General features: G+C 39.9%; 2 protein-coding genes across 3 annotated transcripts; one reads left to right on the top strand and one right to left on the bottom strand.

Annotated features, from left to right (window-relative positions):
- Positions 1-5,732: 5,732 nt before the first annotated feature.
- Positions 5,733-53,641, bottom strand: GALNT12 (polypeptide N-acetylgalactosaminyltransferase 12). Its single transcript, XM_030971371.1, has 10 exons — positions 53,129-53,641; positions 39,230-39,399; positions 38,327-38,516; positions 34,817-35,002; positions 32,481-32,598; positions 26,336-26,512; positions 23,642-23,773; positions 16,449-16,562; positions 9,734-9,889; positions 5,733-7,401 (listed from the first exon to the last, which is right to left on the bottom strand). The coding sequence occupies exons 1-10, from the start codon at positions 53,506-53,508 to the stop codon at positions 7,264-7,266; spliced, it is 1,761 nt and encodes a 586-aa protein (XP_030827231.1). The 5' UTR covers positions 53,509-53,641; the 3' UTR covers positions 5,733-7,263.
- Positions 53,642-61,465: 7,824 nt separating this feature from the next.
- On the top strand, positions 61,466-104,041 carry ANKS6 (ankyrin repeat and sterile alpha motif domain containing 6). 2 transcript variants are annotated; one of them, XM_030971507.1, is made up of 18 exons: positions 61,466-62,064; positions 65,372-65,871; positions 68,794-68,838; positions 70,505-70,709; positions 74,180-74,286; positions 75,726-75,874; positions 82,464-82,674; positions 83,146-83,195; positions 84,212-84,415; positions 86,252-86,417; positions 87,059-87,228; positions 90,759-90,948; positions 92,309-92,425; positions 94,307-94,374; positions 95,654-95,770; positions 96,673-96,769; positions 102,204-102,249; positions 102,439-104,041. In XM_030971507.1, exons 1-18 carry the CDS (start codon positions 61,709-61,711, stop codon positions 102,446-102,448), a joined length of 2,808 nt encoding a protein of 935 aa, XP_030827367.1. In that variant the 5' UTR covers positions 61,466-61,708; the 3' UTR covers positions 102,449-104,041. The 2 variants fall into 2 exon arrangements, with proteins under 2 accessions (XP_030827367.1, XP_030827368.1); XM_030971508.1 differs by lacking the exon at positions 61,466-62,064 and adding an exon at positions 62,117-62,579.
- Positions 104,042-121,896: the final 17,855 nt, after the last annotated feature.

Below are 121,896 nucleotides of genomic sequence, written 5' to 3'. Positions count from 1 at the left end.
AACTGTAAGATCTGACCTTGGGCTGAAAGCCCTCAACCAGTAATTTCGTAACATTTGTTGCGTTACAGCCTTTCGCTCAGAATGACGTCCAGCAGTGTTGACTTTAAGGCATCAGTAATGAAGAGTCTATCACATCTCTTGATAAATCATTTCAATTATTAATTAGTTTGCTGAAAGGTGCATTTCATATTCCGTATCAATTTGTCTTATTCCACCTTCCGACCACCAGGTCTCATCATACCTTTATTAGCTTAAGGGGACACAGTGCCAGTGATTTTCTCCCACACACAGGGGCTAAGATTAATCACATTTTGTTTTTGTAAAATAATAAGGCCAACTTTCCCTCACCTCAAGAATCATTCCTGGAGGCACTTCCAATGCACGTCTCTCTTTTCCACATGATGTTGAACCGGCCCTTCTGACCCTGTGACCTGCCTGCACTGGGCCATAAGCTGCAGCCTCCCCCAGTACCAGCCAGTTCCATAGGCTGGGCAGGTTGGCAGGTTGAGAAACCTAATCCCTACAGGCAGAGCAGAAAGTGTGTTGTCCTTGAGGGGATGTCTCTTTATGAAATCATCTACACCATGTTTTTGATGCCTGAGGTTTTAGCTTTTATATTTTCAGATTCTGTACTGCTTTAGTGTGTAGTTCTGAGCTTCATATTAGGGGATAGTAAGCTCTCTTCACAGAGTAGGAGATAAAACAATTCCTTCTCTAGCTGGGGACCAAGGGCAAATGATCCAAATTTCAGGCCCAAGAGCATAAACAGTGGACTGAAGAGAGAAAAACAAGAAGGATGGGACCTCATAATCTAAAGCTATAATTGGACAATTAACTCCAATATGCAAATGGACCAGAACTTATAAATGTGAGAGACCTCATGACCAGTCCTCAATTTTGTGACCATTTTGGGTTCATCTTGCGTGTAGCCCTGGCTGGGTTCTTGTACAGACCAAGGTGTATCCACTGAGGCCTTCTAATAAATACCTACTTTATTATTTAACTCTGTCTAGCCTCTGTTCTAGGTCAGCCTTCTCAAGGCATCAGTTTCTGGTGACCCAGGTGGGACAGAAGGCATCTGGAAACCCCCCTGGACCAGAGCCAGAGGAACATCCAGCTCCTGCCCCTCCCCACTCCTGCCAGCGCTGCCTAAAAGCATCACCTGCCTCCTTACTCCTGTGCACTTGGTCTTGCACTGGAATAAATCAAACCATGACCTTTATTTGTACAAGTGACTTGTCCAGCAGTTTGTCACCTGCAAACTTTCCAGCAACTCATTTTCTTCCAGAAAATTGATTATCATAACACCAAGAACAGTCCTAGGATGCCAACAGGAATAGGTGCCATATTGATTTTGTGTAATGCTATTTTTAACCAGAATATCATATGCTAAATGATGTTTTGCCATTCTCAGCTTGCTATGCAAGTTTGTCTGTCAAAATGAGTTCCACAGAAAATCTTTCTTCACTGCTTGTATATTGTATCATTCTGTGATTTTCACCAGTACTTGGCTACCAGAACTACAGCTACTTGGATCAATTTGGTGATCCTTTTACAATATTGGCAGTTTATTAGCACACACACTCACATTGTCTCTGGACTGTCATCATCTTTCCAAGATCTGGATTTTTTTGGAAGCAGTTTCTACAGTTTTGAGAACTCAGTCTTTCTGAAAGAAAGCTTGAGGCCAGGTTGTGTGTTGCAACAGAATTAGTGTCTTGGACATTATTAGCAACTACCTGACATCCTTTGCTACTGCTGCAGCAGCAGATGTCCCTTTGTTAGCTGAAGATTGAAATGCATCTCCTTGCTTTTCCCAGCACAGGTCAGAAAGAGTCGCTGGACAGTTCCACTCAGTGTGAAGTTCAAGGCTTGCCCTCATGTGGGACGCAGAGATTAGCTGACACTGGTGTCCCTGCAGTGCACAGGGAAGGCCAGTGCTGGAGAGGCAGGGCAAAGAAATGCATCTAGGAGAGGTCTGCAGAGGTCTGGAGTGTGGCTGGATATCATTTAAACCAAGCAAAGCTGCACTTCAAATTACAGTATTTAACAATGTGGTGCTTCTGACCTTAATCTGTTTCTTGCTGCACTCCCTGTCAGTAAAACAGGGTGCTCTTCCTTCATGGTAGTACTGTGAAGACAGATTAATAAGTATTTGGGAAACACTAAGAAACTGTAATATTCAAGTTCTAGAAAAACAACCAACCAACAAAAAAAAACCCAAACAAACAAACAAACCCCCAAAAAGGAAACAACTCACGCTAAGCACACTAAGAAAATAATTTATTTTTCAGTCCAGGGCATTTGTTCTGGGGATGCAAATAAGGCCATATATTGAACAATGAGGATTAGTTAAAGTAAGCCTCTCAAAATTTTTCGTATGTGTCAGTGAGACATGAAAATGACAGTTTCTCTACCTTTTGAAAACAACAACAAAAAACAAAACAAAAAAACCCCACACCCAAGCACCCCTCACTCCACCCCCCCCCCCCCAAAAAAAACAGGGGATGTATTGCAAGAAAATAATGTAATTAAAAATTGCAGTGTAATAGACATACTGAGGCCAACTTTTGATTTCACAAAAACCTTTATTTCTGGCACCTAAGTATTTAATTTGCAATCTGATAGAAAGTTTCACATTGTCCACATATGTTTTCAACATGATTCTCTTCTACAGTTATATTTTGTAAAGCCTGCTTCTTTCCAATTCTCAGCACTGAGAAATTTCTTTTCTTAGGTATTATGCTGTGTTTATGCATAACAAATGCCCAGGTAACAGCTCATTTTAAATAAAAGGAGGCCTGAAGGAGAATTGCACCAAAATGCTTATTAAATATTGTGTCAGACACAGCCACTGGCCCAGCTGCCTTTTTTTTCCCCTTAGAAATCCTCAGAAGGTTTTGCTACCGTCAAATTGGTAAAGTGCATTCCCTAGGATGAAATCCTCTGAAGCAGCACACATCCTTTATCTGTTAGGCAAAAAGGCATTATATTCTCATTTGGTGGTCCACATCAGACACCCTCTGTTTATTCCTTGCTGGCTAAAATATCAGTTCACAAGAATTGTAAAACCTGTTCTCTTAACTCGAAAATCAAATGTCACTTTCTTCTTGGCATGTTACCCAGTCATTTCAGTGCTTCAATCATGTGAGTCCTTCAACCATATTTCTGTAAAAACACTGTCAAGTATCTTCCCGCTAATGATCGCTTCCAATTTCTCAGTTATTACTAAGTCTTCTCACAGCGTATGCACAAGTAACAATTTTTTTCTTTATATATTTATATTTGCTCATCACAGAGTACCTAATTAATTAATTTCACATTTAAGCATCTGTACTAGTATGACTCCCTTGACCACTTTTTCTTCAGTTGCAAGTTAAGTATCATCAGACCATGTATAAAGTCAAGAAACTCAGAAAACTGATTTTCCATTAGCACCAACAAATAAATTGCATCTGCTGCAAGTCCTCTCCACTCTGGGAGATGGTTTGATGCTACACAAAATCTATTATGCAGCCCCTTAAGCCAGCAACTCGCTTCTTGTATGTATTTTCTTGTATATTCATCTTCTTAATACTTTTGGAGAGATCACTGAGAAGGTCCTGCCCTGTTTTTTGTCTCCAGCCACCTTTGCAAATCCTGGAGCCATGCAATTCCTGTCAGTGCTGACCGGGACTGGTCTAATCAGGCTTTGTCTATTCATTAAAATATCAGTGAATAGTGGATTAAAAAAAACCCAAACTGGTAATATCTAGGCATAGTAATTTTAGTACTGCATGTGCATGCGTAATGTTTTTCCTCTGCAAATGAGAAATGTAGGAATACTGCAGTGCTGTAATTTGAACTCAGCTATTGCTGTTGCGCCTCAGCAGAACAGGGGGGAGCTCTCCTATCCATCTTTTCCCTCCCTCCCAAGGGCTTTCACACCTACCTCAGCTAACTTCCTGGACCAAAGTTCCATATTTGTTACAAGAGCATACAGCATTCATTCTCGAACACTGCCAAAAAAACGTGCACATTTGCAAGGGAATACACATAACTGCATGATCCTAACCCTACAGTCTCTCCAGACACCCTGATTGCTGTCTTTATATCAGGGTATCAGGACAAAGCTCAACTAACTTCAAGTTAATCTCCAAATCTAAAGGCCTTAACAAAGGCAAATGAAGTTAAAATGAAGAGCATCAGATTTTAAATTGCCAACCAAGCACTATCACTGTGTAGGTGCCCATGTTTTCATAAATATGAAATAGGAGCACAATCTCATCAGTCCTGGTGTTACCAACCAACATGAATTTCCCCTTGCAGTGCATCTTACCACCTCCTATAAATATAACAAAAATTGAACACACTTTTGAGTCTCTGTTTTCAGCAGAGCCAGCAAGAAATACTATTTCCAATTCATGTTGACTGATGCATATACGATGACGACTGTTGTTCCCAGGTGTTTGTGCAAGCTCTATCAATCCCCCAACATAATGGTTCAGACAAGGCCACATACTACCACAGCTTGTAGTGGTTTATTTCTTAGAAGAAATGTTCATGTACTGTCTTCTGTTGAAGTGAAAATCCAATAAGTTTTAGCCCATGTTGAAGACCCATAATTTTTAAATGAAAGGAAATTGGTGAGTAAATGAAAAAAAAGTCAAAATCACTACCTGATAATTTCTAATAAATATGATAATTAGGTACCTGACTGTAGTCTGGATGGCTTTCTTAAAAAAAAATACATAAATACAGGAATAGCAAGACTAAGGAATAAGCATTAATTTGTGACTGAAATCCTCCAATTTTTCCATTTCTATGAGACATCCACCCCCATGTCTGCTCAGGAGAAGTCCGAAGTCCACAGTCCATTCCTCAGCAGGTAACCCTGACCTCCTGCAAAAGGAAGTCTGGAGATGTTAAAGGAAGTCTGAAGATGTGTTTCATGACTCAGATGCTTGATGGAGTCCTTCACCCTCAAAACCTGAAGCCAGGCATTAATAAAACTCCAGTGAGTTGAGAAGAAGAAAAGGCTGTCAAGGAATAAAAAATGGTAAGAGGAGGGACTAGAAGGCCAACACAGAGGGAGCAAGCTGGTGGCATTGCTAATGTTCGGTGTTTGCTTTTGAACTCAAGTGTGTTTGTCTAGCAAATATGCAAGCCAGGCTGGCGGGTTTGCTGGCATATGTGAAAACATCTTAGCTGCAGGAAGCCAAAAACATCAATACTAAACAAGGGCAAAGTGAAAAGATGTATAGAAAATAATTTCCACTTACTAAGTTTCTCTTGCATACCACCATCTGATGATGAAATCTTGAAATCCCAAGACTAAGAAAACCTTACTGAGAATGGAGGTTGGCTGTGATTCTAGTAGCTGGGCTTTTATCAGCTACTAACATTGTTCAATCAGCAGTCAAGAAGGCAAAGCAAAAATTAAGAGAAAATCCTTGCTGTTCTCTCATACAGACACTCACTTTTGATTTGTGGCTCCACAAAGTATAAACCACTGCTGCTACCAGGTGAACAGAAGCACTACTGAGTTCAGGAAACAGAACTTGAGACACCATAAAATGAAGCTGTCTTCTCCCAAGTTCTGTGGGGATCTGGGCCTAAGAGATCAGCAAAATGATTAAATGAAAACCACTGACCACAAGAAAAAAAAATATAGTGGATAAAACATTTCCCACTCGACTGAATGACAAAATATTTTATTAATTCTAACATGAGTTTCATCAGTCTAGCCCACAGAGACAAAATTTCAAAGGTGCTCACAAAAACCTTCTATCTACATGGGTAAGAAAGACCTTGGAAGAACACGTACACATGTATCTCCTACAGGCAGAAACCCTCCCCCCACACCCCAATCATATAAATAGGTATGCCAAAATGGCATGAGCTTATGGGGATTCAAAGGAAAGGCTGTACATTTTTTATAGAAAACATGAACAAAAGCAAATAACAAAACACATACCAAACTAATCAGAACAGGTGCCCAGAGTTCTGGGGGAAAAAAGGTTGACATTTTTTCATCCTTCTACACATAAGCATTCCTTCATCTGACAGGGAAAGAAACTCCTCTTACGAGCTGAAACCCTTCTAATCAACATGGTAATGCTGATGGTCGATGGCCAGACATGTTGCTGGGCAAGGCAGATCCCAGACACCAGGGCACAAACCATCCTGTACTGCTGCAGATTACACCCTCTGTTTTCAACAGGACCGCATGCAGGGTCAACTCATCTAAAAGGAGCTCCCAGACAAAATGCAAGTTATACCTCAAAGACAATAATTTTTGTATTAATATTAGCTGAATTTCACAGAAATCAGTTGCAAAACTGTTTTTAAAATATAATCATTTTTACATGACGCATTTAAACACTTAAATGTTAAGACTCATTTTCTCTAACTGTAATTTTAAATTTTTTACAAAAGAATTGTTGATAGGTCTTATCTTGAAAGTTTTATGCATATTGAAAATCCACATAACGTTAAAGTTGGTTGTGGATTCTAGGACACAGCCACAGAGCTGGGCCCATATGAATCTAAAGAGGTTTTCCCAAAAGCATCATCTTTAAATATTGCTGCCTTCTGCCTTTAAGAAAGATGAGAAAATCCCCATTTTACTCCCAAACCATCTTAAGCACGATTAGAAACTTTTCAAGTGCCATGAACATCTAAAACTGTCAGACCATTTAAGGTATAGTATTGTCAAGCATGTGCAATTTGTATACAACTAGATTGTTATTTGTGCAAAAACATGCAGTCATACTCTGCCTTTATGTGTAAATCCACACTGTCTTCAGTGAGGGCTTGTGGTAGTCACTTAGGGCAGAATATGGCCTACATTTACCTTCTTGGTATTTAAAAGACAAGAACAATTATTAATTACTATCTGTAAAAGATCCAACTTGAGAATGTTTTAGTAGAAAAATAAATATTTGTAGTTATTGGCAGATTAACATTAGTGCAATTTTTTTGACTGCCTTACTTCCACACAGTAGATTAAAAAAATGTCACTTATGAAAAAAACCTAAGACACTTCAGAAGCAGATATGTAGCTGCCAAATAAAAAGGAGCAGATTCTGTGGCACTTTATGAAGCTCTCAATACTTAGTGCCTTCTAAAACTCCAGGAAACGACATCCAAGGCTTGTCAACTAATTACAGTTCTTTCCATACAAAAATATATCACTTATGAGCTTTTCAAAAGGCTGACTAACTGCTGACTATAAAGAGCACATTTTTTTTGTATTCGGCTATATCCTAGACAACATCTGGATCAACTTCTTTCTTTGAAGAACCATTTTTGATAGTCCGAGTTGGTACAAGGTCGCAACAATGGTGCTGGGTTCCCATTGTAAGCGTTTGCCTCGGCTTGTACACACCTCTGGGTTTGTGGGTGAAACAAGGTACCATCCTACAAAAGACAGAAATAAAGTTAGCTTTTCAGGTCTCAAAAATTGCAGACATATCACTGTGTTTTAAAGTAACAGAAATCATTCGCAACAAATAAATATCCCACATATCTTTCCAATGGGGTTGTGCAGCAAAGCCTAACTTGAGGATGTCTGAAACTTTATGAAATTATTCTGCTTTTAAACTTACATAAACTGACATCAGCATTGCTTTAGAGTAACTCATGAAGTGGCATCTCAGCCTGTAAAGGATGTGCTAACATTTGCTTTCATTGCCTTTTGTTACCAGACCAGAATATGGCAGAAAAGAACTAAGCCAAGCACAAGCATTACCCAAATGTATCAATTTATTGCACATCTTGTAAGTAAAAGATAAATATTGTTCATTAAGCATACTTGTTGGAAATATTTTAGCAAGAGATTTTCCTGTCTCTTCATAAGGTATATTTTTGGTGGAAAAAGTAAAAATATCTAAGTGTGCCCCTTGCCTGCAGATGTGTGTGGAGTTCACTTGCTTTGCTGAAAGGCAGTACAGCTGCCTCAGAAGTGTAAGGTCTGACAGGCGTCCACAGTCAAATTCCCTAAAGAACACATTTTGAGACCTCAGGCCCTTTTTTAATGTTTATCTCCAGATCAAGTCCTCATTCCAATCCTGAAGCACTGTCAGCTGTGTAGCCAGCCGTGGAGGACTGCCCTGCTCTGAGGCCATCCCCTTGGCCTGGGTGTCACCCCTACATGCAGACATTCCCAAGGCCCCTGGCAGCTTTGAAAGAAAAATGCCAATGCCTTGTTTCTGTCCATAGCCCTGACTCCTGTGGAAGTCTGCTCTTTCCCTCATCAGGAATGTTGCACTTAATTGCATCCTGAGCCACAGCTCCTGATGCCCAGCAAAGTGTGCTTGCTCACAGACTTGCTGACAGATTCAGCTGCAGAACTACTTTCTTGCTTCCATCACAATAATTCAAATTTTAGAGTGGATTAATCAGTATCCATCTCACTCATTTTTGACTCAGTGTCCGCAAGAACTCAATTCTTGCCAAGCTGCTGGGAAGGCTGTTCAAATCTCTGATTATGCTCCATCCATAAGGATAGCTGTCTGACACAACTGTGCACAAAGCAAAAGAAATGTGGTGCTGACACCTCACCCATCATTCGCCTTGAAAGGTGGAGACCAGTGCTTTTGATTTAGTGTAGCAGCAGCAAAGGAATTGGAGCAGAGCAGTACATTCAAATCACACACAGGCACAAAGTGATCATGGGAAAGAACATTTAAAGTAATTCCTGAAGTCTCAGATTATGAAATTAATGGTTAGGAATACAGTGGAAACAGATGCATTCCATAATTTTTTTCAATTTTTTCATTTTCTCAATTTGAAAAGTTCAGTTCTCTTGATTACTTCTTGAAGTGACTGAAGATCCTTCAATATACATCATCTTAGGGATTCATGCAATATGACTGAGCAATTTTGTTAAAAGACGATATTAAAAATGAAACATCATTTATAAAGTCAACCTTTTAAACATTTTTATTTAGTAATATCACTATGAGCTTCAGTCTGGACTAGATTTAGGGAACAGACAGTAACTTCCATCTTATTTTTTTAGAGTTTACCCTGCTACCTTATCACTGCTGGTAGTACCGAAGAGTGAGATTTGTCAGCCATGGAGCCTGTAGGGATTAGATGCATTATGCAGACACATTATGTAAATATACCATTTTGATATATTATGTGACCTTTTCCATTAGCCAAATAACAACACTCCAGAACCTGACCAAGGCCATCATTTTTCATCCAGCTTATTTTCTCTCAGGCATCCAGGAGCTTCTTTACGGATTCAGAACTACTAAACACAAACTTTTCTAATATCATGTAGAGGCATCTGCTTAAAAGCAGGAAAGAGCACAAAGTAATGGTGATGTGTGAAGTATTTGGGATATATTGTAATATCAATATTGGGAAATAAGTCAATGAAAAGACAGAAGCAGGCCAGCCATATGACTGGCTGAGGAAGGGTTATATTGAAGCACCTCAATCTCAGAAGACAGTAGGGGCGACATGCAAGAGAGAATGTTCCCAACCTCCTTGATGTTAACAAGGGTGCTTTCCTTCCTCTAATCTTCCTGTTCTTTATGACTGGAATACTCTTTGTCTGCTACCCTGTTTCTGTGATCAGCTATTAGAAGCCACATTAGCCTATTTCTCCCAGAGACCTGTGCCAGTGTTGTGGCCTGCCCAATGTGTATGCAGTAAAATAAAAATTTTAAAAATTCAACAATTCTCCTTCCACCCACTCCCAAAAAAAGCAAACCCAAACCCAAGCAGGCACACTTACCTCTCTGAAAATAAACTTCTGGTTTTCAGGAACACTGTGGGCATTTTCTTGACACAAGTACATTGTCAGGTAGTCAGTCCCTGAATCAATGGCTGCGCAGACTTCCGGCTGTCGCGTGTTGTAACGTATTTCATTGTGGGATGTGTACTCAAAAAACTACAAACCCAAGAGAAGAAACAAAGGACAGCAGTCATTTCATATGCACACAGAGAGTGTTTATAAAGAAGCATATACTAAGAGCCTATAATTAGGTTCACGAATAAAAGTTGCTGCTGTGAAGGGAAATTTTGCCAGAAATATTCAAGAGTCCTTTGTTGCAGACATTTCTTTTATGAAAAATCCTTTCTCAGGATTTTTCCTGCTGAAGCTGAGAAGTTTCAGCAACAAGATGTAAACCATGATTGTCTGCTGCTGTGGAATGCAACAGGTGGATCTGTGATTGGTCTGGTGTGGATGGTTTGGTTTAGTGACTGCTCACAGCAGAGCTGGCTCTCACTCTCGGTCAGGCCAGCTGCCTTTGTTTGGATTCTTTACTTTTCTATTCTTAGCTTAGCAAGCTTCTGAAAAGCTCTCCTGCTTTTTCTTTGTAGTATAGTATGATGTAGTATATATATATAATAAAATAATAAATCAAGCCTTCTGATAATGGAGTCAAGGATCTCATCTCTTCCTTCATCCAAGAACCCTTGTGACAACCGTCACAGTCCTTAACTTCTACTGCTTACTATTTTACAGAAAATCAATCTCATCACAGCACTGCTTTACTCTTGTAGCACTTAAATGTCCTGGAAAATAGCCATTCCAGCATTAAAGAATTTCCAAAATTCAACCTGCAATATTTAACTGTCACATTCTAGGCCCCCCTTAAAAATAGGATGAAAAACAGTTTCTGGCCTGACATTATGCCTTCTTAATTCAGTCATCACAAAGTAATATTACTTTTAACTAAGGAGCCTCTCACTGCATAGTTCAAATGGAGTTTGGTCCAGGTTCATTTCCAGTTATAATGGTCGTTTCCAGAACTAAGGATGCATGGTGATAAGCATTTTGTTCTATAAAGTTTTAAGATATTTTTTGAAGCAAAACAGGTGCAGCTGCTTTTAAACATGAAAAAAACTTCCTTAAAGATAATTTACTATCTTTACTTGTTGCACGATATTCCACAGAAGTGTTATGAACTTGCTCTGAAACTCCTGGCTTCTGTACCAGTTATGGTTGAAGACTTCCTTAAAATTTTATACTTATCATGAACATTTGCCAACTTTTGGACTTCATTAAAGAGTGGCAGAGTTGGAGAGTTGTTTGTATTTAGCAAGCTTATAAAAAATTTAGATGACTATAGTGCACGGATGTGTGTTTAGATCTGATTTAGATTATACTCAATAAAGTAGAGGAGAGTTTTATAAACATCAGAAAATTGCTTATTACCCATAGTACAGCTGCATTAGCAGAGACCAATAAAAGGATGAGGGAGAGAAGGAATCCTCTTTTGTTTTGTTTCCCCTCTGGAGACTGTAAGGCTTTGTGAAGGGGGCTGTACTAAGTCAGAAATGTACATACTTGAACTTACCACAAAAACATCCCTAACAACCACCAGGGCTAATAACCTTGATGAGGAGCTAGAAATGGGGTTTCAGTATAAACAGGACCGTGCTATTACAAAATCTTCAGCCATCCATTTCCAAGTGTAAGAGCTCTGATCTGGACTACACTGATAATAGTTGTTTCATGAAATCTGCCCCTCCTATTATCACAATCAGGAATTTCTCTGTCCCAGCCATACACCAACCAATGCTGCCCACTGCATCACCCTATGGAGTCTCATGGCTTTTTTTTCCCAGCAATGATGCAAGTGACTGACCCCTGCCCCCCAGAATTCACCTGTTTGCCACCATTCATTTGTGGTAAGCCACAAAGGTAAATGAGTGTTTTTGAGAAAGCAACATCAGGTTTGAAGTCTCCCTGCTGACATAAGACCCCAGAGACCATGATTTTCCCTTGAAACCTATTGCTAAGATCTGTTCCTACACTGTAGGTTGCACTACTTTTACATTTGCCTTATGCAAAAAAAAAACCTCATCAACAACAAAAGTAAATTGTGTGAATATTGGTCCTGTTATTATTATTATTATTTATCCTAACAGGCAGCAGCTACTCCCTGGCCTTTAGGCTTTATTCCCAGGTTCAGTACCTGACTCACACACAGAAAACCCACTACTTTGGGCACCACAGTGAGCTACAGAGACATGCATTTTAATCCTATGGCTTGTGAATAAAGAAAAAGCCTCAGTTCTGCTCAGTTGTGTGTGGATGGACACTTTTTACAGCTGCCACTTTCACAAAGCCATATTTAGAGCCTTGCTCGTTAGGGGATTTATTAGATATAATAACTCTTCAGCAATTTGTATAAGTGAAAGCTTGCAAGCTGCTGACTGTACCAGATGCGCCAAGAATAAATGGAGCAGCCTCTAGATCAGAGCACTTCTTACTACTGATATCTTTCCTGAATGGTCTCTCAAGGACTTGCACCAGATTCCAAAAAAAAGCAAGTAAAATGGTTAATTTCTGGATAGCTTTAAGGAATGGAGTTATAGTACTAACAACTAAGCACTCCTGCCTTGTTGCCCAATGAACATAATCAGTTTATTATCCTATACTGCTTCAAACTGAATAAATACTTCAGGCTTTGGGCTTTTCCAAGCTCTAGTAATACAGGAAATAAATATCTTCCTCCTCAAAAGGTAAAGTGTTTTTTAGTTCTCTTTTCTTGCATTCTGTCACCAGAAAGGAAGCATTTTCACACTGATCCATGGCCCAATAACTAGTAGCCTTACTGCATTTCTTGCCTTCTGAGAATCAGTAGATTCCCTTAAGTGCTATTGGCAAACTTGATGAGGCCTTTTACCCAGTGTCTCTGGCTTCTGGACAATCTACAGGATATGTCTCAGATGCATCAGTGTCTCTCTGACACTGGGGCCAGCAGCAGATTTTGGCTACCTCACTGGACCCTGAAACACACTCTCATCCTTCTCTGTGCCTGGCTACTGTTTTGCATGCAGGGAAAAGTTTGCACTTGATGGGTAGAACCACCAGAGAGGTTACCAGGTCTGATACTCTTTTTTGCTGAAAACCCAAGGGCTTTGCTAACTTCTTTGTTTCCCTCTCACTGTTAATGTCAAATGTATCAGCTCCAAATGGGAATTCTGGGAAGAACACTGTCAGTCAGTATGTTCCCATCCTTTTAACACATCAGGCTGATTTTGTGCCATCACACATTGGTTCCCTCTGTAGTGCTTCCCAGCCATTCCCACAAGGGCAAAGGGCTTTACTGGTGTTGAGTTTCAAAACCTTTCATTCTCCTCTGCAGGGCAGATACTCCCACAAAACATAAGCAGCCTGAGGTACAAGCAATCAGTAGCCAGTGTTTTGTGTATTTCCTGCCTCTCTTCCATATACACTCAACTCTTAATACTGCAGTGTTATCCTCACTGTCTTGTGATAAGGAACATGCTAATTTAAAAAAAAACCTGTCCAGTTAGTTTTCTTACACTCACACAAAAGGAGTAAAAGAAACCCTCTCAATTAGACCATGGATTCAAGAAAGAAAAGCAACAAACTACTAGGAACTTGAGTTTTCTGAGAATGCTTATATTCACTGAGATGTAAAACAGGAGCAGGTGCTGGACCTTATAAATAACCAAGAGCACAGTGCTCTCTCCTCTCGGTACAGTGCACACAGATATTCAGAGGTCACCAAGTGGAGACCTGTTGCCAGTGACAAGTTTAGCAGTTGTCCCCATATAAACAGCCACCTGCCTGTGGTGTGGGACAGGGAATGGGAGCAAAGCTTGGAATGAGGGCTTGCTGCTAAAACTCTATATAGATAATGAGTGGAGTGATGAGAACAAACTCACAGAAAAAAGGCAGGAAGAGTTTGGGATTAGGATGGTGGATTCCCTTCCAGGGGGCTGAAGAGAAGTTAAAGGCTGCCTGCTGTCAGGAAACATCTCTGAGACTCTGTGGTTGTTGATACTAGAGGATGACCAAACCTTGCCACGATCATTTCATCAGCAGATAGCAATGGACATAAATGTGGACAACTTGACTGTTTTGATCCTGACAGTGTCATCTGCCAAAGAATTCACACCACAAGGAACAGCCTGCTACCTTTTCAGATTGACTGTCAAGAAGGTGGTGGGATGGGAAAAGAAAGGAGAGAAATGTCCTGCTGGTAGGTTTCACAGCAATTGTGAGCCAGAAAAGGGAGCTGCAAGTCCAGCAACCCCAACTTCATTTCCCACCTCACTTGTGTTTCTACATCTTGTCTTATTTTAGTCTTCCTCTGTTCCCCCACCCACAACTCTTCCTGCTGTCCACTTGTTCTCTTGCAGCTACCTATCACCCCTACTCATGTCCCCTTTTGCCAGCTGGTATCTCAGCTCCCACATTCAGTCACCCTGCCCCTTTCCACTAAAATGTTCTCCAATGACTCTGCTTGGTTCACTCCCTGTCCTATTCTTCCCTGTGTCACACATGCCCTGATCATCACCTGCTGCTCATCCTCTGTCACAAACTACTACTGCCTTTGTCACCTTGGTCCTTTCTCCCTGGCTCCTGCAAGCCCTCCCATGCCTTTTTGCCCATTTCACTAATCTTGTTTTACCCATTTCCTGTGTTTGGCCTTCCCTCCTCAGGCTCTGCAGTTCTCTCGAGTCATGTCATATTCTCCTTTATTGGTTTACATTGCAGTCAGGTGGTTTCTCCACTTCTCCTTCCTCCTCCTGCTCGGATGCCAGCAGAGGGAGCGGTTTGCACAGTTCCCAGAGTGTTGCTGCTTCCAGCCCGGCGCCTGCCACCGCAGGTACACATCCAGCAGAGATGGCAGAGCATTAATACCCAGAGATGTGATATCTTGCAGTAAATTCAGTTAATCTCTTAGTGCTAGCTAAACAAAGGATAACTGTAAAAACATGATGTTTCATCTCTGAATTGTACTTCTCTTTTGCTTTCACCTTTTATCTTATTTCTTTATTCTTTCTTGGGGAAAGGGATAAAATTTAAGCTAACTCTTTTTGCTCAGAGAAATGCAAAAAAAAAAAAAAAACAACCCCCTCTCCTCTCTGTAATTTGCAATACAAGGAAAAATATATCTATAAATACCTTTGGCATGTTAGCGTGTAATCCTATATCTTAATCTACAAAATCAATGTTACTTATAAGAAAGTGACGTGACTGGGTTATCTGATTATTAATTTCTCTATAGATCTATAGAAGTATTCTAAACTTCTGCAAGAATTTGAACTGAGGGAGTAAACAGGGTGAGTGACATCTGTCAGTATTGAGATCCTTTGGCTTTTATGGTCCAAGATTCTCCCCCTGCCTTCCCCTGCATCTTGGCCTTAAGGACAAAAATATTATGAAACCTAAGACATAAACCAGACATGAGCTAATAAATAATACTAAATAATAGTTATAATACTTTAGGCAATAAACTTGCTATCAGCAACAAATCTATTTCCTTTTAAGATCTGAGGTGCATTGCTTTTTCTTTCCCCTTTCTCATGTGAAGTCCAATTCATATTAGAAGCTTTATTAGAAGCTTTCTCAACAATACAGATTTGTTTTACAGTCCTTGAGCTTTTATGGTTTTTTTTTTAAAGCAGAGTTCAGAACGATAGCAGATGCACTGCTTAACTGTCACATCTCTGGTTTCTTTCCAAACTTTGTTTTCCCTTTTTTCCTTTTTCCAAACGATCCTAACTGAATGTTTGGATTAATTTCATTAAAAAAGTACCTAAACAGTCAAGCCACCCAAGCTGTCACAGGGTTATGTACAAGAGGTCTCACAAGACCTTTGGTACTCAGCACTGATGAGACCGTATCTCAAGTACTCTGTTAACTCTAATCTGGGTTAGAAGCCAAAAATCAAGATAGACAGGCAAGTATGTGCCCCGCATCAAACATCAAACTTCAGTTCTGGAAGGTGGTCACTCAAAACTATGCAAAACCAGCCATTCTAGCTTGGCACACAGCGCCTCATAACACTTTTACAATGGCATTATGCAGAGCGGCTTATAATAATCAAAACTAGCAACTGCTGCACACAGGTTCAGTCAACATGGAGAAAGAAAACAGGATTTTCAGCTTCAGAAGTTAAAAACAAGACAGCAAGAATGACAGTGTTAAAGAGAACCCCTGCTGTCCTGGACTGTGGAGCCCAAGCAAGGAGGACATTTCTGTAGAAGGACAGGAAAAGATGTGGTCTAAAACCTCTTGGGTAGTTAGACAGGCACCATGAGGAAGAGACATGATGACAGACCCAGGTGGAACTAGGTGAGGTTTCCAATGTAATTAAGGACTTTTGAGGCATGGTCAGACAGAAGCTCAGAGGGGTTTTGGAGATGAGTGAACACTGGCCTATGAGCACTATAGCTGCACTGACGTGCTATTAACCCCTGCTAATGAGCTCTGTGGAAAGGCATAATAAAGGTATGCATGAGTTCCCTGGGCTGGGTAGACACATCCTCAGAATGAAGAAAATCTGACCTGAAGATACATCAAAATAAAAAGCATTTAGTGCAAGAATCAAAACTCAAACTAAGATCACCTTACTGTGGCAACACATTCTCTCAGCCCTACTGCAATGACTTTACCATACTTCCTTACATTACAGCCATAAATGTTAGTCAAAATAAAAATAAAACATTATTCTTACCTGATTTTGTCCCATGCCATGGCATGGGTAGAGTATGACCCTCTGTCCAGTTACTTGATGTTCATTTGTAGGGTTATAATCAAAGCAGAAGTTTTCCATTCCTCTATTCTTCAGCTAATCAAAACAAAAGAACATTTTAAAATATTAGTCTAAACTAAGGAACATATTCTGTAGTCACACTACACCCATCCTGCTGGGGTCTGAGATCCATCCCAAAGCTAGTGCAAAGCAACTGGAATAGATCAAAGGGATGCAATGGTAACATCTCTCAGACTAATATGAAATAAAACTGGATCATTTTGACTTTGAGCACTGAAGCAGCCACACATGATGGCTTCCCCTAGGAATGACACTGTGTTCCAATATATTTGCAAAGGAAGTGGGTAGAAACTATGAAAAAGTGTGTTGAAACCCAACAAGCCAGCAACTCATGCAGAACAAAAGAGTCTTCCATGCCTTTTTCCCCCAGGATCTACTTGTTCAATTTTCTTATGAAAAGATGACTACATACTTTTCTCAGTTTGTCAAATGGGAAATGTTAGGAGGATTTGTTCTCAAAAGGACTCCAGTACCCTCTTGAGGCAGAACAAGCAGACAGATTTTAGGATCAGAAATCTTGAAAGTGGGCAAAATATATTTTTGGAAAGAGATACTAGGTGTGATAATAAATGCTCTTTACTCATGTTGCTGATCTCTGACAGAAGAGGTGCATAACTTCTAGATAAAATTTTTAAATATTAAGTTAGCTAATTTTAAAAACTAGGCTAGTTAACAAGGATTTGCATTTAAGTACTCAGGAGGCAAAAGTTACTGAAAATAAGTTAAACAATCACATAACCACTCATTCCTGGTATCAGCCACATAACCAAATTTGAAAACACACAGAGCAGAATAGGTTCGGTAAACAAGAAGCTGAATGCCCCTGTTACTGAGTGTAATTATATCACAGACAAAAAGAATAGGCAGAGTAAATCTCCGAAGAGTTAGTTCAGCAAGGTGTAATTTCACTTTTCTTCCCTAGTCATGATAATCATATCCTGAGTTCTTAATGTGGAAAATGAGTGGACACATAGGGATTGCAAGCGGCTAGAACTAAACAAACAAGACAAACCCTGTGGGGCCTAAACCCACCACAGAGCAAACCACACAAGCTGGAAAATTAAATACTCGTGTTCTATATATGTTTGCTTTGCCAACTTCTACTTTTAGTGTTACCCAACATCTTTGCACTGCCTTGTGCTCACTCCCACATTAGACCACTGCAACCCTCCTTGAACAGTCAAAATAAAACATTTTGTTTACTTTCCTAATGGAAGCCAAGAATTACACTTAGAAAAACAGGAAAGAGAAATGTCTTACATAGACTATTTTTAACACTGCCATGGAACTACATAAACCAAACAATAAGCTTCTCATGTTTCTACATTATACATCAGGAAATATCAACCTAAAAGTCATAACTACTTAAAATGGTAATTTTATCTCTACAGTTGTTGTTGTCAGCAGCTGTCTTCAGGACCAGAGGGTCTCCCATTAGTAGGTTTAACAACATATGACTCTGCCTGACTGTCTACTGGCTCCAAGGACAGCAAAGCCCTTATCCATGGTGCCCTTCCAGGCAGCCCATTGACTTCACTAGTGCTCTTTGCCATGAGCCTCTGGCATATGCTCAAGTGTGAGCTCCCTTTTGGGAAATTTTACATAATCTGTTTGAAAATGCCCTGCACCACCAGAACTACAGTAACTCTCATATGCATGTTACTCAGTGCCCAAATACACACAGCAAAAAGATGTGCAAAAGCTTACTAAACTTAAGCTTCATTTCAGATGGTTTGAAAATGAGGCTGTGCTCCAGGATGTTACCATGTATGTTCTTTCCTTTTTTGCTTTCATGCATAAATGCTTGTGATACATGCTGACATTTTCCTACACGTGGTCCATGTTGTTCACCTGGTTCTTTTATTTTGTCAGACATTGGTAACTCTCAGAACTACAGTAACTCTCATATGCATGTTACTCAGTGCCCAAATACACACAGCAAAAAGATGTGCAAAAGCTTACTAAACTTAAGCTTCATTTCAGATGGTTTGAAAATGAGGCTGTGCTCCAGGATGTTACCATGTATGTTCTTTCCTTTTTTGCTTTCATGCATAAATGCTTGTGATACATGCTGACATTTTCCTACACGTGGTCCATGTTGTTCACCTGGTTCTTTTATTTTGTCAGACATTGGTAGGTATGCCCACACTTCATCAGGAAGTCCAATAGGTATTCAAGACCTAATTAGTGGGAATAGTATATTCTAACCTTTTAAATTACCTGATCTGAAATGACATAGAAAATTTTGAAAATCTGACTGCAGCACCATTTATTAAAAAAACCCAAAAAACAAAGGTACACACCTGCCCTCTGTTCCAAGGCAGAAAAAAAGTGTAAGAGAATTTGTGAAATATTTTTCTCTTGTTAAATGAAAATATACAGTTTAAGTATCTTTTATGTGCAAGAGTGCAAGAGCTCTATCAAAACAGTGATCATCCACTAATTTCTGAAGCTATGTTTATACCCACATCCACCATAAACAAGTCATGCAACAAGAACAAAATTTTCTCTGTAACTTACCTTCATTCTTTTTCAGAATGCTGCATTAGAGAAACAGAAGCAAGAAAAAATGTTGATCACCTTGCCATTAAAACACATTGTTCAGATCTAAAACAATGTACCCGTGCAGGACTATTGGCTGTGGGTTTTTACAGCATTTGCATCCTATTGAAACGTTGCTATTGAAACTAAAGGTGTCACTCTATGTGCAATTTAGTTACCACTGTTTGGAGGCTGAGATAGGTAATAAACACCAGCTACTGAGACATTCACCACAGACCTTAACCCTTACTGCTAGGAGATATTTAAATCTATTGTTTCTTAATATCTGGACACTTGCATATACCTACACAATATAGCTGGCATTCTATGAATAAGTCTTAGTTTGATAAAGTCCATTGAAAACAAGCTATCAACAACAGATTTTTGACATTAAAACTTCATTACATTAGTTGATAAGTATGGCCAATGGAGCCCTGCCAACCTTTCTCTACATTCACGAAATAGATCAGAATCCTCTTTATTCTGCCAGTGGCAGTGGAGCTGATCTATTAGTGATATGGACAGATGACACTGTGGGATGCAGTAAGATATGAATTTGCAGCAAGCCAGACAGCTTCACTAGTACTGATCAAACATCAGCTTTTACCTCAAAGGTAATCCAAGCAGTCACAGGAAATTATATTACTGAGTAAATGCTATTTTCATATCACCTGTTAAATTCTTAAGGGCAATGCTGAAAAGGGCATACAAGACTGATGACTAAAATCCTCTAAAGGAATGTGACACACTGCTGTTGGATTCATTGGCTCACTCTAGCAAGCCCAAATCTCCCTGGGAAGCTCAAAAACCTATAAGCATGTGGCTCAAGCAATGGTGTGCTCACTACCAAACACCTGAATTTCTTCCAAAAATTCCTTTTAAAAAGCCTCTGCCTAGTTTTCACAGGCTTTTCAGAGCCAACCAAGTGGTGCATATTTTCCTGTGATTGGCATAAGGTCTCCAGGTCTAGTCAGTCCTAATCTTGGCTACCAAGTCAACCTCAAGTGGCAGCTCTACAAATTGGATTATAATGCAGTTTTAGTGGTATACCTTAGAGAAGGGACCCTGATACCTCTGAGAACTTGAAGCACAAGTCATGCAATATCTTTGATTATGTAATTTAAACCACATAGCTCTGTTCTTCTGCAAACCTGTCCATACATATCATGTGTTCTTTAGATAATTTAAATAATTTTAAATTCTCTTTCACGGTGCAGCAAAACAAAATTCTTCATAGTTTTAAAGGCATAGTTTAAAATCTTCCTTCCAATTTTTTTAAGATTATACCTAGTCTAATTTAAAATAAAATTATGACTGAGCACTTGAAAATGAAGATGAGATGCTCTTGAAGGAAAATGGGGAAGGAAGCTGTCAAAAGAAAAATTCAAGTTTTTGATTTCCCAACTGACTCAGTCAGTGACAGATGCCTTTACTGATAGAAGGCAGAAAGAGAGACCAGATAGAAAGTCCCCAGCACAAGACATCTATCAGCTTAGTCGCTTTACATTCAGCTGAAAGAAATATCAGCTAGAAATTGAGAAGAACAAAGAAAAATTTATCATGTCGGAACATAGTATGGTCTCACCACCAAGTGATCAAACTTACAGAAAATTAAAGTAAAATCCTGATTTTTGTGTCACCACTGTTTTTTTTAAAAGCAATCTTGATGCCAAACTTAAAGCCAAACTCACTGACTGATCATAATCTTTATCCTTGGATATGCACCTCAATGCCAGCCATACTTAATACATACCTCAGAAGAGAGAAGAGCCCTGACCACTCCCTTGCTTTGCAGCTGTGCCTTTCCACAGTCACTGGTAACATGAAAAGACCACCGAGCTGCCCAGCTCCTCTATCCTCATCCAGCTGCACAATGCAGAGATGTCACCACACCAATGCTGAACACACCAGCTGGCTCAAAGCTCTTCCTACAGACTCCCACACCATCCCTTCCCAGGGTAGTTAGGATTTGTGAGCTGACCCAGTCTCTGCTGTCCAGGTGGGCAATCTGTGCAGAGCTGGGGCTCAAGTCTCGTTACAATTTCACACCTACCTACTCGTAGGTACTCTCCCATAAGTGCATGCTCAAGGATGGCCAAATCAGAGGCTGTGCCAGAAAAAAAAGACATCAGTGTGCTACACCAAAGCCTAAAAGGCATTATCAGCCTTTCCAGAAGTGCTGACATCTTATTATTTTAACCCACTGAGTGTCTACCATCTTTACTTCCTCCTGACCCCCAAAGAAATTATTCAAGGCAGAAGGTTCACGTCCAACAAAGTTCCAAAGCTGCATGAAGCCCAAGGAGAAGCAAGAAGATATTTATCTCTTTTATAGGTCTCAGGCAGTTCGCAGGAATGCAATCATATCTCAGGCAAAAAGGTTCATAATTCAGTATGTTTAAGTAAAGTTTGAGGCAGCTAGCATTTTAGATAACCAAGGGTAATATGGATATTTTTATCTACGTATCAAGAAAAAAAATGTAGCGTAAGAAGCTGCTTGCCAGTGCACAGCACTGAATGCTGCTCATTAATTCTTGACTCCATTTGAATAACACATGGCTGACTTATAGGTAATCTTAGAAATATTTTTAACTTCAGTTCAAAAGTAAAAAGATTTTTTTAAGGGAGGTGAAAATCTCCATATTCCCTTGTATTCTCCTTGAACAATTAAATAACCTCACACTAAGTTGAGCTGTTATCAAAGCTGACACTTTTAAATACAGTATTTTTGTGAAGCAGAAAAGCCCTACACAGCTAAGGCGGGAGTAAAGAACACCATCAGTGATTCATTGAAGCTAGCAGATGGGACTCAATATCCACAAATCAGCTGAATCAGTAGGTGTCGTTTCTGCACTCCCAATTTCTCAGAGTACAACCATATTTCCATCACATTTTAAATTCTTCCTCCCCCCCAAAAATGGTGTATTCTCATTATGCTCACAACTAGATGACAGCATTTATGAATTGTTTTTAGAGAAATATATAGAGCACACCTAAATTACACTCTAGATACCTCAAGCAGCTCTGAACAAGAGTTATTATTTCTAGGTACTGTCAAGTGCTTGCCAGAAGATGACAATTAAATCATAAAAGAAACTGCACAAATCCCTTCTCTTCACTATCACTGGCACCAGTCTAACCCGTTCTTTTGCAGGGAGAAGGATGGAGATGGAGGGAAGGATACAATTCCCGAAATGCTCCTGGAAGATAAGTCTTATAATACCTTACTGCTTCAACTGTCTCAGAACTTGCCAGTGGCAATCCAGCACAAAAGAGCAAAAACAGAACCAACGTTTATTTGTACCAGGGTTTGTTCAAGGTACTGGATAATGGTGGGTAGCACCTTTCATGTCAGTGATCACAGAGATATTACGTCTCCTGCAAGCTCCATGACAAATGGAAGGGGCTGGCAATTCTCCCAGAGGCTCCTAAGGGCTTTTCTGACAACTGCTGCCCTCCCTGGGGGAACTCCCACAGCTCCCCAGGGGAAACCACAACATTTCCACATTAGCATCTTTTTCATTCAACGAGTTACAAAGCTATTAGGGCAGACTGTGGGGAGACTTTGTTCCTGAATGCTTTGTATGTCCACAGAGATCAGATTTTTTTGCCTTTCCTGAAGGAGATTCAGCAGAGCCTGAGTAACTTGGGAAAGGGCAGATGGCAGGAAGACAAGGGCTGGATGTGATGATGCAGTGTGGGAATGCAGCTTAGCTGGATCTGCAGACAGACTGAGTTACCAGCAAAAGTACTTTTAAGTCAATGTGGCATTTGGTAATTAGGAAGGTATTTGATACATCTTTGCCTGGTGGAAAGGTGCAGTTTTGTGTTCCTAACGTGCAGCTAGTATCAGGTGATTTTTCAGAGGAAACAGCTACTTGCTGCATCATCTCTGCCTTCATCCCTTCCAGATGAGATTACAGTAATGTAATATACACAGAGCTATAGTTTATATTTTTTTGTAAGCTGCAAAAAGCATAAAGAGCTGTTGGCTCCTAAAAGAGAAGAGGATTCTGATTGAACCTATTGCCTGTGCCCTTGTTGGTCTAAAGTGACCTCCAGATTAAAAATTAACATGTTGGTTTAATATACAGAATCCCCTATGATCTGGAAGCACTTAGCACCAGCTCTCTTTCCCATCACCAGAGCATCATGGTTTTCATCAGATAAAATGTATGAACATATGTTTCAAAGCACACTCTTTTTCCTTTCAATTCAACAAGTAAAATAAAACACTTTATTGTTATCTTTTTGTTATGCAACATTTCGAGAAATAAAAATCTCATCTTTTCCTGCCTTTAACAGTCCCAAGATGTCACTTAGAAGGACATCAACAGCAACATTACCTGTTCTCCTACTCTGTCACAGACCTCCTTCATAAACAGCATTCCCTTAAATAAAGATTCTGATAAATACCACATTTTAAAGCCTTCCAGTTTTAACTGAATTCTACCAAAATCACAAACGGATTTAGGCACAAAAACACCTTCACACTGACTTAGTAGGAGAGCTCAGAGAACTGCAAGCAGGCTCCCTTCTCGGCAGCCACATACCATTCCAAAGAAGCCTGGCCTGTCCTCGGGTACGTGAAGTTCTGGATACACGTTCTCCAGAAACCATTTGAAGTCCTTACATTTCAGCTTCTCTCGTAGAAGTCTCCTTTCTGTCACATCTCCATATGGTTCCTGAAAGAAGAAAAAAAAAATAAAGAAAGGAAAGAAAGAAAAAAAATTAAAAAAAAAATCCAGAACAGATGCTCTCTTTTAAATTATCTGTATACATTATTAGGAACCGTATGCTACAGCGATGAGTAGGACTTCTAGCCAGGAAAAATCACCATGTTTGGGTGCTGGATTTGATTTCATTATCCTTACATTTGTTAAATGCTGACAAAAAATAATTGGAACTGTGCAAGTAGAACTTTAAAATATTCTAGAAGACAGTTTGTCTAAGAAAACTCCCTAAATCTGCAAGCGAGGAAGCCCTTGAATACAGATTGCTGGAGACTGAGAAGGCGTACTGGAAAATGAAACTTCCTTTAGATAGATAATTGAAAATCTCCAAAGCAGTGAATGAATCTTTAGGACTTTAAATTATAACACTATCCATTTGCAAATTACCTGTACAGTTCTACACTTAAGTTTTGAAATTTGTGAAATCTGCTAATGCATCCTTTGAACTTCACCATTTTGGGGGGTGGGGAGTAGGGACTCTTAAACCTCCAGAGAAAAGCTTTCATTGCAGACTTTTCCCTGTCTATGGATTGGAGCAGCGTCCATGTCTTTTTACGTCTGTCTTCAAAAACCTATCTTCATATTGGCTAGGGATTTCAGATAGCCAGGCATGAGAGAGTGTTTGCAACCCCCAGATTTTTACAGGTCACTTGACACAGTCTTTCATCAAACCACAAATGTATTTGCATTTCTCAGAGCTGTGGAAATACCACTGAAAACACAAAGCAGATGTAAAACAGAGATGCCTGTTTGAATAAACAAACAGTGTGAGATATTAGCTCTGAGGTCTGAACATTAATCTTGAAGTGAAACTTCATGAAACCAATTTTTGCAGCCATAACATCAATCATTTTCCTGTATGCTACAGAACTGAATATTTGGGTTTGATGAAGTAAAAAGGTCTGAGCTCAACTGCTGCAACAAGTGGTGCACAGAGCATTATGGAAACCAAAGTTCATTGGCAGCAGCTTTGATATGTGGAAAAATAACCCTCATGAGTTTCAGTTTATATCCACTGTGTTACAATAAGCCAAGACATGAAACTTTCAGTACTAACACACAAATATCCTTTAAAGTTAAAGCTCTGTCATTACAGACATAAGATGCCCAGCACTTTACAAGAAAAATTGTCAGCATTTATTGCTCTTTTTGTGTATGACAAGCTGAAATCAGGCTGGCGTTGCCTACGGGCGAATCCCATATTTCTCTCCAAGTCAGACTCCGATAATAAAACCAAAATGGCTTTTATGACATTAAAGTAAACCAATTATTACAAATGTGTGGACTATAATGATCTAATCACCCAATTTAATCCAAACAAACACAAGATGAAAGCTAATCAAATTCATCTTCTCCAGCATCCTCCAGCATATTTTTAAAAGCCTCATGTTTTCAAGGACAGTTTTCCCCTGCTGCATCTATTGGAGTTGGCCACGCAAATGAGTGGGGGGCTTCCTGTACCCCACACTGGTCCCTCAGGTCTGATCCACTGCAGCCAGAGGCTGATGCCCAGCAGCCCATTCCAGGCACAAAACCAAAAAGGCAGCGTTTGGAAAACTTTTCATGCAAAGAGATCATGCTGGGGAGATCAGGCACCTCCAGAAACAAGCAACAGCAGGCAATGATTGGGGTCTGAATTTCAGACCTTGTGACAGAGGTTCATTTAATTCATTTCTAGACACTGAGAGAACATTCCAGGGTTACTGTTTTCCAGCCTTCAGGCCCCTAACAACAAATACGTCCAAGTTACGAATTTGCACGCTGCTTTACTGTTTTGACATATTCAGTTTTCACAGTAATAATTTCCTGAAAAATTCTGCAACCAATGATCTTGTACTTTCATTTCAAGGAAAATAAAAACATCAACTTAACCTCCAAAACTGACAGAACTGATACTTGAAACATTCTATTAGGAACATTTTCATCAGAGTTGCCATGACTGATTTTAATTAATTTAATCATTTCAATATTGATTTTGGTTTCTATTTGTTGGTGTGTTGCTTTTTTTTTTTAACCAAACATGGTGCAGCAGTAAATCAAACAGAAAAATCTATTTTGGTTTACATCAGTCTGAAGTTTTACAATTATCACAAGACAGGTAATTTTCAAAATATTATTACCATGCTGTTTACCTGAAGGTCTACTGTCCACTGAAACTTGTTGATTTGCATTCATTAATTGTGTAATTCTTATTGATAGTCCTGGATCAGCCATTTCACAGAAGTACACATTTTAGGCTAAACAACTCCTCCTTGCTTTGATGACCCCACTTCATATTATTCTTTCATTTATTCACTTATTATTGACATAGATTGGGCCAGCTTGTACTCTTAGAGAATTTTAAATTTTTTCCAAAGAACTAAAAATTATACACTTATTCTATGTCTGAGAAAAACTTTCAGAAGGAATAAGAAATAAACATAGAAAGCACTTCATGTTAAATATTAGCTTAGTCAATAGTTAGTAGGTTGAAAACAAATTCTGAAATTCCAGGAACAATGGAGTTGAACTCACCAGGCGAGCGTGTGGGTTTCGGTGGTAATAAAGTTGTTTATATTCATCCATCCACACTTCAGCTGCACGCACACTGTTTGCCAGAGCTTTGGCCCGTGAGTATGGGGCTTGTTTGGGGAAAACATGACCTACATGGGAGCAAGGATGGATCTCAAGACTTCCTCCACACTGCCATATCTGAGCAAAGAATTGACAGTGTGTATCATTAATTTTGTCTTTTGCAAGCTCAAGGATATAGTAACAATAAACCTGTGTAAGAACAACACCGTCTCAAGAACACCACACCATACTACAAGTAACACATACAATAATTTTGTGTCTCATTTGATGACTAAACTGGATAAAATTACATCCTTGTTGCTCTTAGTAATTTGCTCTGAGTTCACAAGGAGATAATCACTCTCTGTTTTTATCTGGAGTGCAATATTCCTTTCTTAGTTTTATTTTCTCATGATAAGATGTGATCTACCATACAAGTTATGCAGGCATTGTTAAAAAAAAAATTAAAAGACAAAAGAAGCATGTTACTTTTCCAAATTAACCACATAAATAGCTATCTCAGAAAGAAACCAGTAACTGATAACTAATTCTTACCAGAAATCTATAGATCTATATACCATCTATATATTCTACTAGAAAGCTGACTTGACAAAGGTAAGCTTCCCATTTGTACATTCACCAATCTAGAAGGGAGGCATAGGTGCCTGGTGATAAAATCTCACTAACCTTTTCCATTGGAAAGCTGGGAAAAGTACCCCAGACCCAAGACATGAAAAGAAAAAGCAAAGTACTTCTATAACTTATTATGGTCCAACCAACAACAATGAAACAACCTCCCCTATCTAAACCAATATTCCTGCTTGATGCCAAGGAAGTACTTGCACCCAAATGTGGAATTGGCATGTCCCTGCAAACCATCACTCTGCCCTTGTGCTCAGGCTCCTGCTTCTCTGGCTCCGCAGGCTGAGAAATGTACAGCCCATGAGATAAAGTCCAGAAACAACCATCAAGTGGATCCATTAGCCTCAGCACTATGTACACATTTTTGTAATTACATTCTTCTCCTTTAAAAACCAAGGACTTTTGGCAGTTCATCTACACAGCCACTTTCCCATCACCCATTCTGATCTCAAGTTTGATTACTTGAAAGGAAAGCAGAGATATGCATTTCCTATTCAATATTGTGTGTGACCACACCATGGCAGATGCCCTGTTTCTGAAGGGTGCCTGAAACAAGGTTTCTGAAATTTTGCCAGATGGGAGGAAGGCCGGATATGTTGCTGTATTTGAACTAACTTGAGGCTGTCACCAATGGCTCTGATGGACTTTCCATAAAAGATTTAGAATTCTCCTCATGTATTCAACCATGCGTAAGTGGCAGCTCATCATTCCTTTGTAAATGGAAGACAAAGGAAATTAGCTGGGATAGGCTTAAGGGGTAGAGGTTTGCTCCCTGACAACCTTCTTGTATAAGACATACATTTTTAATTACATGCTATACAAATAAATACAGCAGGAGTGAAAGATATGAGGTAACAAATAAAAGCTCTGCTGCTAACAGTGCCAAAGATCAGTGGTGGGACTTTTCCTACCTCTCTCTGGGAGTTTTAGGGATCTATAAAGATAAAGGCTTTCAGCTCACACAAGATAGAACTTGGTTTTAGACTGCTAACTTTCAGGGGATTTTTTTAAAGTTACTTAGAATTTCTCTAAAATTTCTAAATTTGGAAATCAATGAGTGATATCTCCATTGATTTGGTTCTGAATAACAACATTGGACATTCTGCATGGCACAATGCTGTATTTAACTGAAGTGTAAGCACTCTAATACATATATTTACTTTTAAAACAGAGAGTTTCTTTAAAGATATAGGTAATTCATTAATCAGTTATAGGGACTACTGGATAATTATTACTTCCTGGATTTAAAATTTTAATTTCTTGTTTTCCACATGAAGTTTCTCTCCTCTTTTTTGCTGCTTTTCAGGGAAGCAGTATATTTGTCATTTGAACAAAGATGAGTAAAGGAATTATACAATAAATCTAGAATTCTGTACTAATCTTTTAAACAAATTGCATATTTTCTTAGGTAAGTTACTTTACTGCCATTTTGAAAGCTGCTATGAAACCAACTATCCACTTTCACTTTACAACCTCCTTTTTTGAGATTTATTTCAAAACAAAATTTTTCATAATTATTATTTCTACGTTCAAAATTATTTTTTAAAGCTTCAATTTACCATTCAAGATTTGTCAGCAAATATTAAGAGCCATAAGTTTATTAGTTTAAAATTTTCCAATGTTATATTCCACATAAGAATTATTAATTCACCTTTATTTATCTACTTTAAAAAAAGTTATTAGGAACAGATGATAAAGACTACTGAAATAAAAATGTAGTTAAGAAGGAAGCACACGCTTCAGCTCTTCCATGATAAAATCTGATTTCAAAGGAATGAAACAAACTGACCATACCTCTGCTAAATTGATGACAAAAAGAGAATTCCATAACAGCTGAATTTTTAATAATTAAAGCTCTGTAAAAAATAACTGTAGGTTGCTAAGCAATGCTCATTAAATTCTAAGTATTTCATAAAAACAGTACAAAAATTATCTTGTCATCCTATTACAAAAGAAAATTGAATATACTTCAGCTAAACAATTCCTCAAAAGGTTTATTCACTTTCATTTTAATGGAAAAATTATGACCTCTATATAAAACCAGGTACAAATGAACAGCCATAAAATAAAGCGAGGAATTTAATAGAGAAACTAAAGTTGATTACTAAATGCTAAGTAAGTGGTTCTGCAGAAGATTCTCTATAAAACTAGTTCAACCTTCTCTAACAGAAAAGCACATAAGGTTTCATGCATATTTTGCAAGCTCACGTACATGTAGATCTGTTTCTTTACCAGGTCTGGGTAACTCACAGCTCTCACTATAAAAGCACACATTTTTCCTCCACTTCAATAAGAAAACAAGGTGACATTCCTTTTTTCACTTTCACTTTCATCTTGATGCATGCAGACTATCGGCATATTTTCTTTTGTTTTCAGAGGCAGATGGTGGCATTATGAAAACCTACAGAAAATGTTCAAAATCTCACCTTGGGATCACTGTCCCTGTCAGGGTCTCTGGACAATTGACCTTGTGCTGGGTCAATGAATACTAAAGAATAAAAGCTCTACCAGCTCATTCTAACATTTTAAGACTATCTGGAAGAAATAAAAAACATAGAAAGGATGCTACATCCTAAAAAAGGGCAAAATGTGGAAAACCCTATGTTTCTGCTGCTCTCTCTCTGCTGCAATGTTGTCTTGACAACTTGTGGCTAAGCCCCCAGTGTGGTGCTCATGCACAATCTGCTGGAAGCTGGGTGGGTGGAGCGGTGCCCGGACACACAGACTCACCCCGGCTGCTCTCAACACAAGACAGAGTTCCAGATCCAGACAAAAAGAAACAATACAAAAATACTGGAAGAGAGAAGACCCCAGGTCTTCTGAGTTGTATCACCCAGGCTCATAGGCAGTAACATTTCTGAGAAGAAAGGCCTTTTTGCATATGGTAGGCTGAAGGACAGACCACAGACATATTAAGCCTTGGTCCAGAAACAAACTTACATTGCAGCACCACTTGCAGGACCAAGAACAGAGAGGGAACAGAAGCTGCAACCAGGCTCCCTTTGCTCTGAGTACAAGAGGGAGAAGATGAAAAAGCATGTTTTGAATCCCTCAGAAAGAGGAGTTTCAATGCCCATTATGCCCATGAAGTGAAATCTTATCCAGCCAAATAGCATTAAGCAATCCAAAATCAAGGTACATTGACTCAATTCTGCATTCAGCACGTAGCTTCCATCTCTCTTAGTCATCGTGCTTTTAGTGAAAGCTTTGTCCTTGTTGCACCTCTCAAAACCACAGAGAATTTCTTCAGCTCAGAATAATCGAAGTGCAAGAAAGAGGAGGCTTGAGGACAAGTCTTTTCATGCCATTGGGAGAGAGTGGTGTTTTCAGAGACGAGAGCAACAATAAATTAATTTACAGCGGTTTTGAGTAGTTCTGCTCCTAATTTTCAGGTCTGACAGGTTTAGAAAACACAAGGACAACAACACTAACAATGATTTATCCCTTCCGACCTCTTGGAACACTGTAGGCAGCCAAAAGAACACAGTTAAACAGCATTGTAGCACTCTGCTCTGCTCCACAAAAATCCCCTCCACACAGAGCACAAGTACAAGGGCTCCAAATCAAACAGAGCAAAGCATGTTGCGTACAAATACCCAGATGCTACTGGCAATCTGCACTAGGAAAATTGGCCAGGCATATTTGTTGGCCATTGCAGAGCCTGTCCTGTTAAATCATTTGTCTCCCAGGAGTCGCCTGAACCACCTACACCTACGTGCTGGCACAAACACTTGCAGAGTGTTTGTGTGCTCTCTCCTGGGGACTCTGCTGCTCCCTTTGTGATTCTCCTGTGTGCTAGGCCACCTCTGAGGCTTCCTCTCTCCCATGAGGAGACCTCTGTCCTGCATGCTGAAGGAGTAAAGGCACTGCTCTTACATGCTGCTGCACCCCACAGAGCCCTGGCTCAGGGGAACCAGTGACGTACAAAATGAGACTGGCTGCCAGACCTTCATAGAGGTCAATGGCAATGGAAGGGTGGGCCTAAAGCAGCAGCTGGTACTGGGGCACTCTGAGCCAAAAGGAAGGGTCATGCTGCATGCAAGCCTTGGTCTCCCCAAAAGCAAGACAAAAGAGCAGAAAGCCAAGAACTGCATGCCAAATGTGCCATATAAGAGGTTTTCTTCAAGGAGTTGAAGTTCTGGGTACACCGAGACCAGAGACTCCTGCTTCAGAGGGGCACAGGGCTGATGGAGGTGGGTCAACTGCTTCTCCCTTCAGGTGGAGGCCTGCTGAACTAGACCAAGACTACTGAGTAGGCTGCTTTTGGGTTTATGTGCCAGAAACTGTTCCTTAGGTGAAAAAGGAGGTGGTCATGAACTCAGATTGAAAAGCATTTCCAGTTGAGAAGTCTCCCTCCAGAGGGAAACCATATCAACTCTAAGCCTGTGCTTGTTATTCCTAAAAATATTTGTTCCTTATTTTTATACTCTCTTATCTACGATTTCTGCACTACAGGCAGCAGGAAATCGTAACAGCAGCCAGGAGGACTCCATGCTTCTCTGGTTAACACACAGACATCCAGAGAGACAGTCTGCTGATGTCTCCTTTCTCAAGAAAGTGGGTTTGTAACATTAAAATGCTATTTAACCTTGAAATCTGTTGTCACCTGGTAAAAAATCCAAAAATCCTCCTGTACCATGAGTCAATGACTCAGAGAAATGCAAACATGACCATCAAAAATAAGAGATGATGGGCAGAACAGACAAGGGTAATTCAGGATAATAAGCTGTGAACTCCATAAAAGCCAAAAGAGGCATCCCTCTTACATCACCACTGGATGGCTTCAATGAGCTAGGTATGATTTGGCATAAACCATAGGTAGCCAATGCTCAGTGGGAATCAGCACTGGTAACAGCTGAGCAGAGGAGAACTCTGCTTTGCTGATCAGCTGGACTGTCCTGTGTCTCCTCTCTTTTCCAGCTGTAAATCCTTTCCATTACAGCTATCTGACTCACACCTGAGCACTTGGTCATGCCTCCTGTGGGCACAACTCTACATTTACTGGAGATCTTCCACTTTGTATAACCTTTGTACAAACTTTTTCTGAGGTGAAACAGAACAAAGGCTTAAAATTAGTACAGGGGCTGCCTTCTCCTGCCCCACTGGGAACTGCTTGCTCCATCAACCAGAGCAAGAACTCTGAGTCACATCAAAGCACTACAAATCTTCTTCTCCATGACCTCCTTCAAGCTGCAGGATGTAAATTTCACCCACTTGTATCACAGCCCTTTTTACATTTTATACTAGAGCTCAAAATAAAGACATGTATTTAAAAATTGCTTTAAAATAGCTATTTGGAAGAAAGGTACAGTGATCCTGAAGTGCAAGAACAAGATACTTCCAAAACACTCCCTTCTTAGCACTTGCTTACATTACAGCTACCTCATTAAGTAAAAGGGCATGAAGAAAGAAACAGGAACTTGTTGTATTCTGAGGAAAAGAAACTTTCAATTAAGCCACCTACCCTAAATGAGAATTCAAGGTTTTCTCCTCCCCAGACTTCCATTCCTGTGTCATAGGAACCAAGATAATCAAAGTACTTCTTGCTCACAGAAAATAATCCACCTGCCATGGTTGGAGACCTATGAAAGAGAATAGTAGCTCTGAACTGAATAAAAAAAAATTAAAGCAATGTAACAGATAAAATACAATATATTTTTATTTTCTCAGTCTTTTCTGGATACAAAGTAACAGTTAGAAATTTATCAATTATTATGAGGCCATTTGAATTTAATTTTGTATTAAAAAACCTTACCTGAAACAACACTGGAATGTAAAAATATTGTGTTAAAATAAATTTTTCCAATTGCAGTGTCTGTATGTAAATGAAGAGCCTCTTCACATAACAGAACATTACTTCTTTGGGGCAGAACTGTATTAGTTGGCTCTGAAATTTTAAGTGCTGTATCCTTATCTATTTTACTTAAGCAATAATTAAATAAATACTTGTGCTTTAGTAATTAAAACCAACCTTCTTGATCCCACTAATATAAATTGAAAAAAACTCTCACATTTTAATTTTTAAGTAAATATAGCCCCTAAGGAGATTTGTTTTCTTTCTAAGAAAGAAACCATCTGTGTGTTCTTAAATTTTTTACTAAGTTTTGAGGAAAAAGAAACAGGAGTCATGGCTGGGTCCTCATTGAAGATCACATGGCCCACAGTGCCAGGACACTTAAGGGATGTACACTTCCATTATGGTAGAGTCTGCACATACACATGAATTTGTATTTGTTCAGTGTTGTTCCCTATTGTTTACAGTCTTAGGATGACTTTCTTTGAAGTGTCAAGTATATAATGGTGATTAGAACTAAGTTCATTTGGCATTATGTGAATTTTACTAAATTGCTGTTGAGGTAAATATCAACAAAAGCGAGATGAATGATCAATTACTCCTAATCTGTCAAAACTAATTTTACCAGTTTTCTTTTTGAAGCAACACCGTCTCACACTGTCATATGTTGTTTCAAAGAATGGAATGAGATGAGACAAGACAGAAGGAAAAATAAACTCCATAACCAGTCAAGTCCTTCTGTCTCCCTCCAGATATCTCCAAACCAAGCTGTTGGTGACACCACTCCCAGCACTGCTGCTTTCTCCAGACACTTGTCGAGCTCACAGTCCTCAGGCTACCCTGAAACTTTATCCCTCATCATTTTCCTCTTGGCATGTCAGAGACAATTCTTCTTATCAAGAAGAAAAAAAGCATCATATTTGACCTAAATGTTTTAAAACATTTATTCTATTTGGATGTTTCTTTTTGAAGGAAGGCATGGATTAATATATGCTGAGAAAGACTCAATTACTACCTCACTTTTCCCATTTAAAAAAAAGTTCATTCTGTTAAGGATAAATACATTAATATTTGTGAAATACTGGGTATTAATACCATGATAAGCAACTTACAAAAAACTAAGAAAAATTAATAATTCAATTTTTTGTGGTCTATACAATAACAGATAAAAGTACTAACAAAATGATAGTATTAAAAATGCTGAACAGGTTCATTTGCTTCAATAAACTGCATAAATACATGAACTTCCATAGCAGATGGGGCTAGGTTGAACATGGCAGATCCTCAGCTATCAGGATCTTGTCTACCATTCCCATTTTCCAGATGCCTAGTTTGTTCTATTCTCTTACCTCTACTAAATATACAATGTTGAGTCACAAATAATACCAATTGATGGCATCTTGTCTTAAAATAAAACAAAACTAAAACCCAGAATGAAGACATCAGCCTGAGCTCTGCGAGGTAGTCCTTCACAGAAACCGTGGTGTATAGAGCTGTATCGTTTCACCCCAGTAAAGAGCTGGCAAAATGGCTCAGCTTTGAAAATAGCACAGTGAACTACACAGCACAGAAAAGAAATCTTCAAAACTGCTTTTACCTTCTTACCGGTTGGTGATTTTTTTTCCCCTTTTCATCATTGCCCATGATACATTTCCTATACAACACACAGCTCTTTGCTTTGCACAGAGGACATCCTCCAGTATTAGTTAATCGGTTACACTCTTTCCATGTGCTGGTAAGCATCTGTAAGAGTTTGTCTAGAGGAGTCAAGAGCCTACTTTGCAATAGGCTTTCCATATGGAAGATGAAACAGGATTTTCAGCTTTTAGAGCACTATTTTTTTCAGGAATATGGTAAACAGGAGCTATTTTGGAAAAAAAATGGGGAACTAAACAAAATACATACTTTTTAGTAATAAGTTCATTTCCCAAATATCTTTCAGCACCTGGCATTTTCAGGCGAAATCAAAAACACATTCACAGTTTCTAGGATGCATAAAAATTAACCTGATCACATCAGTCTTGGACTTCCTCCGTTTTTGTTCTCTTTCAGGGGTACTGTGCCAAGTGAAGACCAGGCGCCAATCAAATCCACCAATCTGTGGCTCACCAGCATTTCCCAAGTACTCAAATGTGTTCCAGTCAATAACATCAATAACAGGGCAGACAACAGCTGTTTCTTCTTCAGCAATCCTGGTAAGGTTTTAAAACAAAAGGGTGAGTTCCATTAGAAACATCTCTAAAAATAAAATTTAAAAAAAACTAGAACTGACAAGAACAAAGAATGCTTACAACACCAAACATGAAGCTTTGCTCCTTCTCAATTCATGCTGCAATAACAAGGAAATGATGATACAATAAATACAAGAATAACCCCCATTTTCCTACATCAGCAGGATGTATCAGGATGGACTCCACTGGCAAGCATCAACCTTCCTGGATGGTGGAAGCAAGATATGCCAGATGGCTTGAAATAACACATTCAGCATCTGGCTTGGCTGCCATAGCCAGCACCACTTTATCAAGAGAAAAAAAGTTAATTTTCTTTTGTACAGGTAGCTGTTTAAGAGACCAGTTTGATTGCATACTTCCACAGTGATGAATAATAAACCAGCCAGACTCTTGGCCCTTGAAGTCATGGCTGTTCTTGTAACTGTGATCATCTGCAAATGTTGCAGTGAGTACTGTAACAGTACCTCAAAAAGAAGCCCTGAGCTTAGAAAAAACCAAACCTGCAACATGGGAATTAGACATCCTACAATGAAACATAACTGAAGGAGGCCTCAAGAAACCCTGGCAACATAGGAGATGGAAAGGAGAAAAAGATAGCACTGCAGAATGACATTCCTAATACCAAGGGTGATCTAAAGATAGTCAAGATCTTTATCATACTAAGAATACATCAGAGCTGATGACATTTCTTGCAGGTCTACTTCTACAAGGAGATAAACCCCTTCCTCCTTTTCTCAATATCATGCAGGGTTTTCAGGATTCCTTTCCAAAAGGATTCATCCTTACAGAAGGCAGTGGGATTATTAGCCTTCTCCTCACCTTCTAGAATGGCCTCCCTCAGTACTAGGAGCACCATCAAGCACACAAGCTCAAGCCAAGGTCTTCCTCCTAAATCACTGTTTAGCATCTTCCCTCTTCTAGTTAGACACCCCCTGATATTTCAGTGAAATGCAGTAACTTGTTTCACTTAGAGATGCAGATATGCACTTTAGCCTTGCATCTTGTATTTACATATTTCAGAGGTGAAGGAAAACTGAACACATTATATTGTCAAACAAGTAAGAGATGCAGTGCATCTGTCATCCAAAGGGAGCTCATTCCTAATGGGATTGTTAGGCTAAAAATCTGTAGACTGACCAATGGCTCATACTGTGAAATTAGAGTATCTTGTGATGGTTAAATGCAGCAGAGAACAGCAGCAATTCCAAAGTTGTATTGTCTGAGCTGAGAAAGACTGCCCAAAGTGTGAAATGGCCTCTTGTGGCTGGAGGGAATATGTGAAACAGCTGTTTTCTTCTTTATGATCTCCCGTTGAGACCTTGTTTGGTAGAGCACATGAAAGAGCTTTTAAAAACATTGTTATCTCCTGTCTCGCTTGCATAAAACTTTGTACAAATCCTCGTTGTACAAGGCAATGAAAATGATATCCACACGTAGAGGAAAAGGGAAAAAAACCAGTAAAAAGTAAAAATATTTTCCTCCTCCTGTAACAAGTAGGAAAATAAGTAACAAGTAGGTAGCTGGCATACGATTTCAATTATGAAAGGAATGAATTAAGTGAAAAGCCATCACCTTTTCTGTAAGTTAAGAATTAACTAAATGGTACAATGCACAGGCAGCTTACAAATACAACTATGTTTGCACTGCAAAATGATAACACTGTGGTATTGCTGCCGTACATTTGAGTCAGATACACCGCAGAAAAAAACCCTTAGAGATGCATGTCCGCATCTGCAGCAAGAACGGCAGGGATTCCAAGAGAGGGCTAACTTTTAACAGGTGGTGACGATTGCATTTAAAAAAATCCCAATCCTTCCTCAAGATTGCCATCTAGTGGTGCGCTAAAGAAGTGAAGAAATCACAGACTTTTCCCCCCATCATACAGTTTTTCAGGCGACAGTTGTTAAACCTATGCCCGTGATTTGAGGTTTATCCCTTTTCCTTTCTTCACGCTATCATAGCTACCCGCCAGCTATGTGGAATACACTCGGTGTGAAATTTCGAAACAAAGTAAGTGTGACAATTTTAAGAAAACAAAAACCTGAAACTGTATTCTAGATACAATTTCAAAGGGACATGGGGAATTTGGGAACACAAGTCCCACTAGGAATCAGGAAGACTCGCACACATTAAGATACTTTGTGGTTTTGGGAGTCTCTCTCCAGTTCGTATTCAGGCTGTTTTATCTGGTCCTTTTCTGTTACTCTACAGTACCTGGTGGGAATCTTAACAGGATCCAAATCAAAACACTGGCCTTGAGGAAAGATTTTTTTTTCTTTTAATTATGTTTTAAAGAAAGCTGGTTTTCTACATACGGTATTTTGGAGGTCTGATTCAGGTCCTGTATCTATCAGTATCTGCTAATGGCATCCAAGGGGGTAAAGCCATGAGCTGTTAGCAAAAGGGGCAAAACCAACAGAGCCTTGTAATGTGATGCAGAGCAGCAGGTGCTGTGGTGAGGTGCTGGTGGCTGAACCCATAGCAGGAAAAGTCGACGTATGGCTGCTGGCTACACATGGGTGAGGCTTCAAGAATATAGTAAATATTCTCAGCTGAAACAGAAGGCTATTGTTCTGGTTTCTAGGGGTTTTTTGTTAAGAGTTTTGGGAAGGTTCCTTGGTTTTTTTGTTTGTTTGTTTGCTTTTAATTAACCAAAGTTTTCTGAACAGCCTGACAGATCTGCAGAATTAAGAGACCACACAGGCATTAAGTACAGCGTCCCAGGACAGATGGTTTCCAAGTAAGAGTCAGTGTTGACATAACATTTACTCCTCCCTATCCTACACCATGATGCTTTATGTCAGAACCAGTCTGGAAAGGTGGATTTGCTCAGGACTAAGAAGATGGAGTTTATTGACTTGTATTATGCAGACACTGCCCTGCAGGGTACACATCTTTCCAGACCTTCTGCTCACCCAGGCTAACAAAAATAGCCTCCTTTACCAGCGTTCCAAAAGCTGGAGGTGAGGACTCATCTTCTTGGAAACCAAAACTTTCCATTGCCTGAAGAGGCAGCTTGGTCCTCAGGAAAAAAAAAAAAAACACAAACAAAAAAACCCCAAATTAAAAAAAACAAACAAAAAAAATCAAAACCCACCATGCCATGATCTTTCAAACTTCCATTTGCATTTGCTCCCCCACAGCCAGGAGACAAACACAAACACTCACGGTGCCTGCAGTAACCTTTGGTGAGCCATGAGTCATTTTTCCACTGCAGAAGTGGCCAAACTCTCTCGCCCCTTCTCCTCCAGCGGAGGAGAAAACCAGCCCAGAGCATAAGCTCACCTTGCCAGCAGTGGCTCCAGCCAGCCCTCATGGCATTCACAGTGGCAGTCCAGGAACGTTAGGATGTCTCCTTTGGCCACAGACGCTCCCAGCAGCCGGGCTCGGACCAGCCCCTCCCTCTTATTTGCGCGGATAAGACGTACCTTGCGTAGGCCTGCCACGTAGTTTTCCAAAGTCTCCTTTAAATGTTCTGTAACAAGCCAAAAAAGGAGGGAATAATATACTCTGAAATTATTTATGTCTTTCTATAGGAAGCTCTCTCCTCACTAACATAATTCTTATAGTAGGGCTCTAAAGATTGTGGTACTTTGAACTCAGATTCGGCTATACATGTTTAGAAAGGACATGAAAAAAGCACAAAACCTGGATTTGGACACAAATGACAGTTACTTTTAAGAAATTGAACACTTCACATGTACCTCTGTAATACATCCCCAGATTGATAAGAACTTCTCAAATGTTACTTAAGACTTTCTGTATAAAAGTTTTATTCTTAACACAATTCATGTGGTGGAAAATGCCAGCATTGCCTTTATGTCCTGTTGTTCAAACAAGACCAAAAAACTAGGTCACTGTCATTATATGAGACACCAGGGGAGCATTGGAGCAATCAAAACTTGCTCAGTTCTGGGAACCCAAAGTGCTCTGATCAGACTGTAGTCTATCTCTACACACAAGCACTCATGTTACTGCACAGCAAATGTGCTTCCCCATTCCAAACTAAATTTGGTACATAAGCCAAATTTTTCACCGGCACACTACAAGAAAAACTGTTTTTCAGTGAGAACCCTTTGTTGTACAGTTTTCTGTTATGTGACCTGAACAGCATAACTCTTTCTCCTATGAACTGGCTGACCAAAAAGCCCATCAACAATCAATACTATTTAGACTAATTCTTCCTACCTTTGTCACTGTAATCATCTACAAGGATAATTTCTTCCAAAAGTATATCCGGAGATGTCTCAAGAACACTGTGAACAGTTCGCAGAAGCGTTGACCAAGCCTCATTATAAAAAGCTATCACAACAGAGGTTTTTGGCAGGTTATAATAATCATATTTCTTCTCTCTGCATCTGTAAAGGGGGAATAACATTTAGTAGAAGTGCAAAAGCATTTATTAATTTCCAGGAAACAATTCTCAAATCCATTTGCAAGCTAGTTACTAACTACAAGCAAGAACACAGAATGGATCTTAAAAGAAATGCATGTGTGTGGGAAATTGTATAAGAAGACATTAGGAAGTTGCTCTTACAGAGGTTCGATTTCCACAGAAGCATTATGAATAAAATTCTGCAAACTATCAAAATGTCTAAAAAGAAAAATAATAGGAGGTGTTCTGGGCTGGTGTAGCTGCAGTAGCTGTCTTCGCACAAATTCAAATAGAAAAACAACTAATGGACAAAATGTGCCTCAGATTAAAGGAAAAAAAAAAGAAATGTAAAACCTAAGTGGAGTAAAAACAGTAACATAAACTAGTGATAACTGTTGCTTTGGAAAATAGAACAAGTGCTAGACAGTAAAAATACGACTGTGAAGGAACAGCAACATATAAAGAGGAAAAAAACCCCAAACCAAACAACCAGCAACAAAAATGAAATGTATGCACACTGAAGCAGAATTTGGAGAGACCACAAACTGGCAAAATCTAATAGTGAAATCCACGGAAACGTAAAACACACATAGAAATTCATGCTTTTGGCTCTATGGAGAGCCAGAAAGTTTGCAAACCTTTGGATTAAGCTCCAGAATGTATTTCCTATAAATATATATATATGAACTTCCCTAAATGAACATAAGGATGCCAAGAAAGTTATAGCTGAGCCAAATGTATAAATTCTTAAAAGAATCCCCTGGTTCAGAAGAATTTTAAAATAACGATGGCATCTTCTACAATTTCTCCTCTTTGCTTAGAGCATTCCATATTGGCAGCTTTTATTGCCAGCAGTCAACAAGGCTTGTAAGGGGCAGAAGGACAGACTTCAACTTCTGTAGACTGCTAAATCACAACAGATACCAAGGCACGTAGGACATTCCTCCTACCAAAGCAGAACATCAGCAAGTTCTCCAGAACATATGCTATGGGGAGCTGAAAAGGGAAATTAAAACTGCTCAGTAGAAAATGGAGATAGGAAAATACCTTAGGTCAATTTAGGGGCACAAAAATTCCCCTAAACATTAAGGAAATTATATTAGATGTAAACTGCTTACCTATAGCACATTGAGAATATTTTAACAAACTATTTAAGTCTGCTGTGTCTGCAATTAAAAAAGGCTTATAGGTTTCTTTGGAGATCAGGCAGTATCTAGAAAGATCTGTTGTACAGAAAGAAAAAAAATCTGAATCTGATTATGCCTAAAATTTAAAGTCTTACAAAGGAAACAAAAAGTCTGTACAGTAGTTCTGCAATAAATATGTGAAAATGAGGAAGCAACAGGACAAATGACACTCAGGCTAAGGAGGGACCCAAAGTCTGCTTCTCAAACATGACAGGAAAGCCCTGTGACAATACTTATGCATACAGACATAGGTAGTACACATAAACACACACACTGATGTAGTGATGTACAAGAATGCCTGTCCTTCCAGGCTGTAACTTGTCCTGAGGGGCTTTCACAGAGGAACTGTCTCACATCAACACCTGGTGACAGAATTGATTTATTTAGCCAGACATTCATGTATTGACACATAAAAAGGAGTGATGAGTGACATTTTAATTAACTTCTTTAATTGTAATGCAGAAAAACCCACTGTATGAATCCAATTTTAGAAATACATATTTAATTTAAAAACATTTCTGCTGAAAAACATTTCTGCTCAGTACTGCCAGGAAAAAAAAATCCATATACACCAGTCACTTGTACCAGGTAATTTTGAGTTCATTTCTTGATAGAAATAGGATGTCTACATACTGATTTTAGAAAGCTGAAGGAAAATATAAATAAATTTTTTAAAACACCAGGAAAGCATTCTTTGAAAAATATGTCATGGAAAAAAAATGCTGTATTCCATTTAAAGAAAGGAAAGCCAAAAGGTCTAAAGAAGCTTATAAGTCTAATTATAGCTTAAAGACTTCAATGGATTTGCCTGAAATTACATGCTGGAGATGGAAAACATAATTTGGCACAGAGCAAGGCAATCCCCACACTGTTTGTGATTCACTGGGCATTGCTGCCTCCTTCCTTGAGCGCACCCCACACAGCAGGAAAAGGTCAGCCTAATACAAAACATACCAGAACACACGTTTCTTAGGTTTCCAAAGTCAAGAAAGAGGTCAGCACTAAAAAATGGGTTTAATTTACCAGCTCCGTGGTGAAAGGCAGTACAGGAGTGAAGAGAAGTGACCCACCATGGTAGCAGGGCAGGCTGCTGGCCAGCACAGCCACCCTGACCTGAGTAGTACCCTGGATGCCCTTACAAAAAAAAACCTCACAAAAACAAAACCAAAAAACCAAACAAAACCCAAAACAAACAAACAAACAAGCAACCCCAAAACCACAAAAACCCCAAACAAACAAACAAACAAAAAAAAAAACAAAAACAAAAAACCCCATATTATTCTGTGCAGATTTGCATGTTTATCTCAGATATTATTTCCAAGACATATTTCTTGCTAAATTGCAAGAAGATCTCAACTGTTAATAGTCTCAGATAGTGTTGCTAAAGTGAAGCACACTTTTCCTTATCTTTCTGTAATGAAAGAGTTCCACTAAACCTTAAAAATTAATCCCATTTGGGAGATTACAAACCCAAAGCATTTAAACCCCGGAAAAATTATAGCAGAAGAAAATCTTTAAAAAGCTAATGAATCCCTGAAATGGAAATGCTTGGCAGTGTTGCTGAATAACAATTAAGTGGCATGCATATGGACACTAAACATTACCACTTCACAAGATATAAAAATTTCAAAAAAGCCACTATGAGTACAAAACCTGATTTAAAGCTTAGTGGTCATAACTCATCTTTTCCATTTCTCAACTCCTGTTTACCACAGAAGCGCCTCAGCAGCCCATCTTCCGCATTCACACTTGCAAACTCCAAGATATACTTTTATTATCCATGTGTCAGCCAAGTATCCCAGCTCCTACTTTCCAACTGAATCATTTCACACCTACTTTTGGATTATTCAGAAAAACAAATGCATATCAATTACAGTATGCCGTTAAAATGACAGCAACTGGTGACAGCAGTCCCAAAATATGTTTTTGCAGACACTGGGAATGTATGTTTATGCATACTATACTGCAACCTACTTTCAGCTTGTGAGTACAGCACTCTTTAGTGCCACCCTCAAACCCATAACACTGTCCTTTACAATAGGGAGGATCATGTTAAGACAGTATTAATTGCATCTCACATTATTCATCCAAAAAACTACCTTTGAGCTGATCATCTGGGTTCTGCAGGTCCATAAAGACAGATCCAGAAGGTAACTCACCTCACCCTCCTTGAGCCATTGATCCAGCATAGCCCAAGAGACCTCAGTGGGTCCCTCTTGTCTATAGAGGCTTGATTATGGAACAGTTGCTTAACTTTTCTATGAATAAAGTTAAATGTGGTCCCTACCACTGGCTGTGATACATCACTTTGAAACTATTCATCATAATTACCAAATGGTGGTAAAAACATAACACAGAGATAAGGAAATTAGTTGCCTGTAAGTGTGACATTTCCAAACATGGAAAATAAATGAAGATGCATTTAAAGTCCAACATTCCTTCACAATTCTCCTTATCTTATTCAATCACAGGAACTTTACTGTTTTGTAATAATTTTGTAATTTGTGTTTTAAAATAAACAATTACCTAAATTAAAAATGGCATGTTCTGCATGTTGAGTGGGTTCATTTTCTTCAGAGAAGTACACATATCTCTTGTCAAACTGATTTTGGTAACAGTTATCAGATACCAGGATCAGTCACTGAGGAAAAACCTGCTGCCAACACATCCAAGAGGCTTTTCTAGAGGCAACAAAATAAATGCATATAGTTTTAAACAGACTCAGATTTCAGTGACAAACACTGGTATATAATGAATAAGAACCACAAAGGTTATAGCAATGCAAAGGAGTGACACCTGCTCAGTCTCTGCCCTCTGGTCACTCCTGCCCCCTGCAGATCCACTAGAAAATGCCAAGCAGAAGTCTCGTGTAGGAATGTGCCCCCTGTTGACAGAGTGACAAAACTATCCTTTGTCTCCTTAAAAAGGAAAAAAGCCCAGAAGTTTCTTTCCTCAATTAGCGAAAAAGGCACCTCATAGGACCTGGGGGACTTCACCTCAAACTTCAGGAGAGCCAATTGGACAGAAGCCAAAAAGTCCTGCCTGTGCAATTAACTAGAAAAAGAAGAGAACAAAGAAACTAATTGCTTTTGTGAGGTCTTCTACCAGGAGCAAGAACCTCTTGCACATGGCTCGGTTTTTCTCTCTAAAGAGTTTTGTTATTTTGCCTTTTAATAAAACTTTTTTGTTTCCAACACTACCACAGAAGCCATCCTGCTGATTTTATGCCTTCTAAGGTAGCTGAGCTATCTTGGGTGTGAAATAGATTTCCAAGAGCTTAGGAGACCTGGCTGAGGAGACCAATATTTCAGCCTTGTGCACAGTAGAGTGATGGACAGAACATGGCCAGGACTGCCCCAGCCATCTTCCAAGGAGCGGACGGGGACAATACAATGCTCCAGCATCATCCTTCATTTCCCTCAGGCACTTTCTGCCACACTGGGTGGGTGTTCCAAGGAACTTCCTACTTGATCACTGTGGCATAAGACATGTATAAAACAAACAAAAGCTTTGTCTTCTGCATTTCTTAGCACTTTACACTAAGACAACATCTGTATTTTAGAACTCTTAATGTGTTCATCCATAAATCTTTAAATCTCTCAATGGGAAGAAAGAGAAAATAATGCTGAACACAAAACCACGTTCACTATGTACTGCCCTTTATGTTTCACTACAGCTTCTACTCAAACATCTAGGTCCACAAAATGCAGACTGAAGCCAAACACATAAAAGTGCATCCTCACATATTCAAATTCCTATGGGGTTTTGGTTTTGTCTTTTTTACACTGCATTTTTAAATCACAGTCTAACCAAGAGTAAACAGCTGACAAGTTTAATAAATTAACCTTGGAATCTACTACACTACACAGTCTCCTGTTAGCAAGTTTTACAATAGGTTATTTATTAGAAACCAAGGAGACATCACTCAGGAAATGCCTAAACAAAATTAAATGGGTTGTTTTCAAGAACATTTGTGTCAATTAATGTAATCACTCAATTTATTTCTTTGTAAAGAGTTGTTTCTCTAAGAGATGTGTATCTATACACAAGGAGAGAGCATGAATGTGTGCACACTGGGCGCACTGCCATGAGTTAATTAGGAATGGTTGCTGACATGCTCTTACTTGAGACTTTCACCACAACTGTGACAATAACAAAGAAAGGGAAAACAGACTTTCAATCTCCAAATTTGATCTTCTATATGCACAGTTACTTATATTTTAACAAAAAAATATGAAACATTCTCTGAGTTTTCAAAGATTTGCTAAGAACACAAACTGCTCATCAATTATTTAATGCTTTCAGAAGGTATACTGCGTAAGTTTTGGTTTTCAAGTTTCAGTCTGAATGCCCCAGGCAAGTTCAGGACTGCGCAGCTTCTCTCAAGAAGTGCAAAACAGCACATGTCACTGCTGAAGCTGATTTAACTTGACTTATGTTACTACAGTAGGTGACATATATGCCCCATCCCAGTGTCACCTGGAAAACACTGCCAGGGCTCTACTTCAGGCTGGCTTTCACATGGTGGGCTAGGAACCAGGTTGGCTGGGCTTGTTGTGATGGGCCACAGACATGTTGACATACCTCACAGCCTCCTTTCCTTTTCCTAATTTGAACAGCTAAAACACCAACTTAAACTGCTCTTTCAGTAAGAGGTGTGCTCAAAAGTGGCATTTTGTAGGCTGTAAGTAAATGAGGCTGATGAGGATGAATGGCAGCATCCATGGCATCTCAATCTAGTTTCATCATCTTTGCTCCCACTCCATAAACTGCAGAGGCAGCAATGTGGGCATTGGAATCTGCCAAGTACCTTCACCCAAGAGAAAGCACCTCCTTCTCTCACTTTCCCGAAGCCATGGCACAGGACACAGCAGTACTGGGATCTTCTATGCCCTTTTCTACTTTTGCCCAAGCCGCAGCTTAGAGTTCTGTACATCCATCCACAAGCACACCAAGCCCTGCTGCATGACACAGGTGGCAGCACTGGTTTCTAAGCCACCCCAGAGTCACCAAAGCCATGTCCCTTACTCCAGGCTGAATATATAGTCGAATATCCACTCCTCACCCCTCTATGTGGGAGAGTAACCTAAGGCTAAAATGCAGCACGCAAGCCAAAAGCAACACCTCCCAAAGCCTGGGATACAACAGTGCAACGTCTCCAGTGGAATTAAAGGATATGATAAACATTATTCTCATCTCCTCCAAACACTACCCAACTTTCCATGCCAAATTTATTTTGTCACATAAGACTACCTTGATCCAACTGCCAGTTCAGGGATTTTCCTTTTTTTTTTTTAATTAAAAAGAAATTTAAATAAGTTTATCTGGGCATGGAGAGGCTCCACCTGGTTTTACACACCTACGCAAGCCACGTGTTCAACTATTGCAGAAAAAGGCATTGAGAGTTTACAGAAGGTGTGTCTTGGTGTGAGTAGCAAAGCACACAGCAGCAAAGTGCTGATAACTGCCAGAATGGACAGATTATCTGGGGCAAGGCTGGAACACTTAAGTAGGTGAGTTCAGGATGCTGGCCTACACTTCCCCACCGCTTGTCCCAGCTCAGCAGCCTGGCTAAAAGCTCCCTAAATTATAGCTGCTGAAACAAACCATGTTAGAGAAAGCACACTTTTACAGACAGGCCACAACACTGAGATATGATCAAGTCTCTGGAAACAGAAGCTGGTTTGATTGTGAAACAGTTTTTCAGGTTATTTAATATTCTACAGAATGATTCTCCCAATGACAAGAAGGTACTGACAAGACTGACCGCCAAAAGATGTCTTAAGATTTCAGATAATAATGGGCTGTACTGCCTTGTATACAAACATTGTGAGAAGCAAGAAAGAAAAACACTAAGTCTGAAACAGAAGACAGTATTTGTTAAGAAGTTGGGGGTTGGGAAGGAGGTGGCACAGAAAGCAAATCTCTTTAAGACAGATTAAAATATATATTAAGAAATAAATGTCTAGAAAGATTAAGTAAGAGAATTTACTAAGTCTGTATCCTAAAATCCACAAATTTAGGAAATCCATAGAACCTCCTAATTCCAAATTGTTAGAGAAATACTACAGAATCTCCTAACTGACCCAGACTCTGGATGTTCAGATGAGAAGGAAATCCTGCATGTGACAGTGGGGAAACCCACTTGATTTTTATTTTATTTTGCTGAGCTGAAACAGTGGTTGCATTTTGCTCAAATGTTTTCACTTTTCTTCCAAGATAGTGAGATACACTTAACCTTTCCACAGAGACATACTATTTCCTACACCTATGTTCAAAAACTTACTTTAGTGTGAATAATTTGATTCACAAAAAGAAAAAATATTTTGCAAAGCTATAACAGAAAGAAGCTATTGTATTCATCACTACAAATAAGGTGTGGATGCACCTGATCCTTATAGACAATTGTTTAAATGAAAGCAGCTTTTGAATTTAAAAAAAAATCAATTTTTTCTTACTATCAATCACTGATCTAGAAACTTCCTGAATTTAAAAATTAAATCAGCTGAAACCAAGCAATAATCTAGATGTCAAAGGAAGTTGAGGAAGTCTACCAGAAGCTGGAAAGGAAAATGGTGAAAAATAATCATGTGAGCTCTTCTGGAAAATATTTGCTGGGGGTTGTTAAAAGCATAATGACAATGAAAAGTGACACATTTTTACAGATGACAGGAAACAAAAGTAGCAAGATATACTAAATATCAACGCAATAGTGGAAGCATTGCTTCATTTTGTACTGCTATAAAATGCAAGCATTTTTATTAAAAAATCAAAACAAAAAAACAAACAAAAAACCCCGAAACAAGCAAAAAAACCCCCAACTACAGTGAAGAATTATTTTTACCCCACTTAGTGTCCGAGGAAAGACTGAAATGTCCTAGAGAAACATAGCTTTGAAGGTCTAAAGCCTGTTTATATATGAAAGAAATCCTGCCAACTAACACTAAAGTAATGACTAAAAGGTATTATAATGAATATAGTTACTAGTAACCAATTACATATTTCCGAAAAGCTCAGAAATCGAACCAAAAAATCCTAACACCAAACAAGCGACCACAGTGTTCCAAAACTACTATACCAAACACACTCTTAAGTATTTAATGCAAAGCCTTAGCTTGCAAGAAGTCGTGCGCTGTGTCTCCTGATCAGACACAAAGCTGGGAACATCCGTGCCAAAGCCAGCTCTGGGCACAAGGTGCACCATCAGGTGATGGTTTAGAGGGAAGGGATGTGCCTGAAAGGTCAAGCTGCTGCAGCTCACCTCTTCAAAGGGTTCTATTTCCTATACACACTGCAAAAAAATAAAAAAAAAGTCAGTGCAGTTGTTTTTTTACCTTTAGGTAAGAGATGAAAGAGAAGCTCCTGGGTGAAGTCAGTCTTTCACTGTGAGCTGAGGAGGGAAACACTCAGCTGCTGCTGTGCCTTTTCCCAGAACAGGGTCAGGTTAAAACTCCTGGCTGGAGTAGCTGTGATTTTTAGAGTAGAAAAGGAATGAAAACCTAGTACCAAGGCTTATTCTTGGAACTTGCTAGCAAGATACTATCAGACAAACATCCTGGTATAATTTACTATTTACAGTCCCAGAAAAAAAAACAAACCATAGAAGAGAGACTTGGGGAGAATGAAATTCAATTATGGGAACAAACAGGAAAAACAGTCTTGAAAGACAAAACAATCTTAGCACAAGATTGTTTTGCTAAAGTCAAACATAATATTCCCCCAAAATAAATAAAATCATAGGCATAAATGGTAGTGGCAGAGGAATTTGAGCATTTGTGTAGATCTAGCTATCTATACAGAGACAGTTAAAGATATATGGACAGACACTTAAACATATACATAAAATCACACATATCAAAAAAAAATTCTATAAAGACTCTCTCCAAAACACAAAAGATTACCTAGAATTAAAGAACAAACCTCTAAAACTTTTTTTTTAAATAGCTGAAAAATACCATGCAGACCACATTCAATATTTTGGGGGCTTTTGTGGCTACGTAGGAAAGACCGGAAAGAATTAAAAATCCATTTCCTTGTGATCACAAGTAAAATGAGTCCCAAGGGCTAAATAAGGCTTCTACCATGAAAGAGAAAACATGAAATGCTGAGTCAGCACAAAAGTGCCTAGTCCTGACTCGCTCCTTTTGTACCAAGAGTCAGCTGAAAGGCAACTTGTGTGCTTTTACAGAAACTATCCCCAAAATAAGTGAGCAATGCATCCCTACTGTAATACAGAAAGAAAAGTAGAAAGCCTCAAATCTGAAACGATGCTTGAAAACAGCCCTTAATCTAAAAGAACTCATGTAGAAAAACTGGAAATGTAATTCTTACACATTGTAATAAGCTGTAAAAGGCTAAGAGAACGTATCAGTTGTCTGCCTAGCCCTACAGTCCTGTAAAACAAGCACACAAGGAGAAGCCCCACGGGACACATTGGAGACGTGTCGTTGCAGGGGAAGGAAGGCAGAGCAGCAGCAGCCAAACCCATGGCCCCAAGCCCATCACACCCACTTACAGGACATCAGCCCCAACAGGGCCCTCAGTAAGTTAAAGTCTGACAGAAGACACTTGCTGGTTTTAAATCTCCTATAATTGTTGCTCCCTTTATGAGTACAAATTCAAGAAATGAAGGGTAGATGTTGGGAAGACAAGGGGAGCCATCCAGACAACCTTACGATCAGGGGACAAAAATAGAAATAAATCAATGCGGCAGTGATGTTGCATTTAAAGAGGTCTTCAAATGTTATTGAAGCCTTCAAGGATGGAGATTCAATGTTGGACTAGACACCCCAAAGTTTACTTCCAACTTCCATCCTTCCCTGACCCTATGGCTTATTTCACTTCTAGCCTTGTGCAAACTGTATCATCACTTAATAACTTACATTCTTATCTATAAGATTCATCCAAATGGACATTTTTATAGATCATTGATACATAATGTTTATTTGCTTATATGTATACTTTCAATAAAACTAAACAATTCCTGTGTGATGAAACACATTATCAGTTGCTGATGTCAAGCTCAGACAGTTAAAGGAAGCAGAAATTGTCTAAAGGAAACAATTGTAGTTGTCAAGTTCTTTGGGTCTGTGGGTCAATAGAAACAGTATCAGTCATCACAAAAAGCAAGTTACAGTGGTGGGAACAAGAAGGAGTAACAACTTTCTGAATATTTTCATTGTCAGGAATATATTAGTAGGAGAAAGATCTATATTGCAAACCTCTTGGATTCATAGTCAAGTATCATCAATCAATACATTATTTGAGAGAGTAATCTCAGCCAAACTATTCTTCTCTTCCTGTACAGTATCACCAGACATAGATATTAGCAAATACCTGCCATGCTTCTGTTCCCACGGCAGGTCCAGGATGTACAACATGCTGCAGTAGGAAAAGATTTTTGGCACAAGTTTCTGACACAGCAACACCTTGTGCAATCATTTTGCATATCACATTTAACAGCTTACTGGCTCAGATACTTTCTATCTTATTAGCAAAACTCTAGTTTTCATTGGATTCAAATGTTTTCACTAATTCACACACAGAGAGTGGGTTCATTGATCAGTGTGAGAGGACATTAACATCAAAAGGAGCATTGGGGCATCCAGGTGGTGGTAATGTTTTCTCTGCTTCCCTTTTTTTCATATCTAAAGTTTCCAGATTGCCTTCACACACACAAGAATATGCTGAAACAGACCAAAAGCCCATAGATCAGAACAGAGTCTCCAAGCATAGTATCTGTCAATACCTCCTGAATATTTGATTTAAATTTTCTAGTGGATGAACTATGCTTTACAGGAAATGGATTTTCATAACAGGGAGGTGGCAGAATTTGGTTTATCCATTATCATGCATCAACCACGTATTGCAGGAATCCTGCAGGAGATACACTTCCAGAAGGCCACCTGTCTTTCAGGCTGAAGACCTGTAAATTAGTCATGTCTTTATGAAAGCCATGCTGTAAGTTGAACTGCATTAAGTCCAACACAGATTTCTGTGGGACTTTATCTTCATTCCTTAAAACAAACAAAAACCAAAACTAACCAAACAAAAAAAATGGAAAAAAAGCCCACCCCCCAAAAAAAACCCAAAACTGCTTTGCAACTTCTACTCAGTTATTTACAAATGCAAGGAATTTCCACATTATTTCACAGTTGTTTAATGAACTCATCAAGTAACAACGCACTTCTTTATCCATATAATTACGACCTTCAAAGAACTCATATAGATTTGTAAGACACGTCATCCTTGACAAAAGCCTTGTTGACTTTCTCAATAGATCATACCCTCCCATCTGTTACTAATTCTTTCCCTTACCACAGTTTGTAGATAACATGCCTGGAAAAGATCCAAGGATTGCCAGCACACAGTTCTCTGGTTCTCTTCTGGGACTCCACTAAAAAATAGTGCATTTGTCACCTTCTGGTCTTCTGGTACCAAAGCTGTCTCACTGATCACATCTAAAATTTAGCCTTTGTATGATTTTGGTGGACCGCTGAAGTCTAGTTGCCATCTACCATTACTACTTATTTCCCATCATTGGGGCCTCACCCATTAACAAAATGTTCATTAAAGGTCATAAATAGTCAAGCATTACCCATCTTAAAATAAAAAAAATAAAATATTTCCTCTGGACTTGAGATTTTGAACTGTATAACCTCTAATCTTGGAACTAAGTGCAATGCACTTTCTATGGCTGAGGGATTGGTAATAAGTTTGGGGTTTTTTTAATAATTATGGGGGGTTTTTTACTTCATTCTCTTATTCTCTTGCATGGTCTTCCTTCTTGAGAGAAGGAGTTAACACTTCATTGCAAAATTGGCTTTGGGAAAGTTTTTTACATTTGCATTTGTGTGAGTTGGAGAGATGCTCTGTGACATTTTTGCCATAATTTAGATTTAAGCATGCACAAAGGCATGAAGCACCTGCCAACAATACAATACAGTCCCCGCTTCAGAAGGCAATTATCTCTGAGATTATGTCACTGATGCTTCTGTGATTCTTTTGGTTTGGATATAATTTGTCATTTCAGCATCCATATATTCAAATCAAAAAGGGTCTGCTGTTGTAGCAAAATCTATTTAAATTATTTTCATTTCTAGAATAGTCACCCACACCCATCTATAATGTCTCCTATTCAACAACTGTGACCTTCAATTTCTTATAACACCCTGTCATAGAGAAATGGCAGAATTCCAAAATAACTCGTTGAAATTATTTAATTCTTCCCATGGAAATGAAATTTAAATGGTCCTTTTTGACCTATGGTCTACAGACTGCTGATAAGGGGGGAATAATAACTAAGTAAAACAAGCCTAGTGTCAGGCTTAAACTTATGATCAAAAGGCCTTGCATTTGCACTGCAACTTTTTGAAAGCCATCCTAAGAATCATGTTTTAGATTCAGCACTTGCAATTAGAGTTGGTGAAACATTGGGCAGGACACACAGGCGTGAGCTGAATGCACGGGAGAGTCAGAGCCCTGCTTTTTCTACAGCCTTTTTGCTACCATATCCTACAAACCTCTTGCAACAAAACAAACCAGCTGAAGCCAAGCTCAAGTGAAACAGAAGTGAGAAGTCAGGAGGAGCCGTGGCTCCATCCCAACCCCTGTGACAGCTAGCATATCCCCTTAATTGGCTGGCCCTTCCTCACCAGCTGGCAGCTCGCTCACAGGAGAGCCCAAGACGGTGCCACCCTGAGTGTTTGCGCAAGGGCACAACAGTCAGACCTGTTGTGCCACGCTGGCTTCACAGCTGCACTGAGCCATTGCCTGTAAACTTGAGCCACCTCATCGAACATTATCTAAGCCTTTGTTTGCAATTGCCTGTGCCATTATCTGCCGCTGGTGTCATAACTATACATGTAATTTGCAAATGGACCTTGTCCCAGCAACTATGCATCCCGGATCAAGCACAGTCCCACTTTAGAATACTGTTACCTACCTTTGTGAGCACCATTTCTAGCTCACTGCTGGTAAAACTGCTGATAAAACAATCTCCTTTAAACTGTGTGTCTTAAGACATTTGAATACAATGCACAGCTGAAATCTGGGAAGCGTAACATTTGTAAAGCTGGGAGTGACTGAAAAAGTATGTTGCTGCCCATGGTGACTGACCCAGGGGACAGCAACAGCAGAAGGGGAGAGCAGCAGGAGAAACACGGCAGAGCAGCGTAGCTTGAGGACTGAAAACACGCTACCAGGGCTGCCTGGGCAAACAACCTGTACAGGCACCACCAACACGCGACTTCGTACTGCCTTGTGTAGGCGCGGCAGCCTGGCAAAGTCACCACTCAACTTAACTCTTGAGAGCGAACGCTGTGATCCAAGAGCACTTGTGATGGGAAAGTTTCCAAAAGCCTCCACGCTCCTGAGCGAGAGGTACTTGAGAGAGACCCGACTACCCGGCGCTGACCGCTGCCAGCAGACACTCCAGTTTGCCGGAGGGGCTCTCTGAGCCACAGCAGCAGCAGCGGCAGGCACGGCTCCCCTGTCCCGGCCCCACCTGCCCTCGGCGGTACTCACAGCGGATGCCAGCGCTCGGGCAGGCGGCGGTGCAGCGAGATGCGGTCGCTCAGGTAGATGTTGATCTGGTGCCGGCGGATGCTCTCCTCCTGGCGGCGCTTCTCGGCCGGGCTCAGCTCCAGCCTCACCGCCTGGCCCAGCTCCCCCAGCGCCCCCGGGTCCAGGGCCGGCTTGGCGTACACCGGCCGCCGCAGCAGTTCCGAGTCGGGGGACGGCGGCTGCGGCGGGGCGCGGCGGGCGGCGTGGAGGGGCGGCGAGCCGTGCCGCCACACGAGGAAGCCGAGGGCGGCCAGCAGTCCCAGGGCGAGCAGCGCGCCCTCGCCCCGGCAGCCCCGGCCCCGCTTGCCCCAGCACATCCCGCGGCCGAGGCGGGCGGCCATGCCGAGCGGGCAGCGGCTGCCGTCTCACAGACACGGGCGCGCCTCCGTCCCGGGCAGACTCGGCGAAGTTCTCAGGACCTGCCCACGCCGCGACAGCCGCCCGCCGGCAGCGCAGCCCCGCCAGGAAGCCCGCACGGCTTCTCCGCCGCCGGCTCCTCCCTCCTCCCCGCCCCGCCGCCGGCCAGCCCGGAGGGGCGCGGCGCGGAAGAGCCGGGCTCGGGCGCTGCCGCGGGGCGGGAAGCGGCACCCCCGGGCAGGGAACCCGCCCCGCTTGTCCCCCAGGCGTGCTGCGCCCCTGCCGCCCGCCAACCACCTCCCCGGGAACGGTGCCCCTCGGTTTCCTGGTGGTCGGAAGGCTGCTTGGTCCCTGAGGGTTCCGCCACCTCAGGGAAGGCACAAGGCTCCAGCCTCCTCCGCGTTCACCTTGGGGACACAACCGGTGGAACCAGGGCTGGTGCTGACCCATCCCAGGGCAAGGAGGGAGTGGAAGCCATCCCGGTTCTGCCCGATCACACAGAGCTGGGATGCGGGGACGAGAGGGGCATGTTCCTTTTGCTGTCACTCTTCAAGGGAAAGGTGATCTGGTCGCCTTGAAGCTTGAGGGACCTTCATAACACTGGTAGCTGCATGGTGGATATGCCATTTTCCCAGCAAGGGAAAGATCTGCTGGCACTAAGCTGTCAGAGCCACAGCAAGCTGCTTTGGCCTCTGGAAGTGATTGGGATAGCCCCAAGACTCGCTGTCTGTGGACAGAAATTTTCAGAGTTGCAGGACAGCAAGGGAGGTTATTTCCCACAGAGGGACTAGGAAGAGCTTAGGGGTCAAACGGAGCAAATTGATAGGAAACCAGGCTTCATCCATTCTGCTGCCTGTAGGATAGCACGTGCTTCAGAAGAAGAGCAGAACACAGTCTAAGAAACTATAGGCATTAATGACAAGCTTTTTGGCTGAAGAAAGGAGTGTTCTTGGTTGAAAAAAGTCAACCAATGTGGCCTTATTGAGAGAAATCCAAAATACTAATGAAAATCCCAAGTTTATTATACACATAATAAGCAGTCCATTATATGGCTTGACAGAATCATGGAAGAAAAAAACAACAGTAGCACTAGTTAGAACTTTCAGATTTGCTTCATACTCAACAACATATCCATATTGATTGTTTTGCTTCAGCTCCTAACAGTATGAAGCCCCATCTGCCTGAACTTGTGATCTGGAGACCGTGAGATTACCTGAGAGTTCCTGATTTTGCTTTTGAAATACTTTAACATAAATGTAACATGACTGCATACAGTTTCTCTCTCACTCACGGTAGGGAACTGGAACTGGTTTTGAGGTGTAATTCGCTCCACGCATTTTCCATGTTCACTGCAACATCCTCTGCTGTTGGAGACCTGTCAAGATCAGCCCAGCAGAGGAGTTCGGTCATGCCCAGAGAGAGAACTTCAGTACACAGCACTGGGCAGTGCTCACCAGCACTACTGAGGAGTGAGTGAAACTAACACTAAGGAACAGAAAAAATTTCATCATTTTCAGGATCAGAGCATACAGCTATGAGCTCTTTCTGATTTTACATGATAATAAATATTGTATATTACAACAAATGTGGACTCAACTACTGTGGGGGCCATGCTCTGGACAGAAGGGTGCTGAAAATCAGTGACAGATTCAGATTTTGGCAAGCTAGTGTAAATCAAGTAATTTAGGTGGATTTGCAATGAATGTGTGTATAGACAGATTATTTCTTATGCAACTATGCAGCTAGTTATCACAGGAAATTACATAGGCATAAATCTAATTTCAATATGCTTTGTAGACAACTACTAAATATCAGTATGTTGGACATGAGAATTTACATTGCATGCTGTGTCTAGCAAACTTGGGGTCTGAAGAGTCAGGTGACACCAGTTATTGCATGCCCAGTGTTTGCTTTGCCTCCTTGCTCGCCATCTTTCTAAATGAAGGAAGCCTCATCCTGGAATGAATCAAAGGAGACGAGATCCTCCTGGACTCCCAAAAGAAGCTAACGAGGAGATTGGGAAGAGCAAAATGTAGGACTAAGAGTAAGAAAAAAAAACAAAACAAAAAAAAACCCAAGAAAAAAACAGAGAGTTCTGCTGCAGAGGTTCTAAAATATTAAATAAAAATTAATTAAAGAATCTGTATTTTATACAAGTATTTTAAGTATTAGAGAAATATGGGAAAAGCACAAGAACATGATCACATGACTAAAGTTCTGAAACAAAAAAATTGGGAAACAGAGAACTAAAAATTACAGAACTGCTCTCAGCAGTAATAATGCTCTTATGGCAAAGTAATGGGTGAAGACTTCCTGTGATGACCACTACAGTGGGAATTGAAAGTATTGCTAGTAAACAGTAGTTCACTGGGGATGACGTCCAAACACATAAACCAGAGGAAATTCATCAAGAGAAAGTACAGTAATGAAGCTAATATAAAAATCATAAAGAATCAATTATTTGCATTCACAAAGAAGTTTGTACAAGATGTAAAGAATATGAAGGTAAAACATGTTTTGTCAAACCTTTTCAAACATTTTTGGGTTGTAAATGTGATGGGAAGACTGAACATTCTGAGCTGAAATAGTTAAGGTGTAAAGAATTCTCTCTGAACATACAAAATAACCCCCTGCAGAAAAAAAAAATCTGCAATCAACAAGGCAAATGAATGAGTTTACTGCTAGCCATAAAACTTGTAGCAAAATTTTCATGGAAGAGTTCCTTTTAAGCCATGCTCTTGTTTCTTTCAGGTTGAATAACAACGAAAGTTAAAATAATTAGTTATGTTTTTTTAGTGTTTAGTGAGCTATAATTTCTATTGCTTCAGGAGTTTCAACCAAAGATAAGTAGAGTAACCAAACAAGTAATATAAAAACTCTAATTACTTATCTAGAAATATCTATTGTGTCCTTAGTTGTCCCAATTAAAACAGAAGATCAGTAGAATAATCAATGGCTTTGAAAAGTTTATTTTTAAAAAGAGAGAATTTTTTCTTCACCTCAAAAAGTATTCAAAATATTAATTAAACCTTTCAAAAAAGCACTAAGAGAAAAAGACTAACCACAACAATATGCAATTGTCCACAAGAATTCACATAATAGTTAATGTAATAGCTGAAATTAAGGGTGTATCTCTTGATCTCAGAAATATGTTTCAAATGCAGGTATTATTTAGTTCACCTAAAATACATAACCTTATTGAAGGACCAGGTTTACATATAGGGAATATGGAAAGAGGTAAGATAAGATGAACTATTTAACACCTGTATAGTTATTAAAAGGTATTCTTATTTTTAGTGATGACATATACACTACAGAAAAAACAGAGCTATTAAATTTTGCCAAATATTTAAAATTCACCTCATAGAAACTTTTCCTTATTTTTCTTTTGTGTGTAAAAAGCAAAAATCTAAAATGGAAATAGAGTGGGAAGACTGCATTTTCAATAAGTTAAAGAGCTTCCTAAATTCACACTTCCAGAGTAAAAATAAAGTATCAAATAATGTATTTCAGAATAAAGTTGCTAGTTCTAGAAAAAGCCAATGCTTACATAATCTAAAGAAAAAAAAATCAGAAGAATATGATAGGAAACATGATGTAGGAATACTTTGGACATAGATAGAAAATTTGCTTAAGGAGAGGAAGAATCATCCAAGCTATAAAACATACTCCCTGGAGATAGCATTGGACCTACAGGGTCATTGTTCACCATTGTTTTAACTGTGCATAAAATTGCACTGCCCTGCAACACCCCCCAGTTCTCACCTTGGCTGCTCTTTCTCCCCTTTATTAGCAAAAATATTTTTAAAATATTATTATTCAGCCTATTGTACTACCAGTGCCAAGATTTTTTTTTAATAAATGTGTTTGGATTGAAAGTCTCTATATTTGAGACAGCTGCACAGCACATGCAAAACACAAAATGAGCCGCACCCTGCTTCCCCAGGGCCAAAGGGCCCTCGGTGCTTCAGCAGGAACCCTGTTTTACAGGGAAGCTTTGGGTCAAGAGGGAAGCTGGGTGTATAGTCCAGAGGCAGAGAGATCAAGGAGTTGAGAAGAAGAACCCTAAAAATAAAACAGAATAAAAACACAGACTTGATGACTGAGATAAAAACTGTTGCCTATTTCAGGGATCTTCTATCAGGCTGATGAATGCTGTGAAATTCTCCTTGTGACAAGTCAATAAAATGAGGCAGCATTCAGTGGATTACTTGGGCAAGACCTCAGCTGCATCAGTTGGCAGATCTCTGTAGAACATATATGTGTGCACATGTACATGTGTATGTGTACCCATAGATAAATTACACACACAAAATGCCTGCTCAAAAGGTCACATACAAGCCAGGATGGACAGACAGACAGACAGAGACAGAACATGCATGTCAAAGCCATCAATCAATATATTTGCTTGCTGTAGGAATGTATTGCTTGCATATAATCTTTCTCTTAAGCTAAATAGCAAGCATGAACTGCAGGCAGTGGAAGAGATCAGGTACATAAAGGAAACCTAGGCCAGGAAGCTTAGCTATCAGAAAGTATTGGAACAAAATTGTAGTTCTGCTCACAAAGTATGGTATGGAAGATATGTTATGTTGGAAACCTGACTGATTTTTCACAGAGTTTCATGCAGACACAATGAATTAAAATTGAGTTGCAAATACTTTTTGAAAGTTTGTCAAAATTATGGCATATTCTGAAACAAATAAATGAAGTAAATTCCTCATAAAGGTAATGCAGCTGGTCATAGTAGACAAAGAGAAGACCACGATTAAAATTCTGAACCAAGAAGTCAAGCAGATATTATGTTATGAAATTAATCTATGTCACCCTACACTGTAGCTACTTATTACCATTTGGTTCTTAGTAATTTTATCAAGGTTGTTTCTGTTTCTATGCCTGAAAGGACCACAGTTAACATACATAAGTCCAGTGATACTGGAGAAGCATTTCCTTTTCTGTGATGGTATTTCTAATATATGTGTCTTCCTTTTCATTAAGGTAGAGATAAGTGTCTTCACGCAAAAGATTTATTAAAAAATTCAGTTTTCTTTTTCTCAGAAGTATGACTTTCTTGTGATTCACATCAATAAGATTTTACAGCAGAAAATAATCTTTTACCTCTTAAATTGCCATGGAAAAAAGCCATCATACTTGGGGATTTGAGATGCCACCATCCTTACGCTTTGATAATTCAGATTATGAGTGAGTCAGCTATTTCTAGTTTCATAGATTTCTTTGGAACAGATTGCTTGACTACTTGCATTTCTACATTTCTGAGAGGCTTTTGATTATGATGGCATTTTTACAGTTTTCCATATTACATGATCCTGAATTACATATGAGGTAGAGATTTGCTCAAGTGTCATGGAATGGGTCCAAATATATTACATCCTATTACTACTGTAAGAGCTGCGGAATTTTTTGTTACCTGGCCAGTTTGTAGTTTTTCATCATTGTACATTTGCCATATTATACTTACTTTACTAGTTCCACAGGTACATTACATGCTCTAATGGTTTCCTAGGCTTTGTTTGACAAATGCTTAGTTCCGAGTCTTGAAGAACAATGACTCTAAGTAATTTATACCTTTCATTTCACATTATATGATGAGTAACATCAATAAAGCTTGTATCTCCTTGCTGGTGTTGCTGGTGTTTTGAGATCATCAGCAGTGGAGAAGTTACATTAGAGAAGTTTCACAGATGTTGATTCCTGACATGTGTACTTCTGCCTTATCTGTTCTGCCTGTTTTGGTGGGCCTGTTCTGTTCCTTGCACTTTCCTCATCTTTATTTGAAATTAATTTCTTCATTCATTAGGGTTTTTTCTGTCATTCAAAATTATTTTAACCTTGGAGCAATCTAACATTGACCTATACAAATTACCACAGAACTGATGTAAATGAATTTCTTGTCAAGAGCAATGCATTTTTCACTGACTGGATAAAGATGCAGTTTGGACAAATCTTCTGAACAATTAAAACACAGTCTGCACTTGAGAATCTTGGTTTTATTTTGTCCCATCTTATCTTCCAACCTCAGTTTTCTCCATTATCTTATCCTAATGAACTGTTTGAAAGGTTTAGGTTGTTCTTTCATTGGTGAAGAAATCAAGTCCTGTATGTTCCTAAGATCTTGGTACTGTGTCATCCAGGAGAATATTCCATAGAACTTTATTAATTTCAGAAGAAATTTGATTATTTTTCCTTGCCTTGATCGTCAGTCAGTGACAGAAATCCCTGAGTGATCATACCAGTATAAATGCCTAGGATGTCAACTGAAGATGATGGCCATCGATAACAGCAGCAGAATTCAGGACAAATCATTTTCCCTCTCATTTTTTAAACCCCATCAAATATCTCCTATGTCTTATAAACTTCTTAAAATAAGTGTTGCATCTTTTGCTGATAGGTTTCTAATTCCATTCATGATATTTTTGTCTGGAGTTTCAAACCATTAGTACAAATTGATAGCATAACCATCAGTTACATAACATAAAGTTGTAGGATCAACATGTTGAGTAGCTTATCTCAAAGATAAACTGGAGTGATCCTGTCACTAATTTGACTATATCCAAGCATGCACTTTGATATGGTAAGTATGACCCAATTTTCTTTAATCATGAATAATGTATTGCATTAATCATTCTTGCCATTACCTTCTTCCAGGCTCTGAAATCTTACAAAGAGTGATTTGCACCATCCAGCTTTATTGACAACAGCAAGCTTCTCATACTGTTATAATGCAAGGATGGCTGTAGGCTGTTTTGGCTAGACCAAAATTCTCCTTAGCCATGCGTCTTCATTCTTCATGGCCACTGTAAGCTTCTTTATGCTTAAGAAAATTAAATATAAATGTAGGTGACACATACTTAAATATTCTACATGAGTTAAATATTCTACATGCTATCTATAATGAAAGAAGTATCCCTGAATACATGCCCTGTCCAGGAAATTGTTCTCTTATTTCTGTAATGATAAATATGCAATTTTTTTTTTGCTATGAATGGTACTTTCCCAAAGGAAAAGTGTCCATAACCTCAGCCAAGACTCTTGTTTGCTGTAGATTTTCTCCAAGTGTAATAAGTTTGGCCCTTTGCCATGATGATCTGGCAATCTGGATTTGCCAGTGTCTCAGAGCCAAAACGCTGTATAACTTGGAAGATAAGAATGCCACTGCCTAAAACCAGGGGATTGCTACATTTTAGTGGCATTTGATAGTTTTATACTCCTTTTAAGTTTTCCTAGTCTTCTCAAACCCTCCACCCTATAGCAAGCGCCCTGTCCTGCCATTGAAGTCACTGATTTTCATAGAAAATTACCTATCTGAATTTACAAATAGGGACACAACACAATATCCTTGAGTGACCAAGTTCAAGATTTTTCTTTTCTTTTTTGCTTTGCTTTAATGTTGTAAAATCAGTTTAACCTAGAAAAGATTTCAGGATTTGCTGGGCGGCTGAAACTGAAGAGAAGATGCACAAGAAATTCACATTTTATGCACAAAGATTTTAAACTGAAAGACTAATCAGCGCTGTCAGGAGATGGGAAATAGGTGTTTGTAGAGGAAAAGACTGAATTTCGAATCCTGTATCTCATTGAAGAGAGAGACCGCTTTGGAGCTAAAGGAGACACAAAGTAGAACGGTGCAAGGCTGAAGGATCAGGTACACGGAGCGAGGCTGACAGAGGGACCGCGCCAGGCTGTAGGAAGTCGCGTTGTGAAGCAAGAAGGGATTGTTGTGTCAGGTGAAAATAAGCCCCACAGCGAAGGCGTGCTGCCATGACCCCGGGCAGAGAGACACGTAATGCGGAGACACTTAATTGTGGGGCAGTCAGTAACGGCGCGGAACGGCTGTAGCCCAGAGCGCAGAAATCCCTGGCGAAAGGGGCAGGAGCCGTGAGGACACAGGCGCTGTATGGCGAGGCGAGGGGACACCACTGGGGCTGCCAGCGGGGCAGGAGAGGGGCCGAGATCCCCGGCCCAGGCTGGGATAACCCTCACCGGCTCCAAGGAGCTCGGCCCAGCCCGGCTCCCCCTCCGCGCCGTGAGAAAGCGGCCGGGGCGCTGCGGCCGCCCTGGGCCGGCCTCCTCCTGCCAGCCGAGTCCCCTCCTCCCCGCTGCCTTCCCGGCGGCGGAGGGGCGGTCGCGGGCGGCTGAGCCGCTCGGGGCCCGGCAGCGCTGCCCATGGGGGAGAGCGGGGTGCCCCCTCAGGTCCAGCTCTTCCTCCGCGCCTGCGAGCAGGGCGACTGCGAGACCGCCCGACGCCTCTTGGGGCTGCCCGGCGGCGGCGGCGGCGACCCCGCGGCCCCTTCCTCCTCTTCGTGCGGCCCCGAGGAGACGGCGGCAGAGCCCCGCGGCGAAGCGTCGTCCCCGCCGAGCCCCGCCGTGCCCGTGGACTGCACGGACGAGGCCGGCAACACGGGGCTGCAGTTCGCCGCGGCGGGGGGGCACGAGCAGCTGGTGCGCTTCCTGCTGCGGAAGGGCGCCTCGGTGCAGAGCAGGAACCACTACGGATGGAGCCCCCTCATGCAAGCGGCCAGGTACGGGGGAGAGGGAGGGAGGGATCAGGGCCGAGGTGCGGGTCTCCCACCGCCATCCCGCTTCGCCGCGGAGCGTCGGCCTAGTCGGCGGCAGCACCGGGGCGGGGAAGGGAGGGAGGGCCGCCGGGGCTCTGCCTTCCCCGCCCCTGGGCTGCCGCGGGCGCTCGGCTCCCTCGCTCTCCGAACCGCGGTCCCCGGGCCGAGGGAGGGCGCCGGGGAGCTCCGGGCGAGCCAGCGTGGGAGAGAGGCCGGGCGCCATGATGAAGGCCGCAGTGGGTTGGTGCCAGCGGAGCCCTGCGTTGTTCCGGGGGATCGGAGTGGTCCTGTTCCCGTCCCTGGGCGGGGGCGAGGAGCGGCTGTCCCGTGTAGAATTGGCTAAGTGTTATCCTGGAGCATTAGAAACTTTACATGTTGAGAATGTGGTATTTGAAGCAGTGTATGCTATTCCTTGGTTTAGCCAGCGCAAAATTGGAGCTAACGTGAACACGAAACACTGCTTTCCTCTGTGACAATAGGTATATGCACGTAGCCTTACTTAATTTTGCATGGGTTTTTTTTTTGGTTTCTTTTTTTTTTTTTTCCATCTGTGTGTGTCTTACTTGCTGAAAACTACGTCTGATGTAAAACATACTGAAGCGAACTGAAACAATTAATTTCCCTTAGCTTGCCCATGTTTGCCTAGGTGACTTGCCGGAGGACAGGGAAAATCATTGCTGAGGGTCTTTAATGACAAAACGCTTGTTTTGTGCATCACTGATGCTGTCCTATGCGTAACACACTGCTGGGCAGTGGGAGGTTCCTGTGTTGCTAATGCTGGGGTTGGTGCTTGTCTTCATTCCTACAAGCACACCTTGGGCTCACAGGCGTGTTTTGCAGGGTTGGAGGGCATTGCTGTCCTGTGATAACTGAATGCTTAATCAAGAGAATGTGTTTTGTTATTCTGGTGGTATTTTGTTTTGGTTTTTTTCTGTTTTTTTTGGGGGGGGCGGGGGAGTTTTTGTTTGTTTGTTTGTATTTGTTTGGGTTTTTTGTTGGCTGGTTGGTTTTTTAAAAATTTCATAACTTCAGAATACTAGGAAGAAAATAATCTGTTTCAAAGTCAACATTTCTCTTTTCAAATAATGGCCACAGAAAGTTCCCAAAGAATGAGTCACACAGCTGGTTTCCCAGTAAGAACAGGAAGACAAGGTTCAACAATCTGGTTATTTTATGAAGGTTTAAAGAAAAGGAAAAAAGTTGCAGAAACAGATTTTTTTTTCCCCTTAATGAATACCATACGCTCATTCCCTAAAAACAATAAAGTCAGATGACTAAAACCCTCTCACTGATTTCAAGAAATTACTGGCTGACATTTGAAAAGTACTGTATATATTGTTGAAAAGCGTAAACTAGAAGAGCATTTTTCTCTTTTTAATGGATAACCAGAAAGGAAGCCCAGTGTTTGTACAAAGGTAGGCTTCAGACTTAGGTAGCTGTTTAATTTTCTGGCTGTGATTAGCTGTATTGCAGTTGGACAGGAGGTAGCATATATGCATAAAATTAACAGTTTGCAGGGGTTGCAGGCTCTACTGAGGTGATGCAGTGAAGGGTACAGGGTAGATTTAGGGAGTACACAAGCTCCAGAGGCTTCCTCCTGCAACCGTATCCTCTCTGGAAAGAAACAAAGGATTTTGAGGCTGTGGTTGCTTTAAGTGGTTAGTAGCATTCTCTGAGGTTTCCTCGACTAAAGTTTGCTTTGCTGTAATGTACAAAAGTTGCCTTCAGGGTCAGAGTTGGGTTGTGCTAAGCACAACATGCATGAGCATGCAGTAGTGCATGATGCCTGCAACACGAGCACAACGCACACATCTTGTCAAGGTATTATATTTATTAAAATATGGGATTGCCATTTTCTCACTGATAATTGGTGGGTTGGGGGTGTGGCTTGCCTGATTGCCTTTTGCTTACTGACAAACTAGCAGAGCCTCTGATAGCCAAGTGATACCAAAACTAGGTTGCTGGTAAAACTGGTGTCAGTGTTCAGTACTCTGACCAAGTTCTTGTAGATATTCCACACAAAGAGAGTTTGGTGCCATATTTCTTTATTGGCAGATACTTAATATTACACAGGGTTTTAATTTAGCCTTGTAATATAGCAGTCTCTTGAAATCATAGCACAAGCCTGACATAGCAACTGCAACAGACAGTCAAATCACAAGACACCATGGCACACCCATTACCAGTCCCTGTATGCTCATCATCACAGTGCTGGGTGTTGGAAGGAATGGGTTAAAAACCTCAAGACTTTTGAGGAGGATTGTAAATCACTTAAGTGACCTTGCAGCTAGGAATAATTCTTGGTAAGTCTTGTGTGAACTGCTGGCCATTGGTCCTTTAGCATGAACTGGTAAATGATGCCTGCTTCTCCACTTCTGTATCTCTGCCTGTACGTTCCTTTGGGGATCCCCAGGTTCACGAGGTAACAAATAAATTTACTCTTTGCATTCTACCTAAGTGAATTTGTGGTTGTTCTGTCTGCCTGCTTTTGTCAACTTACACAGTGGGTATCCCCAATTATCAGGAAGGAATACCTCGCTGGAAGCCAACTCAAACACCTTACTTTTTTAAAATTTATTTTCATTTCATTTTGGTGCTCAGTGTTGGGCTGAACTGTGTTGATGCTTCCCACCCATGCTGGTCTGTCTGACTGAGGAGCAGAGTAATTTCCATTTATTGTTTTTGGGAAGGCCGTTCACATGGCCAGTTGTCCCACTCTGCTGGTAAGCCATTTCTCTTAAAGACCCTCTCTGGTCCCCTTGGTGTTGAGGGAAGTTGTCCAGTTGATAAAATGGTGTTTTTCTTCCTTAGTTAGCACTGACTCTGCAGTATTTACTCCAGTTGTTCAATAGTAATGGCAGTACTTAATAAAGATCTCTGGAAACAAACTGGCATTGATCTATTAATGTGATACAGCTGTGGAAAAAGAGGATGAAAGTGACACTGGTTTATGGAAGTTGTGAGTTGGTGCCCTGCAGCAGAAAATGAGGCTGGCACTTTGCTGGTTTAAGCAGACCATCCTCTTCAATAGGTGCCTGCTTTATGAGCATGGTCACTGGTGCATGTGGAATGGTTTAGTTTACAGCCCTCAGCTGATGACTGGTCTCTTCCAGCAAGGTGCCCATTGTCACATTCAGAGATGTTTGTATGATCCCTCACAGTGTATGTATTAGTTAATTGGCAAATTTGGTAATGAAGTTTCCTAGGTTCAGAGTATGTTGGTTCTTGCAGTCCAAGGTGTTAATTCTCCCTTTTGTCTCTTTCTTCCAAGGTTTGGACATCTAAGCGTGGCCCACATCTTGCTGGAGAATGGTGCTGATCTCAATGCACAGAACAAGTTAGGAGCCAGTGTCCTCACAATGGCCTCCAGAGGTGGTCATGTCAGCATGGTGAAATTGTTGCTGGAATCTGGAGCTTTTGTGGACAATTATGACCATTTTAGCACAAATGTACTTAACAGCAGCAGAGATGACCTTCCTGATATCACTCCACTGATGGCAGCTGCTCAGCATGGACATGAGGCAGTGGTGCATCTGTTGCTAGACTGGGGAGCTGATTGTAACTACACTATAAAGACTATGGGCTGGAGCCCTTTAATGCTGGCAGCCGTTAGTGGAAAGGTGAGCTTGGCACAGCAGCTCATGGAGAAAGGTGCCAATCCTGATCACTTGAATGTACTACATAAAACACCTTTTGAAATCTCTGTTGGCTTCAAACACAAAGACATGAAGGAGTATTTGGAATCTCTCACAACGATTAGGCCTCAGGCAGGTATGGAATGTTATTTTTTTTGTTTCACTTTAGAAATTGAGGAGTTTATTATGTATGGGCATGATGTTCTTTGTAATTTGCAGCTGGATTTTGAAAATGTTGGAGTAGGCACACCTACTTCAGCTGAGGTACAAGTGCCCAACTTCAGCAATTTTTTTCCATATTAGCAGGATAAGATTCCTGTCTGTATGTGGCTGTTTTGGGGACACTTTTCAAGATATTTATGCAAGCCAGCATTGGGAAGTGTACTGCTTTGTACTGCTTGCTATAAAAGATAAGGATGTGGCTAGCTCTAGAAAGATCATTTTCCACTGCCATATGGACATGTCCAAAACTGTTGTCTACATTTTGTGTCATTTCTGCAGGACAAGCTTCCCTTGTATTTGAAGAAGTAAGAACAAAAATCAAACGTGTTTCTGCTGTAGAGAAGGTGTGAACTCAGATATTGACTTAGAGGTTAAGTAGGAACTGTAGAGCTTTCATCCAGCCATGCTGCCAGGCAGGACTGATTCATTGTAGATGTTTGCTCATGACCTTGAGGAACAGACATCAGTTGCTTAAAGTACACAGGATCTGAGATCCATGGAATTCACTGGTGTCCATGTGTTTGCATGTACTGGATGTATGTATGTTCAGGCAGAGTTGGCCTCAGCTTAAAGTATCGAAGGATTCTACTTAAGTGAGAAGACTGGACTTGCTTTAAAGCAGATTGATGTTTGTCACCTCTGCTGAGGCGGAATTTCCATCATCAGGAGGTAGTAACTCATTTGGGTAGAGAGGGGAGTAAAAACATTATTCTTGCACACAAATTTCTGCATTGGTTTTTGACCATACTTCAAGTCTCCTCTAGTGCTGGAGTCTTGAATATCCTGTGAAGAAGAAAGATCATTTTTGTTGTATGGAAGACAGGAAAGAAGGAACTTTTCTTCTGATCCATTGCCATACATAGGGTGAATTGCTTCCTAGGAGAAAGCAGCTCTCTTCCCACAGCTATCCTCAGTAGCAAATTTACTACCTGGAATGGCTTGAGCGTTACGTGCCTTCTGTCCCTGTCCTTACTTAGGCTTACCCAGATCACAGTCTTTCCTGAAGTGGTCAAGCTGGAGAAGGATGGTCATTCTCGGACGTCCCGGATAGCTATCCAACACCGCTAGCAGTAGGGGAGCACTATCCCGATCGCCGTGGTTCGGGACAGCCCCTAGGGCAAACGCTCTGTGCTATGACAGCAGCGCTACCTTGTGGTAGGACGTGGCTTGGCTTACGGCTACAGTCAGCAGAAAAAGAAGAGAGCGCTCTCCAGCTGCGGTGAATCCAGGTTTATTGAGTCCCAGAGGAACCGACAACGGAAGAAAGAGAGGGGGAAGTTGCAACAGCTTATAAGGAGGGAGGGAAACAGGGGAGGAGTCAGTCCTTGGGCAAATAGAGTTTTAGAGGGGAGTGCGATACAAAAGATTGACTTAGGCAAAACCCCAATGGGGATAACTTGAGGGTGGGGCCCTGGCCCCTGAACCAATCACTTGATGCTCTAGCTGGAATTTTCTAGAGAGTTCTAGAGAGAAGGGTGGGAACGCTGAGTGACGGACAGGGCGCTGGGGAGGGATTTGAGAAAGAATACATTAGTCTCCAAGACAACTGGGGAGGAGTTGGGATAACTGGCAGCACAGGGGAGGGAAGGGAGTACCAGGGCAGAACCATTACATGACAGGGGGGAACAGAACAGTCCAACTTATACAGACACAACACAACACTTTCCTTCTGTCATCTTCTCATGGTCTCCTGCTCCCTGAAGCTGCCTCTCCTCCAGGGTTTTCACATGACAAGAATGGAGCCTGGTCCTTTCCTAAACTAGTCTTTTTAAATCTGTTTTACAGTGGTGAGCTCATACACACAGTTCCTTCTATAAGAGCAGTTTCTGAATCAGGAGAAAATGTAGGACCCATCACTCTTTCCTGGTCTTAAAATAAGAGTTTCTTGGAGTATTTTGGGCTTTTCAGCAACTGCTTTTGTTCAGCATATTAAGGTGACTTCCTTTGAAGTAAAGCTGTGAACATAAACCTTTTCTGTATTTCATAAAAATGCCAGAATTGGGCTCACGAAATCTCTCAGTGTCTCCTTGTTTTCCATAACATTTTGTTACCCCATTGATTCTGTAGTAATAATTTGTCAGTAATAATTGGGAAGATAGAGGATGGTATTTTCTGACCTGAGTGGAAGGTGAAAAATATGTCACTATTTTTTCCTCATCTTATATAGTGTCAGGATTTTCAAAGCACTGTTAAGCCATGTAAAAAGAATGATTCTTCACTCAAAATATTACAATTTGTAATAATTACAGTTCTTATTATGGGGATGATTTCTTATTATGGGGATGATTATCTGAGAGCTGAAGACTATTAATTCACAAGTAATAAGTTGCATAGTTAAATTGACACTATTATTTTTGTGACCTTTACAAATTAACCTGGAAATACTCAAGAGGAAATAAAACTGGAGCAGCTTGTAAAACTCCTTTTGAGTCACCTTTTAAAATAATCCCATACAATTTGAGTATTCACTGTTGTAAAGGTGATTTTACCAGATCACAAAGCCATACTGTAATTCTTTAGTGGACATTTTAGATTTCCAGGCAGGAAAAAAAGAGTTTCCAAATACAATTTCCTGATGGAGAATGGAAATTGAAAAGCCTGTACCGGTGCCTTATTATAGTTTCTAGCTTTAGCTCTGCTCAGAGAGCTATACAGGTGATTCATTCTTCCCAAAGGTAATACAGAATTTGTCAATACTTTCTTTGTTCTTACTAAATATATGCCTAAACATATGTTTTATAGTACTTGAATTTTTTAATCCTTTTTTGTATAAAAATTCTACTAGAGATTTTTGCTATTTTTTGATTGCTAATAGAAATGTTTATATTTCTTTCAGATGCAGAAAAGAGGCAACCTGATGTCTTTCATGCTTTGAAAATGGGTAAGTACTGTCATGATTCTTCCACCCTGTCTAGTTTTTCTAATTTCAGAGCATGTCTGTTTGCTAGTGTGGGAAACATGATTTTTCTGTTCCTGCTCTTCACATGTGAGCTACCAAAACATCTTCCTGGGAAAACCTGAAGTCTGTTAGATTTTTAGAGTGACCATGTGCCCTTCTTGTACCCTGTGATTTTTGAGATTTACAGATGTTAGTGCTGGGTCAGAAGAAGTAGCACAGGAGGGGCCAAATGAATACTGGTCAGCACATTGGGTTTTGGCTTTTTTTTATTTGGCTATGGATGGCATTGCTGTTAAAAAAGCAACTCATTAGGTTAAGGAGTGTCCAGGGTTCAAAGTAAATTCTGGTGTCTCTGTGGGTTCCAGGGTTTCTGTTTAACAAGGTCAGTACTCTGGGTCTGTGTTAAAAAAGCCACCCACTGTCTTTTACCAAATTGGAACATACAAAAAGTAGTCCTGTTCCAAGAAATTAGCTGAGTGGCATTGGTGGGTGTCAGTTTCAGTGAGTGCATTCAAGTGGCTGCAGGGTTTGTCTGGGGTTCTGGACGACTTTCCAAGGAAAATGTTCATGCCTGTGATTGAGTTGAAAGCAGCTTATGCTATGAAGCAGTTTACCATCTGAAGGGATTTTTTTAAAGGTGAAAATTTTTCCATTTGCATGGCAGTTGATGATTTGCTTGTTCTTGCCCCTGTTCCTGTGGTGGTACACACAGTCACAGAGTTTTTTTTTCCTTTCTCTTCTTCCCTGCTTTTGCCTGCCATAGGACATCAGAAAAATACAGGATGTAGGTGAGCTTGAGCTCTCTGTTTAAGGCAATCCTGACTACCTCATACGATTTTTAAAAGCAGCCCTACCTCAAGATTTAGGAAAAAACCCCCAACCTTGTTCAAATATATTCAGTAACATATTTCATACTGCTTTTTGTAATCTAGACAAGAACTCAAGTGACTACCAGCTCCTTTATGTGGAAACCTGAAAATTAGATTAACTTTTAAGGAACTGTAAAGCTGACTAATGACAACAAATGACTTTACTCTTGAGCAAGGAGTAGGGAAGCTTTGTATTGGAGGTGTAGTTCGAATACTGGAGGCAGAAAAAAAAAATTCAGAATATAAGAAAGTTGAACGCTGGAATAAACTCCTTTGAGGTTGTGGAATTCTATCAGTAAAGGTTTCTAGAATCAGTGAACTATCTTTGTAAGAGGAACTTACCAGTCAGTGTGAGACAGGGCATTATTCTAGCTGTTTAAGGCAAGGGATGACGTCCACCACATTTTAGAGTGCCTTTGTACCCACCTACTTTATATTAAAGTCATTTATTCTATGATTGCAGCATGTGGAAATGGAACAGGGATCTTTGAAGGAAAAATCATAGTGCCTGAGCATCATTAATTTTCTTAACAGGACATCATTTTATGGCAATTTAATAGAAATATTTCCTATTTGTGTCTTCACATGCAGGATGCACTGCAGTTTATACAACCTTCTTTAGTAGTTCATTTCAGAAAATAATTATTGTAATGGGATTGCGCCATAAGTGTACAGGTAGAGAAAATGAGGAAAATACAGTGCCTCATGCAATTTTATGTCAGCTGGAAAGATGTACTAATTAACTAACATTTTGGTTATGTTTTATCCCTGTTTTGCAGGAAACTTTCAGCTGGTTAAAGAGATCATTGATGAAGATCTGAGTCAGGTTAATGTTACCACTGTTGATGGTGCATCTCCTTTAATGATTGCGGCTGTAACAGGACAGCTGCCCCTTGTTCAGTTCCTTGTTGAGAAGAAGGCTGATATTGATAAGCAGGATAATGTTCATGGCTGGACAGCACTAATGCAGGCCACGTACCATGGGTAAGATATGTGCTCTCTTTATGTCTAGCAGTAAAGAAGTTTAATTTTTCTTATGTCCCAATAGAAAAAATCCTCTTTGATACTGACTCTAGAAGCAGAGAGATCTTAAAAAAAATTAAGAGACTCGTGACCTCAGTTTCTCATGGCTCTTGCACTGCCCTCAGCTTTTTGGAGCAGATCTGAATCATGTTTTGATCACCATAGTATGAGAAAGACATTAAACTATTAGAGAATGTCCACAGGAGGGTAACACAGATGGTGGAGGGCCTTGAGGAGAAGCTGTGTGAGGAGTGGCTGAGGTCACTTGCCTGTTCAGCCTGGAGGAGAGGAAACCGAGGGGAGAACTCATTGCAGTCTACAACTTCCTCATGAGGGGAAGAGGAGGGATAGGTACTGACATCTTCTCTGTGGTGATCAGTGACAGGACCTGAGAAAATGGCCAGAAGTGTCAAGGTTTAGGTTGAATATTAGAAAAAAGTTCTTCGCACAGAGAGTGGTTGGGCACTGGAAAGAGCTCCCCAGGGAAGTGAGCACAGCACCAGGTCTGATAGAGTTCAAGGGGTGTTGGAACAAAGCACTCAGAGACATGGTGTGACTCTTGGGGATGGTGCTGTGCAGGGATTCAACATTCTTGGATTCAACAGTCCTTGTGGGTCCCTTCTAACTCTGGTTATTCTGTGATTCTGTGATGTTTGGATTTTAGAATGAGTAAAGCATTTGGGAACCTGAAGCAAGCTTAGTAAGTACTGAGAACATAGTGCTCCAGGCAGTCCCCAGGAGCCTTGGTGCATACTTCAGCTTCCATCCTTTGATGTTTTTCAATATTGTGAAAAATTCTATCACCCCTCCTGCCAGGGTTGTAAGTCTACATGAAGTTGTGAAACTTCAAGGCAATCAGCTTTCCACGTACCACATTTTCTAGTCGTAAAACCATTTCTATGTTCTCCTGTTCAGCCTTTTGTTTTCATTGAGTTTCTGGAAACGCAACCAAAATAATTGTCATTTTCTGTAAAGCTCCTTCGTAAATCCAAGTAGCTGCTTAAGAGCCAGACCTCAGAAATTGCCCTGGCTTGTACTTCACATGTGATATCTATCATATACTTAACATTGTTTGAATACAAGATATTCAGTTCAGGAAGGTGAACTTTTCTTTGTTGTAGATAAGGCCTGCAGCAAGGTGAAGGTTCTCTTAAGTGGTAGTGCATTAATTGTATAAAGGCAGGTATTCTGCACCATTTTTTTTTTAGTCAGCATTTCTCCTTGGACTATGTAAATGCAACAAAGAGGGAAAATAGGAGGTCAAGTTGTCATTGCCTTGTGAAACTTTTCTGAAGAAGTTCTTGGGACCTTTATTGATAGTAGTGACAGAAATGCACTAAGATCAGATTTTCTGGTGCAGCTGTTTCGCTTATCATCAGTCACACAGTACACAGCTGGAATAGGAGCAGCCAGCACAAAGTGATGGGCAGGGCTGCTAGCATGTCCCCTTGCTGGTACTCAGGTACTTGTTTGTGGAAGCACATACAAAAGCTAGTCCAGCACGTGTTCAGATACTGGCTGTTCAGTTTACTGGAGGATGGGATTATGAAAAGTCTTTTCCCTAATATATCAGTCAACTTTGTAAGTTTGAAACTTTGTAAGTTAATTTTGTTAATATGCTTAACATTTGAGGTAGTGGAATTTTAGGAGTGTTTGGTGTCGTTCATGCTTATGTAAAGCTGTGTAAAGGACACTGGCTCAGTGAAAAGACCAGAAGGACATCCCTGGAAATAAGGATGTGACTTCTTGGGAACTTAGAGCTATCCATGAAGGGTAAAAGATGTCCCTAGTCACCCAAGATAATCCCAGCATCACAGCCATCTATGAAACTCACTCAGTGTTGTATGGTGTCATAGGTAAGTAATGAGGGCAAGACTGACTCCAGGGACATCTGGATCAGTAGAAGAGCAGCAGCCGCATGAAGGGTGCAGAAGTACAGTTGCTGTGCTAAGTTTTACTATGATGAGCAATCATAGTACAAGTGGAGGTACTGCACTTGAAATATACAAGAGCATTGTGTGTAAAGCCACATTCGCACTGCCGCGGTGTGGGTGGAATACCTCATGTGCATAGTACTTATCCTTGTAATTCTATACTTTGCATCTGAGCCTTTTTCTTAGCATGGAAAGTTGCAAATTTTCATAACATCTGGAAATCTTTGAGCTCCACAGGACCTCAGCTAACCCTTTCTCAGGACCAACAATAGTGTGAAGGGCTTGAAGGAAGGAGCAGGCAAGGTCTTTCTGAGCCGGAGGCACTTAAAAGTTGTGTGTCTGTCTACTCGCAAGGTGCAGGACTGGAAAGCAGGATGGAGGGATGATAGTTTTAAAGAAGAGTAGGAAAGTAATAGGAAATATGCAGAGGAGCTCTGGAAGGATAAGCAGAATTTTTGTTAGAAGAGAGGAGTAACAGTCATCCTCCATTTCAGGTTGATTTTATGTGGAGTGAGTTCAGGAGTGGAAATGTAATCTGAATAAGAAATGGTGCTCTGAAGTGGAGATGTTGAGATCCATTTTTCAGCTTCATTATTAGAATTTGCAGTTACCTGTTGATGCTTGAGAATGTTTTTTCTCTGTGTTGCTGATGCGTGTCAGAGTTTGATTTTATACAAGGTCAGTCACTGTAAAGAGTTTTAATATTAAATATATTTTCCCTAGCTTTGTTGTCTGTTCAGTTATTTCATAGACTGAATTGAAGTATTGTTTTTAACTCACAAGGCCAGTTCTGCTTATTTACTCAGGTGTATCAGAGGGGAGAGGGGCTAACTGGAGCAGGATGGTGAGTGTCTTTTATGCAGCTAGCTTTGAGGAGTTTTTGTTGGAGGTGTTTGTGTTGGTTGACATTTAATGCTGATTGTTTTTGCATTTTAAACACCTCAGGGAATTGATAATGTGCCCTCTCAATTACAAAATTTATAGCTGTAATTAGGTGAAGTACTGTTTGAAGTTTATAAGTTATCTTCAGTCAATTTGGCTTTTCTGTATGCAATTTCTTAATGTGCAAGTTGTGAAAATTAGGTTGCATTGAAGTGTTAGTGATGGCATGCGATGACTACTGAAATGTCCTTTGTCGTTCCATCTGCTTTTCTGCCCTAGGCATTAATGGCTTTCATTGGAAAGGTGTTTAGCAACATACTGCAGTCACTTCCAAAGGATTAGCTTAGGAAGCTGATATTCAAATGGTGCTTTTAAGGCTAGCTTTCTGCATGTTGATTAATGTAAGTCGTACTGAGTAAACATGACTAATAAAGGACTCGTGGGAGCTTTTGAAGAGCTTCTGAACAAATTTTACACTGTTATCTGTAGAATGTGTAAAACTGACCTCTGATTCAGGAACAGTGTTATAAAAGGTTGCAAATAGAGTATTGGGAGCTTCTTTCTTCAGTTACTTGTTCTTCAATGTGATCAATGCCTTTTTTCCTTTCCTTAAAGAAACAAAAATGTTGTAAAGTACTTGTTAAATCAAGGAGCTGATGTTAACCTTCGTGCGAAAAATGGATACACAGCTTTTGACCTGATAATGCTGCTGAATGATCCAGGTATGCTATTTCAAAATGCTGTGGAGAAATGTACAATATAAACAAATATACATTCCTTCCAATCTAGAAAATACATTGCAGTTGCTAGGAAGTGTCCTCTCATGTCTAGGCCGGACTGGACCAAGAAAGGACACTGTCTGAAAATGGTGGGGTTTGAGTTAATTGATTAGATGAGTGCATATGGTTATGGGATAACAGATTTAGTGCATTCCTGTTGCTTTTGGTTCTGAAGATGCTTGAAAACTGTGCTGTTTGTGTCACCAGAGCCAGCTGTGTGGCATTTGATTGTGGGGGCACTGGTATTCTGTAGTGTAATAAGCACAGAGCTATGAGCTGGAGCTAGAAATTGCCCCTTGACAAAGAGCAGCAAAGGGACAGGACAGAGAGAGCACAGTAGGAACAGAACTAGGGAACTCCTGACTGAGCCTCCAGCTAATTCTGTAAAGGCTGAGAATAAATCACACCTCAGGGTTCAGGTTGTGTGGGAGTGCTGTAGGACAAGACAGCCTGCTTTGGGGAGGCTTGAATGAAACACATTTAGGTTTTGTTGCAATTTGTTTTACATATATAATTTGTTATTGTTAACCTTCCTTGGTACCTGAATTGATTTATCTGAAGCCAAAACCCATTAGTGCTGATGAAGTCTCTGAATTTACACATTATGGTGGTCATGGTTACTAGCAGATTGTTTTCTGTGTCAAAGGTAGATCACTAATAGTACAACATTTTAGACAATAAATACAGAGAATTATTTTAGAACTAACTTCTGTGACAGAATAGTTTGTCTCGCTACTTCTTTCTCTCTTGTTCAGTTCTCTGCCTTTCTGAAAATCCTACCTGACTCCTGTACAAAATGCAGATTTACAGATTTTTTTTTTGCTTTCCTGTCTCCTGTCATGCTTGTTCTTTTTTCATCCTCTTACCTTTTTTCTTACTTCTTTTTTGTCCATCTTTTTTCTTACCATTTCTTTTCAGTCCCTTCATTGTCCAGGCTGAACATCTTCTTTCTCTTTGGGATTTACTTTTGAACTTCTTTTCTGCAACCTACGCTTCAACCTACACTTGAAGAAAGAATATTCATTTTTCTGTACTCTCTTCTGTGCCAGGTGAGAAAAGGGAACATCTCAATATTGTTCTTAACTTGTACAAAGTGTGAGAGGGCAGTTCACTTGGTTCACATGACTGATTCCAGCTGAGTAGCATGCTTATTTATTTATATTGATAAATACCTTTAGAGAGATGATAAAACTGCAGCCCAAATTGGGGAGAAGACATGGGAAAATAGGTCAAGAAAGAAAGGTGTGGGGTTCATCTGCTTTGTGTGTGAGAGGTAGATCAATTGCTACTTAAATGTGATTTACAGGGAAAATGTCAGTGCATCAGTTGTAATTTGGGAAAGCAAAACAGGCCAAACATTATCTTAATTTGCTTCCTTTTAGATACAGAGCTTGTAAGGTTACTGGCATCAGCATGCATGCAAGTAGATAAAGACAAGAATAAAGTGAACAACAGATCATCTCTGCCTCGTTCCAGAAGTAGGCAATCCTTAAATGTCCCAATCTTGCCAGATGACAAAGGAGGCCTAAAGGTAAATATATTCATTCTTGATAAAAACTCATTAATTCCTGTAATATATAAGCAGAAAAAACAATTGCTAAGAAGTGTTTTGGATCTAATATGTAACTGGGTTTATTGGGGAGTTGTGTGTGTTGACAGTGTGTTCTGGTTTTGTGGAGTGTAGCACGTATTCAACTTCCTTTTCATCAGGTAGCAAGGCATTGAGGCATTTGCATTGAAGCATTTCAGTGCCTGGAAATAGATCTCATGATTAAGTGCAAGGTACCATGTTCATAAGTTTGGAACTCAATTTCCATTATGATCTTGTGTCCCGATCCGACCCAGGGGGGTGCAGATGACGGGGTTGATTTTTTTGGGTGCAAAATAACCAGAAAGGCACAGAGGATTTACGGCAACAAATCAGATACAGTTTTATTGAAAATCACAGCAGAATGGCGTTGGTGAAAGGGGGGAACCGGAGAGAAGAGGAAAAGACAAGGAAAGAGAGGGAGGAAAGGGAAGGGATATGGGTCATAGCTACCAAAACCGTGGTCTTGATCCTCGCGGTCCAGCCGTCAGAAGTTCAGCAGGGTACCAGGTCTTGGGGAGATCTCGAAGGACAGCTGTTCTGGGATCCTAATTATACCGTTGTTCGTTGGGGGAAGGGAAGCGGTTTTACAACCGAAAATCATGGAAAGGGGGGAAGAAACACAGAACTCGGGGTACAGGTACTCAGAGTCCAGATGACTAACAGAAACTCAGAGTCCAGATGGCTAACAGAAACCATTGTACCATTGTTTTTGTGCTTCAGTGCCCGCGGCTTCGGTTCTGGGCAGTTTTCCCCCCTCCCAACAGCACAGCTCTCCCTCCCCACCGCCTAGCGGGGGGGGGGCCAAGTTTTGGTAATTCAGTCCCAGTCTTTAGAAGAAGGTACACGGGGGTCTGGTGATACAGGGTCTTCTTGTCTTGATCCGTCGATGAAGAAGCCCGCATCTCCGTTTATTTGTCACGATGGTTGAAAGCAGGCCGGGGGGGTCTCCTTGTTGGAAAGGGGCCATATGCACAGTCCAAAGCCAGCCAGGCCGAGAGGCGGGGAGTCCAGATCCATTGTTTGGAATCAGGGGGCAGAATGTCCCATGAAGTCGACAGGTAACCACCTATGGAAACAGGTAGGCACACAACTTCCCCACCCTGCACTGGCTCAGCAGATTTTTCGGTGGTCTTTTTGGCAATCGTGAGGCAGAAAGATGCAGGATTTCGGACAGACTCTCACATCTTGCTTTTAAATCTGGACAGAGGGTAGACTCCATAAATGGTAACAGGCAATTGACTTTGAAAATTAAAAATATTATAGCAGAGATTTTAATATGAAGAGTTGTGGAGGAGTGTGTACTTCAAGCTTACATGTCAGCTGGTATACTGTATCCTTAAATCAAAACTGATGGGAAACAACATGGAGTTAGAGTAAGTGTATGCCAACTAAACAAAGATACTCCAACTTTCATTGACTGCAAAAGAGAAGGAAGAAGAGTTAGTTTTGTTGTTGTTGCCATTGTTGTTGCCTGTTTTGGGGCATCACTTTGTTTAGTGAATAATCTTTAATTATGGTGTATGCGTAGTGTACCTCAGAATTTTCTGGAGTTCATGATGTCATCCCTTAAGTATAAATATTACCAGGATCTTGAAGAAAGTAATGTTAATTTCCAGGCTATTTTTGACATGAATTTTAAAGACCATTTAAAGTTCTGCTTTAGCTCAAATCTGTTTTGAAGTTTTAACTATGTAGGAACATGTGGTTGTTTTCATATGATTATGCTATCATTCAATATGATACAACTTCATTGTCAATTTAGACAGAGCTATTTTACTTAGATGGGAAATTGTCAGAATAGCTTTTGGCTCTATGGAATACAGATCAACAATGGATTGGATTGCAACCCTTACAGTGTTATGACACCATGGCTTGAATTATGATCATAAAAGATTGTGAGGTGAAAAAAAAACCTAACTATTTGCCGGTGATAAGGATACAGACACAATTATTGACACGAATTTAATATTCTGGAATATTGAAGTATTTGGCCTCAAAGCTACAGAGTATTACAGTGCTTACTAGTCATTATCAAACCTTTTTTTTCAGCAAAAATTGTATTCTGTATAGCTCTATTAAAAATACAACCTGTAAGCCTATGCTATCCATTCTTCCATCACTTCTTAATGCTTTACTAATTAGCCTGTCTGACCATGAGTATCTTACATATCTTACTCTTCTTACAAATACTCCAAAAGGGTAAAAATGATATTTTCAGATTTTGTGGCTGGAGGGCAATGTCATAACAGTCATGTCTCTTTGGGCCGGCATATCAAGAGAGGGCTGTGGTGAGGAGACCTCTCCTGGGATTTGTAGCAACGATGTTTCCGTGTGGACAACTGCTCTGTGGTGAGCTGGAACTGTGAACAAAAGATACCTATGGCAATTTGACCAGTACAACATTTTTTTGTCTAGGTCAGTGCGAATGACTGAATGTGGGATCTGCAGGATCATGGAAATGTGAGAGTGAGAGGGAATTCATGAGGCTCACTTGCCTTAGCATCAGGAGGCAGAATAAATATACCAAGAACATCTTTGACAGATATTCAGTTCACTTTTCTTTCATTGTGGTGAAGAAGATCCCCTGATCCCATGGTTTACCCATCAGCACCCAGTTCCACTGCTTGGTGCTTTTTTGGGTCAGAATTTTTTTCCGCCTGCATTTTTTCTTTTGTTGCCCATTAAATTGATTGAGTCTTGTTCAGTGGTCACCTTCATTTTTGTAAGAACTGTATAGATACTTAGAGAACTCTCATATTTAATCTTTTTATTTCTAGTCTAAACAAAATTGATTAATGCAAATTTCCTTGTTTGTATGTTTTGATTCCTAAACTTTTGACTATTTCTAGTTTGTATGTTATCTGTCAAGATGAGGATTCTAAACTGAGTGGTGAGATTCTGACCAGGGTCACAGTATCACTTAGTGGCATACAAAATCTCCATCACAGATGTGTTTCCTGTTACCAGTGAAATTCACTTTTTTTGCAGCAGCAGTAACACTGTGCATCTATACTGAGTTTCTGCTATGCTGTGATTGATTTTTTTTCTTTAGTACACCTGCTTATTTCCTTGCTTTTTTTCCTACATTAGTACACTTGATTTCTTCTTACATGCCAACTTGAACCTCCACTGAAAAATGTCAGTTTGGCAGTGTTTAAATTTAGAGTGTTAGAGGTGATTACAAAACTGTCTAGATAGATGTCTTCCTAAGACTACAGAAAAATATATTGTGTTTCATTGTTGCAGTTGTTAGTGAACATTCCCAAACCTATTGCACAAAGTATGTTCTCCCAATTTGAGATCAAATAGTTTGCAATTTGTCTCATTTTTTGGCAGTGGTCTTTTCCCTTTATTAATTTTACTTGAACCATATTTTTCTCAATTGTTTGATGAATGCTACATGGAATAGCAGTAAAAGCTTTAATAATGTCAAGCTGCATTCCAACTTTTCCTCCCTTCTGCTCACTTAACTGGTTATTCTGTCAAAAAGAGATTCATTTGGTAGAGTTTATTTTCAACAAACCTCTGCTGGCTGTGTCTTATGAGCTGTGATGACATATGAAGTTTTTTCAGTTATGCCTTTTCATGGTAAGCATTTTGATCAGTAAATTTTCAGATTTTCCCTTTTCAGTGATTGTATATTTGACTTTTACCTGATTTCTGTAACTTCTTCCATACTTTTTAGTGAGGATAATATTTATTCAGAGGTCATGTTGCCTATAATTAATCTGGGGTAATTTTAATCAATATTGTCTAGTTCTAATTTGTGTAAGCTCATTTAAATACTCTTACTGTCTTAAGCAAATGCACTTATATTCCTGCCTTCCTCCTGTTAATGGTACTCATACCAAAATACCTGATTACAGCTAGGCTGCTTAGGAAGTTTAAAAAAAATAAATGATTTGCAGTCTCACCTCTTTGAGCACTTTTGTCATTAACCAGTAGACTTTTTATTTTGCGATGTGTTTCTTTTATTTTTAATTTGTGCGCAATATTGGCCCCTGTTCCTTTACCTGCTGATAACATAGTGGATATTCATGATCTCATTCTTCACCTCTATCCCACAAGAACTGTTAACTGCTTTGTTTCTTACCATTTCATGGCCTCTGTGTGAATCAACATGGGTGGGTAACCAAGGCAACCACCAAGCCACTGCTGAAATGCAAGGAGAAGATTTATTTTGTTACCTCAGCCACAAAGCTGGATGCCAGAGACACCCAGGGACCGAGGCTCCAGTAGGGTTAGTTCATCCTATAAGTAAGGGCTTTGGGTGTGACTGTGATGAGAGTGTGTTATCTCCACACAGAAATTCTACTTCTCCAGTCAGGCAGAGGATGAACAACACTAAGCATAATTAATGGAGTTTTCCACACCTACATTTTTCACATTCCCAGCTGAAAGGTCACTTTGAGCAGGAACCCTTCTCTCCTCTTATTTGATTTTAACCCTTTCCTCCCAACAGCCTCAAAACCAAAGTTGTCCCTTTTCCATATGCAAAAATTTTATTTCCTTTTTTTTTCTTCTTGCCTGTTCTTCTTCAGCAAATTACACTCTCAATGTCAGTCTTAGAGCAGTGTGAATTACCACATTCAGTTTCTCTTATAGATTAAAATTGTTTGAGGGCAGAGATTTCCAGTTCTCTCCCTTAATCTTTTATTCCTGGCATTTTTACAAATGTCTAAGGTATTTCTAAAATGGAAACACCATTTTCCTAGTTCTTTGATACTGTTGACTTCTCCCACTGTTGATAGATTTCAGCCTTTTTATAGACACTATTTTTAACTAGGAATGAATTTTTGTTACTTGAATGCCTCAGTCTATTTAAAGCCCTTTATTACAGCTTCTGTACACGTGTGATGTGGTAGGGGTATATGGAGAGGCTGCAAACTCCTACAACAGCAAACTAAAAACTCCAGAGATCAGACCATCATACTGTGAACACCAGAAGACAAGGTGAACCTCTCCAGTGCCATTACTTTCTTGCCAGAGAGCAGTGGTTTTTTTCTGGTAACATAGTGGCTGTGTTTACTCCATTTTGGGGTAGTTTGTGGTGTGAGTGTATATTCAGGGAGCAGAAGCACTGTGAGTAGGCGTAACAGGGATGATGGGCAGTTAGAAGTGATCTTTCTTACAGAAAGCAAGGTAGCTTCAGTGACTAAAACCAAGAAGTGCAAGCACTCTCTTTTGTAAGCTCATTGTACTGTATGTTAAAACTAGATGAACTTCCAGTTCCTTTTGGAAGGTGAATAAATGCTGAACTGTGGGTTTTATTGCTTTCTCAGAGCTATTTGTCTCTCTTGCCTTTTTTCATCAGATCTTTGTTCCTGAAAGTAATGGAAATCTTTATTGGTTGTGACACCAAAGAGATACAGAGGTCTGAGAACTCTATACATTACTAATGCTCTGTGCAGATCTAAAATGTTTCTAATGGTCTTCTGCTACAAGGATTAATACATAGAGGATAAGTATAAAAAAGTTGCAAAGACGTATCAGTGAGTATTTGAAAAATACTAAATGCCAGGAAGAGAGAAGAATATGTATTGTGAGAAAGGGTTGTTACCTGGATTTGCTATCACTTAAAGCTACCCTGAGGAAGTGTTGTTACTTTAACATTAGTTTTTTAAAAAAGTGTTCCAGAAAGAGAAGGAGAAACTTAATAAGGAAATAATCAGAAGGTGCTTACAATCTGATTTACCTAGAAGCTACATAATTTTTGGTGCAAATGGCATAGGTTTTGTATAGTCTAGAAGAATGTCTTACTGAAGACTTGAAGCAACTTGCACTGTCTGTCTGTAAAAATGTGAATATTTGAATAAATTTTATTTTGAGCAAAGTCCTTTTGCATAGCAGTTTCCACATATGTGATATGTGTATGGACGGAGGTTATAGGTATATAGTCCTAAGGTTTATGTTGTTTTCACAGCTGCTATTCCTTGCCTTGCTGTTTTTCAGTTTATAGTCTTCCCAGTCTGGTTAAATTATCTATATAGCAGCACTGTATGGATTGTGGATCTTTAGTTTGACAGAAATACTATCAGAACTCTTCCAGTTTGCCACTGCTTTTGAAAATCTTGGCAAGAAGCTTTGATGCAGATTACATAGGCTCATATGCACACCTCTAAAAAGCAAAAAATATAGATGCCACTCATTGATTCCAGAGAGAGCAAAAATAGATGGTGAAATTGGAAGTTAATGGGAAAATTAAATATTTTCTATGTAGCTGCAAAAATTCCCTATTCAAATTGCCCTAATATTTCTGTCTACTTTGGCCTTCTGGATATGGTGGAAAAACATTTTAAAATATTTTCCAGATGAAAAATAAGGGAAGAGATAATTATTACACATGCAAATTACACTGAAAGGATTCTGTTGGTAACTGCAAACCACTTTAACATTGCTTTTTAGCTTATTTCAAAAACCCCTTGGTGAAATTATCGCTTCTGTAAGGCTTGTTAAATTATACATCTCTTTTCCTCTTTTTTTTTCCTTTTAGTTGGAATTAAATTGTTGTGTCTTCTTTTCAATCTAGTCCTGGTGGAGCAGGATGTCCAATCGATTCCGCAAGCTGAAGTTGACTCAGACATTGCGCCATGGATTTCCTTCTAATCAGTTTGTGCCTTTTCCGGATGAGACTGAACCATCATTAAATTCCACTATAAAAGTACCCTCACAGAGTGATACAGACATCTCTGGAAACCTTGATGCTGCTCCAGCTTGGAACACAAATAACAAAGCTAGTGGTAAAGGCAGAGTTGTCTTGTGGGAAATGAGTTCTTGTGGGGTGGTCAGGATGATATTATTTCTGATTTATTGGCTTAGTTCTGCTTTAGCTTAATATAAGTGAAAAAATGTAATGTGTTTGTAGTCTGTAGAAAGAGCGGTGTTTGTACTCCTTGTTGGTCATGCTGAGTGCAGTAGCATTTAAGCAGGAAAATACTGATATAACCATGTTACTGTTTTTTAGTAAATGCCATTAAATTAAGACCAGTCACTGAAAAGTGCTAATATCTTCCATAAAAATTCCCCACTGTCTGCAATGCAAAGTAAGATTTGGCTTAACTTTAGCTGAGGTGCATGAGAGTGTCACTAGAAATCCTCATACTGTGTGTGTACTGAGGGTAAAACTGTTGATTGTTTAAAAACAATGAGCTAGCCTTAGAAACAGAAGTGGAAACATATAAACAACATAACATAATTTATGTGTTTTTCAGGTGCAAACACTGTGAAAGGAGAAAAGGACAATGAATTATTGACAACTATGGTATGTCGCAGTGTTTTTGGTGTTTCAGCCTAATTCTGAGGGTCATGTAGCTCCCATAATTTTTGCAGTTTTTTGCCTCCTGTCCAAGTCACTTCTAGAAAAAGAGCTTGTTTGTAGTCACTGGTCATGACCTGATAGGCTTTGATATACCAGTAGTTCTTAGACTAGAAAGTACTAAAAGTAGTGTGATGTGGAAGCTGTACTGACCTCTTTCAAGAGTTGCCCATACCTTTGTTTGATCAGCAATGAAATAGTAAAATAGATGGAACAGCTGCTTAGTTGCTGACAAGTAGTATGAAGTGAGGAGAACATGGATGGAACATGGTACAATGGAGGTGTGAAATTACTAGTAGAGGCAACCATGAAATGTTTAGTTTGGGAGGTGTATTTGTGTTATTCTATTTCTTCTTTTATTATGCTGTAGCTTTATATTCCCCTGCAGCTTACTCCATGGTGATGTCATCAAATTCGGCTGGTTATTATCTTTATGTTCTTTTGTAAGAAGTTTGAGTTCTTTTGTAAGAACTTTTGATATGACCGACTGACAGAACTTCAGGGAGCAAAATCAGTTGACATGTTTTTGTCTCTTTCTGCAGTACTCATACAGCAGGAACATGCAGTTGCTCACTGTTTCCAGTCATCCTGTCTGGGAATACAGAGAGGACTGCATTGTTATTTCTTTGGAGATTCATAGTTATTCTTGTGGAAGTCAGCGTGAGCAATATTTAGCCCAGTAAAGGAAGAGACAGTTTCTGCCACTTAATGAGCTCTATTCATTGCATCAAATGAATAAGCATAATATTGAGGGGTACCACAATGTTCATTGGTTTCTCTTGTGTTATTATGTGTTGTACTTCTCCTCAAATAGTACTTTTGTGTCTCATTTCTGTTCTTTTTAAGTGTGTTTTCATCTTTTTGCTTAACTTAATATTTTGAAACTACATCACCTGGTTCCAGTAAACTTTCTTAAGAAGTGACTCTTCCCCCCCACCCTTTTCTTTGTTCCCCTTTCTCAGCTGAGGAGTAGTGCTCCATTTACCAGACTGCCCAGTGATAAGCTGAAAGCAGTGATACCACCTTTCTTACCACCCTCAAGCTTTGAGCTTTGGAATTCTGACCGAACCCGACTCAGCAAGGATGGCAGAGCTGAACAGATGAGAACTGCCTGGCCACAGAGAGCAGTCAAGCACGATTTTAACAGCAGTGGGAACTCTGATATAGTAAGCAAACTAAATGTGAAAATACTGTGTTATGCCCTGGCCCTGTTGACTGGTGAGCCACTCTGTTTCTGATTAGAAATTTCTTTTAACCCACTGTTTCAGCAATGGCTTGTCCGTTTAAGCAGTGCTGCTTAGGAAGAACGTGCATCTGTATGGGAGGAGCGTAATAAAACAAAAGTTCTGTATGAAGTGAAACAACTTTTTTTTTATTTGGTTTGGTTTTGGGGGGTTATTGATTTGGTTGGGTTTTCTGTTGGTTTGATTTTTTGGGGGTTTGTTTTTGGGTTTGGTTTTTTTTTGTTTGTTTGTTCTTTTTTGCTGTTAACCAGAACCACCAACAGTGTGGTAGAAACTGCTCTGATTTGAAAAAAGACCAGGGACAGTAGAAAAGAATGAAAATTGCTCAATTTTTAGTAACCGAGCAGGAGGGAAGAAATATCAGTAAGACCAATATACAGACGTAATATTCTGAAAGATTAGCAATAGATAAAATTGTAGCAAGTAGTGATCAAGTGGACTTGAAGGGGCACAGCCTTAAATTGGAAGTACTGTAAAACTGGAAAAAGTCTTGATTATTTCTGGTTTCTTATAGAAGGAGCTTGCCTGATTTACAATGTTTTCAGTCAAAATGCAAACCAAGAGAAAAATAGGTGGTTTGTCTTGAGATAGGAAATTAAACAACCTTGACAGCCTTCTCTTTCATAGAGAAAAAGGACAAGTGCTTACTCCCCTAACTGTAGACTGTAATAATTACATGTAGAGAAGATCAGTCCAGAGCTGTGTTTCAGTGTCAGTTCTAGACATGGGACAATGAAGACATTTAGAAGGACTTTTTTTTCCTCTTTCCTTTTTTTATGTGGATGCTGGCTTAATACCAGTAGAGGTGATTTGGGTGGAATAAGGCAGAATAAGGGAAATGACATAACATGAAGGTATGTGTTTATCATCCCAAAAAAGATGATTGTAATAACTTAGCTGGATAATTGGCATGTGTATAAAGTGAGGAGCAGGGAGAGTAGGGATTAGCCATCAGTCCTTCCGGGAAGAAAGAAGGGTCTTGCTGAAGGTATAGGAAGGAGGGAAACAGTAAGTCAGAGATGGAAGAAGTGGTTTGACCAACAGAATAAGAAAAATTAAAAAGCTTAGCTGCAAAAGCTCATATGTCAAGTGGCTGGCAGTGGCCAATGGTGTAAAAGCAAAAGAAATGATGGTGGATGTGGCTGAGAATTTGGGTAGTGTATAGCTGGATCAGTAATGCCTCACTTAATAAAACTCAGTAAAATGGTGCAGCTTGCTCTTTAGATTGCAGGGAATATAGAAATGCAACTGGTGGAGAGAAAGTTTATGTCACTTTTTGCAGCTTAGTTTGTAAGAAACAAAGATATGATGGATGGGAATGTGGTAGCTGTTTTGTAAGATGGGAGAGACAAAGCCAGGATTCTGCAGGAAAGAAATTTCACATGTGATATTTTTTTTTCTTCCCCACTGCTCATAGTACTGTGTATATCATATCTCAGGTATATCATATATGCTCATTTTTGTGGCCAAACTTAAGAAGAATTAGTGGCTTAATGTGGTGTAATTTATATTTCATTGAATAAATGTATTCAGTATATATATATATATATATATATATATATATATATATATATATGTATATATATATATTTATATATGTTCAGTATATATGTATATGTAGAATAAGATTCTTTCTGATATCCCCTTTGTTCTTCAGTGCAAGTTTCAGAACTTGGGATAAAGAAAATAGCAGTTGAAGTTTGCTCTTTATTTTTCTCAATCAAGAAAGAAAAAATTATTTTTCATTTTGTTTTCCAGACATCTGTTAGCAAAGGTACTAGACCTGTCAAATTGCCAACATTTGCAAGAAGACCAGCATCTCCTTCAAATTCCAATAACTTCAACCATTCTCCCCATTCTTCTGGTGGATCTAATAACATTGCAGGAATTAACAGGCATGGAGGAGAACTGCATAACAGATCAGGTACTATTTTTAATAAGAAAGTAAGTTGTATCTGATTCAGTTAAAAAATTAGTGTTTGTGCTGATGGTAGAAGATATGAAACCTTTTCTGAGTGCTCCTACCATTGTAGAAGCAAAGCTTCTGTAAATTTAGCGGACACGGGATTGGACTTGAAACACCTACATAAGGGAAGAAGCCTCACATTTGTTACAGAACTCTCAGTGGTCAGCCCATCTCATGCAGATTTTACTGGATTCACCCATGGTGGATCAGGTGGATGCTGGCTCATTGCACCATGCATTCATAGAGCTGACTCCTATGCCTGTTGCTTACTTTTTGTTTGAAATAAAAAACAGTTTTCAATTAAAACCAAAGCTGCACACATTGTGCCTAGTAGTTGTTGAAGACAATATGGTGAAGTGGCTTATGAAAACTGTCCAAAGGTATGAAAGTCAGCTCAGTGTGTATATAGACAGGGCTGGTTTCCCTCTTTTGCTACTGATTTCTGTTCTTTATTCTGGAAGCTACTGGAGAGATCTGAACCTTGCAATTGTCTCATGCTTCATCCAGTCAGTTTTAAAATGAAAGTGAATGTTTGGGAGTTAACAAACATTTCAAAATTATGGTTTCCTTTACTGGGTTTATTCTGTTTTTTGTTCTAGGTGGCAGTGCAGATAATGTTTTGTCTCAGATTGCAGCCCAAAGAAGAAAAGCAGCCGGCTTACCTGAACAGAAACCCAGCCAACAGCACAGTCCAGTCCAGTCAACTCCTTCATCTACTGTGTCAGATTTGCAGTGTGCTCAGATTGTTGGCAATGGAAATGTTGTAAAGGTAATGGGAAATGTAAAATTTTGCACCCCAAATAGGTCATATCTCAGTCATGGGTGGCTGGTGCGCCACATTGCACAGCCAAAAAAGAATGGACACTTGTTATGTTAGTGGAAGCTTTTCAGCTCTACAAACCTTACTTTTAGGTGCAAATCCACAGAAGATGAAACCTAATAATAATAAAACTTTATTGATTTTTCTTTATTATTAATTTCACTGTATTAAAAAAAAAAGTAAATATAATGCTGGATTTTGGGGTAGATCTGCACTATTACGGTTTCTCATTATTTCTTTCTATGGGCCAGATTTAGTGTTATGTTAGTTATTTCTGGATTTTAGCCTGAAGTGGTATAGTTGGTTTCTCCAGCTAGTTTCCCTTCAAAGGCTCAACCTGAATGCAGAGTATGACATAATTTGTACCAGGATATGATGACCACAGTAATATGCACATAACCAGTCTGCTCCACTGGTGTTATTTTTAAACAGTAGGTCATCACCAAAGTCAGGTTTTGTTCCTGAAGCCATACTGTCTGTGCTGACTTACCTGTCAATTCCCTGGAATAGCTTTGTTCTCACGACCTGCACATTTTCGTGCACATACTTTGAAGTTTCAACTGCTTTGTACAGCCTTTTTGATGGTGAAGATTTTAAATCTTCAGGATCTGCAGAGACACAAACTGGAAAGCAGCATCATAGCAGAAGATGTGACACGCTATTGAGAAATTGATGGGTTTATTTACATAGAGAAACATTGCATTTCAGAGAGCGGGAGAAGGAAAACACAAAATTTGGGGTTTATGTTCTGAAAGCCTGATATTCTAGAAATGTTAGAATACGTGAGCAAGAGCAACATTTCTCCAACTTTTGCTTATGTAATCTCCAAGCAGCTCATTTTGTTTTGCTTTGTTTGCATCTGTCAGTGAGATTCTTCAAATTTTACCTGAGGAAACAAAAATTATCAGAGTATAAAATTATTAGTTTTGCAATCTCATTCTGTAATGTCTTATATGGCAACAGTACACAATATTTATATTTAATCAGTACATAAAAATGATAAATGAAATTGCCAGGTTGTTCAGAAATTACGTAGAAATTTCTGAAGGACAAAAATCAGAAAAAGGTACAATTACCAATGCTGAAACAGTTTCCATGAATAGTCACCTTCTCTCTGATATGTCAGTCCTGATTCTGGAGGGGCTACTGGTTGCTTTTCAAAGATGAGATTGGGAGCTAAAATTTCTAAGTCAGCTGGACCACCAGAGTCTGAGGATTTATACCAATTCTTTGGCATATGGTAATCTTTCCTCCCTTTCTATCCTGTGTAACTGCTCCCTGAGTTATAAATGATCCATCTCTTTTTCCTGTAGACAAAACCCCTTTATCATTCTCTTCCCTCATTAAAGTCTTGTCTGCAGAGCAGCTACCAAATGCTTTTTCTTTCAGAGGTGGTCTGGCCAGTATGTTTTAATTAAACTCTCAGCATGTCCTCTCAGCTTGTTTTTAACTTGGAAATAATTTCAGAAGAGCTCCTTGTGTGCCCCCCAAAAGTCTCATTTTTCTCTGGTTATATTAATCATCCCACCAAGAGATAATACCTGTGCCTGTGAACTTTGGGCTGCAGATCCCATGGCCTTTTTTGCAATAATGCTGCCACTAAGAAGTTTATCTATTCTTTCCACTCACAGTGGGATACATTAGGGGATAAAAGAGTAGTGAAGTGCTATGTGCTGCAGATCATCTTCTGGAAAGGCTGTTCTTTGTACTGTTGAAAAGATTTTTAAACAACATTTATGCCACTGTCTTGGAAAGCCAACAGCTTTTTCAGTGCTCTTGGTTTAGATGTCTGGACAAGTTTCCTTCTATCCACCAGTAAGAAAACATGTCATAGTGTGGATCTCACTATAGATATTAATGTATCACACAACTGAGGTGATTTTTGGAGATTCCTGGTGGGAGAACACAATCAAATATGGATCCACACTGGCTGCAAAGGCTAGCAGTGTGTTACTGTAATCAGCAATGTAAATGGTGGAAATTTAATGTCTGTATCCGTTGAGGAATGGCTTGTGTCCTCCCATTAGGATCATCCTGTCTAAACTTGGAAATAACTGATCTAAAAACGCAGTGATATTACAGTGATCAATTTTGCAAAACTTACCCATGAGGGGTGAGATGGTGCAAGCTTTAAAGAAAGGAAAAGAAAAAAATGAATAACATTTTACAGGATGATGTGCTTTAAATAAATGCAGACAGTGTGCTAGGGAGGGATGACCATTCTGCAACACAAATGACCAATAACAATTTAGATGGAAATTTGGGACAGAAAGTTGAAATGAGTTCATGATGCTCCTCAAGGAGCTCTCAAGTTTGTATCATTCCATTACTTCTAGTCAATTCAGTGCAGGGCTAAGAAAGTATTACATTCTGACATAGGATAGAGTAATGGAAGAATGTTACCACTCAAATGAGTTTTAGCTTTTAAACCAGCATCTTTTTCATTAACTAGAAATGTTCCATTTATGCCACAGAACAGAAGCAAAATTGTAAAGACAGGAACCACGGTCATTCTTGCATTGTTACCTAGATCAATTTTTTTATCAGTTTGTTGTAGTAGCCTGGGTGACAAAAGGTATTTAAACTCTGAATTCAGAAATCCAGTAAAAAATCACATTCTTTTTGGGTCATACAGTGCAGACATCAAAATGTATATGTAAGTCAAAGAATTTAGGAGATAAGGTGCATTGATGGTTTTTGGAAAAGTCTGTTGATATGTGTACATATATATATTTTTACTACCCATTTCAACTCATGCATTTTCCTGTTTTCCATGGCTAAAAATATATTAAATATTTGCTAAATTATTAATAAATCACTTGACTCCTCTTAGGTAATAATAAATTTGAGGGTTGGCTGGAAATTTCCATTCCAGTGCAGCAGGGGGTTTAATGCACCCAAAATTTAGTTTGTGCTTGCTACATGTTTCTGGTTAATCCAGCATGAAGTGCTACTTTAAATGAGCATCTCATATGTTTTGAAAATCTTTAACTGAGTCTTAAATCTATGAATGAAAATCCCTATTTTCAAGTTGAAGTAATGTACTTTGTTTCTGTTATTAAACTGTTTTTATTTCTAATAAACCAGTTTTACTTCTGCTTCTGCACATTCCAAGGGAGGTGGGGAGGCGAGTGAGGGACTGTGTGGTGCATAGGTGCCACCTGTATTTAAACCAAGATAGTCCTTTTAGAAAAAGAAAAATTGTAGTGCTTGTGGGCAGTATTTCTTCACAAGAAATAGTTTCTTATTACAAAATTACAGCCTTAATAAATGTATTTTTCTTGATAATTTTGAGGAGAGAGACTTTAATCTGGGATAAAATTGCTTTTATTATTTTAATATAGGTCAAAAAGAAATTTCTGGTTGTGACTACACACTCTCAGAAATGATACACAACTTAAGTAATGTTGAAGCATCATGTATTGGTAGACATTTTTGTGATTATTTTTTAACTCAAATGGTTGTATCATTAACTGCAGCAAAAACTGGAGATTAACAAAAGACCTCCATCTGGGACTTCATCTACGTCTAAAAGCACATCACCAACTCTCACACCTTCTCCATCACCTTCCCCATCTCCAAAGGTTCAAAATGCAGAGTCTTCTGTCTCTTCTTCTCACAGACACGCCAAGAGCAATGGCTCCAGCAGTGGTACTATTACAGAGGATGGTGAGTAGCTCACTGCAATTACAGATTAATTCATTGAGAATACCATGTGTTTAAAGCTATAACTATACTGGACTAGTGTGCATCTGCATGAGAGTAAGGTCTCCCTTCTTTCTAGAAAATATATTGTGGTGTTTTGTACAGTGAGATTGATGCTCCTGCACTAACTGCCTTCTTCTCTCCCAAAACCTGGGATTCTTTCTATTTACAGAGAGACTGGTATCACCTCAAAGCTAGCATATAGGTTGGCCACTCTTAAGTGGCCACATTGTCCGCGTTCATGGCTTAAGTCCTGTTTTTCACCCTTTGCTGAGGGTAAAAAATGCACTTTTTCCACACTAGATTTTTTTTTATTATTAAATGCAGAGAAGCACATCACTACAGAGATACATTTTTCATCCATAGCAAGTCATAGCTACATGCAGTTAAGAGCTGTAGTGCATTTATGTTTCTGAATCGTGAAAATAACCTTATTACAACCTCTTTTTAACTTGAAGTCCTAAGAAAGAGTTATGATGTTATTACTTTCCTGTAAGATTAATATCTTTTAAATTAGACTTTTAGGTGTAGATTACAACATTTTAGAAGTCATTTACTGCATTGGAAACAGAGTATTAATAACTTTGTTTTCTCTTGTAAATATCACCAAAAAAGTAAAGAAAATAACATGACTCAGAACCTTTTAAATAAGGAATGGAGGCACTTTGTACTATTTTTGTTTTTCCTGGAATTGTCTCTATTGATTTTGGTTTATTTTCACTTATGCCAGCTTTGTCCATTAACACTAATTCCATTTGACACTGAAGACAGGTGATACTTGACCTTCTTTCGGTCCTCTTCTTATGGCTTAGCTGTAACATATTCTAGTGACTGCTGCAGCAAATCCTTTCATGTTTAGTGCCATTTTATAATGAGATCTTGATAACATAAGTGTTGCTGATTTAGAGATGCATAAAAGCAAGAGAGCTCACTGTTGGATAACAAAACAAATTCCCCAAGCCATCAGCTGCTCTCATCTCACTCAGTGAAGCTCAGTTTTGTGACCGTGCACTAATGCCAGGATACTGTGAGTTCCCTTGTAGCAGAGTTTGTTTGTCAGAAACCCAAGTAGCTCTGGGTTCATTGTGTTTGTAAGCTTTTGTAGTTAAGTGGTCCTTTAATTCAAGGGCTTCTCTTGCTGATGTTTGATTCAGCAGTTGCAATACAAATGCTGGTATGCCAAGCAGTAATCAGAAGAATAAGTACAGAAGGTCTGTAGTATTAACTTTTCTTTCAAGTGAACTTAAATGAGTAAGAACATTGACTGTTACTGTGAAGGAACAGTAGGCAACAGCATTCAGTGGTGTACTTTGTTTCTTTTTAGGCAACCATTTGGTGGACCATCAACAACTTGGCCCTATTCTGAGAGCCAGTGATGTAGACAATTTTGAAAGACGAAACCATGTGAGAGTAAAAGAGGGCTCTGAAAACTTGGAAAAAGGTAATCTTACCTTACTACTATAGAACAGTATGAAAGGAGGTGCTAAATAGGAGTAACATGGGAAAAGCAGTAAGAGCTCCAAGAACCTTTGCTTGCTCCTGGCATGGAGGTAAGGAGACAAGGTAAGTGTAGAGCAAATAGAGTGGTAAAGTACAGGACAAACATGTTAAACAAGAGTTGTAAAACTGAGAGGTTTCAGGTTTTGTTCAGCCTTAGAGTAACAGTACAGGAACTGGAAGAGGGATAGAGGAAGAGAAAACATGAAGGGCCTACTATGAAGGCATTCTCTGTGTGTGAAAGGTGTTTGGTGTTATAGTTGTTTATGACAATAAGAGCTCAGACACTCTGAAAGTTTCTTCCCATATCATGGCCTACAGTTCTAATCACATGAGCATGGTGAAAAATGAGTAGGGTAACTAACAACCTATAAGAAAAAGTCATTAACAATATACCTAAGGGTCATCCAATGAGAATTCTCTTTTTTTTCTCTAAGATGATATTTTTCATCAAACAATACAGAGAAGTTCCCATGATACATTTTTAAAACTGATTGTGTTTTCCCATGGATTAATGTCAGGGTACTAAAGCTTTTGGTCTGAGGCCATGTTAACTTTTGCAAATCATGTTGGGCATACCAAGTTAGTTGAATTTAAAGTAAAAAAAAAAACAACAAAGCCCTAGCAGAAAATAAGACTTAACTAGAATTTTTCTCTTCAGTTGTCTGTGGACTCCCTTATGTAAAGAAGTCTTCCAAAATAGTACACAGAGGTGTGTTTATCTCAAGGTACTTGATGTCTTTGGAGAAGCTTAGAATATGAGATTGTCTTTCATGTTTCTAGTGATGCTGAAAGAAAAGGGAAAGTCAAAAGACAAAGAAGTGAAATGAATGAAAGCAAAGTATATTTGGTAATGGACTAGTAGTGTCTTTAAAATGAAAGTGTGTTTATATGCAGAATATTAAATATAGTCTTGTTTTATAATGTAATAACTCATGTTCTTCATTTCGACTCTGACTACATGGTTTTACTGACCACTAAGGTACTTAAGGGGGAAAAACAGTTAGTTACTTGTGACAGACAGCAAAGTAATAAAAAGAAAACTTTAGCTGAGAGATGTAATGTGTAATTAAGAAAGGTAATGTCAGGTTATTCTGAAAGTGCACTTATGCTCTTTAGCTAATCACATTTTAAATGTGTGGGAAGAGTCGCTGTCAGGTCCTGCAACATTTAATTTTCTTAGGCTTTTAGAGGAAAGACAGTATTCAGAGCTCTTAGCTCTGGAAGGTGGCCTTGTAAAACTTAAATTCTGTCCAGCTTTCATCTTAGCTGGACTCCAGCTGTCTTTGTTCAAGGTGCCTGGATGTTGGGCATGTAAGGAGAGGAGGCTTCAGAAAGGCCTGTGCTGTATCAGTGTTTTGAATGAGCAGGTGTGTGATTGCTTGCTCTACTCTTTGCCTTCCTGGATGATGACATAGAAATATGCCTTTCAGTTCCTTGCCTGCTTGAGGAGTTCTGCTGTCTAACCTGCACAATCTGGATCAGCCATCTGGCGCCAAGCACCTGCATTTTAGGCATTGAAGTGCCTTAGTTGCCCTTACTGGTTTGGTTTTGTAAGATCCTTTTAATGAGGTAGAAAGGGCAATACAACGGTGTTTATCCTAGCAAGGTAAGACTAGATGTAATTACAGTATATGTAAGTAGGTGAGAACAGAGTAAGCCAATGTTTCGATTTCTGATGGAGAATAAATGGGGTAGTTTTTTTCTTGCCATATATGACTATGGGAAATATAGGCTTTAATACATATTTTCAGTTTATAATGCTGAGGTCATTACAATATTTTCTAATCTATGGAGTTGACTTTTTTTTCCCCTATTGTTACAGATGAGCTGACTGGCATCCTTAAAAAATTGTCACTTGAGAAATATCAGCCTATATTTGAGGAACAGGAGGTATGTCTTTTCTGAAAGATCTTTTACTGTTTTAGTGAAAGTAGGGTATAAGACGTTGCATCAGGTTTGTGATGCAGAATCAAGTTCTACAACCAGTCCTGGTTGCAGAAAGAACCTTAAAATATGGACCAAGTGGTATTTGTGGCATTCCCCAGAATAATGCAGAGCTTTTTACACTTAACTTACAGCTTTTCTATACATGGGTTTTTTTTTCTCTCTGTTGTTACTCTCTGCTTTTTCTATATATGTCTGTATCCAAGTGGCTAAACAGTTCATCGGACGTACTGTATCATCGCTGGAGTCACAGCTGGAACCTCATTTTCAGAAGGAGAGCAGCAGGGTGTGACTCACTGAGATGGCTGCTTTATCTTCTTTATCCACTGTGCATAAGCAATAGGAGAATTAAATTGGGGAGCGTAGGCATCGTGATAGATGGGAGCTGTGACATTGACTTGCTGAAGGATGCAATGACAGGAAATGTTGCTGAAAATAAGTGAAATTAATTCATTACAATGTTTAGGGCAGGATCAGATGTGAGCAAATACTGTGTGTTTATTTGGTCAAAGAAAAGGGTAATAAATGGACATGCACTAAGTTGACATTGCTACAGAGTTCAAAATTCAGCACAAGCCCAGACAATTTAGCTGCATCACAACAGATCGGGTTATTATTGTTCCCCTGCATGATAGGCAAGGGAGCATTGTGTAGAAATTAATATACTTAGTGTGGGAAGATTCTATCAATATGAAAAGTTTCAGATGTTTGTTCTTATCACAACCTTACGGATATGTTGTAATAATAAAAACTGTTACATGAACAAAACCTAGGTTTTTCTCAGGAGACACTGGAAAAGTAAACACAATATTCTGAAGTTCCAGAAGTACTTAGGGGGAAAGGATGAAGAAAAGAGAGAAACCTTAGGTTTATTCAAGTAGCTGCTACTGTAGGCAGAGGAATTTCTGTGGAGACTATATATTCTGTATTAATAGAACTTGATGGGAAAAAAACTAAAAATCCATTAAAATTTTAGGTGTGATGTCATGATTAGTTGAATGACTAACAACAGATTAGAAGCCTTACAAGAGAGTGGCAAAGTGTGTACCATTTGATGCTGATAATTCATTAAAAATTCTTTTTGCACAATATTTACATTAAATCTATGCAATTATAAAAACCTAAGAAACCACTTTTAACCTGTAGTAATGAATCTTCACATAGGTAAATTTGTCTTACCTTTTTTCCTTTTTTTTTTCTTTTTTGTTTTGTTTTTAATATGCAGGTGGATATGGAAGCTTTCCTCACACTTACTGATGGTGATTTGAAAGAGTTGGGTATTAAAACAGATGGATCAAGGCAGCAAATTTTGGCAGCTATTTCTGAACTGAATGCAGGAAAGGTACATTTTAAAGTACTGTACTTAGTAAATTATTTCAAAGTTTTTTATAAAATTAATACAACATACATTTTGAAATTCAGTTACAGATGTTAGTTAGAAAAGCTGAAATAATTTTTTCTAAACGTAGTATCTCATGTATTTGACTAGTAAAGTCTTCCTTTGTGGCACTTCTTGTTCTCTTTCAATAACTCTTTCCTAGTCCAGTGAACAAGCTACTTGTAAACGTGAGCAATTTTGCAGTTTCTGAATATTGATTTCAGCAGTGCTAAAAAGAATCATCTGGCTGCAATAGTGCAGTTAGATAATGCAGTATAAGAGGAAGGGTGTCCTTTGGTTAATGTAAAAGGTTTTGATTCCTCTGTGATTATGTGAATAGCTTTTCTCTTGTTTCTTACACTTTTATTGCCTTTGAATTTTATGTCAACATGAACTAATTTGCTAAGAATGGTGTACAGTAAACAGTGCTCTTGCCAGAGGGATTTTATACTGGAACATGTCTTTGATTAGGCTTGCTGATGCTTCTCAGCAGCTTTCTTAGATTTGAGGTCCATTCCCTCTCTGATAGTGGAAGTTCAGACAAAAAAAACACAAAGACAGTTTCCCTAAGTCAGTACCAACTGTAGTGATGAGGCTAAAAATTAGGGGAGGTGGATATGTTCCGTACTAAGATATGCCATAAAGACAGGAAAAAAGCAATGGAAATGTTTCTGCTGTTGGCTGGTAGTTTCAGGAAAAGATTACTACAAGGTTTTCTATATATGTCTGTAAGGTAAGGATTTGTTATTGTTTCTGATAGTATACTGTACATAGACGCACGTATTTACACATTTGTTGTGTACTCTTAATAAATTCATTTTTTAAACAGAAATTTAAGAATACGTTATTTTATTATTCTTTTACAGGGTCGAGAGAGACAGATTTTACAAGAAACTATACACAACTTCCACTCTTCCTTTGAGAGTAGTGTTAGTAACACACGACCACCAGGTCATTCCCAATGTAAGTAGCACCTGAAATTAATGAAAAAATGTATTGCAGATTGAATCACAGAATCACAGTATCAGTTAGGCTGGAAAACACCTCTGAGATGATGCAGTCCAACCTATGACCAAACACCACCATGCCAACCAGACCATGGGACTGAATGCCAACTCCAGTCTTTCTTTAAACACCTCCAGAGATGGTGACTCCATCATCTCCCTGGGCAGCCCATTCTGATGTCTAGTCACTCATTTATTGAATGAAATTTATTGAAAGAAATCTTCCTAACGTCCAAAGTGTGTGGATATTTGATTTAGTACTGGCTGGAAGACAGAATGTGACAAACAAGACAGTTAGCTGCTTTCCTGGGTAATGATGTGTGTCTCTTGCTGAGACTGTAGAGAAGATTCCAATATAAAAAGTAGAGGTATCTCTAAGATGTTTATGCACCCTTCATTACTATCTGAAATAAGGATAAGATATTTGTTGTGCATTACTAAACACAGAAAATGGATGTAAGTATAGCAAACCAGAGTATACAATATACTGTCTATAGTGTTTGTATGTATATATGTAGATCAGTGGGAGGTGTTCCTGTATGATACATAATTAACTTTAGCATACTCTTTATAGGAGACACTTTAGTATGTTCAGTATGTTTTAGTATGACACTTTAGTATGTTAAATATATTCAAGATTTACAATTTAACATGACAATTTAGGCAGCTATGTTAATTATATATTTATGTATGCATGTATTTAGTTATTTTGCATTTTATATGATTATCTATAAAAAGATAATAATATAAATGGTTTCTTCATAATCATATAAATGGTTTCTTTGGAATACATGTATTCCAAGCACCAGTGTTATCTGCTAGCCAAGCTAGAGAAACTGCCTTTTAAAATGTACTGTCTGTAACCAAAACATACAGGTCTTGCTGACCTGTAATAATTGAATACATTTCCTACACTCTCAGATATAAAAACTGCAAATCTCTGTGCTGCCAGCCACCTGAAACAAAGGCAGATACTCATCTGTTACTCCAGATTAAAGCATAGGGTGTAACCTATTCCCACATGTGCTTCTGTATCCATGTTTTAGTAGAAACAACGAAAGCCATTGAATAGCCTTGAGAAGTTCAACCATGTTAAAAGTGCTTCTTCTTCAATTGTTTATTTTGCTGCTTTCATCTACTCATGAAATAATTTCATTTGTTTAGGGGCTATGCTAAATAATTCAGGTATTGTATGCTTTAGGAAACCTTAATAATGAGCTAGTCCCAGTTGTTCCAATCTCAGTCAGCTGCATTTCACTATGTGAAAGCAGATGCTAACTGTTGACCCACTAATGTCTTGGGACAAACTGGGAATTGCTGGGGTGGTTAGTGAATGTGGGCCACTTCCAGTGTTCTGTGTAGTGTGCTTGGCTGAAAGCCACTATCAGGTGTCTCTGTGTGCATTGTGCAACTTTCCATTCTCAGCATAGTCAGCATGTGTGGGAACTTCTGGATGTCTCGTGGTAACATCCCAGAGCTGAAGAGCCTCTTCTGTAGGTATGACTAGGTGAGCAGAAGCTGTTTGGGATTTGATTACATGGTGCAAAGAACTGGAATTACTCAAGAACCAAAGAAGCATAGAGGTGTAATGCATCTCCAAGCAACTTGCTGACCTTAAGTGTCTTGAAGACATCAAAGGACAAGAATGGTGGCTCAGAGCTGGGGAGAACATCCTTTTGTAAGAATGGAAGCAACAGTTGTTGAGCTTTTGACAAGAGGCTGCAAGAAGGGTGCCATCAGAGATCTGGCTTTTGGGTTTTTGTGTATGAGAGCTCCATGATACAGATTTGGCTGTGAAACAGAAACAGAAGCACTAAGAGAGAAGAGGAAGACAACATGTAGCTAAAAGAAGTTTCTGCACCAGGTAAGCTGCTTTTTATTGTAAAAAGTAGCAGTGGAATCCATATGCAGTCTCTGGAACTTGAAGTAATTTCCAGGAATGTGTAATATTTTAGAGCATAAGAGCAGCTGTACCGAGTCAGATCCAAGGTCCATACAATTGTGTTCAACTTTCTCATCCAGTCTCATCTGACACTGATTTGAAGAGCTACTTGCTTTCATTTGCTGTGAACTTGCCATGTCCTGACTTCTTTTGCTTCATCATACTGGATCAGAAGATACAGTGAGCAGTTGTTTCCTCTTCGCTGCCTCCATGTCACTGATGATTTTACAGATCACTGTGATATCCTTCTTCATTCATGGTTTTTTTGAGGGGAATGCTTATAGGCTGCTTTGTCATTCCCTGTACCATAGGTTTTCTAACCTCTTTTCTTTTTCTGCTATTATCTTTTCAGACCTGGGAGATACTAGCCTAGCATCCAGTATTCAATATGTAGGCATATTATGGATTTACATGGCAGACAGATGTTTGTTTTTCAGTTGTGTTCTCTACTTTCCATTCTCTTGTTCTTTCCTAGTTATTTCTGGTACTTTGCTGTGTTGGCTATCTTTGAAGACTGAATTGGTATTAATTCAAATTACCTCTTACTACCCAGCTGATCTACTGAATTTGAGCTCACAACCTATAATTTTATATAAACACATATATCATCTTTTCCATTTGCCTTACTTCATATTACTTATCTTGATATTACTTTATCTTCACCAAATTTTGTCACTATCTTATTGTTTAGGCACAGATGTCATATGAAGTCTTTTTTCCAGTCTTCTGTTTACCTTTATTTTTATTTACATGCATAACTTAGGAAGGTTTTTCCCTTCACTCTGTATGCCCATTCAAAATCATATATTGAACATACTGTTCATCTCCTGAATATCCTCATGCAGATGCCTATGAAATACTAGTGGTGAATCTCTCTACTATGAAAAAAATCACTGTTTACTGCAAACTTCTCTGCCTCCCTAACAGATTATTTATCTACACAAGAAATTTTATTTTTACCCTGTGGGTTCCTTATTATCTTAAGAGCTAACCTTGAACCTTGTGAAATGCCTTGTCAAAATCCAAGCATCAAATGGACCTCTTTAATCTACAAGACTGTTGGCACCTTCAAGGAATTCTAGTAGGTTGGTGAGGCAAGACTTCAAAAGTCCCTTCTTGATTGTTTCCAACAAAATTTCAGATTGTTACAGGTTTTACTAATCTGGTTGGTATTACTGTCCAACTCACTAGTCTCTGTTTCCCTACATTTCCTGTTGAACCATTAAAAAGATTTGCGTCACTGTTTTCACATCTCAGTTATGTGACAATTTGAACAATAACCTGTGTTCTGTACAAAGCAGTTCAGCTGCTTAGTCCTTCTGCTTCTCTAGGACATCTGCCTTAGAAATTTGCTATTACTTGCTTTGTGTATTAGTTTCATATTCTTTTTTGCTAGTACTTCAGGTTAAGCTGTCTTGGACTCCCACACAAAGGTTTCTGAAATGGAATCCTTCCACCCCACCCCATGCCAGGGACACTAGGTTGGGCTTTGTGAATTCCTTGCTCCAGTCCTTGCCTGACCTGCATAAGGCAGAGGAGTGTAAATGATTCAGAGGTTACTGGACCCCCAAGCCATTAGGTTTGGAAGCACCATGAATTCTGAATAGGCAAACAGTACTTGCATGGGGAATGTTGCCTCCATCTCTTTTTTCAATGGAAATTAGTTGGTCATTTTTACAAAATTTTGATAAAATTATTCATTCCAAGAGTGAAGGTTTTAGCAGGTTTTGACACTTTGGTGGTTTGACTACTATTACGTCTTGGAAAATTGACAATGCACCCTGGCCATGATAAGAGAAACTACTAAGAAGATACTGCTTCTTTATAGCCCAGTGAATGTGCCCAGCAAACACAGAATTACTGTGCTGCTTTGCCATTTAGAGCAAATAACCAGCCCATGGAGGCATGAGGCTCTGAGGAGCAAAATCCTTTGTCTGGATTCCAACTTCAGTGAAACAGCAAGTGGCAGCATGAAGTCCAGATTTCTGAGAGAATGGGATTTAACAAATAACATTATCCCAGGAGGAGATTTGGTTTGTGGTTTGAGGTGACTTTACAGGATTCTGGTAAAAAAGAAAATTGGACTTTGTGAATGCCTAGTTGCTAGGACTAATTGTTTAGTTTATTTTTGGGAGCTGGGTTAAGATTCATGCTCCTATTAACTGAGTGCAATCAAGAGGTTGAACAGATCTGGCAGTGGTCAGCAGGTTAATTGAAACAAATGACACCAAAGAAGACAGAGTTGCATTTCAATACAAACTTGCCAAATCAGAAATGAAAAGCTGAAAAAAGGTTATGTGAATTCATATGAAAAAAAGAGGGGGGTGTGGGGGGGGGAGAAAAGCAACTGAAATTATTTCCTCCAGAAGAGTAGACATAAAATCCTATGTGCTACTTATTGTAGTTATAATAAATGTGTAAGGAAGTGTTACATGTTAAATCCTCTGATAAAAAATGGAAACACTTCATGGATGTTCCCTTGCCCATTTATGGCTTGCAACAGAATTTGCCATTTCTACAAAAATTACATGAAAAAATGCAAGAGAGCATCCAAGGTTTGTACTCAGAAGGACACAATCTTTTTCTGCTAGGATATTTCTTCAACTCATTATGAAAAATCCCATTAAGATTGGTTGGAGGTAAAGCTGACTACCAGTTAACTTAGTTTGCCTTTTATTGCCAAGTTCATTGAAATGTCTGAAAGAGAAAGATCAGCCTTGTCATTTAGTACAGGCATCCAGCTGCTCTCCCCCATCTAAACAACACTTCTGATAGGTGGGAAGAAAAGAGAAAATGCAAACATCTGGTAGCAGCAATGAACAAAGGCAGGAGAATAAACTGAATATTCTCCAGACAAAAGTTTAAATGAAGAGTAGCTATACCTATGATGAAAAAAGAATATGATGCCATGCAGTCTATAGTTAGTGGAAATTCTGGTCCTCCAGTTTCTTTTCACATATTATAGTATGTTACGTATATTGATAGATACATATGTATCTGCAGATACAGAATTGTTTGTGCATTCACTTTTCATTTTCGGATTCAGACTCAAAAATATCCAGTGGAAATTATCCAGTGGAGGGAGTTAGAGATTGAAGAGAGAGAAGTAAAAATAGGAGCAAAATCAATACAGACTTGCATATAAAAATCATACAGGATTCAGATAATCACTTACTGGAAAGGTGCACATTGAGAAAAGAGGGATACTTGAAACTTTGTGGCAGTAGGTCACTTTTTCACACATGAGTTTGACTTTTCATACCTTCTCCTTAAAGGAGATGGCTTAAGACGAGTAAAACAAATTACAGGATCGAACTGTTAGATACTGATATAACATGTACATTGGGAAATGTGGGTCTGTTTCCAGTAGTTGTGGAATTACTTTCTTGTTTACAGTTGTGAGTCTTGCTGATTACAGTTTTTCAGGCTTCTTTTTTTTCCCCTCTTACAGCTCCTGGCTGCTCTTTAAAACCACAAGAAGCCGCTTCTTCTAAAAGGTAGCTACTGGAACAAAAGTGGGTTTTATTTTTATGGTGAAGCTTGCCATCTGACTAAGTAAATCCATACAAATGAAAATTTGAAAAGTTAGTCCTGACTACACTGACATAGGATTTTCTGCAGTAACGTGCTTAAAATAGAAAGCCCACAGAAAGGCAAAGAAAATAATAAAGAGATTGCCTCTATAGTTCAACCTAAGTGTTGAATTCTTCAAGGCAACAGTGGTCTGAATTTAAGAAGAACAAAGTCAGAAGAGCAGGAAGAATGGGTGATGTGCAAGAAGATGGATGTTCCATTCCACTCTTGCCCGTAGATGAAGAACCCACAGGAGACCAACATGGGCACAAGTCAAGAGGAACCAAAAGCGTGGAAGAAGGCAAGAAGGACGCCACAAATTGTGATCCCCTTCTACATGGGGAAATACATAAGCTGAATATGCCTCTTGATTGGATACAGATAAAGGAGTCTAGATTGAAAATGTAATGATTTCATGGGAAGAAATACAAAGGAGAAGTAATGCTGCATTCTTCAATAACCAAAATATATTTTATCTATTCAGTATTATGAGGTTAGAACAGCACTAAAAGTAAAAACAAAATACCTATTTGTAAAAACACCACTTTATTTGAGTAAATGCATAATCTGTCACCAATATTTAAACAGAAAGAATGTTAAAATATTTTATATTGCTAACTAATTTTTTGAGAATAAAACCATTTACATGATATTGGCTGGGGTTTTTTTGAATAGTAACACTGGTATATCCTTAAAGATACATGTTTATAACGATTTTGTAGCAGGTTTGAAATGAAAGTTACAGTAATTACAAGTAGAAATAATTTTCTGCTTAGTAAATATCATTTTTGTTAAGCAGTTAAAATGCAAATCATCAGGAATTAAAATACAGTTCATCAGAAGCCTCTGACACTATGTTTATCTTTCTGAAGACTCAAGTACTGCAGGTACTCAGGCACTGCAAGAAGATCTCTGAGCTCCAGTTACCTGAGTGCTCTCAGTATATAACTAAAGATTTTACATTTCTCCATGCTCCTGACAGTTCATGGCTGCTTTTTCTGCCTTTGAGAGGAGATAAGTTTGAGACAGAGTCCTGTATTGTGTGTCTGTGTGTCAGGGCTGGCACGGGCAGCTCTTTAAACTCTGCTGTTGGCAGCGGAGGTCTTGTGGGTACCATCACCAGGGCCTCAAAACCCAGTATCTCTCTGGGCTAGACCAGGAGTTTGATTCAGTTGTTCAGACCTCTGCTGGCATTTGCCAGGCCCTAAGGCATCCCAGAAGGGATGCCAGACATGACACTACATGAGGGTTATGATCAGGTTATTCATTGCAGTCACTTGGACAAAGAGACCATTCAGAGATGGGGACTGTAGTTTCATTGTCTTGTCCTGATTTGTCACAGACTTTCAAAGGCGAAAGCTTTTTTTTTTTAATTCCTGTTTTTTTTATTCCTGTTTACTGTTCATTTTCTGTGTCCTCCTTTTCAGTTTAAATGAAAATCTTTGTTGGCAAACTTTGCTTACCTCATAATGAAAAGTGATACCTTCTGGGTTTTACCAAAGAAGAAAATCCTACAAAAACCAGTTCTTGTTATGATTCAGTCTAGTGTTACAGGTCTGACTAATCTGGAGTTATTAACCTAAGATTTTGCTGAGGAGTACTGTTATTTTACAAGAAGCTTTTATAAGTTTCTTTGAATTTAATTTTCTTTTTCTGTACTTTGAGCATTAATGAAGATCTGATTTTAAATAAAGATACTTTGTTATCTGGAAATTATTCAAGCAGTCATCTATCGTATTTCTCATGCTTCAGCAAATGCCTTAGAAGCCAGGTACCTTCTCAAGGGAATAACCTTGGTTTCCAGAGTGAAGGGGAACATAAGAGTTCATGCAAAGAGATTTCTTTAATACTGAGATCAGCTTAATTTACAATTGCTTGGCTTGTCTGACTCTGGCACTAATAGCCTCAAACTTGCCACTTTATTTTATTTCAAAGCCCTCTTGGCAGTACAAGGGTACATTTAGTGGGAACAGGTTTTGTCCATTAAAACCGAGACTTCTTGTGCTATATTTAAAGCTCATTTGGAACACTTAATTTCCAGTCTCTCAGAAGTTTGTATTATTGAAATAAACTGTTAACGCAATGTCCTCCTTAAAGTGTCACAGCAAGGAATTGTTTCAAAGCAATTTTTGCCACTTTTTTTGTCAATTTTTTGTCATTCACAGCATTCCAGTGTGCATTAAAACTTAATGGAGTTAACACGCAGTTATAAAAACAAAAGCAAACAGATATTTGAAGTATGATTGCCATATTCCCAGCATTGCACCTATAGCATTGTAATTGGCCTCTTACTTCTCTTGAGTTTTTATTCGTAACTATGTTCAAAATAGGTCTGTCTGGTCTTAAGAGGAGTGGGATATCAGGACTGTTAGCAGAAGCACAGGCTAGTCCTGTACAGGAGCAAGGTTCTTGAAGGTGAAAAACAGGTTAATGTGAGTGTTGGAAAGCAGGCCCATTCAAGATAAATTCCTTATAAATAACCTAAAAATATTCTGTGCTCATATATACACTTGATGCATGGCTGTGAGTTCTTGTTTTTAATAACCCTATGTGATTTGTTACCCCACAGAATTGGTAGCCTCCAATTAGCTGGTGCAGAGATTTCCTGGTTTTCTGAGTTATGGAACAAAACCATTGCCCAGACAGCAGCCAACAGTGTGCTAGGTTTGATCACAACAGACCTGATTTCAACTGTTCTACATAGATTTCTCCATATGTTTTTTCCAAGTCACTCTCTGCTGCCATTAAGAATGGCATTCTTCCTAAGAATGGGAAGAATGAATAAATGGAAAACAAATTGAATAAAAGCTAGAGATAGAAGTACAACTGCTAGATTGGGATTTCTGGTTTTCTTTCCAGGATCTGCCTCTCTTTTAGTTTTTTTTTTTGTTTTTCTGAATACTCAGAATTAATATTGAATGCCCTGGGATTCACTTACTGCAGCAGCTCAGGATGCCAAAGCACTTACTGTTTATCACAGACTTAGTTCAAAATCTGTTGCTCCTATACCTTTACCTAGAGCAAACAGAAAGTGTCATTCTCTGTGCTAGTAATTAAATGGTGTAAGCAAAGATCCACTTTTCCAGCTGCTTGGGCCACAGAATACAAAAGAGAGCTCCAGTTTATAGATGCTCCCAAAACATTGTATTATCTCCTATCATGCATTTGAATTGCTTGTTTGGTGTATGTCAAGCACACAAACAAACTGTAGTCCTTAGCAATGCCACAGATACATTTTACACAATGGCAGAATGACTGAGCTGAACGAGCCTTTGGGGTACATCTTGTCCAGTGCCCCCCCTGCTGAAGCAGACCACCTAGGTCTGGTTGCTTGGGACCCTGTCCATTGGTGTTCCATCCTCCAGTGAGATGCTCTTCATAGAAAGCTATCAGATTTGTTAAGACATGATTTCCTCTGATGTGAATTTGTGCTGACTACTCCCAAACACTATCTTAAAATAATTGGAAGGTTTTTTTAGGGTTATTTTCTCCATCACATTCCCCAAAGTCAAGGTGAGACTGATACGGTTCAGTTCCCTGAATCCTCTTTCTTTGTTATTTATAAAGATAGAGATGACATGTTTTCTTACATTGTGCAGAAACCTTGGCCAATCACCACAACCTTTTAAAGATAATTGAAGCAGGGTTGCAATGACACCAGACAGCTCCCTCAGTATTTGTAGAGTGCACCACATCAGGTCCCATGGACTTGTCTGTGTCATACATCTCTTGGAATGCCATGGAAGGATATTTTGCCTACATGTGCCCCTCAAACAATGGATGCCACGCATACGACACCTTGCTCATCCTTTGGTGGTTTATAGACGTCCTGTTACAGTGAATTTCGTAGTGGTTTGTCAGCTCTATTCCAAGCATCCCATTGTTTTCATTGCACAGCAACAGCATTCATGGTTACCATTCTCTGGGCATGCTGTGTTACTTCTCAGTTTACACAGAGATACATAAACTTTGGGGTTTACCTTCTAATTCCTTGGACAAAGAGAGTGAACAGGTTGCAGCTAAAATTTGCCAACACTTGTGTTATCAGCATTCAAGCAAATCTAGCATTATGATGAAGTGGGCAATGGTCTTTTAAAATGCTGAGAGTTTGTCAGGGTCTGAATATTCAGAGGAAAAGGACCTAGTACATACTGAAGACTGCAATATGCCCTGTATTTCCTAGCCCTGCATAACTTCACTCTTGCCACTCATCACACTGCCAAGTACAATAAAACTAAATCAAGTCAGTGCACTGTTAGGAAACAGGCTGTTAGATTCAGAAATAGATAGTAAATCCTGCAATAACAGAATGCCTCTCCTTAGAGTAGGCACAGGTGGTTTCCTGTGTTTTATCCAGATGACAGACTGTGAAGTCATGCTGACTAGTCATTCAGCCAGCCAGCAGACATGGGTCCAACTCCCAGGGAAGCCAATTGCTCCAAGTGCCGTTTTCTGCACAGCAATAATTACTTGCAACCAAGCTCCTCCTTATTTCCTCTGTGGGAGGAGAGGTGCACCTTCTCAAGTATTCTGAAATGTAAACTTTGATGATCAGACAAAGATACTGACTTCTAACATTAGTAGTGTCTGTTCTTTGCTCAGTTTAGAGGGCAGTGGTGGTCTCAGATTAGGCAGTGCCCCATGACAGCTCCTAAATGTGCTGGGTTTTGTGATAGCACTGTTTAAACATAATAATGGTTTTCTACTTGTGGAAAGATGCTTGCTGAGACATTGCGATAAAAAGAAATGTCCCCTTTTACCTTTCAGTAAATAAGTACTGAACTAAAGAGCCAAATACTGGCCTGATTTGTACCTGTGTAACTACCACATCCAAGACACAGTGGATTGAAGTGCAGAAAACTGCAAAAGAATCTGGGCTAAAATAATCTAGAAATTAAGTATCCCACCTACCGTGTCTGGTTGCATACTTTCTGTGCAAACATGGTGCATGCAAGGAAACCATAGGTATGTTCTTAGACAAGGAGCTGCAGAACATGTTTGTTGTGTTGCTTTAAATATATTTTTAATTTTGTTGGTGCCTCGCCTTCCTTGTTGGCATTCATTATGCCATTGTTTTAACACCTTGGAAGGCCTTGCCATTCTAGTCTGATGAGTAGTTATTTGATAAATATTACAAATGTTATTAAAGTACTTGTTTTATAATATCTTCGTTTTCTGCTGGATCAAAGCAACACAAAGAGCAGTTCATTTATAGAGATGAGGGGACGAAGAGGACAAAAGAAAACTACAAAAAAAACAACCTAGAAAACCTATATCTAACAATTGGTTAGATATATCAACAAAACTAAGCCGATGATTTAGCCTGTTTATTATGTGGAGATTAGCAATAGCCTTGTCATATGTTAGCTATTATGTACATGTGAATACTTTAAATTAATTTGGGACAATTGTACATAAGCACAGCATGAGAAACTCCTCATTTCTCTCCTGCAGACAACATGCAACATTAGAAGCCTTGCACAGCCATTTCACAAGCAGAGCATGCCAAACAACTCGCAAATACAGAAGGCAGAGCTGATGATAGGATGGAAATCTGTACTATGCTGTTTTCACTTTCTATGTCTGGCTCCCTATGTTGCACTAAATTCCTTTAAGTTTACTTATCACAGAGAGAGAACATCTATTTGTGTTGTACCTTTAAGACGTCTGGCAAAGACACACAAGTGATATCCTAGGTGAAACAAGCTTGATTCAGGAAGGGAAGAGGGGAAAGTCTGTCTGTCCTATGCTTTTTGCATTTTAAAGTTAAAAAATTGCACAGAAAGTTTTAACCATGAATGAGAGCTGTATAGATATATTTATGTTAAAATGTAGTATTTTTAAAATCAAAACAAAACCACACACATGTAGAAATTTCCCGTAAAAACATAAAATAAATATTTACTTTCCATTTGCAACAACAATATTTTTGCCAGCTTTGCTGTCTCTGTTCATGTACCAGCTTTTTTCAGTCTGTCATCCTAGTTTTTTTAACATTCCCCAATGAGCATATGTAAGTGCTTATTATCAGAGCCAAGTGCATGTTGCAATCCAGATAATTCACTTCACCATTGTGTTGCTTTTTTGTTATGCATGTTAGACATGTATATTTATAATGCAATGAAACCTCAAGCTGAGGTCACTGGATAGAAGAAGTATTTATTTTTCTCAAAAGTTTGAATGGAAAACTATGTTCTTGGCATTAGTTATGTGGTGAATTTGGGAATGTGACTAGAAGGGAGTACATCCTGAGCTCTGCTCCTGCTTGACAACAACGTGTGTGATATTGAGTAAATCACTTTTCTGCCAGAGTTTCCCTTCACCAATAGACAGCTGGTAATGTTCCATCCTTAGCTAGTTTTGCAGCCACCAGCACTGTCAACAGAATGCTCCAAGAACAATTAACATTGGTATCAGTAGCAGACTGCTCTTTGACATTTCTGATATTTTCTAATTGTTGAAATGAGAGATTAAAAACACTACTGAAACATTCACAATTGTGTTGGTGCCCAGATAGGAGCACCACCATTCCCCGGCTTTGGATCATGCTCCTTCCCAAGATTCATGGTGAAAGCTGCAAGAATCAGCGTAAGGTTGCCAACTGCTTGACCAATCTGATTGCCTTCTATGACAAAATGTCTGAATTTAGGGATGCAAGGGCAGCACCTTGACTTTTGCAAAGCTTTTAACACCCTATCTCACAGTATTCCTATATCCAAGGTGAAATACCACAGTTTGGATGAGTGGATAACTAGACAGATAAAAAACTGGTTGGATGGTCAAGCTTAGATAATAGTAGTAATAGTACCTCAGTGGTTTATCCAGCAGAAACTTTACAAAATGTCAACTCCCTCACCTGGGAAGGAAGAGCCCTGAGCAACAACACAGGCAGAGTGATGGGAATCAGCTCTGTGGAAAAGGATCTGGGGGCCTTGGTGGACATAAGACAGGAGTACAGCCTGTCTGCAAAGAAGGCCAGCAGCCACAGAATGAGAGGAGACAATCCCTCTCTGATTACCATTTATTAGGCCCCACTCCATCGAATCGGGGGATCCACAGGAAAGCAATGCAGGAAAACAATGGATAAACTAAAATGAATCCAGTAAGGGCATTAAAATACTTGAGCACTGGAGCTCTTGCCCTGTTAGGAGAGGCTGAGGGAATTGGGTTTATTCAGCATGGTGCAAAGAGGGCTACATGTGACCCTCTGATAGCTATGCAGCTAGTGAAGACAGCAGCCTTCTCATTCCTATAGGGTGGTTGTCAAGAAGATGGAGTCAGACTCTTCTCAGTGCTGTAGGGTGGGAGGATGGGAGTCAATTGCCACAGTCTTGGAACGAGACTGCCGATCAGTGATGCTTTTCTCCCCAAAGACAGCCGAGCAGCACAGCAGGTTGTCCACAGGGCTGTGCAGCTCTCAGTTTTGCAGGATTTCGAGACCTGAGGGGATGAAGCCCTGGACAGACAGCTCGTACCTCCCAGGGACAGACAGCTCGCACTTCCCAGGGACAGACAGCTCGCACCTCCCAGATTACCCTGCCTTGAGCACTGGGCCACCTGAGGTCAGCTGCTGGACCCTGCATCCTCCAGCATCCCACCGGGACCGGAGGGGTGCACAGAGCATTCCAGGATGTGAGGACCGCCTGATACGGGCGCCAGGGATCGAGTTTAACATTCTCCCTTTCACTTTTAAAAAGTTGGAGCCTCCGCTGATCTCTCGGTACCCTTATCTCGGCCTCCTCAGCCTCCGCGGCAGCGCCTTGAATTATTCATTGCTATCGACAATCCCAGAAATTACCGTCCCCTCAGCCGAGGCGCGCTGCAGCACCTTGATAATAATGATCACAGCCAGAGGAGGAGAGGTGACATTGCTGGGGCCGCCCCTCAGCGCCAGGGGCCGGCCCGGCCGCGCAGCCAGGGGTGCCATGGCGGCGGCCGCCCGCCAGGGGGCGCTGCCGGCTCGGCGTTGGCCGCCGCCCGCCGGACCTCGCGAGTGAGGGACGGAGCCCGGAATGGGCCGGAGCTGCGCCGGCGTGGCCGGGGCTGGGGATGGCTGCCCGTTGGTGTGACACTTTCCTCAGCGAGCTGCTGTGCAGCTAATGGGCTCTCCAGCTCGCTTTGCCTTGTCTCGTCCCTGCGTTTCCTAGCCGGGGCGAAGGCCTCGTTCCCAGAGCCAGGGGCGGTTTGAGCTCTCTGGGTCTCCGAAGTGGAGGGGGCAGTGATGCGACCTCCGGCCCTGAGCTGTGCCCCAAGGACCGGGAAGGGGGCTGGGAACACGGCACTGTGACTGCCCCGGCAGCAACAGCGTGGCTTGGGTGGTGAGATGCTCCTGAAGCGACTGCAAGGCCTTGGTTTTGCTGTGCCCTGAGCAGAGTCTCCAGGTTTACTGGCAGAGGGCGGCTGAGGAGCCCACCCGCAGTGGCACAACTAAGGCCGCCCTCGGAGCGTGTTCTGGCAGCCTCTCCCCACCTAACGCAATTGCTCAGTGTAGGGTGATGCGCTGACAGCTCCACAGAATAGTGGGTGAACTCTCCGAACAGGCACCGGGATCCAAGCCCTCTCCTGTTTGTGTGTAGGAAAGGAGAACTCACAAAATGATACCAGTGAGTGAATGTGAAATCAAGTTTTAAATATTGTCTAAAACTGCCCTAGTGCATTCTCTGCTCCAGTCATTACATTGTGTATTTGCTGTAGACGTAAGGTGCAGAAAGATCAAGAAAGGGAACTGTGGCAGGAACAGCATATTCGCAGGTACACTTCGAAACACACCAGTGTTGTTCTCCATTGCAGTCGGCATTCCCATTGCAGTGGGAAGAGGTATAACTGTTCTGCACCCTCCAGTCTGAGTATCTGTTAGTTTAAACCATCTGAATCAAAAATATTTATGGTAGTGAAAAATCTCTGATCTGCTTAAATTCTTCCAAATTTAGGTTTGGCGTTGAGTCATCATTATTCCCTGTCAAATGGTTTTGTGAACTCACCCAAATAATGAGATGTCACTTGCCTAGATACATTAATAATTAGAAGGATTTATTGTAGTAGGCATCATGGGAAAGTGTAACTTTCCCATTAGATGTCCTTAATTAGAAAAGAATGTGTCAGATTTCAGATCAACGTAGGGGAACTACAACTATCCATTAAAGAGAGAAGGACAAATAATGCAAGTGACAGCTCTTGCAGAAGTACAAAGATTTAAATACTTTATAAATTAAGGGGATTGAAGGTGCTCATTTTCATCTCTAAAGCTCTGTGACCTGTCTTCATCATCAGAAAGGTACAGTTTCCAAACTGAATTAAACAATGTAAAGAGCAAGTGCTCTATATAATTTTGACAATAGAATATTGGTGTATTCAGCAGCTATTCCTTTTCCTGTCTTTCAGCAATGGCTCCTTAAGTTGAGCCAAACTGCTCTGGAAACTGCTTGATTATGCTAATATGAAAATTTTATAGTGACAATGGCATCTCTTGAGCCACAGGAGCCATAGCTAATACACTTGTTCAGTTGGTGGCAAGCAGTGGGATAGAGAAGTGGTCTGACTGGCTTTAAGATAAAAATTGGAGAGCTGTTAGGTAATTCTAGCATGCGGGAGGCATTACTGTAAATCCAAGCAGAATGAGGTGTTTAACTACTTGGGCATGTGCAAGGAGTTGATTTAAGTACCCATCTTCTGTGTCTTCCATTTGGCTCTAGGTAATTCTTCACAGACCCAGGCCAAGGGTTTTATTGGGTGTTACACAGAAGCTAGAAAATAAGTCTTACAATGCTTACATTTACTTAGAGTCACGAGCAGAACCAGTTCTTACTCATATTTCTGCTCAGTGCCTGGTTAACATTCAGGCATTTATTTTATTTATGTAGTCTTAAAATCATGCCATGGATGACATCAGAGCAAGGGTAATTTAAGAAATGGGAACATGTGTCTACAGTTTGTTTCAGCTTGCAAAGAGATGATGTTCTGAAATGGGGAGACTTAAAATTTTGCACCACAAGTAAACTACTCCATCTGGGAAATTGGATCTATTAATCCTATGTCAGTTACACCTGGAAGTTACTGCAAGCTGATTTCTGTGGCCTATGGCTTCTACTACAGCTTTTTCTGCAGCCTCTGTGAAATCAGTAACACTGGACCAGTGCCCAACTGACAGGTGGCCACCAAGTTATCAGCATGTTTCCTGCTCTTGACAAGTGTTTCATTCAGGATGGTTTTGGGAAGAAAGGTGAATTTGTTTCTTACCAGGAAAGGAAATCCTCTAACATGGAGGGTGAGCCGCACAAACAGGGCCTTGCTAAATAAGCCTTTCGGTTTTACCATTTTGTATAGTATTTTGCTTGAAAAGTATGTTTGTGTTATATTATGAGCTTTTATCTGAAGAATAATCACAATCATTAGGTTTGGATTTAGAAAAGGATTTATCTGGTTTACCTGGAGGAGATAGGTGCTCAAAGCATGTGTAATTCTATGGGATTGAAAATGTGCATGTTTAAAACATGCACAGTCTTTGCTAAGACTTCTGCATCTTCTGTAGGTAGAATGTTAAAGACATGACTTAAATACTCTTGAAATACTGTATGGAAGCCTTCTCTTTTCTAAATTCAACCCTTTTCACATAATAAATGCAAATAGTGCTAGGGAACACAGAACATGTTCCAAAGAGATACATAAAAAGCACCCTCCATAAGTTATTAGCATCCAGCATTTGTGTTTTTAATGAGCTGAAATGAGAAATCTTGTAAACTAATTTGAACAAACTACATTGTCTTAGTGAGAGCAAGGTATCTCAAACATCAATCAGCTCTTGAAAGTTTGTTTGTGAGATACTTCTCTAAAAATCTTTCATCCTAAATCTGACGCTTGAAAACTCAGCAGTAGATCTTGACAAGATTCACATATGAATGCCCAAGAGATAAGTGGTGCTGGGGAAGGTGGTATAAATATTCCACTTTTGAAGGCAGGACTAAACAAAGCTCACCTGCTCATTAAAAGGTACTGAAACCTGACTATTTTACATACTATTTTGTAAAAAAGAGTTCCTGAAACACACCTTTATTTTCAAACCTTCTCTGAAAAACCTCTGGGGATAAGCAAGGTTTGGTATGACAAAGAAAATATTTTATTCAGCTTTAGGACCTGGAATGTCTGCCTCAGGAGAGTGTTACCTGTGATGCCCACACATCACACCACCAGCAGAGTTGGCTATTCTTGTAGTAGTAGTAGTAGTAGTAGTAGTAGTAGTAGTATTTTTTTTAGTTTTAAATTAAAATCTGCCTGAAGCCACAGATGAGTCCTCAGCAGACTGCTCTTTGATCAAGGATGCAAATCTGAATTGAAACTTTCCTTGGAAAGCCTCTTTAAAGGTTAGCTGTCCACTTGGAATGAGTGAAGCACCTTTGACTTGAGGAAGACTAAAGTGCTGTAGATGTTTGCACTCAAAAATGTTGGACAAGTTATGCCAGAGAAAGAGACAAAGAAAGAGACTGAAGCCAGATCATTGCCCGTTTATTTCTTTGGCTGGCAAGGGTCTTCATGTGTCTGAGTACAATCATATTAGGGCTTTTGCATCTTAAGAATCTCTGTCACATGAATTCAGGTTGATGAATAAGCATAGCTGTTCACTTTACATGTGTTAAAATACATGCCTGACTTAATTTTGCCAGCAAAAGCATTATTGAGCAGATTATACAACAAAGAAGTTACCCAAAATAAATAGATGATTGAAAATTTCGTTGTTCAGACTCTTTAGGTAACCAAATATGCAGACAGATATTTCAGGAGATACGAAATTTACCTGGTGCCCCTTGAAGTAAAACCAAGTATGCAGAGTAAACCATGACTATTTTTGGTGGTATATCCTGTGCAACAATCGTGAATAATTATATATGTCAGTACTTGTGGGAAGCAGCGTATGCTCATAGTCAAAATAGGTGCTTAGACATCAAACATTATCCTGTTTATTGGGCTTTCAGGACCTTGTTTAATATGAAGAGCTGGAGTGTATAGAGCTCTGCCTAGGGAATGGACTGTGAGCCAGCTGAGTGTGCTTGGGTATCAGTTACTGAACACTGGGTGATGTTGTAGTAGGTGTAAATTACAGGTGTCATAAGCAAGAAGAATGAATGGAAAAGATCTTCTGTAGACTGAAGACACCTCATGTTGCAGGCTGTGGTTCTCCTGGGGAAACTTCACCCATCTAATATTTTCCAAAGGAACAACATAGATGTATGGAGTCCTGGAGGTTTCCTGATGCAAATGATAGAGGATTGAGTGGGGACAGGTGTTCTTCTGGACCTCATAATTACAAATTAGAAGAAGAAGGTTGAGGATGTGAAAATTGAAATCAGTCTTGGCTGCAGTGGCCGTGAGATAGTGGAGTTCAGAATCCTGAGAAGAGTAAGTAGGGCAAAAAGCTAGCTCATGACCCTGGATATCAGGAGAGTAAGGACCCTGGACATCACGACACTTTGGCCTTGCAGGGAGACTGTTCACACAGACTCCCATGGAATAAGGCCCTAAATGGAAAAGGGGCCCAAGAAAGCTGCTTGATATTCAAGGATTATCTCCTCCAAGGTCAAGAACAGTCTGTTGCAACAAGCAGGAAGTCAGGCAAAAATATCAGGACGATTATATTAACAAGGAGTTCCTGGCAAAACTCAAGCATAAAAAGGAGAGACTGTCTGAACATGCAGAAATTATGTTAGGAAAGCTAAAATCTGTCTAAAATTGAATTTAGTGGGGGGTGTTAAAGGTAGCAAGAGGATTTCTCACAGTACATAATTAGCAAAAGAAGACTAGGGAAAATACATACTTGCTGCTGAATGGGGCAAGAGTCCTGGTGACACAAGATGTGGGAGAGACTGAGTCACTGAGTGCTATCTTCATCTCAGTCTTTTCCAGAAAGACCTACCTTCAGAAATCTGAGGACTGAGAGACCCAGAGGGAAAACTGGAGCAAAAAAGTCTTACCCTTAATGGAAGAGGTTCAGATTAGAAAATAATTAATCAAAGTGGACATATGTAAGTCCATGGGCTCTGGTGGGATGCACCAATCAGATCTGAGGGAACTGGCATCATTGAGACACTACTCTTGATAATCTTTGAATGATATGGTCAGTAGCAGTGTCTGAGGACTGGAGGAAAGCAAGTGTCATTTTCTCTCCAGAAAGGGCAAGAAGGAGGACCCCAGGAACTACTGGCCAGTTACAGCATCACCTCAATTCCTTTGCATGTGATGGAGCAGCTAATCCTGGAAACAATTTCCAGGCATATAAAGGACAAGTCATCATCCCAGCGTGTCATGCTTGACCACTTGATAACCTTCTATAATGAAATGACTGCTGTGGTAGATGAGGTAATGGATATTGTCTGCCTCAATTTCTGTAAGGCTTTTGACCCCGGCTCTCACAAGATTGTCATGCAGAAGGTGATGAAGTATAGGTTGGCTGAACAGAAAGTGAGCTGGGAGGAAAACTGGAGAGTCCAGCAGAGGACCACTAAGGGAATTTTGTCAGCACATAAAAATATTTGAAAGGAAGGTGAAAAGAAGACAGAGCCAGGTGGCTGGGGAGTCTCCATCCTTGCAGATACTCAACAGTCATGTTAACATGGTGATGGGCAGCTAGTTTTAAGTGGCCCTCCTTGAGTAAGGGTGTTGAACCAGATGACCTCCTGAGGTCTCTTCCAACCTCAGCCAAGCTGTCACTCAGTGAATTTACCATGCTTTCATTTTAGGGATGAAGACAGATCAAATAAATAAATAAATCTAATTTATATTTGCAACCAATATCTGAATCAAAAGTATAGAATGAAAGTGAGGAAAAGAGCTGGAGAAGGTCAAGACACTGCCACAAGTAGGGTTGTACTCTCTGACAACTAAGAAGTAGTTTCATTTTTCACTTTGGACTCACTTTGAGTAAGTAAAATGGCTGAACAGTATCCAAAATGATGAGGAATTAAACAGCCACATGAAAGATGTATTCATTTCTCTGTTACGGAAGGAGAATATGTCCAATGTGTAAGAGAAGCCAGAGAGAGGAGACAGTACTTCCTGGGAGGTCTTGGTGTTGCTTCAGGAGTTCTTACCTGTTCTAGAGAGTTGGCAGAGCCACTGCTGTAGGCACACAGTTTGTGGTGATTGGGAGTGGGGCTGCAATGGAGCATCATCCCCAATGGGCTACAGCTGTGCAGGACAGGTGAGCAGCATTGAAGGTAATGGGACATGGAGTGCCGAGGTGTGCTGACCAGTCACAAAAGGGCACAGAGGGCACACAGGTGTAAGGCATGTAAGTTGAAGGGTATAAAAGGTTGGACTGAAGAGCTGTAAAGAGTAGATGCTTGAAGCCTTCTAAAATTGTGTGGTGGTACTCAGTGTATTGTGGTTATCTTCACTGTGACTTATGCTGCAACATACTGTTGATCTTTTTCTGCTTCATCAACAGAGCAACCCTTACTGACCCGGGAACTCCACACCAGGGTTCTGGAAAAATCTGGAGGTGGGGCAGAAATCCATTGTCGGGTTCTCTAGCTGGTCACAGTGACCCTGAGAAAAGTTAGAAAATCTCTTTTCCCAGCCTGGCGCTTGAAGAAGGAGTCAGGGCTTTTCATTTCTCAGTCTCAATGTTGTTTATTGTATCTTATCTATAAAATTCTTTCTCCTGTCCAGCTGAGGTCCACTCAGCAAGACAGTCCAGGCACTCTGCCTGCCCCTGAGGCAGTCTTATGTCTTTATACTAAAAACTACATATACAATGTTTACAATTACTTTCCAATACCTATCACCTGTGTTAGACAGTGAGCTTCTACTCTAATCTAAAAATGCTAACATCACAGCAGAAGATGGAGGCTAAGAAGAAGAACAAGAAAGGCAGGAGATGTTCAGATCCCTCCATCTTGCCCCCTGAACCTCCATTCTGAAACCTCAAAATTTACTTTTTCACGCCATAATAAATTCACTGTCATTCTACTTAATTTGTCATGGCTTGCAGATCTTCATCTAAAGTTGGTAACTTGCTCCACAGGTCATAATCAAAACCACAGGCATCTTGGGCTCTGTGCCACAGTCTCTGAGACCTCTGGCAGGGATCTTGGCTGCTCAGGACAGCCAGAAGGATGTCCTGGGTCCTGACAATCCATCACATTCACTTTTTCTATTTAAGACACTGTTGCCAAAGTATTTTACTCCATGTTTTCCTCTTCAGAGGAAGATTTGTGTAGCCACATTGACATAGGAGAACTTGAGCTGCATAAGTTTGCAGTCATCTGCAAAGAAGGCCTCTGACCTTAGGATAGGTGAAGTGGTTAGGTGCAGATGGGAATCAGTCTGAATCCTGTGAGAAGTGAGTTTAAACATCTACCTCAATCCTGTAGAGCGAGGAATGTAGAAATGAACTTCCCAAAATATTGTGGAACAAAAGAGGGGCACTTGAAAATGATTTTCCAAGGAGCCTGTCTTCCTTTGCATGGATTTGTGAAGTCAATAGCTTCTTGCTCCTCGATGTGCTGGCCAAAAATGGTCTCTATTTAGAGGTGGGGGAAGTTGATAGAAACAGTTAACATGTGCCCAGGCTCTTTTTATCTCTCTGACTGTAAACATCCGTGGATATTAGCACAGTTTGTATATATTTTTCCAATTACCATGGATGTGAGCATTGCTGCAGTGTAAGCATTTTCATCTATTTGTCTTTTGAGTAAACCCAAGAAAAATAACCAATACCAGAACATTGAAAACATTGCAAAATCACTAAGTGTTACAGCTCATACAGCTGTCCACTTTGACCTATTGTAATACCATAAGTAAAATTCTCAGTATTTTGCAGGCTTCATTTACCTAGTTTCATTATCTTTTTAATCAAATGATACTTCAGATGTGGTTTTTCCTTTTTTTTTTTTTACATGTGCAACATGAATGCGATTGGAAGGGTTGCAGCTTTCTATCCAGTGAGTGTGACTTTATGCAAAGAACAGCTCAAATATAATTACAAGTATGGACAAAGTCACCAAAGCATTTTCTATCTATGTGACCAACAGGGCTGAATCGGCTATCACTGTGCTTGATGAGTGGAGCTTCTGCTTTGCATGCCACATTTTTTCAAAGCATAATGCAGTTTCTATTTCCCTGTTGTTATGATTGTATGAGACAATCCCTAGCTTTAAAAAAGGCAGCAGCAAGTTAGGGCATTAAAATTAAAGGGGAAAAAAATTTACACAAACCACTTAAGCACACTCATTATTATGGCCCTTGCTACCTCAGGCCACTGGAGAACTTATAATTTAGTCAGCATTATGCAGTTTGAAGTGTTTTATGTTCTGCATGGGAGCAGGCTGCAATTCAAATATCAGTGGCCATGAAAAATATGCACATACGTTTAGTATGAAAATCTCCAAGGGCATAACAGAAGAGATGGGCACATGTAGCTGCAGTGTGATGGAGAATTTCTGTGAATTAATCATTTGGACATAGTTTATCACCATTTTATATTTTGCCAGAGATGTTTCCTCGCCATTTGTTAGGAAAACTTATTATACATGCACATCTTAGAAAGATAATAAGGCCAAAGCCTTTGATGCTTAAAGGCAACAGCCTTTGTTCGATTCTGTTATGACACAGACAACTTCTCCACTGACAGAGCCATTCAGATAACAAGAGTAATTGCTTATTTTATCGAGTTTAGGGAATTGTGCTCCATTCTCCCTCCTTGCCTACTACATTAGCTATTATGACCCATCTTCTACCATAATTTAGGGGGAGTGGAGTATATGTGCATTTTTAAAGCTTTTCTTGAAAGAATAGAGTGCTGTATTTACATACTTCCTTCATTATTCCACAGGGCCAATACTTTAATGTATTCCTTCCAAAGAAGCAGAGTGGCATGTGTGTGCATGTGTGCATCTCTTTCTGTGCCTAGGTGTTTGTGTGCAGTTCAGTATCTGAGTGGGTAGGGGAATGAGAAGGTCTTATTTAATTGTTTCTTTATACCTTCTTCTGACTGGAGACAATACCATTGTAATTGGTATTAGCAAAACTACAAACAGAGCAATCACTTCTGACACTTTTAAAGAACTTTATTGACATCTCCAAACACGAGAGGAATTTTAAAGTAGAACTTTTCCATCTGTAAGGCTTGGTCTGATCAAAAGCCTGATAGTAGCTCCAGATGTAACAAATGAGGCTCCAGAATAGATTCCAGCTCCTTTTGGGTAAAAAGGGAAAAAAAAAAGCTTAAGTTTGATTCAGCCCTATGCTGACAAAACTATTCAAAAGGTAGCATTGCAAGGAGAGAATTTAAAAAAAAATAAGTTTTCAAAATTTATGTGCCATCCAAAGATTTTAAAAGGTTCAAACCCAATATTTAAGTGTCAGGTTTAATATCGTAAAATGCTGCTGTGCTTTACAGTTTTATTACTTAGAAACCGTGATTTTCTCCAGTATGAGCATGTTCTGGTTCTGGCCAGGACAGGGTTAATTTTGCAGTAGCTAGGAGGGAGCATGGCTAGGACCTGGAGGTTATTCTGTAACTCATTTCCGGGGGCAAAGGGAAGGGACTCCCCTTCTGAAAGGAAGGGCTCTCTTGCCATGAGCGTGATGTGGCTGGAATTGCGGGCTCCACAGTGAGCATTTTGGCATGAATCACTCTTTTGCACACTTTTGTTATTAATATTGTTGCTGTTACTGTTAGTTTTCTTTTCTCACTGTGTTTCCAGGAAATTGTTCTTAGCACATTATTCTCTGCCTTTTGTGCCTCCAATTCCCCTCTCAAGTGCATCACAGGAGAGGGGCAGTGGCGTGGATTTTGGTGGGAGTACTAAATTGGAGAATACCATTCCTTAACCACAACAGACCACTATAGCAAAGCCATGAAATGGTCAGAATCTGACTTCTGAAAAAACAAAACCCAATGCTGATCTTAACAGAAGGACAACTTTCAAATGGAAACTGAAGTGAGCTATACCTCTCCCACTGTATATAAATAGAATAATTTTCCAGAAGTGTAACCAAATATGAAGGCTGGTTCTGAGCAAATTCCAGCAGCAGTTCATGAAGGAAGAATTCGTGATTTTGTCCCCCCAAGAGGAGAGGTGCGCTTTCACACTCCAGACACACTTGTTAAGAGGCTTTTACATGTAAGAAAGGACTTTGAGTTCCCTAGCTCTTTTTATTTCCTGATTCATGTGAATGCCCTGTTAAAGTATCTGAACTGACTCATGTAGCATCCTTGCGATCAGCTGGGTAGACTGGATGCCAGCTTTATTTCCCTGATGCTTGTTCTGCTTTTGTCTCCATGAAAAGGTCTGGTTAATACATCCACCTTTGTGTTTGTCATATTTAAATGTGCAGCCAGATTCTCTGTTTTGCAAGGACATTTTCTTCATCTTTTGAAGTCACTCTATGAGACTGGTAACAAATGATAGCTTGCCAGCTACAGAGTGGGTATTAAAAATGAATTTTTCATAGCAGACATTGATGCGATTGTCTTGTGGCTGACTGAGGGGACACAAGTGTGTTCTGCATCTTAGTGGAGCAGCTGGCAAGATAAGGAATGTCTGGATTAATGTGCTCTGCTCTGATTAGCTCCGTAAAGACACAATTGTCTATGCAGAAGGCTATTCTGGATTAATGAAATACACGTTTTTCAGGACAGTCTCTCTGCATAGCACTGGTTCCTGTAGATGGACCAACTCATTTGGGACAGCCTATTTATGACTAAACTATCTCCATTGTGCTTGTTGCCTTGTAATTTTCAGCTGTGAGGTTGAGAGTGACATAATACTTCTGCAGATTTTATATCCTTGTCAAAACTAAGGAGATCTACTCACTATGTACTCAAGCAGTTTCATGAAACTGAGGGAAAGAGGGTAGATATTTAACATTCACTTCACAAATAGTCCATCCCTATTTTTCTTTTTAGGGAAGTCCCTTTGTTTCCTGCAATGACACCTGCTGCTCTCTACAGCTCCATGATCATTTTGGCCGCAGGGCTGTTGGATCAGGAATGTGGTGGGATTCACAGGTAGGTTTGTGCTGTCTCCAAAGGGCTCCCCTACTGCTACCCTCAAGCCAGTTGTATGTACAGATGGTGACCCTGCAAATGGAATTCAGCTGCCCAGCAGCTCAGCACCCAGATACACAGTGCTGGGCACATGCAGTAACTCTGACAAGCAGGATGTCCCAATCTTGCCAAGCATGCAGGCTCTGTGTGTGCAGCTAATCTGACACACCCTGGATTCACTGAGCTTTCACCATGTGCCCAGAGTGTCTCCTCTGCGCCTGACTAGTAAACCCAGGCTGCGATGCATACACACAGTAGTCATTTATGATGGAGTTTTGGGCATATGGCAAGTAGTTCAAGCTACTGCCTCTGCTCTGTAGTCCGCGAGAAGTGTCCAAATCCCTTTTTTCCTGTGGGACCAGTGGAAACTGCTACAAGTTGAACAAGGCATTGTATCTAGGGTAGATCAGGCATGTGGCATCTGCACAGGAGGTTAGCAGATCATCACACAGGAAGGGTGACTGAGAGCTGCTCTTCAAGAAAGCCAGGCACAGCTGTTGATAAGAGAATACACTCTCATGTATTGAGA

This window comes from Camarhynchus parvulus, chromosome 2 (assembly GCF_901933205.1).
Source record: "Camarhynchus parvulus chromosome 2, STF_HiC, whole genome shotgun sequence".
Lineage (NCBI taxonomy): Eukaryota > Metazoa > Chordata > Aves > Passeriformes > Thraupidae > Camarhynchus > Camarhynchus parvulus.
This window is presented reverse-complemented; position numbering and strand designations above follow the sequence as displayed.

What these genes read in the sequence shown, in the direction of transcription:
- ANKS6 (XM_030971507.1), top strand. Translation starts at nt 61,709, where the DNA reads ATGGGGGAGAGCGGGGTGCCCCCTCAGGTCCAGCTCTTCCTCCGCGCC. An exon ending in AGAACTGCATAACAGATCAG is followed by an intron (nt 86,418 to 87,058) that starts GTACTATTTTTA and finishes TTTTTGTTCTAG; the next exon opens with GTGGCAGTGCAGATAATGTT. An exon ending in CTATATTTGAGGAACAGGAG is followed by an intron (nt 94,375 to 95,653) that starts GTATGTCTTTTC and finishes TTTAATATGCAG; the next exon opens with GTGGATATGGAAGCTTTCCT.
- GALNT12 (XM_030971371.1), bottom strand. Translation starts at nt 53,508, where the DNA reads ATGGCCGCCCGCCTCGGCCGCGGGATGTGCTGGGGCAAGCGGGGCCGG. An exon ending in ACCTTGAATTCTCATTTAGG is followed by an intron (nt 26,513 to 32,480) that starts GTAGGTGGCTTA and finishes TTCTTTGCTCAG; the next exon opens with ATATGGCAGTGTGGAGGAAG. An exon ending in AGAAGTTTATTTTCAGAGAG is followed by an intron (nt 7,402 to 9,733) that starts GTAAGTGTGCCT and finishes TGTCTTTTGTAG; the next exon opens with GATGGTACCTTGTTTCACCC.